Here is a 144,179-nt window from a genome sequence, read left to right as displayed (position 1 = left end):
TATTCTATACTCACAGCAAGAAGTGTACAGAATTTGGTGATTTAGTCTAGTCATTTCTGTAGTTAAGTTAAGGATCACTAGTTAGATGTGTACCTCTCTTCTCTTTAAAGGTGAATTTAGAGGCAGAAGATTATCTCTTGGTTGTAAACCACATCATAGTTTTGAAATCCTCAGTTCATATTAAAGAGAGCCACAAGATGGCACGTCCAGAGAGGTAGAAGCTGTACCTTTCCTAATGCTGTCTATGTTTCAAAGTTTCTACAGTAGGTGCTCAGCACTTCTGCCACTAAATAAAACACTGTGGGCCTTGGGGACTGGGGAGATGGCTCAGTGGTTAAAGTGCCTGCTGCTCTTGTATAAACTGAGTTTCTAACAGCTGGTGTGGGAGGTCCTTCTGTCTCTGTGTTACTTTCATTGGTTAATAAAGAAACTGCTTTGGCCTGTTAATAGGACAGAACTTAGGTAGGCAGGGAAGACAGAACTAAATGCTGGGAGAAGTCAGAGAGGGAGACATCATTGATCCACTGTCAGAGTAAGACATGCTGCCAAAACTTAGCCGGTAAGCCACACACACACACACCCATAATTAAAGGTAAAATTATTTTAGCTGAGAATCACTTTGTGTCCATCACAAAGTCTGCTAATGATGCCGTTCACCTTTATGAAATGTTCCTGGCTTCTAACACAATTAAGTAGCAAGACCAACAGTCTGTGTTGTTAACTGGAACCCCCAAATCCATGGGACATGACTTAGTCAACATATTCATCATTTCTGTTCCTCTTTGGACCTGTAGAGTCTCTCCCAAAGCCGCACACTTCGAGTTGGTAAAGGTAACCAGAAGTCATGGGGTGCAGATGACAGAACCACAACAGCATCTACAAGGAGCCATCTTTGGCCTCTGTGTACGCCTGATTCTCGTAGGCTGCCATCTAAATATGTACACTAAAGCTGCCCTGTTCCATCATGTGTTTGATAACCACAGAGGAGATGTGCTTGTGTGGAGTGGAGATGGGCAGGTTCTTAGAAATTTACTTTATCAGGCAGAGGACTAAGTATCCCCCATGGCTTCCTTCATCTGGGTTGTCAATTTTTAGCAGTGAAAACCTCATCAACAGCTAGCAGCCTCTCCAGAAAACAAAAGAAGCACTGCCACTTTAAATTTTCAGGAGGCAACTGGCATTTTATTATTTACGTATTTCATGTCATTATGCTGGATAATATAACAAATGATGCAATCAGATCCACAGGAAATATAAAGTGGTGTACACCTGTTCTCACCTGGGAGCAGAGCAAAAGCTCATCCACAGCCTCCCCAGCCAAACGCCTTCCCCACACAAAGCCTCTGCACGGAGCCTTGCTTCCAGACTGACAAGCAGGCTGGGGAATGGAAAACAAATTCCATTAGCCTGCTTTGATGACCTTTGGGTTTGCTATTTTGTAAAATGGCAGTATTTTTTTCTTTGAAAATATTTTTTCTTTCGATTTGTTTGGGCGGAGAAGGTGGCTTCCTAAACTATCGCTGAGACAGGAGCATGAGAACTAAACATGAATTACAGCTGTTTTTCTAAGGTTCTGCCTGTGTTGGACCTTGAGGCCTGCAGATGAACCCGTATGTCAATGGGATTGTTACTTCACTATAGAAACTGTGTAGTGGAAGCTTCATTGCATCTTCTGTATTCAGTGATCCTGGATAATGGATTTATGAAAATAAATTAATCACGACCCTTGCCCAAGAACAAGGTTCTATCTCTGCAGTCTTGGATTCATACTCTGACACTGTTGGAAGCCTGACAGGCAGGCTGAATGCCCTTGTTTTCAGTTTTTCACTGATTACCAGGCCAGGTTCTCAAAACATTGGATCTATTGAAGCAAGATGTATATATAGACTTAACATTAAATTTTAGTAGTACAAACTAAATTATATTAAATATCTACATATGAAAAATGTATCTTATATTAAATAAATGATACTACTTGGTAAATCCAAAATATTAAACAAGGCTTGTTATGCTAAAAGATTGTATTATGGACTGGAGAGATTGCTCAGCCATTAAAGAATAGTCCCACAACCAAAATATAAGATTGTGTTATTTATTTGCAATTCAATTTTAATTTTTAAAATTATTTTATGTGTATGGGTATTTTGCCTGAATGTGTCTGTGCGCCATGTCCACAGAGGCCAGAAGAGAGCATCAGATTGACTCAGACTAGAGTTACAGATAGATGCCAGGAACAGAACTTAGGTCCTAAGCAAGACTGCCCAGTGCTCCTACTGAGCCATCTCTCCAGCCCCTGTAATTCAAATTAATCTGGGTACTGAGTTTTATATATATATACTTTTTTTCAATCTAGCCAATCTACTAAGAAGAAAAGATTTTCTGCCCCTGAACTACCTAGAAGCATAAGGAAAGTACTCCCTAGGCCCCTTTTCTAGGTCCACGTACGCATTCAACTCATACACATCAGCACAGGACCATAGAGAACACAATAAGTAAGGCAGTGAGAGAGAGATCTATCTGCTCCTGCAAATCTACAGCAGATGTGTGTAGGCTTCCCACCAAAGATGTCTCCTTCAAAATGGGCAAAGCCAAGGGCTCTCCACCACATCCACCAAAAACAAGGCGAAAAGGCCAGATGGCTTCAGAGTCTCTGAGCTTTGTACTTCCCATCTTTGCAAACAAATCTCTACCACTGAGAGCTGCTGTCTTTCAAATGGTCTTGGGCTGACTTCTCAACCTCAGCTTTCTGCTCCCAAGGGGGATATCACTTCCACTAACAGACAGACTGGAAGGACTTCTGACCAGTGGTAATTATTGCTTGATGATGATGGGTTCTCTTTAATTTCATCATACACAGTGATACCTGCTGTATTTTTTTTACTCTCCACAACAAAGATGTGCAACCTATCAGAACTTCAAAGGAAATAAGAATGTAGCTTAACCTTCCTGTTGTTCATGCGGCACCTGCAGATCATATCTTCTGAATACAGCTGAGCAGCAGAGAGACAGCAGCCATCTTCTCCCAGGGCCCTTGTCCCTTCGTAATTACACAGTAAGAGAGCTCTGCTCCTCTGGCGGCGTCCACAGCAACATGGCCAAACTCTTACACAAGGTGATAGATAGATAGGTAGATAGATAGATAGATAGATAGATAGATAGATAGATAGATAGATAGATAGATAGATAGATGATAGTAATAAAATGTTTAACTAAACTGAGATTTTCCATAATTGAGTTAAACTTGTGGTGCACATGAACAATCAGTTCAAGGTCATCCTCCTCAGCTACCTAGCAAGTTGGAGGCCCACATAGACTACACTGACTCCTGCATCAAAAAAAATGAAGCATCAAGGTCAAGAAGAAATATGTAGGATACTTACAACTATCAGAGTTTGTGATAATAAAATTATCATTAAAAATAATAATGATGACCACAGTCAGCAGTAGCACAAACCGTCCTGGGAGCATGCTAATATGCTCGTCACTTCACGTATTCACATCCTCTAACCAACATACCAACTGGTGGTGCAAACAGGACTATAATTTCAGATGAAAAGACAGCAAGACAGTGGGTAAAGCTGGGGAAAAGGCTGGAGAGACAGCTCTGCAGTTGAGAGTCTTTGCTGCCTTGCAGAAGTTGAGAGTTCGGTTCCCAGCATCCACATTCACAACTGCCTGTAATTCCAGTTCCAGAGAATCCAACCCCTATTCTGGCCTCCATGGGTATTCACACAGACACACACACACACACACACACACACACACACACACACACACACGACACAAATAAAATAAACCTTAAAAAAAGAAAAAAATTCTCCAAATGTCTACACCCCATGGCTTTACTCTGTGTGTGTGTGTGTGTGTGTTACTGTGTATGTGCAATTTCTAGCCACTAACTGAAGTTGTATGTGCATCTCTAGAAGATAAGTGTTGAGCATTGTAATTCATCTTTATATAAAGTGAGTGTTCCATAAGAATTACAAGCTTTTGTGAATTAGGGTAAATATCATTTACAGCACTGTCCATGATCTGTTAAACACGAAACTCAAATATTCTTGCCTGAATTCTTCATTCACCACCTCATGGAAGAGCCATATCCTAAGTGAAGTTCTCATTGTCACATGTGCAATAATCCATTCAAATGTTTGCATACCATCCTTGATCCTCAATCCCTACCCCACTTACACACACTCTACCTTCCCGAAATAAATCTGAATAGAAGAGAAGCTTATTTTTCCGTTTTACTTTTCTGGTAAGTTGTTTTGATCACATTGACCAAATAGATTTTCTTCCAACTTCCTCATCCACTAAACTGCCACATTACCTGTTTGAGTTTCCATCAACTTGGCTTTGCTAACAGGATACAGCATATAACATTGAGCCCAAAGTTCCAATATGAGTCGTTTCTACTCACTATTCCATGTGAAAAGAATCTAAATGTCTTGTATTTTAATTGTACTTGATAGGAGAAAGGGAAACATGATTAGGATAGATGTGTTGGATACAACTGGTTCAGCCTTTGTAACACAAACTTCTAATGTTACAGTGGCTTAAAGGTATAGGATTGGAGTGGTTTATCATTGAGTATATAAGACTCCAAGCCATTAGGGCAGCTCTGCTTCTTGAGGTTGGTAGGCTGTGCATTGATCTGCCTTTACTCTTAGATACGCTGACTTCAGTGATGTGGTCTAGAGCTCACTTTCTTCAATTACGTGCTCCATAGCTCACTTTCTTTAATTATGTGGTCCATAACTCACTTTCAAGAGCACAACCAACCTGGAGGTGGGAGAAGATGTTGTGTCTCCTCTTCTGTCCCACGTGGACTTAGCTACAAGGAAAGCCAGAGAGCAGTATTATTCGGTGTGGCCTTTGCTGCAACAGGAATTATAAAAAGTCAAAGGATCTTTTTATCATAAAAGAAAGAGGGAGTGTGAACATGGGTGAGGTCATGAAAGTCATCTCAGCCCTAGTGACTGTATGCACAGCAGAGTCAATGAAATCAACACTGAAAACCATCTCTGTACCACAGAAGCTAAAAGGCTACTCCCATCTGTTCTAAAACTGTGACCTTCAGTGGTGTGCTGCCAAACTGTTATTGTCTGCTGGGATTGGATTAAGGTATACCTGGAAGATTAGTACAGTTCCCCTCTGAGTGTGTCAGTGAGGACATTTCCAAAGATAAGGGGACCATGAACGCTGTGACCTCATTGATGGATTAATCCCTTTGTGAACTCCTAAGATGATAGCATTATTGGGAGGTGGTAAAAGGTAGGAGTTGTGGCCTCGTTGGATGAACTGAGGTACTGGGAAAATATGCTTAGGTCTGCATCTCCTTTATCTCCTCATTCTTTTGATCTCCTGTTTCCCAATAAGTTAAGACCAGCCCCCAGCACATGTTCCTACTGCCATGATGTTCTGTCCAAGCCCATGGGGCCACTCATTCATACTGTAAATGGTCTATGTCATATATTTTATCATAACTGTGGAATGTATTGAGTCCAGGTGGAACTAATTCTACTGAAGTCACATGTTTTCATCTAGCTATCTGCTTAAACTATGATAATGGTCTTTTTAGGTGTTACTCCTACACCAAACTACCGTAATTATCTTTCTAGGGATAATTTCTTTAGTGGTATCATGGTGAATTTGCTGGGGAAATCATTAGGAATCAGAAGACCAGGGAGAGCAAGGCAGCTTAGGCAAACTGTGGCACCAGATACAGCCTTATCTACATTACCACTTGGGGGGTTTCACTGTGACCTCATTGTCATTCTTTCAATCCTGAAAACCATGACTGAGATCATTCCTGCATCCTTCTGCACTACCTGGAGGCAGGAGACGTCCCTCAGTGGGACAAGCACACCTGCTTCTGTCTTCTCACCAGCTTCTGGCTTCTCTGCTGTTTCTAGAAAATTCTTTATTCTCTCATGCTTTCCTTTCATGTTCTGAAGTATATGGATTCTCTGAAGCTATTTTTCTAGGAGTTGTTGTAATGATCTGTTCTGTCTCCTTAAGAGACAAGCCATGCCCACTCCCTCTCCCATCTGCTGAGACAGGCTGATCTTCAGCTTCCAGCCTGAGTTCTCTCTCTCTCTCTCTTTTCTATCTCCCTCTTAAAGAGGCAGCTTCCATCTCTGCCTTCTCCCCTCTCTCTCTCTCCCCCCCTGCTATTCTCCCCTTCTCCCTTCCCCCTCCATAACTCACTGAATAAATATCTAACCTCACTCTGCATGGCATGCCTATTCATGTCTCTGTCTCTTGCCTGCCACTGTGCATCTCCCTGCCGTGGACCAGCCACTGCTGGGGAACCTGCAGCCATTCCTGCTTGGGACTGGCTGCTCTCAGGGCCTGCTGCCTGCCGACACATGGCCCACTACCACTACTTGGGGACCTGCAGCATTTCTGCTGTCTGCCGCTGTCGGGGATCCTGCAGCATTTTTAATAATCCATTTCATTTGTCTCTCAGTCCGAATAGTTTAACTAACTCTATGGCTGGTTTCTAAATCTCTCTCCAGCATGACTCCTCTTGTAATATACACATATGTATCTTTTACTGCCTACTAAATCTATGAAGATATCTTAACTGTGTATAGGGAAGGGAGAGTGGAGGAAGAGGGTAGGTTATTGAGCAAAGAGTAACCCTCAGGAGCCATCTATCTTGTTTGATTGTTTTAAACTTTATTTTACACACACACACTGAAATTGTTTAAAATTCACATACCAAAATTAATCAGGCCCAAAGACCATACAACTCAATGAACTTCTGTACAGTTAGACACTCAAAATGGAAGCTGTGGAGCGTCACATAGGATTTTATACTTTGACTATCAAATATATTTAATATATTTATCTACTACTAAAATCTAAAAGTCCATGACAGAGTTAGAACTAGAAAAACAATTAGCTTTTCTCCTTTTTTTCATAACTCATCTCTCATCTTCATTGCATACAGTATCCCCTAATAGTTAGCTTTTCCTATTCTCTTTCCTGTGTTGTCCTATACCCATACACACATTGGTTTACATATGCACATGTATTATTGCCTAGATTCCACATGTGAAGGAGAACATGTGGTGTTCTCACTTAAAGTTGTTTGTTTTTGGAGACACTCTCTTCCATGCTTAACACTTACCAAGTAAGCTATGGGTGGCCAAGGACCCAGCCTGTATCCACCTTCTCAGAAACAGGATTATATATACAATCCTCCACACCCAGCTTTTTTTCTTTACGTCTGTTCTAGTCCTCACGCTTAGAAAGTGAGTACTTCCCTAACTTCAGCAGAAAAACAAAATAGGGATTATCTTTAGCATTTTCTCTTGGTCACCAACTTGGACTGATCTATCAGATAGCTGTCTTGAGGACTGAATCTCAAGTATTTACTGATCCCTCAGTGGCTCTTCCTTCTCACTGGCCAACCCTTCATAAAGATAGGTAAAGACAGACCCTCTCCTCAGCTCTCCAGGCCCTCTCGAGGACTGGAACATCTTTCTAAATGAAGAGAATAAGAGGCAAAAACTGACTCTGCAGTTTGGGGTAAAAATGCCCCCAAAGAAAAGTAAACTGTTTCTTTCTTGTCTAAAAGGTAGAAACGTCCTTGGGACTGCCTGAAGTTTTGTTCTTGCTGGAGGCCAGAAATGCCAGAAGCGTTTAGGAAAACACTTCTGCTTCCTCCATAGCCAGATGCATGTTTGCTAGGAAGGGGTCTGGTTTTTCCTTATCTTTTTCATGAAGGAGCACACCTGTCCTGGAAACTACACTGAGGCCAAGGTACCTTGAGGCCTGGGATGGAAACAGCATTGACCAGCTCATCACCGGGTCCTCCCATTCACAGAAGACTTACTCCAAAGCAGTGAGGCTCAAGGGCACTTTACTCCGGGGGCTTTTCCTAGTGTGCTCCACCTTCTCCTTCCTTCCTTTCCTTCTCTGAAGAGTTCTATACTTCTTCTTCACACTCATTCTGTTCCCATTAATTCTTTCTTTGAATTTAAGAGGCAAAGCCCCTAAAATCACTGGCTTAGGGCAGCCTTCACGTCATTCAGTTTCCTGGAGCCTAACCTCTAAAGCTGACTCACCTAAGGATGAAGAAAGTCCCCATCGCCACTAAAGACATCCCAATATTCCTGTATCAAATTCTCCAGGACCTCCCAGTTTCCCAGGTGTTCATGGCAGTGTGACAAACAAACACTTTCTCATGACCCAGACATCACCCTCTTGGCAGTCCTCTCCTCTCCTCTCTCTCTGTCTCCTCTCTCTCTCTCTCTCTCTCTCTCTCTCTCTCTCTCTCTCTCTCTCTCTCTCTCTCTCTCTCTCCACACACACACACACACACACACACACACACACACACACACACACGCGCGCGCGTGCGCGCGTGCACACATGTGGTCACCATGATTTACTCTACTCCATACTAGTGAATCATCCTCTCACCCCTTCACCCCCACCCTGCCTTGTGGTCCCCTTTCCCCTTTTGCTTTTAGGTAGAATTGACTCCTCACAAATCTACTCTGCTGTCAAACCAGACATTAACTTTTCTGCAAGGTTTTGTTAGTGCTTGGTCCATCCAAATTGGAAACCCTAATTTTTGTTTCTACAACTAGCATATCAACTATGTTGTCAGTTGTGTTACAAGTTCCTTTCTAGGTGTTCAATGTCTAGTAGACTATGAGATCTTCTCAATATCTACATTTCGTCTATAAAAGAAAGGGGAGAATATGAAAAAGAAATGGCCAGTTCTTAAAAGCCCTGGCCAAGCACAGCTCAGGTTGCTTCACAGTCCCCTCACCACCGGTTAGAACTTAGTCACATTCCAAACAGGCAAGTGTGGAGGCCCAAAAATGTGATCCTATTTCCATGTTGACCCAAGATGAGAGAGTCTGAACTCACCTCTAGTCCTTCAAGGTTATTGTGTTTCTACCTCAAACAAAGATCCCACCTAAATTTAGGTCAGAAAGTTCTGCTCTCTCAAGGTTTTTGCCAACAGGTGTGGCTCATAGCTAGACCTTGTATTTCAGGTATAGAGAAGTAGATATGTTTCCACCTCAAACAAAAGTCTAAGGAGCCATCTAAGGGTCCAGTTCCTTTATGGAGATAACTTTGGATTCCACCCAGGGAGTGGTTTGCCTACAGAATATTTTGGTCTAGGGTGTGAGTGTGACTTGTTTTGTTCTAGCAACAGAATGTTTAACTATAAAGTGGCCCACCACCTTCAACTGGTCTGTTCATTTCCTAGTATCATGTTAATGTAGTTTTGGTCTTATTCCTACCTTTTGGGATCAGGGCGATTTTATGAAGTTGGAAATTAAATGCGGGCAAATTCCAGTACTCACTGGAATTCCCTCCCAATACTATTCTATGTTTCTTTACTGTATTTCTAAATCCCTATGCCTCTACCCTGGCAAGAGGTATTTTTATCAAGGCTGGTCCCCACCAGGCAAGTGTGGGTCATACAGCACAACTGTATTGGTAGTAGTAAAAAATAAAATGACACAGGTCCCTGAGTGGTGACAGTGGGCAGCAGACAAGAAGGGATCATGGTGGGCCATGAAGGCAGCCGGTCTCAGGCAGGGAGCCGCAGAGCAGGTGAGAGACAGAGACATGGGTAGGCACACCATACAGAGAAAATGGGTATTTATTTAGTGGGTTATGGAAGGGAAAGGGGGAAGGGGAGAAGGGAGAAGAGCAGAGAGAGAGGCAAAGAGAGAGAGAGAGACAGAGAAAGAGACAGAGAGAGGAGGGGGGAAGGGGGAAGTAAGGACAAGGGAAGGAGACAGAGAGGAAAGGAACTCAGGCTAGAAGTAGAAGGAAGATCTGCTTGCCTCAGCAGATGGGCGAGGGGTGGGCAGGGTTTGTCTCTTAAAGGGACAGGACAGACCTTTACATTGCTCCCTGTTTGGGACTGGCTTCCTTTGTGGCCCACTGTGGTCTTGTGCCTGCTCCCACTGCTGCCACATGGGGACCTGCAGTGTTTTATTTTTACCATAACATTTCTTTCATGTGACTCGGCTAGGCTCTCTCTGTGTTGCCCTCTGCCCACAGGTGGACCAGCTGAGGACACATGGAACCTTGGGCTGGGGAATCAGGTTTCTTACAACAGCTCTGCATTGTATCTGCCTGAATACTGACGTCTACACACAACAACAGCTTCAGGGGTGAGTTTTCCCCTTTCGGTCAGCCAACCACAGCTTTCACAGCTACAGTTGAACCCTTCACTGACTTTCATTTCTGGTTGCTTCCCATAGCTAAAAATGTGATCAGACTACCCAGGGTTGGTCCTCCCTCACTAGCACACACTGTGCAGTGCATTTGATTTGGGGCCCAGGGTCCCTCAGATTTTTCTTTCTCCTTTTTTTCTTTTCTCTTCTTTTCTTTTGGGCCACTCATAAGTGGTCCCCTCCATGAGAGACCACTCAGAGCAGCCTCTAGCCTCTGGCTTCTGAATCACCCAGACTAGAGCCAGTCAGGCTTCATCCACACCCCATCTGTAAAGAAAAGACGTTTTCCTATAAATTTTGTGGTGTTGCTGTTTCATTAGCACCCCACCTGCAGAGAGGAGACATCCTCCTATAGACCCTGTGGTGTTTTCGTGGGTTTTCACATTTTCAGGTGAAAGACCTAGATAAATCCGGACCCTTCTAGCAGATAAAATAGAGCCAAAAATCTAAGCAGGAAGAGAAGAGCCAAAAATCTAGGTTAGCCAGTTCAGTGACTCTGTTTTAGGAACTAGCTGAAGATAAAGTTAGATTATAATCTTGAGAATAATCTTGAGAAACAGGTAGTTACCCCCTTGTGATTATCACTGGTATTTTTGGAATTTTTCAGTGATCACTGGTATTTTCAGAATTTTCCAATGATGCCCTCTCTACCCCCTTTGGATTATTGAGTTGTGTTTTTTCTCTTAAATACCCCTCTCCCAGCTACTCGGGGTCGAACTCTCTACCCCTGAATGGGAAATGAGTTTCAGCCCCAGTGCACTGGTTTCTTTCCTGTCAATAAACCTTGTGTGATTGCAGCAAGGACAGTCTCTCATAAGTTCCTGGGGGGTCGTGTTATCCCAAGACTTGAGTGAGAGTCTCCCCACTCCATACGTCTTTCACAGCTTTGGTATAAACCCTCAAACTATCAGCCACCCACCTGTAAATGATCTACTGGTGTCCCACTGGCTCTGCTTTTCCTCAACACCTGCTACCACTACCACTGGTCCCATGGAAATGACAAGATTAGTTGGATCTGAGAGGCAGCTGTTTTCAGTTCTAGCCTTTGTTCCCTGCCATGGCTTGTGGCATAGTCTTATGATGCAGGAGCTCAATGACAGGGTGGATCACGCCTCTAGGTCTCTCTTGTTATTATGTTAAAACTCCCGCAGCTCAAATAACATGACTTTTCCATACAACACGTGACCACTGCCATTTTGACTAAGGTCAGGTAACCAAGTCCCACCGTCTTTACTGAGGTATTCCCTGTCTGGTCTCCCAGTGCTGACTCTGTTGCATGTGTGTTTTTCACAGTGGCATGACCTTGGTAGGGCCCACCAAGAGCATCCACTTCACTCAATTCCTGTTCACTCAGTGTTTGTGTGTACATACATGTAAATTAAATGTACCTATGCTTACTGCTAAATGTTCTAATTGTCAGTTCATTGCATCTCATTTCAGACTAAAAAACAATAAGTCTCATGTTTTAAACTGGTATGTACTTTTAAGTCTCTTACAAAAATACTTTATATTTAATCCAACCCTCATTTAAAATATATTAAGCTGTTCTCTATTATTGTCAGCTCTGCCATTAACCTTCTATTGCAAGCAGTTTTTTCTTCTTTCTGTCTTTTTATGAGTGTAAATCTTAACTGTCAAGAGCCAGTACAGTCAAGCTCAGACCCAGCTCTCCAGGCAGATTCTATACTTTAGTTATATCTGATAAACTGCCCTCAACTGCTCAGAGATTTGGGGAATATGGCATTTAAATATTTAATTATTAAAAGACTTTTCATAACAAAAAGAGACAAGTTGGCTCATAGCAGAAGCACTCTATTTCCTCCAAAGAAGACAGAAAACAAATGGGCACAGAACAACGTCCATCTGTAATTTGTTTCAACTGCCAAGTGCTGACCACTAGGCAAAACTGCCTTTCATATAAACTGAAGATCTCCAGACATGGACAGAATCGCTGGAATCAACAGCCTAGTTGCTCAGGTAAAGGTAGGCTTGTCTTCCTACAGATTTCTTAGCCTACAGGATCTTCTGCAGCCTGGCAAGCCCTGTGCTAAACAGCAAAAGGCAAATAAGGCCCTCAGTGACCATGGAGGACTCTGAGGAGTAACTCTAGGTGCCAACCAAGTAAGTTCTCTGTCGTTTTTAAATCAATAACTTGAATAAAATTCTATCCTTCTCAAAGATCTCTGATGCAGTTTGACAGCTGAGAGGTTTCATCAGTTTAAAAGGACAACCTCACCAAACAAATTTCAGTAAAATACAAATACAAGTTATTAAGGTGTATACCTGCAAGTTATAAAGTGTGAGAACAAATACAAGTTATCAAATTTCTGATGCTGCCCTTCATAGTTTTAAAAATACTTTCATTCTGATATAAATATGCTACTGTTTAAAACTTATATTTTTACAAACCCCCAAAATTCTTGTGAGTTTCAGGGAGCCAAATTGAAGGATCCACTGTAAACAAGTCAGATACACCCCCTCTCAATTCCCTGGTCCTAATTTTTTTCCTAAACTTAACTTGTCCTCTGTTCTGCCAATACCTTAAACAGGTATAAGAGACACCAGACATTTCCATACCACAAACACATGACAGGAACAAAGAGACCAGCTATCTCAGGATGCAACTAGCATCTAGTTTTCTCACCCCCTCAAAGAAGACACCCACAAATAAGCAGAAAGCAGTCTTGAGAATCTGCCATCCCAATTCCTTTAGCCTGTTGTGCCTAACCTTCCCACCTGAGTTCCTTTCCTTTCCATCTCTCTCCTGAAGAGGCAGATTCTGCCTCTCTCCTTTTTACCCACTTCTCCCCTTCCCCCTCCCCCTCTCTCTGCTCTTCTCCTTTCTCCCTTTCCTGTTCCCCTCCATAACCCACTAAATAAATATCCACTTTCTCTGCATGGTGTGCCTATCCATGTCTCTGTCTGTCACCTACTATGCAGTTCCCGGCCTGGAACCAGCTACCTTCATGGCCCACTATGGTCTCTTGCCCGCTGCCCACTGCCACCACTCGGGGACATGCAGTGTTTTATTTTTACCATAACAATACTCCCACAAACTAAAGCATCAATATTTAGTACCTGAGTCACAAAGGTTCAGGCAAATAATCCAAGCTACTCAGAAGGCAGAGGCAGGAGGATTTCTTGTTCACGCCTCCCTGAGCTACAAAGCAAGCATAAGGCCAGTCTAGGCAACTTAGTGAGACCCTGTCTCAAAAGACAAAATCTTCTTAACAGGATCCATGAATACCTCAGTGACAGAGCATCTGCCCAGTGTGTGAGGCACAATTCCTTCCTCTGCAAAATAAATAAATAAGAGCTTTAGCAAAAGCCAGGGAGCTACCACTGATTGAGCAGAAAGTGTGAGAGCTGGTGTTATAAATTTAAATGACTGTGCTTAAGAGAGCTACAAAAAAATGCCTCTAACCTATAAGCCCCACTTGCCCAAGGACAGACGGCTTCCTGGAATACTGGAAGCTGTTGTTCACGTAAGATAACAAATCATGTGTTTCACTTCTGTAAATGAGCTTTATTGTCTCAACTGTGCAACTGCCTGGATGTGCTTGTTCACATGTAGGTGGTAGGTACATAGACAAGAAGTATGTTAGGATATATGCTTGCCCCTGACTGGACGAAGCCCAGATGTACTTAGCCTTGTGGGTTTTGCCTTTATCAGCCCCTTGCTAATGTAATTTGGGTCTATACTCTGGGAACAGGTGTAGACCTGGCCAGTTGTCCATCAACCTGGCCAGTATTTAATAAAGTTTGTTTCAAATTGAGATCAAAATTGTGGTAGTGACCTTATTTTTGCCTGGTGAATTAACAAAAGCTATTTGTATCCCACCCAAACTCTGTATTTAAAGGTTAAAACCATACCAGGGTTCCCTCAGGGCTTTTTCTTTAAGCTCTTGATGACATTCAGCACTGTGCCATGTACCCAGGTCATCCTGCTTTCCTCAAGAATGGACAGTGAGAAAGCATGAACCAGAAATAGGTGTTCTAAGCTTAATTTCATGTCTAGTTTTTCAAATTTATGTGTGTAGGTGTCAGTGGAGCTCAGAAGAGTGTTCAAACCTCCCTGGAGCTAGAGCTGTAGGTAGTTATGCGCCACCCTATATTCCTCCGTAGTTCTGTGTCTTTAAATCCTTCAGTATTTCCCAACTTTTTCTGTTCTAACATCATTTATGTTGCTGTGATAAAGTATGCTGACTCCCCCCCAAAAATTAGGCAAGAAAGAATTTGTTCATCTTACAATTCCAGGGTTACAGTTCCTCACTAAGGGGAAGTCATGAACTTAAGCAGCTAATCACATCACAGTCATGGTCAAGACCAGAAGAGTGAATGCATCCAGGACTACCTGCTCACTTGCTCTCTGCTGGCTTTCTTCTCTTACACTGTTTGGGAAGAAGCCCTGCCTAGGGAGGTGCTGTCCACAGGGTCTGGGTCTTACACCAATGACATGTCTGTAGTCAACTTGATCTAGATAGTTTCTCAGTCAGATTCTTTCCAGGTGGTTCTAGATTGTGTCAAATTGGCAGTTAAAACTAAGCAGCACACTTTTTAAAACAATATTTCCATGTTTATTTATTTACCTATTTCTTTTTTGTTGGAGAGTGTTTGGGAAGGCGCACACACATCCAGGAGCCATGCAAAGTCAAAGGACAGCTTGTGGGAGCTGGGTTTCTCCTCCCACCATTAGGGTTCTGGGGCTAGAACGCAGGCTGCTGGGCTTGGCAGCAGGAACCTTGCCCACTTCTTCCTAGTCCCTCTTTCCTTTTGAGTCTGTAGAGTAACTGCAGCCACCCTGCCTCACTTTAGAGTCTCAGTGGACAGTTGATAAGGAGACCCATGGGAGCTGTGCAAGTGCCCATCTTAACCCAAGAGGAGTTAGACATTCTGAGGATATATGCCTTTAGTGCAGCTCAGTTTGAAAGCAGCTAGTGGAATTAGTGTGTTTAAATCACAAGAGACACTGACCATTATTGCTTCTTATTAAAAAAACATATTTGGGAGCTACAATCACAATATAAGTTTATATTAAAGAAAATTTCCAATAAAGGATAAAATTTCTATATTGGATGCCCTTATTTTTAACTTTTTGGGTATTTGAGCATGACAACTTGAAAAAATGGAGGAAAAGTCCTATTAGACGTGGTAGTTACATTGATACATTGATTCAATATGTGATTAGCTTCGGACTATAACCATTGTTAATCTTGGAAATGTCCCAGCTCTGCTAATCCTGAATTCTAACTCGTTTGAAGTCTGTGCCACATCTGATAGTTTCTAAGGACTACTGGGGATGGAATTCCACAGTCACTGAAGTTTTCTGTGGGCCACACCCACTGAGGCTTCAGATTTCTCTTTCTTCACAGAACCTGTTCTGTGAAGAACAGGGGCAAATGTCAGTGGTTGGGTGACAACAAACAGTATCAATACATTTTATTCCAATGTGGAGCTAAGAAGGGAACCTTCACTCACTGGGGATGTGCTCCAGGCTGCTAGCAGGAAGTATTTTCAATAACCACCCAGATAAATGCTCCAGATAGCTCCGCCCCAACTTCCCACGTCCCCATGTCTTATGTGAGGCTTCACAATTGACTTATATTGTGCCCCTAAGGACTGTGCTTTTTTCAAAAATATAAAGGGACATTTTCTGCCTTGAGATCTAGTGGCAGCTAGTGGAGACAGTGCTCATTCAAACACCCCAACCAGTGCAGGTGGAATGTCCTCGTACTAGTGTTAACCGTTGTGTTTGCAACTAGCTGAGGAGGGAGGGAAGAGTTTGCAGAGAGTGGAATCACAAAATGCAGAGAGCTACAAAGCCCCTGGAAGAGCAAGTGTACACCTTGAATTTGCCCAGCTCTGAGTGACTGTCTGGTGACTAAGGGCTATGAAGGTCCTGTGGAGCTCTGGGAAGACATCTTCCCCAGGGGCTAGGTGACAAAAGTCCTTCTCCTTCTCTTCAGACACTCTAATACAAAGCCTGGGGCTTCCCAAACTTCCACAGTGAGCAATAATGGCTGGAACAAAATTTTAGACTCACTTTTTAAGACAGGATCTTACTCTGTAAACTGGTTAGCCTTGGGTGGCAATTCTGCTACCTCAACCTTCCAAAAACTGGGACTAAGTAAGGTCTGACATCACCATGCCTAGCAAGTCTGACTTTATGACAGACAGACAGCTCTGAGCAAGGTGTGTGTGTGTAGAAGGAACCAAGAGTGATGGCTGTTTATCAAGTCCCACCCAGCCTGTCAGCATGCCCACACAAGATGAATTTTTACATTTTTAAATTTTATTATAACTTTACTGTGCATGAGTGTCTTGCTTACATGTATGTGTGTGGACTATGTGCATTCCTGGTACCCACAGACAACAGAAGAGGGCAGGAGACCCCCTGCAACTGGGGTTAAGAACTCTTGTGTGCTACAATGTAGGTGCTGGGAACTGAGCCTGGGTCCTCTATTAGAGCAGTCAGTGCTTTTGAACACTAACCCTCTCTCCAGATGCTCTCATCTTCTGAATACACATACACATATATATGATTTTATGGTTCTGTAAAAATACTAGAATTCTGCCGGGCAATAGTGGCACATGCCTTTAATCCCAACACTCAGGTGGTAGAGACAAGCGAATCTTTGTGTGTTTGAGGCCAGCCTGGTCTACAGAGTGAGTTTCAGGACAGCCAGGACTGCACAGAGAAACTCTGTCTCAAAAACAAAACAAGCAAGCAAACGAACAAAAAACCCTAGAAATACAAACTTACTTGTATTTCTGTCTTTTTGATTCTGGCTTTTTTTGTGTAGTATAAGGTCTCCAGTTCCATCCATTCTTAGCAAATGACGTCATAGCATTCTTCTTTATGTCTAGATAAAAATCCATTGCATACAAATGCAACACTTTCCCCCTTGCCCCTCTTGACAGACTCCTAGGCCTCAGACTCACAGCCTCACTAGTGGGAACATTGCTTCAATAGACATGGATGCATGATGTCTCTAGGCCAACAGGAAGGGAATACATGCAATAAAAAGTAATTCTGTTACTATGGTGATGAGAGGCTTCACTTTTCAAAACAAGTCTGTGAGTGTACTCTGAATATGGCTGATTAAGTTCCATTCTCATTCTGTCAGATGCCATGTTAACTTGGGGCTTATTCTTTGGCTGTTGTGAGAGGTATAGCTAACACAAATGAAGCCATTTCAAGCCGTCACTGATTGATGCTTTCTTCTTCTTCTTCTTCTTCTTCTTCTTCTTCTTCTTCTTCTTCTTCTTCTTCTTCTTCTTCTTCTTCTTCTTCTTCTTCTTCTTCTTCTTCTTCTTCTTCTTCTTCTTCTTCTCCTCCTCCTCCTCCTCCTCCTCCTCCTCCTTCTTCTCCTTCTTCTTCTTCTTCCTCTTCTTCTTCAGATTTATTTACTTATTTTGTTTACAGTGTTCTGTCTGCATGTATGCCTGCAGGCCAGAAGAGGGCACCAGATTTCATTACAGATGGTTGTGAGCCACCATGTGGTTACTGGGAATTGAACTCAGGACCTCAACAATCAGTGCTCTTAACCTCTGAGCCATCTCTCCAGCCCCAGCGAGTGCTGCTTTCAAGATGTAATTGTCACTCATTGTGCTTTCCTAAAAATTAAATTTTTAATTTAATTTTAAGTAAAAATTTTTTAAAAAAATTCACATAAAAAGAGATTAAAAGAGAAATATAAGTACTGTCTTCCTTTGTCTTTTCTATCGGGATGATTCAAGTGACACAGCGTTAGCATCGGGGGGCATCTTCTGGCCAGAGCACTGGCTTTTGCCAGGGGCACTAGTGCAGAGTCTGTGTGACAGTTTTCTGCCGAGCTAGATGGAGATTCTTTTGTAAGTACACCCAGAAACCTAATACATGCCTTCAGTAGGTTTCTTGAAGGTGCGTCTGTCACAACTCCCCTGAAGAGCGCTAGTATTCTGTCAGCCCCTGGTCTGTGTGCAAGGATGTTGACTAGAAGACACTGCTTTCCTCATTATCCCAAGATCAGTGGGACCATTTGCAGTTTGAAGGATATTTGATTGTGGTTTTACTTTTATTTTTCATTTTGATTGTTGCATGTATATGCCATGTATGCACAAGCACCTCTGGAGAGCAGAGGAAGCTACAGCACCACATGAACTGGGAGTTACAGAAAGTCGTAGGCCACTAGGTCTTGAATCACTTGAAAGAGCAGGAAGTCCTTTTAACTGTGAGTCTTCTCCAGGGTTCTATGTTCCTTTGTTTTGAGGTAGGGCTCCCTGTAGCCCAGGCTGTCCTTGAATTTCTAATCTACCTTCTAAATGTCTGAATTATAAGCATGTCCCACCATATCTAGATTTATTTAACTTGAAATAACAGGGAAGAGGAGGAAGGAAAGAAGAAAGGGAGAAGGAAGAGAAAAGATAGTTTTGGGCTAGTAGACAACAGTAGAGAAACATGGTTGCCATTTTTCCTTTAAATCTGCAGTGATGAGATGTAGTTTACATAAGTTAAATGTACCTATTTTAAATGTAACAATTTTTATGAGCACTGACAAGTTTCTCCATCAGTGTGTCAATGGCAATGATTAGTAGAACACTTTTGTCACCGGAAAGACTCTTGCATGCCCCATTGTAGCTAACAGCCCATGCCTGGTCCTAGACAATCATGTCTCTTCTACCATAGACTGATTTTTCCAGTTGTAGAAGTGCATATAACTGGAATAATACAGCATGTATTGTTATGTTTTGGGCTTTTATTTAGAGATATATTGTGCAACTCATTTACATTTGTAAAACACATCAATAGTTCATTCTTTTCTGTGCAGAGTAGTGTTTCATACGATGGATACCACAAGGCCACTGAGTTTCCCAGTGATAGCCACTTAGGTCAGCAAGGCTACAAATGAAGCCGTTTGAATGCCTGTGTTCACGGCTACTTGAGGATGGCACATCCATTTCTTGTAGTTGTGTTTCTAGGACTGAAATGGCTGCATCACATGGTCTTGGCTTTCAAGAAGTTAGTAATAATATCTTTCTGTTTTGCATTATCCCTAAACTTCATGTTCCCCCCAAAAACCATCTTTCTTCAAATAAAATGAACAGAACTGTCTAAAAAAGGAAAAAGGAAGCAGAAAAGAAATTTATCTCCTGTGTCTGTCTTTTGATCAAACTGCCCCTGCCCAGCCACGCCAGAGAAAAGCCTAGAACCTCCCAGAATGCTGCTGGTCTCCGTGACTCATCACTGCAGTCACCTCTTCCTTGCCCTGTTTTCAATGACCTTGCTTCTCAAACTTTACCTTGGATATTGGAAGATTTTTTTCTTGCCATATAGTCAAACAGTCCTAAAAGTAATTTGTTATTGTTTTGAGATAGGGTGAGCCCAGGCTAGCTCAGAGTCGCTCTGTAATTGAGGATGAACTTCAGCTTTTAACCCTCTTATCTCCACCCCCTAGAGGTCTAAGATGACAGACCCTGGGTTTAAAAGTTTTAGCTATTGTTCTAATGGGCCTGACTTTATAGGGGACATGCCCTATAACAGCTTAAATACCCTTCCTTTATTCTGTATTTTTAATGTAGTTCAAGTCCTGAGAGACAAGAAGGGTCAATCCAGACTATTGGAGCCATCAAAGCTATCTCTTAAAATTGAAGGAGAAATAAAATGTTTTCATGATAAAAAAAAACACAAAATGATGTTATGACTACTGAGCCAGCTGAACAGAAGATACTAGAAGGAATATTTCAGTCTGAAGGGAAAAGAAAGCACCCCAAGAGGTCATAGGGAATAAGTAATGTCAGGTTGGGTAATCAAAATGCATTTGAGAAAACATCACAAAAGGTAGAAAATAACAGGAAATACTATGTTTCTTTCGATAATAATCCTGAATATTAATGGTCTCAATTCCCCAGTAAAAAGACACAAATGATTGGATTCGAAAACAGAATCTATGTTTTTACTGTCTCCAAGAAATACACCTCTTCACCACCAACAAGAGACATCACCTTAGTGTAAAAGTGTCTAAAGGGAGCTGCTCCAAGCAAATGGAACCAAGAAACAAGCAGGTGTTTCTATTCTAATATCTGGCAAAATTAACTTCAAAATAATTAGTCAGAAAATATTCTAAAGGACTCTTCATTTTCCTCAAAGCAAAAACATTTACCAATAGGATATTGCAGTTCTAAACATACATGACCAAACATATGGGTACCCAATTTTATCAAAGAAACTCTATTAGATCTAAACTTGATAATGAGTAATTTCAATACTCCATTCTCACCAATAGATGGATTGTCAGGGAAAAAACTAAACAAAGAAGCTCTACAGTTAAATGACATCATAAATCATATTAACTTAACAGACAGCTATAGAATGTCCCTTCTAAACACTAAGGAATACATGTTCTTTTTAGCAGTCCATTGAAATTTCTCCAAAATGAACCACTTTCAGGATACAAAGAATACCTCAATACAAACAGAAAATTGAATAACATCTTACAATGCTATCTGACCAAATGGAATATCAATGGTAATAGAAACCACAAAAGCACACAAATTCGGAGGAACTAAATAACACAATTCTGAAAGAAATTGAGTTAAGGAAGTGAAAGGGAAATAAGTTTTTTTTGAGACAGGAGTTCTCTGTGTAGCAGCCCTGGATGTCCTGGAACTAACTCTGTAGACTAGGCTGGCCTCCATCTGCCTGCCTCTGCTCCCAGGTGTTAGGATTAAAGGTGAGCACCACCACCACCCATCTAAAAAGGAAAATTTTAAATTCCTAGTATTGAATGAAAAACCCAGCAGTACAAATCTACAGACTAAGTGAAGTCAGGCCTAAGAGAAATGTTTACAGCATTAGTTGTCTACAGAAAACCATTTGAGTCATCAAATTAATAACTTAATGATGCACCTGAAGCCCTTAGAAAAACAATAACAACTAACAAAACTCAGGTCCTTGAGAAAGAGCAGCAAGCATTTTGAACTGCAGGAACCTCCCATTCACCCAACTGATAGTTGAAAAATGGGTGGCAACGCACATTGAAGAAGAAAAAAGAATCTTCATCAAATCATGTGGGTCAAACTGGATAGCTACACATAGAAGAATCAAACTAGATCCTTGGCTCTAATCTTGCATAAGACTCAATTCCAATTGGAAAAGACCCTCAGTTAACAGTGAAGATGACAGAGGGCCTACATAAGATCACAGGGGGCAGCTGGGTCCTTTGGCTGCTCCACACCTGCCTGCCTCCTTCAATCCTCAGGCCACACAGCCTCCAGCAAGCCTGAGGCCAAGCCTCTAGGGACACCAGGTGCAGCACAAGTCTGAGAGAGCCCCTGGAGGGATCTGCATCCCAGAAGTGACAGGCACAGAGCCCAAATTAGTACCCCCAGGCCAGGACATGCTGGGGGCATGGCACTATGGAAAAGTCAGCGAGCTATCCTAACAGCCAGGCTCTGAGCTAAGCAGTTTGTTAAAACATCCTCCATTCAATCTCTGCAACCCCAGAAACACCCATTTCCCACAGGAGGAAACTGAGGCAAAGCCACTCAAGATCACACCAGCATCAAGTAGAGCTAGTCTGGTCCTAGTTGGGCTTTCTAACTTGTTAATTTTAGGGTAATTGCTACTGTGGTAATGAGGACCTAGCATAGAATCTATGTTTGATTATTTTCATTCAAACTTTTCTGCTGTGCTGATTAAACTCAGTGAATTGAGTTTTATGCGAGTCTAGTTTGACCCACATGATTTGATGAAGATATGACCTCCTGAAACTGAAAAGCTTCTGTAAAGCAAAGGACACAGTCAATAAGACAAAACAGAAGCCTACAGAATGGGTAAAGATCTTCACCAACCTCACATCAGACAGGGTTGATTTCCAAAATATACAAAGAACTCAAGAAATTTGTCATCAAAAGAACAAATAATCCAATAAGAAATGGACTACAGACCTAAACAGAGAACTCTCAACAGAGAAATCTAAAATGGCTGAAAGACACTTAAGGAAATGCTCAACATCCTTAGACATCAGAGAAATGCAAATCAAAACAAGTCTGAGATTCCATCTTACACCTGTATAAATGGCCAAGATCAAAAACACTGATGACCACTTATGCTGGAGAGGTGGTGGGGAAAAGGGAACACTCCTGCAATGCTGGTGGGAATGCAAGCTGCTGGTACAACCCCTTTGGATGTCAGTGCGGCGATTTCTCAGAAAATTAGGAAACAACCTCCCTCAAGACCCAGTCATACCACTTTTGGATATATACCCAAAGAATGCTCAATCATACCATAAGGACATGTGCTCAGCTATGTTCATAGCAGCACTGTTTGTCATAGCCAGAACCTGGAAACAACCTAAATGCCCCTTGACCGAAGAATGGATTAGGAAAATGTGGTACATTTACACAATGGAGTACTACACAGCAGAAAATAATAATAACATCTTGAAATTTGCAGGCAAATATCATTTTGAGTGAGGTAACCCAAATCCAGAAAGACAATTATCATATGTACTCACTCATAGGTTGTTTCTAAACATAAAGCAAAGAAAACCAGCCTACAATTCACAATCCCAGAGAATCTAGACAACAATGAGGACCCTAAGAGAGACATATATAGATCTACATGGAAAGTAGAAAAGGACAAGATCTCCTGAGTAAATTTGAAGCATGGGGACCATGGGAGAGGGCTGAAAGGGAGGGGAGAGGAAGAAAGGGGAGCAGAGAAAAATGTATAGCTGATGTAGGTGTGTCTTCTATCTATCTGTTGCTTTCATTGGTTAATTAATAAAGAAAACTGCTTGGCCTGATTGGTCAGAAAATAGGTAGGTGGGGAAGACAGAACAGAATGTTGGGAAGAAGGCAATGAGGCAATCGCCATGACTCTCCTCTCCGAGATGGACGCAGGTTAGAATCTTCTTGGTAAGCCACCACTTCATGGTGCTACACAGATGTTAACCAAGATGTAAGAGTTAGCCAATAAGAGGCTAGAAATAATGAACCAGGCAGTGTTTAAATGAATACAATTTGTATGTTGTTATTTCCAGGGCTAAGCTAGCCATGCAGACCAGGGCAGGATGAAAAGCAGGCCTGCATGCCTCCTCATTACATATAGCTCAATAAAATCAATTTTAAATAAAAAGAGTTAGCCGGAAATATGCTTAAGCTATTGGCCAAAAAGTATTTTAAATAATAATAAAGAACCTTGAGGTAAGACCTGATTTTTTTAATCTCACAAGGAGGTAGGGAACACATTTGAACTCATTGGTAGAGAAAAGAGCTTTATAAACAAAAGTCAGTTAGCATAGACATTACAACCAACAATTAACAAATGGGCTTCATGAAGGCAAAGCTACTGTAAAACAAAGGACATCATCACTAAAGTGAAGATGCAGCCACCTGAATGGAAAAAAAGTATCAGCTATGCATCTGACAGAGGTTAGTGTCTGGAATACACAAAGAACTTAAAACAAATAAACAAACAAAACCTAAACATCAAGAAAACAAACAACCCTATTGAAAAATGGGGCATGGAACTAAAAACAGAGTTCTCAAGAAACAAAATACAAATGGCTGAGAAACATGGTCTTAATATTCAGCATCCTTAATTATCAGGGTAACGAAAATTAAAACTGCTTTGAAATTTTATCTTACTCTAGATTAAAACAAACAAACAAACAAAAAGGCAAATGCTGGCCTGGATGAAAGGAAAGGGAATGCTTATATTCACTGCTGGTGGGAGTACGAATTGACACGGTCACAAAGAAAATGTATGGAGTCTCCTTAAAAGGTCAGAAGTCTATCTACCATATGATCCAGATGAACCATTCTTGGGCATAAACTCAACAGACTCTATATTGTATTATAGAGATACCTGTTCATCCGTGTTCATTGCTGTTCTACTCACAATAGCCGGGAGATGAAAAGAGCATCAATATCTATCAGCAGAGGCATTGGGTGATGTAGTACATTTACACAATGGAGTATCAACTCAACTGTTAAGAAAAGCAAATTTATAAAATTTCCAGATAAACTGATGGAATTGGAAACAACCACTCCAAGGGAGGTAACCCAGACCCTGCTCACTTGGGATGCTAGATTTGAATCTTCAGATGTGTGTTTTATTTATGGTGCCCACCAAGGTCATACTTACTAAGGGCTATGGAGGGGAGGTCCAAGGGAGGGAAAGTAGAATGCAGTAGTATTATGAGTCATGGGGAATAATGGAAAGGAAAGGTTAAGTTGGATTAGGAGATGGAGGGCAGGAGAGAGAAAGGAATATGGTGAGGGATAAATGATACCAAAAAGTCATAAGAAAACCTACTACTGCAAAAGTTTCCTAAAATAATATATACATGTATATTAAAATGTACATTAAAAGAACATAAATGGAGTCAATACACACTAGAGAACATGGGGAAACCAGCCTGGGTCCCTGCTGGAACTTCATCCATACTATCCAGCTGTTACAGTGTCAGGAGTGTGCACTGCTGGAAGGGAAAGGTAGTCTTCTAGCTTACCCATTTGCAAGCCCTGAGAGCTCCAATGACGGAAAACATGGCAAGTTATCCCTACTGGTGCAGTAATAGCACAAATGTCAAGGAGTAGCTGCCACTTTCTGATTGGCTATAAAGCCTGCTTCACAAGTTGAAACCCATACCTGGCACCATTACTAGGGCAAGAAACCCATGTTAGAGATTTTATAGGCCCCAGTGGCAAACATGCTATTATTACCCTGCTAAATTGGCATAGTATTAAACTGAACAAAACTATGGGTATAGCAATAAGTCATTGGGAGTCTGTTTAATACTGTGACATCAATGTTAGACCCCAAATCAGTGCATCTCTTAACCTGCAGCAGAGAAACTTCTCTTTGCAGTAGTTGGTGACTAACACAGAAACCCACACCTGGTAAAGGCACTGACAGCTCAGCCCTAGGTGGGTCATATATATCATATCATATCCCCTCCTTCCAAGGCTTAGAATCATCGCAGAAAAGACAGAAGTTGTACAAGCCAGAGACTCATCTAGACACGGTAGAGGACTTGAACATATGAACACCCGGCAGTTGTGACAGCAAGCATAAGACGCAGGCAAGCTCAAACCAGCAAGAAGAGGGGAGGTGGGCACAAAGTCCCACCCTTAGCTGAGTTACTGACAATTGATAGCTGTTGAGAGAAGGAAAGTACGTTTTTCTTAAGGCTGTGTTCCCTGGTATTGATCCCATTCCAGTGGAAGGCCATATATCCAAAATATAAGGGCAGCACAAACTGTATTTGATGCTCATTTGAAAAAGGAAGAGAGGACATTAGGTGGGCAAGGAAGGGCATTTTTCTGGGGGAGTTGGAGATGGGGTAAACACAATTAAAATACATTGTATGGCATTCTCAAAGAACACACACACACACATAGACAGACAGATATCAGTAGGGAAGGTTGAGTTTGGTGACACTTACTTGTAATTCTAATATTCAGGAAGCACAGGCAGGTGGTTCTCTGTGAGTTCAAAGTCAGATGGGTCTACATAGTGTATGTCACGCCAGCCAGGGTCACATAGTGACACCGTACTTTAAAAAGAAAAAAAATGAATTGAAGGCGTAAATCACAAACAATCCCACACCAGTTTGGAATTATGATTAATAGAATGGTTATTTATTTACAGGGGAAAAATTTACAGATCACCGTTCCAGACAACAGCCCTCTGCTCAATCAGGAAGGGAGCCTAGTCGTCAGAAGCGGAGCCGGAAGCCAGAGAGCAAGCGGAGGGAAGTGGCCAAGGTTTTAAAGAGAGAGACCACGCCCCAATGGGCTGGTATCTCAGCGGCTATTGGCTGAAGGAGCAGAAGGAGCTCCCGCAACAATGAATACTTACATATCTCTTTCTGGCCTCTTTATTGTGTTTTGTTGAACTAAATGTTTTTTCTTTTGTCAGTATGGTACAGGTTTGATTGTCATAACTATTATGAATAAAAATTGGATAGTATGGTTTGAAATCATAATATAAATATATATAAATTTCTCTGGAGATTTTGATTGCTATTAGGTCCAATGTAGAGATCAAGTGATAATTTTCCAATACATTATAAATTTATTTATGAATTTTGAAACTAAAAAAGTACATTACTGTCTCAGATGATTCAAGTTCAGATCCTAATAACTATTTCAGGGGGCTCATACTAATCTTAACTCTAACTTCAGGAGGGTCTGACATCTGGGACTTCTGTGGGCACCTGCACACACACACACACACACACACACACACACACAATTTAAAATGATAAAAATAAAACTTCAAAAGTATTTGACATTTTCTTCATCAGCACTTTATAGTTTTCGATATATAGGTGCTGCACGCATTTTAATACATACCCCTAAATGTTTACCTTTTTTTGAAGCTCCTGTCAGCATCATGAGGGTTTTTTTTAAGGTTTTTAAAAATTATGTTAACTTTCTTTAATAATTACAGGTATCCATTTTATCTTAGTTGAGCTTCAGTGGCATACAGATTTTGAAGGATTTGCTCATTTCATATTGCTTATTGATTTTATAGTGTGCAAATGATCATAATAATCCTTTACCATCTGCAAAGTCTGTAGTGATGTCTCCTTTTCTGTTTCTCATATGTGCAATGGTTTTTTCTTTCCTTTCCTATTTCCCGTTTTTGTCATTGTTAGAGGCTTTCTATTTTTACTGTTGTTTTCAAAGAATGAACTTTCAGTTTCATTCTCTTCATTGCTTTTTAATTGATTTTCATGCATTGTTTTTTCCTTCAACTCAATAATGTTTAGTTTGTTCTTTTTTCATAGTTTTTAAGGATGCTAAGTTACCTTGAGAACTCCCTTCTTTTCTAACACAAGGACTTGTTTAATTGTATTTTTGCTTTTGTACACTTCAAAAATATTTTCTGTAGTCCTTTGAGATTTCCTTATTTATTCATGAATTATTGCAAGTCCTAGTTTACCTTGTACTTGGAGAGTTTTCTATTATCCTTTTTATAGTTAATCCTGTTTTGCCTCAAGATGCACTTTGTCAAATTTTATTTATCTTACTTAATTGACATTCAGTCCTCTGCACTGAAACAAGTGTTTTATATGTGAAAATATGAATTGAAGTAAATGAAAATCAGGACAGTATGATGCCTATGTCCTAGAGATGAGAATACATTTCCAGCACGTTGGTAAAGAGAGTTATTTTGTTATGTTTATCTTGAATAGAAATGTTTCATAGTTAAGTTCCAAATATAAGAGGCTTGATGTTTAGAGTCATACATATGATAGACTGTTTTGTGAATAGGATTCTCAGGCAACCCTGCCTTTATCATTCTCACTTTTGACGCTACTAGAAGGAACTTGATGATTAAAACAGAATAAAACAACAACAACATCAAAATCCTTAACCTTGAAATGTTCTCGGGAAAAAAGATTTGGAGTGAGAGCCCTAAAAAAGAATTTAACTGGATGTCCTCCTTGTAGGCATTTAAGTGAATAATTTGTCCTCAGTTTCAAACTCTGGTATGTTTTTCTTACTGTTTCCAAATCCTTGTCATTGTGGGGAAAATAAATTATGTTCTACTGATATATGTGTGTACAATGACATCCACAAATTAGTAAACCCTGTTTGACATTCTTCTAGACCTGTGGCTCTCAACCTGTGTGTCATGACCCTGCAGGGGTTGCACATATCAGGTATTTATATTATGATTCATAACAGTAGTAAAATTAGAGATATGAAGTAGCCACAAAATAGTTTTGTGATTGGGAGTCACCACACATAAAGAACTATATTAAAGGGTCACAGCAATAGGAAAGTTGAGAACAACTTTACTAATCTCTACAAACTGTTTCTCTGTACTTTTCCTATCAACAGAATCTCAGTAGGGAGGCTGGAAGCATCCTTCCAATTCATAACCCTTGAATTTTAGTATGAAAAAAGGTCCTAGTATTTTGTTGATGTGAGTCACCCCCAGAAGTTTGGGAGTCTTTTGTTTTAAAAGCACCAATACCATTCCTCTCTGGATCTTACTATAAAAGATGTATCTTAATCATTGCGTACATTATTAAGTATGGTTATCCAAACGTTTGTGGCCTATTCCAGACCAGTCACATTTCTAGTATTTCTTGCTAAAGTAGACAACTCTTTGTCAACAGAGTTACCTTAAGAATGACTATAATAAGATAAGTACTTAACAATATAAGATAGAAACCAATGGGTACATGAAAAATCCTGTGCCCCCTCCCCTGCCCCACCACACATACATTTGAAGTGTAGTCTGACTCCCATCCTTCAAGGCTGTTTAGTGAGATCCAGCCATGGTTGTTTCCCATGCAAGGAAAGGCAGCTTCTAATATCCTGAGAAATCTCTAATTATTCTATGCTGTGGTTGTGTTTTGGGTTATTTTTTCCTTTATTTTGACTCCATTCAAGATATATTCATGGTTTCAATACTTTTAAGAAGACTATCTTATTGCCCTTTAGTTTTCTGTCCCTCTGGTCTGATTAACCCTGCTTCTTTGTGATTCCCTCATCCAACAGATAAAGTGACTCTATTCAGTCAGTCATCCTCACAGTAAAACAAAGCAACCCAGAATGCAATGTCATCCCAGAACGAATCTTTCTATCCCTGTCCTCATGAGTGTGTGGACAGTGATTCTCAGATCGTCTCTGTGCCAGTCTGGGTTCCAGTTCATGCAGACTTCTTAGTGAGGTTTCCTTGAGGTTGTTCCCTGTTGGTTTATTATGGAGATTCAGTTGAAAGAATGCAGATGTGTAAGCTTCTGTCGACTTGTAGTTGCTTTATATGTTGCTGAGACAAAAACATCCTAGAAAAGCAACTTACAGGAGGAAGGGTTCATTTGGCTCACAATTTAAGGGGATCATGGCAGGGAAGTCATGGTGGCACTTGGAGCAGCACAGTTTGGAGGTATCATGACAGGGACAAGATAGTGGCAGGAGCTTGAGGCAGGTCATCGCTTTGCATCTATAGTCAAGAGGTGAGCGATAAATACTGGTACTCAGTTCATTTTCCACTTTATGCAGTCTCAGACCCCTACCTGTGAAATGGTGCTCCCCAGATTTAGGTGGGTCCTTCTACCTCATTTAACCAAATTGAGGTAATCTCTCACAGAAACTCCTAGAGGTTTGTCTCCAAGATGGTTCTAGACTATCAAATTGACAATCAATGTTAACTATCATATGCCTAAAGTCTGCTAATGCTCCATTAGTCCAAGCAAATCCATGACAAATTCCAGGTGGGGAAGAGGGGAATGGCCATGACCCTGGCAACAGAAAGCACAGATGTAAAAATGACCACCCAACAGTCAACCCAAGAGTTTTGACCAATAATCTACTGCAAACCTCTGTGAATTGTTTTGTTTTGTTTTTAGGAGGACTAGTCATTGAACCCAGAACCTAGGACATATGACATACATTCTACACTACTCTGAATCTCCACCTCCATGTTGGGGTAATAAGTGGTTTTACTTAATAGTTTTCTGAGTGTAATATTTGATGGATCCACAAAGTCAAAATTATGTTCATAGAATTTAGATTTATTTGGGCCATTCTGTCTGACTATCTATCTCCATCCATTCAGCATCGACACAGCTTTGATCTCTAATCATTAAGAGACCTTTCTTTACCTGTCTAATGCTGTGACCCTTTAATATAGTTCCTCATGTTGTGGTGACCCCTAACCATAAAAATATTTCATTGCTACTTCATAACAGTAATTTTGCTACTGTTAGAAACCTTAATGTAAATATTTGATATGCAGGGTATCTGATAGGTGACCCCCAAAGGGGTTGTGACCCATAGGTTAAGGACCTCTGACCTAGAGTAATCTGAGATGCTATCTGAAAAAAACTGCTTAGATTGGATTGTCTTTATTGTTAATATACACGGGGAAGGACAAACTACTGTAAGTAACACCCTTCCTAAACAGGAGAACCTGGGCTGTTTAAGAAAGCCAGCTAAGCACAAGCCTTCAATGGAGTGAACCAGCAACATTCCTCGATGGTTTCTGCTTTAAGATTCATCTTGAGTTCCTGCTCTGACTTCCCTTAGTGATGGATTATAACCTGGAAGTGTAAGCCAAATAAACATTCCTCTCCAGGTTGCTCTTGACCAGAATTTTTTTTATAACAACAACCTAAAGGGCACTAGAACCCTATCTATCTATCTATCTATCTATCTATCTATCTATCTATCTATCTATCTATCTATCTACCTACCTACCTATCATCTATTTATCTACCTACCTACCTACTTATCTATCTATCTATCTATCTATCTATCTATCTATCTACTTACCTACCTATCATCTATTTATCTATCATCTATCTATCTGTTATTCTTTTGGTTCCCGCCCCTTTCCACGCCCACTCCCAGTGACCTCTGATCTCTTGTCACTATCTTGAATCTCTTCTCTTCCTGCCTCCCTTCCTGGAGCACGCGTGTTCCCTGCTTCTCCCTTCTTTCTTTCTCTTCTCCTTCTTTTCCTTCTTTTTCTCTCTCTCTCTCTCTCTCTCTCTCTCTCTCTCTCTCTCTCTCTCTCTCTCTCTGACTCCTTTCTCCCTTTCCCCTCCATAACCCCCTAAATAAACATTCAACATGTTTTGTCTGTCCTTGTCTCTGTCTCCCACCGGACCACCAGTCACTCACCACATGAAGCCACCAGCTTGCCCCGCCGCGTGGCCGCTGCTCCACGAGCCCACCAGGACCTGCTAGCATTTTAGGAATTAAACTATCTATCATCTATTACCTATCTATCACCTATTTATCTATCTTTCTACCTATCTACTTACCTATCTATCATCTATCTATCTATCTATCTATCTATCTATCTATCTATCTATCTATCTATCGTCTATCATCTTTCTATCTACCTACCTATTTATCATCTATTTATCTATCTACCTACCTACTTACCTATCTGTCATCTATCTATCTATCTATCTATCATCTATCATCTTTCTATCTATATACCTACCTATTTATCATCTGTTTATCTATTTATCTACCTACCTGCCTATCATCTTTGAGACAGTTTTCCTATTGAGCCCAAGTGGACCTTGGATCCTCTTGCTGTTTTCCTGTTTCCTTCTTATTTCCATGGCTTTTGATGGGAAATCCTCTGGTTGTCACATAGCTTCCTGTATGTAAAGTACCTTTTATTCCTTGTTGTATTTATGATAATTTCATTTACAGTTTTTAAAAATTTGACCTTAAGATGTGGCTGTTATTGTTGTGTCTGAGGTCTGATCAGCTCACTGAATCTGTAGTTTGATGATTTTTGCTGAGTCTTTCTCCCGTCTCTTTCTAGGATCCAGTAACAGGAATGGCAGACCTGTTGCTCTCGTCTCTCAGATTCCTGAAGTTTCATTTGTGTCCTAGTTAGGGTCACTGTTAGTGTGATGAAACCCTATGACCAGAAGCAAGTTGTGGAGGAAAGGGTCTATTATGCTTCCACTTCCCACATCACTGCTCATTATAAAAGGAAGTCAGGACAGGAACACAAACAGGACAGAAACTTGGAGGCAGGACCTGCTGCAGGGGCCATGGAGGGGTGCTACTTATTGGCTTGCTCCTCATGCCTTGCTCAGTCTGCTTTCTTATAGAAACAAGGACTACCAGCCCATATGAGGCACCACCCGCTATGGACTGGGCACTCCTACATCAATCACTAATTAAGAAAATGTACTACAGGCTTGCCTACACCCCCATCTTATGTAGGCATTTTCTTAATTGAGGCTCCCTCCTTTTCAGATGACTTTAGCTTGTGTGAAGTTGACATTTAAAAATCCAGCACAATTTGTTCTACTCTTTTTTTGTTATTGTTCAGACTCAGTAATGAGTCCTGCTCTGTCTTCCCTTTACTTCCTGTGATGAGTAGTATTAATCATCAACAGGAAAGAGTTTAGCATCACTTGGGGGATGGGTCCCTGGGCATGCTTGTGAGGAATTACTGCCAACTGAATTAGGAAGACTAGCCATGGTGGGCAGCACCATTCTCTAGCTGGGATGCTGAACTATATAAGTGGAGGGAGGGAGCAGTGCAGCGGGCATTCCTTCCTCTCTATTTCCTGACAGGATGCATTGTGACCAGCTCTTCTGTACCGCACCTGCTGTGTTAATCTCCCCATTAGTGATGAACTACACTCTCGAATTGTGACCCAGGAAGAGGCTTTTGTCAGAGCATTTTATCACAGCAACTGGAAGCAAAGCTAAGACAAGCTCCCTTCAGTCTCTTCTGGTGTGGTTTTGAAAGTCATCCTTTCAAATTTTGTTTCAGTTTTCCATTTTGAATTCTTAAGTTTCTCTTTGCTTCTCATTTCATGTCCATTCTTTGTTATGTTCAAATATTTCTTCCAAACAAAATTGTAATTTTTCTTTCTTTCTTTCTTTCTTTCTTTCTTTCTTTCTTTCTTTCTTTCTCTCTCTCCTCTCTTTCTTCTTTTTCTTCTTCTTCTTTTTCTTCTTCTTCTTCTTCTTCTTCCTCCTCCTCCTCTCTCTGTCTCTGTCTCTCTCTCTCTCTCTCTCTCTCTCTGTCTCTCTCTCTCTCTGTCTCTCTCTCTCTCTCTCTCTCTCTCTCTCTCTCTCTCTCTCTCTCTCTCTCTCTCTCTGGTGACTCTCTCTCTCTCTGTTGTGACAGGATGTCTCCATTCTGTAGCTCTGGCTATCCTGGAACTCACTATGTAGACTAAGCTGTCCTCGAATGCATAGAGATCTCTTTGTTTCTGTCTCCTGAGTGCTGGGATTAGAGGCATGGGCCACCATGCCTAGCCAAGATTGCAATTTCTTAATGAAGCATTATCCCACAGCTTTAAATCATTGTTGGGGCAACAGATGCAGCTTAGTGGACTGTTTCCCAGCATGCCTTGGGTTGGATAATTAGCACCACAAAAACAAAACATTTTATTAGGCAATTCTAATATCTCTGTAATCACATTGTTTGTATATATCTATTGTCTTTTTAGTGCTTAATTAATATATTTATTTTATTAAAATATTATTTCAATAGTTACATTTAAATTCTTTCAATTTTAGTCTTTTTATAAAAACAGATAACATTAATATATCCTATACTTTATATTTTTTATTTGAAGATACAGTGATCAAAACAGATTTATTATTTTAAGTGAGAAATTGTTCATTGTTCCTGAAAGTCATAAAAAATGTTAAAATCTTGTCAAGTGACCACTATTATTTAATTCTAATTTATTTGAATCCAAAAAGTTTAATAGAATTTCATTTTAGAACAGTTTTTAGGTTTGTAGCAAAAGTGAGTGAGAGGCACAGATATGTCCTCTGCATTTCTCCACCCTTTCCACATCCTCCCACTGTTAAAATCAGTTACTTCCCTTTCCACCTTGACCCAAAGCATGATAAAAACAACTGAAGACTCAAAGGCTTATTTTGGCTAACAGTGTAAGAGGGGAAGTAGTCTGACATGACAGGAACTTGGCAGCAGTGTGAGGCAGCTAGCTATGTTGCTACAGAGAGCAAGCAGAAAGAGATAAATAGTGGTGTCTTCTTGCCTTCTCCTTTTCTTGCTCTTATGCAGTCCATGAGATGGCACCACCTACTTCCAGGGTTTATCCAGACCATAAGATGGCAACACCCACTGCTAGGTTTTATCTAGACCATGAGATGGCACATGTTTTCTCTCCTCACTTGAACTTCTATGGAAACACACAGACACACCCATGATGTAGGATTCCCCTCTGTATGCTGTGAATACCATTGGTGAGCAAAAAAAAAAAAAAAAAAAAAAAAAAATGCCTTGGCCTATTGATAGGGCAGTGTAGAACTAGGTGAGGAAAACTAATTTGAATGCTGGGAGAAAGGAGGTGGAGTCAGGGAGAAGCCATGGAGCCACCAGAGACAGTTGCACTGAAGCTTTGCTGGTAGGCCATGACCTCGTAGTGATGCACAGATTGATGTAGGTGTGTCTTCTATCTATCTGATGATTTCATTGGTTAATGAATAAAGAAACTGCTTGGCCTGATAGGTTAGAGCATAGGTGGGTGGAGGAGACAGAACAGGAAGAAGGAAGTAAGGCAGATGGCTCAGGCAATCGCCATGACTCTCCTTTCTGGGTCAGTCGCCATGAAGCCAGTCACCCGGTCAGACATGTTGAATATTTCCCGGTGAGACACCACATCGTGGTGCTACACACATTACTAAATATGGGTTAAAGCAAGATATGTGAGAATTAACTAATAAGAGGCTGAAACTAATGGGCCAGGCAGTGTTTAAATGAATACAGTTTGTGTGTTGTTATTTCAGGGCATAAGCTAGTCAGGTGCCCAGGAGCTGGGGCGGCGGGAAACAGCCCGCAGCTCCTCACCACAGAGAATGGAGATAGGTTAAATTTAGATTTAAGAGGTACCCAATAAGAAGCTAGAGCTAATGGGCCAAGCAGTGATTAAAATAATATAGTTTCTATGTGATTATTTCGGGGCTGGGCGGTCAGGATGAACAAGCAGCCACTTACAACAAACTGGCATGCCACCGAGGGGTTACTACATCCATGTAAAACCTGAGAAAGCTTGGAAAGGAATTCTAGATACTAAAAAACAAAATTTACCTGCTTTTTTTTTTTTTTTTTTTGAATGGGCTCTGCTTGCTGGCAGCAAGCTGCAGCTCTTTAAGAGAAGTTTTTTTGATTCAGCAGTAGCAAAAAAAAAGCCATGCAGCTTGGAAATGGCGGCTTTCTGGGCCATGCTGCCAGCACTAACTCTGGCTCTTTCAGGAGACAGAGCATTTAAATGTGGTTTGTGGGCAACATGCTCCAAGTTACTTGGTGGCAGCATGGGCCAACTGGTCACCAGAGTAGAGGTGGTGAGGACAACTCCCACCCAACAGTCTCAGAGGCAATGAATGGACTTCAGCCATGTCAGCCTGGACAGAGCAAGCAGGCAGGCCATATTTCCCCTGACAATGCCAAAGCTTAGGTTCTTAAGAAGAGCTTAGCAATTTAAGAAGCCATCCTGGTCAGAAAAGGATTACAGATATGCAATAAAAACAGATTCAGACCTCTAAATGAGACACAGTATGTTTAAAGAATGTATGTAGGCTTAGGACAGAAAAGAAAAAGAGTATAGAGAGTTATAAAAGGAAGTAAATAGTTTAAAAAAATAAAAGAAAGTCTTTAAAGAGACAGAGTACAGATAGTCATAGATTAAAGGAATAAAGATAATAAAATGAATATTAAAAAGTAATAGAGTAAAAAACAAATAAGTTGGGCAGCTTCCTCTGACACTCCTGGGACAGAAAGAAAAGCCTGGAAGACTTGACTGTACACCAGACCTCCTTCAGTACCATCACTTGGATCCTGAAGCACCTTTTACAACCTCTGGAGTAGAAATCCAGGTCTCCACTGTGCTGTCCTGGGCTGAGTAGAGGTGTGACTATACTCTTCCCCATGTTCTGTAGGTGGACTAGTGTGCATACTGTGTGGTTTCCTATCTTGTTAAGCTGTCTCTCTTCTTAGGGTAGAGATGGCTTGGGTGACTTCTTTGCTGTGTCTTTCTTGGTATTTCTGCGCTGGAAGGAGAGGTCCCCTTGTTTGTCCGAGCTACCCAGCTAGCTTACACCTGAAATAACCACACAGAAACACTATTAATTAAAACACTGCTTGGCCATTAGTTCTCACTTCTTATTGGCTAAATCTTACGCATTAGTTTAACCCATCTCCATTAATCTGTGTATCGCCACGTGGCAGTGGCTTACTGGAGATTCTAACTAGCGTCCATCTCTGGCGGAGGATCCATGGCTTCTCTCACTCTGCTTTTCTTCCTCCCAGCATTCAGTTATGTTTTCTCTGCCTACCAAAGTTTCACCCTATCAACTAGGCCAAGGCAGTTTTTTTTATCCATTAACCAATGAAAGCAACACACAAACAGATGGAACTCCTACTCCATTTCTGAATTGTTGAGTTCTTTGTTATAAGTCTGGAATAAAAAAAGTCCAGGGAGGCCTGGAGAGATGACTCAGTGGTTAGAAGCACGTGCTGTTTTTGCAGAACTAGGTTTGGTTCCCAGTATCCATGTGGTGACTCAAAAATGTCTATAATTTCAGTTCCTAGAGACCCACAACCCTCTCTTCTAGTGGTACACAGACATTCATGCAGGAAAAATATACATAAAAAAATAAAACTAAGTATTTGTTCAAGAAGAAGAAAAAGAAGAAGAAGAGGAGGAGGAGGAGGAGGAGGAGGAGGAGGACGAGGAGGAGGAGGAGGAGGAGGAGGAGAAAGAAGAAGAAGAAGAAAATAACCCAAGGAATACCAGACTACACTATATTTTGGCTGTGAGGTTCCTAGCTTTCTGCCCTTCCTTGGTAAGCTCACTTTCCAAAGAGGCTCTAATTCTTCATCTGCACTTGGCAAACAACAGCAACAATAATGGAAAGTGTGTCTCATCATCTCGTTTTAAAAACATATTACATTTGTGTATCATTTCTATTATGTGTATGACATTACAATGTACACATGGAGCTTAGAGGACAACTTGCTGGAGTCAATTCTCTCCTTTTATCATGTGGGTGTTGGGTGTTCAACTCAGGTTGTCAAACTTGGTGACAGATACACTTATTGTCTGAGCCATCTTTCTGGACCTTGAACATTTTAAAGTATATAAAGAGAAGGCTGGAGAGATGGCTCAGAGGTTAAGAGCACTGGCTGCTTTTCCAGAGGTCCTGGGTTCAGTTCCCAGCAACCGTATGGTGGCTCATAACCACCTGTAATAAGATCTGGTACCCTCTTCTGGCCTACAGGCATTCATGCAGACAGAACACAGTATACATAATAAATAAATCTTTAAAAACATAAAGAAATCCTAAAAGGAATAGATTTGAGAATTCAATAATTCTTATGTTTGTGATTTTATGAATGGGTAGAACAAAATAACAACACAAAAAGATGTTTAGATGTGATCTCAATAAAGTTGCTTTCATCAGTGGAGCCGCCTAGACACAATAGAAAACAAATGGCCATCTCTTAATCTATTGGCATCTTTTCACCAAAGAGCATGTTGCCACACACACGTTCAAAGGTCAAAAATCTGAAAGGAAAGTGCTGTTCTTTCAAATGTACAAATGTGGTATGATCAAAGAATGCTCCTTTTCTCACCTTTGTGGTACTCAGTGGCCAGCCAGGCAATAATGAAGACAACAACAAGAGATCCAGTTCTTATAACCTGCCTACAGTGGCTTCAGAACTGTTCATAGAAAGGGGAGTCTAAAATTTTGAATGAGATATTCCCTCATTCATCCTGTGGGACTTGCCTCAGAGATCTTTCTAACTCCTGGTCTCCAAAACACAAGTTATTTATCTGTGCAGGACTCTAACCTACACACACCCAGGTTCAAGAGTAATTGTCCAACAGGCTGGACTGTGTAACACCCATGAGGAAGGCTTTAATGACAGAAATTTGTTTTTAATTCTTATTTTTTATGTCTAAAAGTATGAGATTCCCTGGAACAGTTTATGGTCTTAACTGCCAAGCCCTCTCTCTAGCCCATTTGTTGCTATTTTTGTGTAAAATTCTATTTTATCTTTCTTTCTTGTTCTTACACCCCCCCCCCCACTTACTTACTTTTAAACCTAGGGTTTATTTGCTAGGTGTATTTTTAAGCAAATAATATGTAAGCAATTAAAATTAGATAAATATTGAGTGCAATCCCAATAAAAGTAGGCTCTGCAACTGCTTTCTGTCAGACATACTTGTAACATGAGAGGGCCAGACTTACTTGTTTGGGTTTTTGTCCCATCCGGTACCCCCCAGCCGGCAAGCCCCAAAGAAATAACACAGAGATCTCTATAAGTTATAAAGCTGATTGGCCCATTAGCTCTAACCTCTCACTGGCTAACTCTCACATCTTAATTAATCTATATTTTTGATCTATGTTAGCCATGTGGCTCAGTACCTTTTTTCAGTGGGGCAGATCACATCCTGTTGTTTCGGTGGTCTGGGCAGGAGTGGGAGGAATCAACTTCCTCCTTCCCAGAATCCTCTTGTTCTCATTACATCATTTTTACTTCCTGTCTGGTTTTCCCACCTTTACCTCCTGCCTGGCCAATCAGGTTTATAACTTAAAAGATCTCTGTGTTATTTCTTTGGGGCTTGCTGGCCGTGGGGTACCGGGCGGGACAGAAACCCCAACAAGCAGGTCTGGCTCCCCTTCATGTTACAGAATGGCACCCAATGTGGGTTAAGAGAATACAGACAATTCTCCCGCACCACATACTGACAATGTGAGTCACCCCGTCTCTTCAGGTTTCTGAAGCCAGAGCTGAGATAGACAAAGACAGAGCCCTTAGCCTTGCCTCCTGACTCTAGCAGTCCGGAGAACATTCTCCAGTATGTAGCACCCCACCAATGAACATGGACTTTGTGAAAGAGAAGAGTGTTCTGTACATGGAAGAATCTCAAATCCACACAGTCTCTACTTCAACAGAACTTTCTAGACTGGTTTGTTTCCCAGAGGGCCACCGTGCCAAGTGTTAATCTCTTCTGAGATCCTCTAAGGAAAAGCTTGCAGTTGTCCATGGTGCTGGCATCTGGGGATGGAAAGGAACTGGCTCCCATTTCCGTGGGGCCAAGAAGTATGATTGCAGGAGTGAGCGAATGCTCTCACAGTCTAATCAATCTCACAGAGCAGATGGATACAGCAATTAGTGCAAAAATAATTTTGCCAAGAATATTAACACTTCTAGACTTTTATCAAGAAGGGGTGAAATTTCAACTCAATAACTTTCTAAATTTGTAGAATATTTACTGGTGAGCTACAGGGTATAGGGGCTCTGATCTTATCCTCATGTGGACACCAAAGTAATTAATACAAATGGGTAAGCTATTTTTATGCACATCAAGTGAAATGTAGAATTGAGAGCAGGATTTTCTGGTTAATATGGGCTCCTACTCTTCAGAAAAAAATACTGAAGTGATTTTTTTTCTTTTTCCTTTTTTTTCTCATGTTATCCAGAATAGCTTAGCTTATGACTCACATAAAGGTTAGCAGACATTTCTGTAGAAGAAAAGAGAGAAAATGTCACTCTTTTACAAGAGACTACCCCTCCGTAGCACAAAAGTGGGTACAGAGAAGGTGGTGGTGAAGAGGCATGGTAATAAGACTTTGCAACATGGACAGCAGGGAGAGGCAAAGCCCGAGTTAGAGTCTTGATCTAAGCATTTCAGCTCCTCAGCTAACAGAAATCATCTCTCTCCCCCAGTTAGAGCATTTCCTGGGTGTACCACACCTCTGAAGGCTTTCAGAGAAATTGTCTTGGCATGTTGTTTCCAGAAGTTTTTTGCACAATAATGATCTTCACAGAAGGTGTGCCTCTCCTCTGGGTGCTATTACCTATGCCCAAGCATCCTCACGTTTCTCTGCTTGTCTTTCTAACTCTTTTTCTCCTCCCTTTTACATTAAGTGACCAATCAATTCATCACAAAGCTCTTCCTTTTCTTTTGATTGGTCAGGTAGGATTTGTAGGTGAGCCTGTCATCCTTGTCAGGAGCAGAGGGTAAAGGGATATCCCTTATTATAAGGAAGAGAAGAACAGACAGAATCCTCAGTTTTACCATCAAGAACACAGTACTTGCCAGGCATGGAGGCACTTGGGAGGCAGAGGCAGACAGATCTCTGAGTTGGAGGCCATCGTGGTCAATAGAGCAAATACCAGGGCAAACAGGACTACACTGAGAAATCATGTCTCAAAGAAAATGAAGAGAGAGAGAGAGAGAGAGAGAGAGAGAGAGAGAGAGAGAGAGAGAGAGAGAGAGAGAGAGAGAGAGAGAGAGAGAGAGGAGAAAAAAGAAACAAAAGAAAAGAGCATAATAATGCCAGATATGGTGGCACATGCATTTGGGAATGGGAGGCAGGAGGATATCTGTAAGTTTCAGCCTAGCCTGGTCTACATAGCGTAACCCATGCCAAGATTGCATAGTGAGATGCTATCTCAAAAAAGCAAAGGAAAGAAACAAAAGAACATAGTGCTGATCATATATCTACATACAGATTGAGCAAATCACACGGCAAATATGATAAATGGGCCATATTATAACTTTATTAACAGAGCAAAGCAATGCTTTTAAGGTTTCTACTTTACATTGTATTAGATATTCTAGAAAATAAAGGAAATAAAGAAAGTGTTTAGATTGCAAATTTTTAAGAAAGAAAATTGTCAATCAGGTGGTAGTGGCACATGCCTTTTTAGACCCAGCTCTCAGGAGGAAGAAGCAGTCAGATTTCTGAGTTCGAGACTAGCCTGGTCTACAGATAAGAGTTCCAGGACAGCCAGGGCTACACAGAGAAATCCTGTCTTCAAAAACTAAAAATTCATTCAATTGTTTTTATTTGTAAGCTGATATGAATGTGCAGAAAATTTAATGGAATATACAAAAGTAAAACTATGAAATGATCTTAGAGTACATACTAGAATAAATAAAAGTTCAACACATACACACATGAACATTGTGTTTCTCTATATTTAGATCAAACTGCTTAAAATAATTTTTAAGTACCACTTGAATTGGAATAAAAATATGAAATAAATTAAGGATGAACCTGAACAAGAGATGTAGGAATGCCTACTGAAAATATAAAACATTCTGGAAGAAATCAAAGATCTGAATAAATAAGAGATGAACTGATTTTATAGTTTCAGAGAATCGTATTGTTAACAGTCCTGCCTCTTAAATGATCTCTGGAGTTCATTAAAATCTGGCAGGTCTCACTCCACCTTGGATAGAAACTGACAAGCTAAACCTAAAGTGACAGAAACAAAAAATCCTGGATTCCAGAAATGACGCTGAAGAAATTTTGAAGGATCAGACATACCAGCTTCGATACTGGGTCAGAAGTGTGGCAGTCAAGGCAGGTTCAGAGAGCAAAGCAGAGGTCAAGAAAACAAGTTGGAGACTTCAGAAGACACACATATACACAATTGATTGAATTTTGACAAAGATGAAAAAAACTATTTAATTCTATAAAGAATGATCTTTTAAACAAAATGTACAGGAACCATTGGAATGTGTGTGTGCACATATGTTTATGGTGTGTGTGAGTGTGCGTGTGTGTATGTGTTTGTTTGTGGTGAATGTGTGTGTGGTGTGCACGTGAGTGTGTTTGTTTGTGGTGCATGTGTGTGTGCTTGCGTGTTCATGTATGTGTATGTGGTGTACATGGATGCGTGTGTGAATGGTGTGTGTGCCTGCGTGTGCATATGTATGTGTGTGAGTGTGTGTCTGGTACATGTATGTGTGTGAATGTATGTGTGAGTATGTGCATGTGTGAGTATGTGTGTGTAGTTTGTGTGCTTGCATGTGCATTCATATGTGTGCGAGTGTGTGTGTAGAAAGAAAATTGGAGAGACTGCAGAGAGCTGTGACATGGATGTTATAGCATATACAGCAACTAGCTCAAAATAGACCAGAGGCCTAGATGTAAACCTTAAAGCTATAAAACATTTAAAAGAGAAGGTAGAAAAGAAATCCCTGTGACCTTAAACTAATCAACTCATGTGACAGCAAAAGCAACATCTTTTAAAAATATTAAATTAGACAATGGTAATGCACTCCTTTAATTCTAGCACTTGGGAGGCAGAGGCAGGCAGATCTCTATGAGTTTGAGGCCAACCTGGTCTACAAAGTGAGTTCCAGGACAGCTAGAGCTGTTACATAGAGAAACCCTGTCTCGAAAAACCAATATCAATATATACATATAGTATATATTATATATATAAATATTATATATGTATATATATGTGTGTGTGTATATATATATATTGGATTTCCCCACAATGAAGGACATACATCCTTCAAAGAATAGCTAGGAGAATGAAATGATATGCCATAGTCTGATGGGAAATACTAGCAAACCACATAATACATAAAAAATCTGTAGCATGAAGGCTGGCTTGTTGGGGTTTCTGTCCCACCTGGTACCCCACAGACAGTTGGTCCCAAGGAAAATCACACAGCGATCTCCATGAGATTATAAACTGATTGGCCCATTAACTTAGGCTTTGTATTAGCTCTTATAATATATATTACCCCATTATCCTTAACTATGTTAGCCAAATGGCTCGGCACCTTTCTCAGCCGAGTAGGTCACATCTTGCTTCTCAGTGGTCTGGGCAGGAATGGGAGGAATGGGCTTCCTCCTTCCTAGCATTCTCCTGTTCTCATCACCCCACCTCTACTTCCTGTCTGGTTGACCCGCCTATACTTCCTGCCTGGCCAATCAGTGTTTATTTAAAATACGATTGACAAAATACAGACAATTCTCCCACACCAAGGATCGTCAAACACCAATAATAAAATACAACCTAATAGTGGGAGGGGGACACAGGCCAATTTGATGAGGAGGGTGGCAGTTGTGAAAGAAGAGGTAGGCAGGCGGGTTATTGTGAAGGAGAGCAGGGGTTGCCTGATAGTGACAGGCCCCTCACACCACCAGTTGTATTTTGTACATACACAAATTGTACATCAAACAGGTACATCTATTTTCTGTCAGTCATACCTTGATAGTTCCCATTAACAAGTTGTAAAGGAGCTCATGCGTTTCTCTGTATCGAGTTACCTTTCTGGTTTTTCCTTTTTATGTGTGTTTTGTCTTTTACCTTTTTGTGTTTTTTCTCCAAATTCTGTACTAATTTTAAAACACCCTATTCTGTGCTGATTTATATGACAGTCTTAGCAAATTCCTTTTATAAGATGCAGAGGCAGAACAATGCTATATTTTGAGGTGTCCAGAGATGTGGTGTTTAAAGACTGGGGGAGCCTCTTCCTCTTTGTCTAGTTAACACACCTGTGAAAAGCTGGTGAGCTGGCTCGGCCAGCAAAGGTACTTGCTTCCACCCTACGACCTGAGGACCCAAAGGGCATTGAGAGAGAATGGACTGCTAGTTGTTCCTTGACCTCCATACGTGCTGTTGTACATGTGTGTGGATGTATGTACATGTGCGCACACACACACACACACACACACAATACATAAATAGTAAGCAATTTCAAAAGAAAAATAAAGTGCACCATGAAGAGGCAGTCCATAGAATGTGATTTCTACTTCATTGTGGTCAGAATTTCTGCTACATTGTCTAATATCATCCATTCACTCATTCATTCATTTATTCCTCCACCAAATGTATATCTGTGACAGGATTTTAAAATACAAGGCTTAAATAGTAAATTCATTTGAGCAACTGTGTGTAGCTGTGGTTTACGTATTACATGAAACCCTACTAATGTTAAATGTAGAATTCTGACATCTGGGTGGTTTGATTTTATTTGACATATTATCCTTTAAAAAATTGCCAAATGCCTCCATGAACTTCTGAATCTGGAGCACAGAAATATTAATGAAATTGAGTTATTGTTTTTAGAACTAAATTTTCTGAGTTGTATCATTTGGTGTGTGAATTCCCGAGCGCAGCAGGAATGGAGGCCACTGCCCAGCCCAGCCATCTCTTATTTCGGGATTTCTATTTCTTCATACACAAAGCCCTAGTTGAAGATTTATTTACTTTTTTCTCCTTGGGCAAGGAAGATTCCTGTCCTTTTTAATTTCCTTTTCTTGGGCATGTTACAAATATCCTTCCTGGTTTCTTCGGATCTATTGTAGGGGAGCCAATTCTTCATTCTCTCTTCCTCTCACCTGCTTCTGCCTACTTATTTGTGTATAGGATGTCAAAGGAAAGCCAAAGGCAACACCTCACAATGCCATCTGAAAAAATGAAAATGCCAACACATTCTTTTCTGCACCTGAAGCTTTTAATTCTTTAATCCATTGTGGAATGTTGCTTAATTACATATTTTATTATGCAGAACTGAGACTGATGTACTTTAGTTTCTGAAATGATCTGAAAGCACGGGCTGTTTTAAAGAGAAACTGGTTTGCTCTTACGCAGATTTGTGGGGTTCTCCTGGGTTTTCCTCTTACTACTTGACTTTTTGAAAATTCTCAGAAAGCTCTGGAGGAAAAAAAAATTTAAATTTCCTCTAGAAATAAGATCCATTACTTGGCAAAAATGTAACATGCTGTTGCAGTATTTGGGCAAATACATGGGTCAGCTAAGCTCCTTTTGTTGATACTTTTTGTTTTAATTTCAGTGAATTTCATAAAATATTAATAGAAAAATGTTAAATTTGTTGAGAAGGATGTCTCTAGAGTTCATTTGCTTTTCTTTCCCATGCTTTCTTTGTGGGTTTTGTTTGTTTTTTCAAGACAGGGTTTCTCTGTAGCTTTGGAACCTGTCCTGGAACTAGCTCTTGTAGATCAGGCTGGCCTTGAACTCAGAGATCCACCTGCCTCTGCCTCTCGAGTTCTGGGATTAAAGGCGTGTGCCACCACCACCACCCAGCTACTTTGTGTTTTTTTTTTTCTGCAATTTTCCTAATGGTTAATGAAAAAAATTGATGTGTTTAGCTCTCATTCATATGAAGGCAGCAGAATCTGAGGTTATTATTCCAGGGTGAAACATACTTGATTTAAATCAGTGTTCAACTTTCTCTTTTAGCAAAACACATGTTGCTTTGTATCCATGTAAGAATTAAATTGCAGTGTGTTTGAAAAATTTATTGAGAAAATGGAAGAACTGGATTGAGGTTAATGTGACCACTTTGTAACTGGGCAAGTCAGAAAACCTATTAGAGCTTTCCTTGTTTGCTTGTCTTTGAAGTGGGGATGTTAGTGTCTGCTCTAAGTGCCTCCTAGTGGGATGGAGAGCTTTAAATGAGACACTGTGATGTCTTACAACATGAAGAACTCTTCAAATGCTGCTGTCCGTCAGAGACCTCAGCAAGTAGTTAAAAGTGCAAACAAGTGGGGGGTACACTTGCCCCGCATGGAGATGCTGATCAGCAGTCTGCCCTGAACAGAGTGCTCCAGAGGAATGCATTGACACACACTTTTTAAGTACGCGCACTTGAACACAACCTAGCAGGCACTGTCAGATCTTCCAGAGAGGAAAACCAGATTGCCACAGACATCACTTCTTTCTTCGAAGATGGTAGGGCACGATTAAAGACTGTCACTAGAATGAAGACTTACTTGAATATATTTCTTACTGAGCTCTCAGTAAAGAAATAATGTTCAGCATTTAACGTGGTGCAAAAGAGATCACTTTGAAGTTTCTCTGCTCTTTCCTTGCACACAGCCCCACCGCATCTTTCACTAACCACTATTAAAGACAAGTCCAAGCCAAGCGCTTCGGCCACAGTTAGGTGTATTAGCAGCCGGAAGGCCCACAGGAAAAGATGACTTCATCCTCATCTTTGACACAAGGAATAGGTGTGAATGCTAGGAGTGTTCTTTTCATAAAATTAAATGTGCTGTGTGCATGTGTGTAAATACACACCCATATAGAGGAACAGAAGATAGGCTTAAAAATGTTGCTCATATTTTAAACATTAATTCAAAACTGTTTTTATTAATATGGTATTAATATGGTATTGTTAAACAGGTATCGTATTCTTGACAAACACCTTTCATTACATTTTGTTTGAGGGCACTTTATATCAAAAATTGTGCGTATTAATAGACTGCAGCTCAACTTTCGTCTAAAGACATGCACATATATCCACTATTTACATTTAAAGGATTGCTTCAGAAGGAACACTGAGAATTCCTTCTACTAACGTTTTGGATGACTCCTGCTTTGGAGCTGCTGGGTTCCCACCCTGCCATCCACATTTCTGGCTGGCGTTAGCACAACAGACTCATCCCCATTGCTATAATCCAGGCCATACACATTTTAATTGCTCCTGTTGAAAATATCACCAGGCAGTTCATAATATCTCCTTTATTGAAAATATTGTGACAATCAAGGATCTTGTTATCAGCCACATGTGAACAATTGAGACTAAGGAAGAATTAGATATAGTATGTGTGGGACACCTGTGTCAGGACACTCCTGAACCACTGGAATTTTTTCTACTCAAGCTATGTAGTTCAGATAAGCATAGTCAACTATAGATACTACTAGGGGTGGACACCAGCTCAAAATGTCTTCGTACTAAACGCCAGTCAATACACATTTTGTACATATGTACAGACTTTGTTACGAAGTGCAACACAGTAGGGCACACACATTTTCAAAGGTTACGTGTCAGCCCTGCATGTTGTGTGGCAGAAAGATACGATCAACATCATTTTTTGCATAATATGCAAGTATTATATGGCCACAGAGTGTCATACAAATTAGTGGCAAAGTGCTGAGTGAAGGGATCCATGACAGACTCGGATGCACACAGCTGAATATTACTCATAAACTACCTGACTCTGCTAAGACTTAACAGCACGAAGTACTATGTCATGCCCAGTGTGTAAACATCTCCGGAATACCGGGACACAATGAAGCTTGTTAAACAAATTATCAATAGCCATAGGCAGCAGGAAGAAGAGAGACATGGGTTACAATGACATTGGGGGAGCAACATGGGTCACTAGGAGACATATTCCAAAATGTGCTGTCTTCAACAATTCTGCACACTCCATCACGGCCCCATTTGCTAACATGTGCTTTATTGTAAAATAACAAAACCATGCAGACCATAAATGTAAAAGATCTGATAATTTTGCTGGCACAATGGTGTTGCTTTCCAACACAGTCATTTCCTAGATCTTCCAAAATACTGCCAAATTGTATACCTATTTGATGTCCAAAGTGTTGGGCTGTTTAAAATGAAAAAAAAAAAAAAAAGGACATCAATTTCTCTGATCCTGTTGACTCTTTTAACTTGGGGAAGAGGAGGACGTGGGTGACAATCTTTAGTTAGTGAAATGTTAATTTCTTTAAAAAAAAAAAACATTTGAAATTTAGCTTATAGTATCCTGATTCAAATACCTTTGGCTCACGTGATTCCTTTTCTGAACTCCAGCAAACAAGGTAGTTTGCATTGTTTTCTCACCTAACAGAAAGAATTGGAATTGGTTTGTACTAGGCAGCAGCTTTCTGCATGGCTCAGGTGTGTTTCCCACTGGAGCGTTAGAGGAGTTTCCACGCAGTGCCCCCCATGAGGAAATGCTCTTCAGGAAAAGGGTAGCTCAGAGCCCTGGCTCCATGAACCCAAATACCCCAATTAACACTTAGGGGACCTAACAAAGGGCTACAAGAGACAAACAGATAAGCAAAATTAACAAATTTTTTTTTCAGAGCACAATACTCCTTGCTTGCACCCTGCCTGCCACTGGGGTGTGGTGCAGCGGTTTAGAAGACGGTGTTTGGCTTCTAGCAGGGTTACTCTTACTTTCTTCATGTAGATACATTTGACAAACGAGGCCAAATGAACTCAAGGTATTGTACCTTCCCTACTTATCATGTGTCAAATAAATCTAAACAAAACACCCCCTCCCCCAAAATGCTTAATATGAAGGGTTCTCACATGGGTCTGGTTGTTCCCTTATTTATATTACTAATGGTGTTGAAAAATACACCCCACTTTAAAGAAAACTATTGCCATAATTGGAGGATTGGGAGAAAAAGCAGATATAGCCATTCCAAGTACTTAATTACTAGAGTAATTCATGTTCTGTTGGAGTCTTTTTGTCCTGTGTAGTAAGCAAAACTAATTATCATCTGCATTGTGAAATTTCATACCTGCTTAAAACTGAGCATGTGTGTGACTTGAACTTAGTGATTCAGGGGAGGGCTCAGTAGTTTTTACAGGCTGTCAAGAGCATGCGTGCACCTACATGACACACCGTCCTTACAGACTGTCAGGAGCATGTGTGCACCTACATGACACACCGTCCTTACAGGCTGTCAGGAGCATGCGTGCACCTACATGACACACCGTCCTTACAGGCTGTCAGGAGCATGTGTGCACCTACATGACACACCGTCCTTACAGGCTGTCAGGAGCATGTGTGCACCTACATGACACACCGTCCTTGAGCCTGGTCACATAAGCAGACGAACCCTGCCATTGCATACCATACAAACAATTTTAATCGTGTAGTTACAGTCAACAGCCACTCCTAATAAGCACATTTCTGCATAAAGAAAACTGTGATACACTTATAAAACAGCAGCTGTAACAAAATAGCTGGTGTTTTCATAGTCATAAACTCATAAAAAAGAAATACACCTTTATACAGAAATTTTATACAGATGTCGCTTTAAAATTGATTGTAAACCAAAGGAAGACACATTGCAAACATCAATTATTTTCACATTAATTGCATAATTTTCTAAGGTGATCTATTAGTTTTATTTACCTAAGCTTATTTGCATGATAGTAAAAATTGCATATGACACAGAGTGAAGCTTCTAGAGTGAATTGCTCGGATAACAGACTTTTATAGGCAACTGTGTAAAGCACATTTTCTCTATTTAAACTTTTAAGACACTTTGTTTTACTGCCCATCAAAATACAGTTATAAATAGAAAGGAAAACAGTATGGTAACAAGAGAAGCAACATTACATTTAACAGAAACTTCCAGAAACTTAATTGCAACATGATGCTGCAGGATCTACAAATAAATAACGAGGACTAAATTGTGTTTCACATTTTCTTTTCCTTAAAAAAAAAATCATGTAACAATGAATCATGTAACAATGAGAATGAAAAAAATTACAGTGAACCTTTATTTCCAAAATAAAAAAAACAAATTTTAATTACGGCAGTGCCATATAATACAAGGCATTTGTTGGCATATGTCATCTTTAAACTGCAGTCCACAGTCTATAGTTCTTTTTCTTAAACATACAATCGAGTAACAAACTTTTTTTCCTTTTCTCTTTAAAATAAGGGGCCAGTTTCCAAAGACTAGTGTGGAGTGTTACAGAAATAATTAAAGGAAAGGCAATCATAATCACAGAAGTTATAATGCTTATTTGAGGCTCCAGAATAATATTAATTAAAAGGAAAACCAATCTCTGGTATCATGCTGACAGGGCGCACACACACCACAGTGCAACCCTTGAACACAAATTCTGCCATCAGACAACCCTGACGCTTCACTGGGGCTGCCACGCAGTCCGGGAAAACAGTAGAACCTTTCGTGCTGTCATGTCCTTCCAACTTCCTGTTTGTGCAAGTTTCTGAAGATTCATCGGCAAACAATAAACAATGAACGCTTTCTGAGTGAACACAAGATGGACTTTTCATTTTGTTAGTAAATACCAGTGGTACAGCTGAAACCAAAATTCTCAGTCTTTCAAGTCGGCATCAATGTCTGTGCTCCCTTCCACGGACAGCTCTGCCTCCAGCTTCACGGAGAAGAGGGTGTTGGCGTTTTTATCCTGGATGCTCTCTTCCAAATCCTTCAGCAGCTCCTCCTCTTTGTATTCTGCCACATCCACCTCCAGGCCGGAGTTGTCCTTCAGCTTGCCATGGTGCTTGAGATAGTACCGCTGGTTCTGAAAGAACTTGATGATGGTGTACTTGGGCAGGTCGAGCTGCGCAGACAGAGTCTGGATGGCCTCTTCATCCGGGTACAGGCCCACGTCCTGGATGAAGCTCTGAAGGATCCCCAGGGCTTCCACGGAAATTTTGGTTCGTGGCCTGGTCTTCTGCCGGTTTTCCTCATCGGACTCTGCAGACGAAGCCACCGTGGGCTGCCGTGGAGGCAGCCTCGGGCCTGCCTGGGGCTGGGGCTGCGGTTGAGGAGGAGGAGGTGGCGGCTGCTGCTGTTGCTGCTGCTGTTGCTGCTGCTGCTGCAAAAAACAAACAGGCAAACAGTCAGAGCTGCTCGGAGCCCGTTGCAGTGGCAGGGGGTGCTTGCCAAGCCCGCAGTGTCTGAGAAAGAGTAAGCCAGCTAAACAGCCCACAGCCTTTATTAAATAAACAAATACACATCTGAGCTCAGCACTGGGCTTGGAGGGTTACTGTGCTCACCTATCAGCTATCTGTGTGGAGACAAACCGCTGGGAAAAATGTGAACCCCACTCTCTCTCAGAACGACTCTCACCAAAGCACATCATGGAATTAATTAACAAAGACTTCATAAAAAGATCCTTCTTGGATTCCAGAGAGGACATCAGAAGGCCGAGCTATCCAGCCACCATGCTGCATCCTATGGCTGTACCCTGGAGGCCGAAACAGCTGTGGCTTCCCCCTCATTCTGCACGAGATGCAAGGATCTGCCAGACAGTTTCAACTCTCTCTCTCTCTCTCTCTCTCTCTCTCTCTCTCACACACACACACACACACACACACACACACACACTTTACCAAACTGCACTAAGCTAACCCTACGTTTTTTCCCTTACCCCCACAAATGAAGGTTCACTGCATTCCACGCCAGCTGGCAAACTGTTTTGTCTACAGTAAACTACGATGTGGTTAGGCTTTACATCTAATGTATACAGACACTTTTTCATAATTACTATCTGCGTATGTGCTGTAATTCCTGTACACAATTACATGTAACCAACGTGTGGCATGTGTCTACTGCGCACTCAACATCCATAATTCTTATCAGCCAAGCCAATCAGGCCCGGTGCTCGAGCTGCAATGTATTAGAACATTTGTCCTGTGCTTAAGCATTTCCTCTTATCCCCCTAAGAAGCAATTTTATTAAAAACAATTTACATTTTCAAACAAGTACTATTTTTATTACTTAACATATATCTTTCTTGTCTTTGTTTTAGCTGAAACAGTTGCTTTTTCAGGCTTTCACAATTATTTTAGTGCTTAATATCCTAAGGGATTCTCTTTCTCAATTTGTTTTATCTTTAATAAATACTCAAGGATTTTTTCCTGGTGGATTGATAACTCTATTATTTTAGCTACACATATCTGTATTTTTCACGGACAGCAATACCAGGAAGGAATGGGGGTGATTCAACAAAGATGCCAAGCAGGTTTCTGAGGCCCTAGAGGTAATGGCATTTCCCTTAAAGAAAGCTTAAAACAACCTTCAAATTTATCAGAAATAAGTTATACAGCTTAAATTCAACTAGAGCATGCTGTTTAATTCCTGACGCCACTAGAGCCCCGATATGTGGTCTGGTCCACGACACTTTAATCGAGTTCTTCAGAAGCAGGAGGCTCTTACAGAGGCCATGGCCATTCTAGCACCGTCCTCTGCACAGCTGGAAACTCTGCTGAGGGAGCTGGTCTTCACAACCTCTCCTTTCCCCCTTTCTCCTGGCATAGGAAACTGGTGCCCGCTCACCTGAGGAGCAGCACTGGGCCATGGTGCGGGGGTCAGCAGGCCTGGTAGGGAAGCGCATCTACTCTCTCCTTTGCCAAGGGTGCTGGGAGAGGGGCTCTAAGGAAAGACAAACAGACATGACTTACCCTGTCCTGCCCTGGAGTGGATGGGACGGTGTATGAGGTGAAGGCAGGATGAGGAGTATAAAGCAAGATGGGATCCCCTCCCCTTCGCTCTGGACAGAATCCACAGAATAAAATGTGTGCCTGTCCTCTAAGCACAGTGGCGGTTCCTTCCCTCCAGGGCAGGATGGTTTTAATTAGGCGGTAATGTCTTAAATTTGAATTTTTAGAAAACACACCAAAAGATAGATTCTAGGTTTTCATAATCAAAACCCAGGGCTAACCAAGACCCCCTTATTAGACTAGCAGTCAGAAGGGGGTCAGGACAGTGTTTATTCTCCTTCTATCCCGAGCGAGATGGCAGTGTGCTGCTGGCCCCGGCAGAAAGCCTACAGGTAGATTGTGGGAAGAGGAGAATCACTAATTTCCCTGCGAAGTTGAAGGCTTTGTTTATTTAGTGGTGCATGGAACTGGCCAAGGTAAACGAACCTGAATCTGTTCTGCTGGAACATGGATGATGTGGGGCGGCCTGTCGCCATGGTGATGCACAGCATTGCTCTCCTGCTCATAGATGGCATCTCGCTCAGATTGAGGGAGACTAAGGAACCTTCGGATCATAGACAGGTTCTCCCACAGGGTCCTGTTTTCTGGAGAAGGATCTTCTTTCCAGCGTAAGAGCTCACACAACCATCCCTTAGGAGGAAAGGTGACAGGTCGGTTAGTGCTGGGCTGAACTCTTTCAGAGATGCGAAAATGGAAGCTCCAATAGCTAATAACTTTTCACCCACTCATCACACTCCAATCTGCCTTAACATTTTCTCTTTTAATCCATTAAGGGAGGATAGATGTAGCTATGGGGAAGCAGGCTCCGTTTCTGAGGATGTTCAGATTTGTATCTTCATGGGGAGATGGCTTAGTGGGTATGAGTGTATTCTATAGCTACGAAGATCTGCGCTTGGGTCATCAAAACCCATTAAAAAAGCCTGTTACCTGCCACCCCAGTGATGGGGTACAGAAACAGACACGGGGGCCTTGGTTATCAGCCAGTTTAGTGAAAATGAGGGAGATCCAGGTTTAACAAGAGACCCTGACTCAAAGAATAAGGTAGAGAACCATTAAGAAGACAACCAGACATCGACAGACAGACAGACAGACATGGGAGAGGAGGGGCGGAGGGAGAGGGAAGGGGGACAGTCAGAGACACACACACACCAGTGCCGCAAGCAAGCTTGGGCATGAATATAGTTGGTTTTATTATCATTGACATTAGGAGAGTTCTTCAACAAGGAACTCATTTTTTTAAAATATGATACTGCTGATTATTTTAATTTTTATTCACTGATGTACTTTTTAAATGTATGAATGCTCTGTCTGCATGTATGCCTGCACAACAGAGGGCATCAGATCCCATTGTAGATGGTGTGAGCCACCATGTGGTTGCTGGGAACTGAACTCAGGACCTCTAGAACTGTAGTCAGAGCTCTTAACCTCTGAGCCATCTCTCCAAGGCACCGCATTTTTCTGCTCTTCTGTCAGCTGCAGCACAGGTATAGGACTCGTCAGGCAAGAAGTTCAGTAAGTTTTCGTGGTAAAGAGCGAAGGACAAACTCAGTCAAGGCCCCAATCTGATCCTGTGTGGTCATGACATTTTCACTGGCTGAATGGCTCAATAGTGGACACTTACCATCCCCTCAAACTTTCATCCCTTCTGCCCTACTGGACTGGAAGCAATCAGGTAGGAAAGAGGGAGGGACGGTTTCTAGCTGGAGCCCACCAGTCTAGACTGCCACTCTCTCAAACTACTCCACAGCTTGCTGACAGCTCACTGGACTGTCCAGAGACATCTGACCTGCACACACTGGAAGTCAGCTCCACTGCTTCCCTGGCCCCATCCCCCAGTCTCCCCTGTGACTGCCATGCAGACCGGTACAAAGTCTGTCCTGTACCACAGACAGCACTCCCCATCTGTGCACACTCCAGGGACGATCTTCCTCGTCCTCCTTCTACCCGAGGCCATCCTATGTCCTTTCTCCTCCCTTACTCCTTTTGGAAAGGAAACCCCAAGGCACATGCACTGTTCCCCATGTGGAACTCTGCTTTGGGGAAACTGCTCTAAAATAAAGGGCTTTCTTGGAAATTTCTAGTAAGGTAGCTGGATAGGACAATACCTCGATTATGAGAATTTTAGATCTATCCAGAGAGGGTTCTGCTTTTTATGTTACTGACAATTGCATGTCTTTCTCTTTCCAAACTGAACGAGCCAATCAAAAGAGACTTCTATACGTGATAATGGTGAAGGAGAACAAGGCCTTCTTCTCCGGAACTGGTCTGAGAGACTGTCTGTGAGTTTGTGGAAGGAGTGGGCCAGATCACTCACGACCCTGGGTGTGATTCAGGTTTTACTGCTGCTTTGTTTTCTTTTACACCAGGGCTGTACACACACAACCAAGTACCTCTAAGAAAGTTTGATCCTTTAATAGTTGTGTTTAATTAAGCAAATACGTACACATGTTCATGTGTGTATACATGTGAATGCTCACATATCTGTGTGTGTGTATATATATATATATATATATATATGAATGCTCACATATCTGTGTGTATATATATATTATATATACACACATAATTAAATGTTCATGTGTATATGTATATATGTATATGAATGCTCACATATCTGTGTGTATATATATACACACATACAAATAAATTGTTCATGTGTGTATGTATACATATGTGAATGCTCACATATCTGTGTGTATATATGTATTATACACACACAAATAAATGTTCGTGTGTGTATGTATACATATGTGAATGCTCACATATCTGTGTGTATATATACATACATACAAATAAATGTTCATGTGTGTGTATATATATGTGAATGCTCACATATCTGTGTATATATACATACATATAAATAAATGTTCAGTGTGTATAAATATATGTGAATGTTCACATATCTGTGTATATACACACACATATACAAATGGCCATGTGATAACGCTCTCATTCAATGCCACACACAATTCAAGATGAGAAGGAGCAGTACACTAAAAAGTTAATCTGAAAGAATAGCAACTAAAAAGGAAAAAAACCCAATCTCTGTTTTGATGACCGAGCCCTGGCGCTGTTTCTCCCCTGAGCAGACCCTTGCACGTATGTTCAGACTGCTATGAGATGCCAGAGCTGGGCTCTACTTGAGAGGACAGAACATAATGACAAAGCTGACCTTGTGTGTTTACAGTGTTGGAGACATGCCTGCTCTGGAAATACTATTTAGTTCGGATGCATAAACTCTTGCTATCTGGGGCAAGTCATAAAAATGTCATCGAATTTCCTAGGTCCAAGGTATTTCCTTCCCATGTCTCTGAATGTTGTTACAGGATAGACATTAGCTATGCACTCACCCCCGGACACTTGATATGAACTGAGAGCTACTTTTCCTGACTACTTGTCCGCATCCTTCGTCTGTGACCTCTGCCACAACCTGGATGCCTGGAAACATGGTCTTATTTCCTTCCCCGCGAGGTGAGGAGGCTCAAGAAGACAGAGGAGAGACCTCTAACTTAGCTGGTGCCCGTGAGCTGCTATAATGTTAATTATTTTAGAAATAAATTTCTTATATATAAATGCACGTAGCTGAAAATTGCCAAGAGTAAATTAAGAATGATTCATGCCAGAAGAGCTTGGAGAGCTGAAAACCTCACCGAATCCTTTGGGAACTTCTGTAAGCAAGGCAGAGATCACTTGGCGATCGGACGCAAGTGAAAAACATGTGGATCACAGATGTTCTTTGGAAGAGAAAATCATTAGTTCTTTTAAAACAGCTAATAATGACAGCTAATTCCTAAATAATCACACTCACGTGGGGCTAACAAACATTTCAGAAAGAAAACTGACTCATTCAACAAACACCTTGTCTCTGCTGTCACTTCTGTGTGTCTGTGCTTCCCAGACAGATCCTTATTTGTATTAATTGCCCATGACTAACATAACACTTCCAGTACTTTGCTATTAACCCCTGCCCTTAAATAATACTTCTAATTCCTTATCTAAAACAATGCGGGGAATCTGTAGTTGAAGCGTTTCCGCCTCTGGGAGACAGGACAGGCTGCAGCGACTAGAATCAGATGCTTCACACACGAATATCTGGCAGTGCGTCTGGGACTGCCAGAGCTCTACATGGGTGTTCAGAAAACGAGGAAGAAAGAAAGTGGGTTGTGCCTGTCTGATCTCTTAAATAATGGGAAACACATTTCTGATACTTTTTTTTTCTTTTATCACAACAGAAATAGACTGATAAACTCCCAATTAGGACTGGCAAAAATATGACTAACCTGTTTTTACACTAAATACCTTGGAGTACTGTGGCTAGCTCAAGTTCTGTTGCTTTTCATTCCGTCAGTCATGACAGGAATCTATGATTTGAAGAAAGGAACTAAAGAGGACACGAATGCCTCTCCTCTAATTCTCCCATCCCATTTCTTAAGTCAGTTCCCTAACCGTCAGAATGGATGTGTCTGATGAGGCCTGGAGGCTGCTGACTTCACACAGATAAAACCAAGAACCCCCAAGACTTCCACACTGCTTAGGGGGAGGGAGGTAAGAATGAGATGCAAGGCTTTATTGTAAAATGTGAACTTTACCCTTTCAGGATGAGTCTCTGGGACTTGATGTACAACCAGAGGCAGGGGGATCAGGGAACCACTCTCACAATTAAATGAGATCACAACTCTCTGAACAGTGGAAAAGACGGGGGCCTAAGAAGCCTTTATCAAACGATGGGACCAAGAGGTTCTCAGAGAACTAAAATGACACAAGGAACAACCTAAAGTTAAATGTAGTAAATTTGCCAAGCACCATCACACTGCATCTAATGGGGGCAAATATAAACAGTAGCCACATGTAAATAAATTAGTGCGAGTTTCAGGATGTTACTACTTTTCAAACTGACAAAGTTTAATTTGACACCTTCTGTTCCAAATCCTTTGTTTCTATTCAAAATCACGCCTTGAGCTGTTGCTATCAATCACAGCACTCTCTATTACTTAAAAAAAAAAGGAAGAAAGAAAGAAAGAAAAAAAACTGGCATGGACCCCGAATAAGCTGAAAATGCCATGCAGATAAATTCTGAGATAATATGTTCAAACCTGTTATATACAACACAAATCCTGTAAAGTTATGTATTGTAAACCTACATTTATTGAGAACTAAAAGTCTTAAATCCATCTGCCACAAAGGAAATACTGTTATGTACTTTATAGTAACCAACAGCCATCTGCAAATGTCTTGCTACCGTAAGCAAGAAAGCAGGGATGGGAGGGGGGATAGCGTGCCGGCGGCAGGAATGAGGAACATCCTTCTGACTGGTTTTGGTTCGGGATCTAGTAAGGAAGTGTAAGAATGGGGGAGAAACGGGAAAGAGAAAAAGCGGAGTGACTGCCAAACCCGTGTTACAAAAATCAAAACAAACTCCGTGACAACACAATGGCAGTTTATTATGGTCCACGGAACACACGACTGTATGCTCATTTTAAAGGAAAAATTAGCAGTTCCAAACTCAATATTCTAATGATGTGCTTGCTGACAGAATCTTGTTGTGCCACATTTAAATAAAAATCCTGGCACCTCCATCTCTCAGCTGCTAACTTCCAACCAAACTCAATCTCTGATTTCCATGCCACTCTTTAGAGCTGCGAGTTCAAATCAATTCAATGCTAACATTTAACATAGAAGGGTACCCAGTGATTCTACGGCAGAAAACCAATGTCCCATGAGAAATACACGCTGTACCTGCGAATCTTCACATGCACAAAGATGCATACAATGCCTGCTTTGGGACAAAGCTGGGAGTTCCTAAGACAACTAGTTTCCAAAGGGATATAATATGGGGGGGGCACTTAATGCAATATGCATATGTATATAATACCATTATGTACATATACATTTTAAAACTAAGAGCTATAAAGAGAGAAAGAAAAATGACACGATTTCCCGCTGCATCTAAGAAAAAAAATACATTAAAAAAATCGAATGGTAATTTGAGTTCTAAATGGCAAAACATTTTAAAGTCTGTATCCACGCACCTCACTCTCATCTTTATGTGTTATTTGCGGGAGTATTTTCTTCCAATCTCTGGGGCATATCGTGTAATATATGATATTAAAAGAAATCAATCTAAATAGGAAAGTATTTGATACAAACATTTTAGTGCAAAGCATGAATTACAGTTTTGCAGTAGTGGGAACAAGAACAGAGTACATAATCCATTAAACAGCACTTGTAACAAAAGATTCACCACTGTAGACTAAACTACACTAGGCATTTTGAATGAGTACATTTTCAACAACAACTAACTACAAAGCTTGCAATTTATCATTCAGGAAATAATGTCCTACTTTTAAAAGAATCTGTAAGTGTTACTTATGCAAATGAAGACAGTTTTTAATCTGCCCGCAAACATGCTAATAGAGGGCAATTTTTTTTATTTACAAAGCTGCCGGCACTCAAGGGTAATTTCACATCAGTGTTCTTCTATAAACTGGGGAAGAAATGGGTTCTAATTGTCAGAACTACTGAATCTGTCACCTTTAGCATAAAGGCTTAAGATGTAACAAAAGATGTCATGTGACTGCTGTGTTTTAAGGCCACCCCTTCCACATACAGAAAGGCCTCTTTAACAGCTTTTATTTCTTATGTGCACTGTGCCCACGATACACTATTCTGGGGTCTCACCTGAGACAGTCAAGATCTAAGAGTGAGACCCGGATGCCTCTCAAGCCAGCCTGCCGTCTGCCAATCCAAACCCTCTGGACACGGAATGCTGTGAAGTAAAATCATGGCAGAGCAACACTGAAAGCATTTTAAATTATTTACTAGGTTAAAAGGGTGAAATGATACTTTAAATACATCAGATTTCATCATCTAGGACATTTTTTGGTGGCAAAGTGGTATTGATCTTCCAATGCTTAGAATTAGCGAGTTTGCAGAAGGTCATTATTTGATTAAAGGCATTAAAGTTGAGGGCACCAGGCGAGGTGCTTTTTCTTTTTTTCCAATCCAAATCATGATATAATTTAATAAAAAGAATTCCATCATGTCCTGAAATAAAAACACTTGTCCTAGGATAATGTTCTTTACCTAACATATCAGCCTTAAATGTCACAAAAATTCCTTAGAAGGGAAACCTCTGCTGAAGCCAATTATTCTATGGCCTAACAAGCGACTCTGCCCTCAGCATTAACAAAGGCCAGGTTCTCCTCCACAGACCAGCAGGAAGCACACCCTCTTCCTCTTCCACCTCACAGCGTCTGCAGTAGCACAAGGAGTCTAAGAAGAGACTGGAGTTTCTTCCCTGCTAAGTTAACATTCGTCTTGTTTTTTTGAAGCACGGCGAGTAAATCTGAACAGGAATGAACCAGGAAAGATTTCTCTACTGAAAGGGGTGTGATATGTGCACATTTGTTCAAGCTGGGTTTTTAAAGGAAATACAGCTTAAATATCCATGTTTGCCCTCTGATACATTCATATTCAAGGTGTGGTTTCTGATGCATTCACTAAAAAGAAGAAAAAGTAATAATGAAAACATTTTCAACTACTGCTATGTTAAGCTCTCGGGATTACTGTTTTCCGACTCCTGAGCTCCTGCAGACTCTCCAGTTTATTTAAGGGACATAATATCTTAGCCAAAAATCTGCGGGTTTCTATATTGGGGTAATAATAGGCCATAAAATGACTGTCTAGAAGTTTCTCATTTTGCCCCTTTGTTATTAAGAGGTTAAGCAACTCTAGCATAGCTTCAGGAAATTTATTATTAGCATAAAAAATAACATTTACACAGGCCTAGGAAGAAATCTCTTGAAATTTAGTGATGTTAGAAGGGCACTCAGAGTCACTAGCAAACCATCTTTAGTTTTCAATTTTGCTTACAATGTAATCAGATAAAAAAAAACCACCAGCATTGTTTGGTTTCTACTGTTTTTATTTCCTCCTCTTCCTTGCCCTCGCTAGGTCACTGACATGGGGACAAAAACATAATGGTTCTTCTCTGGCTCCACAAAGATTCTTGGGTTCATAGCAAGAGATTCAAATAATGACTTGGCCAGAGGAGATACAAATGGCTGACTTTAAAAGGTTGCCAGGTGTGGAATCTTTAAAATTAAAGGTCTTTTCAGAAGACAAGTTGAGAAGGTAAAAAAGGAGGAATGAAGATGTGTGAGATTCTAAATAATCTATAAAATATATAGAACAGTGGTTCTCAACCTGTGACCTAAGACCACTGTAAAACACAGGTATTTATATTACAATTCATAACAGTAGCAAAATTACAATCAAGAAGTAACAATGAAATAATTTTATGGTTGCAGTCACAACATGAGGATGAGAACTGGTCCCAGCATTAGGAAGTTTGAGAAACACTTATCTGAAAAAGACAATCTCACTAGACTTCCTCCACTAGTAGAGGATTTCAAAAACAGACCTGGACTTTATTTTGAGAGCATTAGATTTGGAAAGAGCCTTTCATGTGAGTTTGATTTTTATATATACTCCAAATCTAAGACAAGAACCTGGCTCATATGCCTTATATGTGAACATGAACTCTGTAAAACAATACTACTTGCTCCAACATGACCAGCCAATGCCATTTTTGACAATACTTAATTTTTAATAGAATGGTTTGGCCTCTCTCTACTATTTTGACTCCTGACCTCCAACACTTTACTCTCATTCTTCATAAAGGGGGTATCAAAAATGGAGAGCACCCTGAGAGTCATGCCGTAACTTCTCAAGTTTAGCCTGTTTGCAGCATTAAGAACTGCCTGCCACTGGCTTCCTCAAACTGAAGCACCTCCTCCTTAACTCTCCTTAACTGATTATTAGAGACACCAAATTCTTTCATTTGCTTGCAGTGGAAATTTTTTCTTCTTGACTTTCAGGAGAAGCAGACCAGTGATGACTCCAGCTTTTATGAGCAAGGAATCACCACCTCCAGCTAATGAAGTACTATAAAGAGCAAATTAATGTGATTCATAATTCAGTCTGGAGACTTTCAGGTGTGTCCTCCTAATAGACACTGCGACACAATGATGCCATCTACAAAGATCATACCTGGAAACCCCCAGTTGAGCTACAAAAGAAAGAAAGGAAGGGAGGGAGGGAGGGAGGGAAGGAGGGAGGGAGGGAGGGAGGGAGGGAGGGAGGGAGGAAGGAAGGATCCCTAAGTAAGCGTGTGATTTCTGTGTTGGGCTCCACCCACAGCTATCCTCGGCTACATGGGGCCTGTGGGCTACATACTGAGCATGCCTTGGAGCTCTGAAAGCTTTCAAACAGGCAAACAGATGGGCAGTTTAGCTTTCTTGAATCCCTTGACCATCTTTGAGTGGCTGTGGGAAAGGGACTGCAGGGTGAATACACCTTCCAACTGTCCGTACTTTTCTGTTGTTCAATGTGACCTCGAGAGGTTACCAACACAAGAGCAAAGCTCATGGCTTCATAGGTTACCTTTAGTCCTCTGCCTGCCACCCCCTCATACTCAGCTGGACTAAAGTCAGCCTCATGTTCTGCTTTCTATTTCTTTAGTCTAGGAGGAAGGCGTTTTTTCCTTCTCTCCAAATGTTATTTCTCCCTCAAGCCAGTCAGGCCCCTCAGTAGACCGACAAAGAGGCACAGACTTCCCCTCTAAAAAATATGGACAATAAAGCCATTAATCTCACAGTGATCACTACAAATGAGACATAGCACATTCAATCTGATGCTTAGTCTGAGATAACCACAGAATGTTGCAAAGTTAAACAAAAATACTTAAACAACTCATAGTCCATTTGGAAAGATGTGACATCCAAACCACTAGTTTAAAGCAGGCATAATAAAGGTCCCTGAAGGGCAGATACCAGAGTGGCAAAAGCAGAGCAGGAGAAGCAGTGGGTGAGGGAGGAAGGAAGGAGGATGCCCCTGATAAGGTACTGCTGGTTTGTCTTTAGACAACGAGCCACACTGAAGGGTGAGTGCCTGGGAGAAAACAGTCTAGCTGCTTCTGAATAGATGATGCTTCACACAGCTCTTACCACACTGGCTTGAGAAAACGACTTAGTTTCCATAACCTCTTGCCTTCTTCTACACACTATGCTTCTAAGGTCTATCTAAGAGGCTTGATAGAAACCAGGAGCAGATTTGTCAACTTCTTCAGATCTCAAATGTTTCCTTTGTTAAAGGACATCTAATTTTATCACCTAATTCACAGTATATTGTTGGTACTCAATAACAATTTCAACTGCATTATTGCTGGCACTATCAAACTTTCAGCAGCCCATAGAGACTGGAACATATTTAAGAAGGCTAAAGAGAATAGCTGTCACCCTATTCCTCCCACACGGGCTGCAGCCTAAACAAGAAAGCTCAGTTAGAGCTTTACCACCAACTCCACACTGAGGCTGGGATACTGGATCTATGTGATATTTGGGTATAAACAGACACTCTTTCTGAAACGTGAAATGCAGGTGGTAAACATGCCTGCTGGTGACCCTTAAAAGACAAATTCCTTTCCTAAGCCAGTAACTCACTTTTCAATGCTTATTCCAAGGGAACTGCACATCAATACTTCACAAAAATGTTCACATTCACACTATCTGTGACAGCAAATGCTGAGTGTAACCTAAATTCACTGATAGGAAATTGATGGCTACTACAACATGCAAATGGACACGACACACATATAGACAGCGACACACACATATGTACGCGAGGACATGTCTGTATATATAAAGAGCCTACATCAGGATATTAAATCAGAGTATCTCTAGGTGATTGAGATTATGGATATTTTTATGTTCTTCCTTATGCTTGTGTTTCTGATTTTTCTGCAGTGGCTTTGTAATAAAAATATGCATAGCAAATGGCTTTAATTAAAAATCTGATTTTTCTTGTCTGTCTCCTCTATAACCAATGTAGTTCCTGTCAACTCTAGCCCTTGGTAAAGCCTCCTAAATTTCTTTACACCTGTGGCTCTGGTCCCTTATTCTTCTACTCTGGGGCTCCTTTCTAGACCACCCCAATCCTACCAAAAGGTGTGAATACAGATGACCTTGCACTAGCAAACTTCCCTGCACTCTTCCCGAAGGAACTGAAAATATCCCAAGGCTCACACTCAGTGTCTCTAAAAACTTGGCAGAAGACTCACCACCACAAACTGGACGGTCAGTTAAGTTGTGAGGCAAAGTTATGAAAATGGCCCAATTTGGGCCATGCTAAGACTGCAATTCCTCCGCAATTCCCAGAGTCTCACACGCGGCTGCAAAGTCCAGCAATAGAAGTCTACAAGGATGGTGTGTTACCTAAAGAAATAAGGCTTGAACTGACAAAGCTTCCTAGGTTCCAGGAAGCAGAGGGCCACCAAGAGACTCTCCCAGAAAAGGAAACTTAGGAAACAGACTTTCCCGAAACCATCTCTAAAACATGTACACACTCAGAAAGTAAAATCTGTATTGTGCTGCTTACTACCCATTGTTAAATTTCAGTGTTTCTTTCCTATTGAAAATTCTAAAGAACATTAAGCATGAAGCTGAATGGGTGAGCCATGTGTGACAAGAAAAAACTATAAAAATGAAAATTCATAAAATAAGTCATCTTTTAGGTAATTTACTTGATAGGGTAGCGTGCTGGTTTACACAAATAATAGTGGCAAATGTTGTGGAAGCACTACGTTGTTTTAACAAATATTTCTGGACTACATTTTTAACAGATTTACATATAAATCTTCAATATCACAGACACCTCAGGAATGAGCAATACTCTCCATTACGCTTAGTAAGAATCAGGGAATTAAAAATTTAAATCTTCCCTCTATGATGTTCTAGGAGAAAGAATGAAGAAGTTTTAAGCCGAGAAAGCAATCTGGGAAGTATGAGCCATGGGTGTCAGACCACAAGAGGGACAAGTGACTTGCTAATGATTTCGCTGGAATGCCCATCTTGTGTGGCTAAAGCCTCGTGATTTTCTCCATTATGCTAACCTGTCCATCAGAAGTTTGTCTAATTTAAGAGAAGCAGATTTTGTGAGATAGAAAGTGTAGCTATTTCTGGAAGCATTGTACGGGTCAGGGTGATAATGGCCACACTAGGGAGGCTAAGCCTAGGAACAGGCTGCCTCCCTTGTTCCTCACAACCCCTAAGCACAGCACAGCTGGGGACAGCCACTGCAGAAATGGCTGAAGAAGAGGCGGGCAGGCAGCAATGGAATGTGACCCTGCTGTGCTCAGAGCATCCTCCCACTGTTCCATGCTCTTTAGAGAAACAAGGCTTGATAATATCTACTCTGCCCTTCTGCAGGTCATTACAAGGACCCTCTCCCTAGATAGCCAGGTGCAGAGGAAGAGGAGACATGAGCACACATACTGTGGCGATTCATTTTCCCTAATACGTCTCACCCAGTAAGGTAAGAGCCATCCACAATTCAGGGTTGTTAAAGACCTGAAGAAGATGCAGGCAAATAACGCAAAGGCCGCGAGTACACGTGCGGAGGCCATCAAGGCCCTGGTGAAGCCCCAGGTGGTGAAGCCCAAGGTGCCAAAGGGCCCCAGCCGCAAACTCACCCGTCTCGCTTTCATCGCTCACCCCAAGCTTGGGAAGCGGATTAGAAGCTATATGGCTAGGGGTCGTAGGCTCCAAAAAACAAAGCCCAAGGTTCAAGCCAAGGCAGAGGCCTCAGCTGCAGCTCAGGCTCCCAAAGGTGCCCAGGCCCCTGTGAAGGCCCCATAAGAAAGGTCTCAGTCTGCCAGTGTGAAGAGATGGACTGGTGTGGATTCTACACAGTGTCTGCAGATGGTCAGGACCTTGTGCTGTTTTTACAAATAAACTTGAGGCAAGTTCTGTTTAAAAAAAAAAAAGTGTAGCTTGTAGGCAGTGGTGGCACAAGACTTTAATCCCAGGAGAGGCAGGCAGATCTCGGAGTTCAAGGACAGCATAGATTACAGAGTAAGTTCCAAGTCAGCCAGAGCTTCATGGAGAAATCCTGTCTCAACCCCCTTAAGCACCCCCAAAAGAAAGAAAGAAAAGAAGAAAGGGAGGGAGGGAAGGAGGGAGGGAGGGAGGGAGAGAGGGAGGGAGGGAGGGAAGGGGAAGTATAAAGGGAAAGAAAGAAAAATACAGCACCCAACTGGTAAATGCTTTTCCATCTGCAGGGCGGGCATTCTGTCATCATGGACAGCTCTTGCTGCTAGGTATCTACGCTGGAAACAAGGTTGCTGGTACCGTTTCGGGTTTTGTTTTAGATGCTATTGCAATTATTGCAATCCCCTCTTATTATGCTTTAGAGTGATGGGCACTTGAAAAATAAGCACACCAGAAAGCAATAAACAAATTGGAAGAAAATGTTTCCCAGGTAAATTCAAAAATTCCTAGGCTAATATGTTAAACATGTAATTGTTCCCTCTGCTCCATTTATCATTGATCTCATCTCTTTGGTGCCATAGACCCTTCTGGCAGTCTGGGTAAAGCTCATGGAAGCCTTTTCAGAGGAAGGTTTTTACATGTTTGAAATAAAATACACAAAATTACAAAGAAAACCAATTATACTGATATACATAATTGGTTTATAGATAACTTAGACAGGGGGTGGGAATGGACTGGACTAAGCCAATCTATCAAAAATTTCTGATTTAGTAAAAGGTAGGTGTGTGTGTGTTTGTGTATGTGTGTGTGTTTAAACTAGCACACTAAACTCCGATCTAGAGCAACAGATTCCTAGCAATGAGCCAGAAAAACAACATTTCCAGAGTTCTGTCAGGACAGGATGTGCTATGAAGATGGGTTTTTGCTGGTGGTAAATTTGTATTATAAATATTGCCAGGTTTTTGTTGCTGGTGCTGATAACTGAATGAAACATCAGCCTCCAGTTAGAGGTCACACAAAATAAATCACTTCTTCTCATCCAAGTTAGCTGTCCTCTAGGGAAAAGCTGAACATAAGCTAAGACCCCCTGAATGGTACGGGTCCCTGACCTTAAATGTGCATTGGTACACATACATATACCAAATACATACTCACATACTTCAGAATATTTTTATATCTAATCTAAATAGGATTCAGCCAATTAGATGAGATTGGATGCGTTCAGGGTGGTGTGGCTGTAGACAGATTTGGCAAATTAGAAAAAATTGTTTTCTGTGAATTTGTAAAATAAATTCCCTTCCTCCCACTCCCAAGGAACATGTTTCTGAAGAGGTGGACAGAGTTAAACAGTTACTCCCAGTAACTACACCCCGAGAAGCTCGGCTTCCCAAGAGAGGCTTCAGTGCTGTACCTTTGAGTATGTATAAGTCTGTGTGTGGGGTGGAGAAGGGAGGGATAATATGGTTCTCCCTAAACAATTCTCAGGTCAGTCCAACGGGAGAGAATTTTTACCAGGTTTACATATTCAGTTCTATTGAAGGTCACAACTAAAACACGTCTATGCCTTAAGAACCATCAATGGACAACTGCACTAATGTACACATAGCACACTATTTTCCTGGTCATGTCACCAACCTGGAGAATGAGTTTACAAACTCTGGATGTAGAATCACATCCTAATCTGGTTAGCTTCATACCTTAATCTGAGCAACTAACTCTCTAAGGGTAAACAAGGCGGGGGAGTATCCCTTGTGAACTGCCTACCTGACCTGCTGGGGGAAGCGCGCTGGAAGCATGGCTTTACACAGAGAACAGGACAGACACAGGCTAGGCAGCATAGGGCTGGATCAAAGGCATGGACTCCAGGGTGAACAGGGTGGTTAGGGAGGAGAAGCACTATATAAATGCCAGGAAGCTGCCTATCAAAGGGGACACTTGATTTGCTCAGTCAGCATTAAGGGAGAAAATGCCTTTCAGATTACTGCACAAGGCAGAAGACTAGTCCAATAGAAAAGGGAAAGAAAGTGAAGACTAAAGATGAAAACTGGGGCAGAGGGTAGGAAATAACAGAGCACACAGTCATCTCTTGGTCCACACTAGTCATTGACAATGACCGGTGTAAAATCTACCCAGCAACAGAAACGTAAACTCTGGCTGGAAAGTCAGCTTGATGGATAAGGCTTTGGTCTTTATGATTAACCAGGGTCCAAGTTACTTAGTTTCTTTAATCAAAATTACTAAAATAAAATTATTCCGCATTAGGCTATTACCCTTCCCCCAATCTCCAAACACAGAAACAAAAAATTAATTGCCAGCCAGGAAAAAAAGAAGGCAATTTAGGCAGTAACAGCTTGGCATGGACTACACTGGATTTCCTAAGAGCATTTGTTTGTGGGTCTAGAGTTTACATACAGCCTTTAGTTCTCTGACTTTCCTGAAAGTAATTGATTTTTTTTTTCACCTAATCTGCATTTCATTTAGAGCACCAAACACCAGTGAAGCCAAGTTGCACCCAAGACAAGGAGCACTCATGCTGGTGCTGGGATACTTAATAGCATGCACCCATGCTCTGTGTTCGAAATCACGCACCTCCAAATGTGGGTGCAGTCTCCTCTTAAGGGAGCCGTCTCCCATGTTCCTTTTTAATTTGTGTTTTCTCTTTTCCTAGCCTCTCCCAAACCTGTGGCTTTTCAAGTATCTGAGGCTTTCCGCGCTGCTCTGATTCTGGCAATCACTGTTCCTGCACCCATGAAGCCAAGCCCATTCTTCAGCTGACTCCAACTGCTCTTCTCTGCCTGGACAGACCCTGAGAAGCTGCTGCATAATAAGGGGGGGGGGGGGCTTCACCTCCTCCCTAACAAGTCTCAGATGAAGATGCCACCAAAACAGCACTTGCCTGCAAAACAAAGCCTTCCCATTACTTGACCCCTTAGCGCTTCTGTGATTTATTCTCGTTAAACCCTCTATGGGCAGTACCATCCATTAAAACAGCATCTCGCCTTGGTCTTAACATAGAGTAGGGAACCCTGATGGCTCCTTGGCCTGGAGAGGGAGGGAGGGGGGGTATGGATGGAGGGGAGGGGAGGGAAGGGGGAGGAGAAGGGGAGGAGATGGAAATTTTTAAATAAAAAAAATCATGAAAAAAATGACAACAAAAAAAGGAAAAAAAAAACAGCGTCTCGTTCACACTCAACGCCTGTCTCAATCTCAGATACACAGAACTGGTTCTACACTGGACATTAAACGTAATGCTCCTCAAGCTGTTTAACTTCCTGAAGAAGTTCAGAGCCTCAGAAGCGAAGCGACTTGCTTGGAAACACACAGCACATTTATTTATAGGGTAACTGGGCCACAGCTCAAGACTCACTGTTTCCTCTGAAAGAGGAAGTTCATGTTTCAGGTGTTTCATCAATCAGCTGTGCATCTGCCAGTAGCTACTGATACCCTTTCCCCATCAGAACAGTTAATCAGGAGACAGGTCCTCTAATTCCTTCAGCTCAGAAGCCAAGTGTAAGCTACACTGTTATGATAGCAATGGCTTCAACAAAGAGGAAACAAACAACAACAAAATGCAAAATGAGGGAGTTAAGTCCAAAAGAAGGTAAAGAGAGCACTGGGGAAACCTATTTTCTTGGTGGGTGCTCATGTGGGTCTGAAGCCCTAGAGCAGGGCACCCCAGCAGGGCTTAGGATGATAGACTGAGTCAGAGCAGCATGAAGACTGTCACGGCCACCAAATCTTTATCTGTAGCTTGGTTTTTGTTCATGTTTGCTTTGAGGCAGGGTTTCTCTGTGTAGTTCTGGAACTCGCTCTGTACAGCAGCAGAGGCTGGCCTTGAACTCACAGATCTGTCTGCCTCTGCTCCCGTGCGTGCGCTACCACTGCCTAGCTAGTTGTGCCCTGTTACATACACATGGAAACTACTCTTATATCAAACAGCACCCAGCAAGATCACGAAGAAAACTAATATATTTCCCTTAAAGAGTGGGATCTGGTAGCCTAATATGATGGGGAAAGCTCTTCTTCCCTTATAATCAGAACTCTGAATATCCCAAACTTGGACATTACTGGTTCCTAACTGCATCTGTCAACTCTGAGTCTGTCCTTCCTGTTCCGTTTTGTATCAACAAGTGTCTTAAGCACAGAGTCCAACACACTGGTTAAGTCTGTAAACGTGAGAAACCAGCGGAGATTTCACAGTGGCGTAAGATCTTTTATTTGCAAAGAGCTACTGTAGGATTCCGCTGAATGGAGACCCTGAAGGGGACTGTGAAATGTGTAGCAGTTGTGTGAAGACTTCTGGGTTATTACGGATTGTGTCGATGAGGTTCCGAGTTTCATTCTCCCCATCTTTGATGCAGTACCAAGGCCTTCTCGGGACCTGAAATTATAGGTAGACTGCAGCAGGGCTGAATTCATTCACCAACTGAAAGAGGAACTCTTGTGCCAAGAAGGATTCTGAGTGACATCTAGACCTAGGAGGACAGTGTTGTGATAGTAGGTGCATGGAAAATGGAAGCTGAATGCAACCTTCCATAATAGCACCTTTGAAACGACAGGGCAGACTGCAGAACCAAAGAAAAACAAACAAACAAAAAAACTAATGAATCTACAAAGCTAGATGAAAGGTATGCCAATGAGGGAAAAGGCCTAAACTAACTCTGCGAATGAACATCCCAACAGCTAAACTAGAGCCTCACAGGCAAATCCTACATGAGTGACTAACCTCCCCTTTAGCATGACACTCGGGCCAAAAGAACATGGGGATCAGCAAGAAATGTTAGGTTTCAGAGCTGGAGACATATCAGAGCAAACAGAAAACACCCAACAGCTGGGTTAGGATGGAAGGTGTTCTAGTGATGTAAGACAACTTCACAGAGGGAAGGAGCGATGCAGAGATGGGGAAACACAGTGTTCGCAGACGGGGCCAGCGCCAGAGGAAACCCTGCTAAACACAGCAAAGCAGGAGAATAGAGAGCATCTGATCTGGCGTTTGATGTCTGTTGTGTCTGTGCTGCTTGGGTTTCTTTCTACTCTCTGAGCATTCCTCTCCCCCAGCTCTGCCTTCTATGGAGCTTCTACACTTATGGGGATTCTCCTGACCCGGGTGGTAATTCTGGCTTGCCTGCACCTTCCTGTGGGGCTCTCTGGTGTTCTAATGCAGACACTAGCATTTTCTAACTCTATCTTTCAAAATGACTGCATGTTAACAAATATCGAGGAAAAACATTTCCCGGCTGAGCCCATAATGTTTGGGAATTGTCTGATATCTGACCACAAAGGCTAGAGTGACAACTTCTTAACTGCAAAAATAACAATGAAAGCTATTTTTGGAAAACTACATTTGCTCAATCTTGGAAACTCATTTAAATTTTTCATTTAAAAAGGGTTAACTCTTTAAAAAGGCACAATATCAAAGGACTATTCCATGCCCACAGAGAAAAAGAAGAAATATTTGAAAACACAGTGCCCAGATCCACTAGAGACCACCTCTTTTTCCTATTTAAGTTTTGGTCAAAGTGTAAAACTGGAATCTGATAAGGCTTTGATAAATAATGTTAAAAAAAAACAAACTAGGTAACTTCTCCATCTTCCTAAACACGTAACTTCTTTGTATTGCATTTTATTTTTATTTAAGGACATCTTACACACATATACATACCCCAACCCTTAGAAAAAAAAGAAGGCTGAAATTTTAGTTACACCACATGTGGTTTTCATCTGTGAAAAATGAACAAGCTGTTTGTGGTTAAACTGTCTAATCGCCTGTTATCAATCTAGCGCTGCATTCAAGATTTACAGGGTACATCAGCTTCCGTGCCACATTAGCTGGGAGGGGAGAAGAGGAGGAGGAGAGAGTTTATCCTGCGGAATAATATTTCCAATGCAGCCACACTCACACTACATCTGGTTGTGCTGGTAGCGGCAGTTAAATTGAAATATTTCACAGCGTGTGTCAGAAACATGCAGAATGGTAATTATGACAGATCTGATTAAGCCCGAGTACCACAAGCTCCCTGGCCAGCGCTGGTTCTGCAGGTGTGACCTTGTGCGTGCCTGCGTGTGTAAATAAAATTAATTACAAGCGAGAGGGTGAAGGCTTCGGTGACATCACAAAGCGGAGAAACTCCCGAGGGGGAGACCTAATGGAATATTTTCCCTCAGTCTAATAATACAGTTCATATTGACTTGAGGTAATTAGTGGGATCATTAAAGCAGTTTTCCCGGCGTATTTGGCTGCCTGATCAGATTAGTGAAAATGTTCTTCAGAACAAGCCCTGTGTGGTCTGCCAGGGAGGAGGAAATAAAGAACAACAAAGCATATTTGGGGATGATAAGCAGTGCTGGACTTTCATGCCAGGAAAACGTCCCTCCTTCTCTCTGGAGTCTGCAGACCCAATGTCTTGTCCACTCTGTTTCCTCTCGTGTGTTCTTGCCCACATTCTGTTTCTCTCCATTTCCTCTCTCCCTTTGCTACCTCAGACCACTCCATCACTAAAACCCATCCTCAGTTCCCCAACAAATCTCTCCTAAACAAGGCAATTTTAAAACCAGGGGAAAGTGTCTGAGGTGAGCGTTTTACTATTAACTGACAATATGGGGCAACTGGGAAAGGCCACAGACACATACATACACAGGCACACATGCAACAGGGAAAACTCTGCCACTTAAAGTCACCTGCTAAACAAAAGATTCCTCCCTTACATAACACTGAACGGAGCCAATATTCCTATGTGAATGTCAAAATGGGCTTCAAGTAGGACAAGGTTGGGCCGTCCGTTCTCTTCCATTTGAACAGATCGCGAAGCCTCGTCAAGGAAAGGGCCATTTGTTTGAAAATACTCTACTGAGCACGCTCTACCTTGCCACTGGAACACGCCAAGCGCTGTCACAGATGGCGGGCTCTGACAGTTCCCATCCGTAGTGTCGATACGCGACAGTTCAGCACAAGATCAGTGACATTCTGTCTCATTAGAACCACGCTAATTATCACAGCCAGTTCCAGGGAAACCATGTGTTGCGATGGTCAATTTGAAGGAGTCTGTGCATCAACAAACTGGTAATAAGGATCAGACACCTTATTATAGGACAGCATGCTGCCTATGATCTGATTTACGGAATCAGAGGCACTGGGGCGGCCGAGGAGGCTGGCAGTTTATGAAACAGTGTGTTTAAACCCAATTTCTGAAGTATACTGCTTGAAAAGGGAACTGTTTGAAAACAACACAAAAGCAGCTGGAATTCTTAAATCAAAAAAAAATCAAGAGAATAGATTATTTTTTTATTAATCTATAATAGAAGCAGAATACGACTTAGGGAGAAAAACAACTTCATCAATTTGACAATTAGAAATCAACTCCATGGATGGTTTGGAGCTCATATTTTATAAGTTATTCAGCAGCCAATTATAGAAAGGCTCCATTAATACCAATCTTTAAAACACAGGCGGTACTTTTTAGTAGGTGATCTCTGATTTTGTGTCATTTTACCAAGCAAAAGAATTGAATCCTATAAGCTATTTGGAACAAGTTCTTTACAAACTGTTAAGCCCTGGAGGCAGGAGAGTGGGTGGGGCTGTCTTCTCTGGCCAGGCCTCTGCCCACCCACCTTTGCTGGTGGGAAAATCAGAAGCGTAGTTTCCTATTGTCATTCTGCAAAAACTCACTTTTATTGCACATTCATTTTATGAGGCCTTGATTTTCAGTCCTCATTGAGGGGAAAAAGCTAATGCTAAAATAAAACCTACATTCATTATGCAAAACATAAAAGATGACTGAGACCCCAGAGAAAAAGCTCACCTTTCCTTCGGGTCGCTTACTGAAAACATCACACCTGTATTACACTCTGTGCGCAGTTTAACTGGATAGCATCAGGTTTGCAGACGAACGCTCGCCCTGAGCTAACTTTCCCTCGTTTTTGTTGATGGTGTCCATCTTGAAGAGCTGACCTGACTGATGCCCGGATACCAAAGAGCTTCTGAGTCAGAACCCCCCCATTCCCGAGGTTCTCCGACCACACTTTGTGGCGTATGCTACCATTTTAGGATAAAAGGTGGTCTGTGGTTAGAGAAGATTCTAAAAATATTCAAGCTTTGTAATGGGATAAACCACTGCTGCACGGCCACACACAGTGGCCATTCTCACTTCCTCTCAAAGACCCTCTTTACAGAGCTGGCCTAGTACTCACAAAAATCCTTTTCTCTAAATTATACCCAAAGTTTCTAAAAATGGGGAAACTGTGCTTAATGAATTGTGACTGTACTTGTAACCATTAAACCTAATATGCTGGTTGCAAAAGAAAATAATATATTTATGACTTTCAGTTAATCAACTTCAGAAGATAAAAAGTGAGATTTTTAAATCATTTGAAAATACTATCAAGAAAGCCAAAGGCCTTTTGCTTGACTTCCGCAGGAAGCGGTCAGATATCCCTTCATATAATGTTTTAGCCAAAAAAAGTGGGCAAGCATACACTTTTTTATATAATGCTGGACCTGGGAGAACAAGCCTTACACTTAGCAAGCATGTCTTTGTTTCAGAGCACAGAAAGCTAACTTTATTCAGATCCACAAGTTTAACTGTCCTGAAAAACACTGCCTGGCATACAATGATGGACTGCCATGGTGACCAGGGTCGTAGGTACACTGATTCCAATAGGCTGGTTTAATATCAACTAGAACCGGACAGATAGATCAGTGTTCTGGAAAAGTCTAACAAATGTATTCTCAGTACTAACACCCATGACATTTCCAGCAGTTGTTGCCAACAACACTCTCAAGAGGAGACCAATGAACCAAGCCCTCCTTTCCAGTCAAGAATCCTGGACAGGGGCTTTGTCAAGCACATGCTAGGCTTGACCTAGCAGGAGAGAGATGGTAGCTGCAGGGTTAGGTATGCCCTGTGCCTCTTCCTCTTCGGTTCTCATCAATCTTTCTCTTGCCCTTCCTCCTTCACAAGCAGACCCCAAGAAACCTGAGCTACCCATGACCAGGGTGAGGCTCTACCCTGCTGGAAAGGAACAGCTCCCACAAGGACCCTCTGCACATCTGAGAGATGGGCTCGGATGACACACACAGGGATCTCACCGACTGCTCCTGAGAGATGTGGCCCCAGAAATAAGAGAAACTGTGGCTCGCATGCTTGTGGGGCCCGAGTGCCTTAAATAAGAATCTGCACAGGTAAAATCGTGCCACGGCAAAGTCTGTGACGGGAACATTCTGAAAGAATGAATTAGCACCCAGCCTCCACCCAGTGCAACTCTGCCTGAAAAAACTGAAGGTGCCTTCCCTAACATGCTAGGATACAGTGTAACAGCTTCCCTAGTTTATTTCTAGCTCTGCTACTATAAATTCTTTTACACACTACATTTTTAGTCCTAGTTGTAGCCCTCCGGATTTGTGACAGTTTGATAGTATTAGACATCTCAACTACAAGTCAGAGTGATTTTTTTTTTTTAAACCCAAGGAATACGGAAGACCCAAGTCCCTCTCATTCATACTACAGGCCTACATTTCACAGACAAAAGTGTCTGAAATTGTTAGAAGAAGAAACAAAAATGTCTTTAAATTATCTGGTCCATTCTACAAGTCATACTATTTTTAGGTTAAAATCCCCTTTTTGTGTATTTAAAAAATAAAAATAAATTCTACTTATTAATCCAGCTCAAACCACGGTGGCCCTGCAGAGTTTGAGAAAGATCACGCTGCAAGTGTGTCCGGCCTGATGTAACTGCATAGCTCCCTGCCGCACCTAGGAATACCCTGAGCTGTGAAGCAAGCAGGAGGAGCCATTTCCTGGCGAGGATGGAGACAGCAGAAGCCCCTGACTCTGCCCATGCAGCTGGGTCTGCAGGCTCCACTCCACAAACACAAAATCGATGTAAAAATTACATGGACAAGCTAAGGCCTTTGGCGCCGTTACGTCCCCTTGCTGGACACACACCTGAAGTCTCAGAGCTCTCTGGGGTTTCTGTGGAATAAAATTAGAGTCTAACATCTGCCACTATTAAGAAAAAACTCCACTTCCATCTCCCACATGAAAACACCGAAGCCAACGAGCAGCAGCCGAGCCTTGCCACGGTAATGGTTATTATCCAAATAAGCTATTTTTTTAAACAGTAAAATTAGAAAATCCTGCTTCCATAATAATTTGAGGGTTATCAGAGTAAATGTTTGATAAAATTCCAATTCGACTCACCTGGAAAAACTGCTGCTTATCTGAACATCCCGAAAAGAAAAAGTGCGTTCCTGTAGCCATTTGCATCAGGTTCAGGGAACATCATCTTTTGAGTATGCAGTAGCAGCTTTCTAACCGAGCACAAAAGTAGCCTACCTTCAGTGCTAACCTGCATATTTCATTTAGACATTTCTTTTCGAGTTAAAACAATCTCATTTCTATTACTCATCAAAGAAATGAGATGATATAGTCCTGGCTAAAAGGCAGAATCAACACAGGTAGGCTCCTTATAGACAAAGCACTCCGTGCACTCGTCACTGGAGAGCACGCTCGCCTTTCAAAATGGAAGGCATTCCAAGTACATAAATACAAGATAAATAAGTCATTCTTCTGCATGGGAAGGACTGAATCTTTTACCTAGCACATTAGAAATGCTATCCATTGTGTATCTGTAACGTAAAGGCTTATGTGAACACATTGCATTTTATACACACCCCAACTGAAGGAACGTATTTCCTTCTGAAGAGCCCTGATCACTAGTCTGAGAAGTAAACAATTATCTTAGAAGTTACAAAATTCACCATGTTGAAGACTTTGCATTAGCTTTTCTGTTTCCGTTGAGAGCAGAAGAACAAAGCCTAAACTCAGCAGCTGCCCTTGTTGGCCAGATTCCTGTTATGACACAGGCAGTCTCCGGACTTTCATTCCTAAGGAGCCCTGCATTCTGCATGTGTCTTCACAAAGAGGGCAGTGTAACATCTAAACTGAGTAACCAAGAAAAATTACAAAATGTTGTCGGAAGTAGAAGACATCAGCGATCGGAATAGCCGTTCAAGGGAAGAGAGTCACATGGTCACTTGGCTGCAGCCTCTACCTGGCTTCCTGAAGTTTCTTCAGCCACTAATAGGAAGAGTGGAAGTCTGGGGTATTCCTGAGACACTGTAAGACGGGAGACACTTAGAAACTGTTCACTGCCATTGCAGAAAGGTACACTTGAGGCAACAATGATTAAGATGCTTAAAAACGCCACAGCACACCAAAAAGACTCAAGTAGCCCAAGTGGTTCCTAAATCAGTAACTCAGCCCAAACGTGGGGAATCTCTACTGTCACCTAAGCAAGAGTCAAGGCACAGGTGGCAGGCACTTAGTAGAAGGCAAATGGGAGGGGTGGAGGTAGCACATGCAGGTAAATGACAGGTGGCAAGCAACAAGAGACACACGGAAAAGCTTTAATATTAATTTTTGTTTGTTTTGTTTTATGGCTGACCTGACTATAATAATGTGCATCTAGGTCCTCCATTTTGGAGACTTGGAGAAAGTGCTTGGCCTTTGTAGGAAGACAGTTTATTATGTAATTGGACAGGCCAGGGTGGGGTGGGGGAATGCAGGATCAGAAAGAAAGGCAAAATAATATGTATTTAAATAAGAGATCCTCATCATAATTAGACTAAGTAGTCAAGACAAGAATGTGCAGGGTGGATGGGGCGGAGTGAGACAGGACATTTCCCCGTAAAGCGTAGTCTTGGCATGTAAATGAAGACATCTGAAGAAACACACAGGTTTGAAGCAGTTCTAACATTCTATCATAATTAGAAACATTTCAAGAGCCCTGTAATTTCCAATCAAAATTACAGTAATTTCCGATAAGCAAGCCATGATTCATGACAGAATTTTACATTCCACGAGAGATGACGGTGGCCTGACGCGTGACATGCTGGGTACAGCGCTAACATAAACAACTCCATTTAATGTTTAAACAGTACTTGATGTTTAGAATCTCACAATAAAAGAAACATATTATTGTAGAAATTATCACTTTGACAGTGATTGAAGGGTAAGGCAGGCATGCGGCCTATAAAGCTATAATTTTTTACAGTCCACAGCTTGAGTTTAATCATTTTTATATAACATTTCCAAGACATCCCTTAAGTATTCATCCGGCCTACAACTTAAACAGGAACAACATGCTTCTAAAGTAAAACCCCAATTAAGAACCATTATTAATGCAGACCGAGTAAAAGTTTAGGAAAAGCCAAAAAGTATTATGCTATAAATTTCATGTTGTGAGTACTCCCAGAATTGTGTATTCTATCACAAATCAACATCATCAGGATGTTAAATAAAAGGTCATCTAACGATTATGAAAACAGAACTGTGTAATATTTCAAGTTACTAAAATCTTGCCCAAGCCCTTGTGTGCCTCTAAGTCCTACCACAGTGTTACCAAGTCCTTTTGTGAAAGGGAAGAGAATCTTGTACTCTAAGCTTCTAAAACCTGTTCACGGCTCTGGTAAATGGCTAACAGACAATCGTGAGTCTACTCTAAAGGATGACTCTAGTAAACAGTTACCAACATAGCAGAGGCTTATTTAAACAAGAGATCTGGTAATGGGCTCTACGATCTAGCTATTGCTTTTAAATTTGCTTTGAAGAGGTCTGGGACTTCCAGTTTAACTCTATGAAGTCATCAGAGTTGGCCAAGTTTTCTGAGTATAGTGTAGTTCAATCTGTCTTCTATACAACTACAGAAAAACGGAAATCACCAACATGCACGAATGTATGTGGTTGTTTTAAAAGCTCCTGCACCACGGTAGGTAAACTAGCAGCAAAAGAAGCTGTATAGTTCTTTTAGACTAAAACTGAAGGACATCTGAGGGCTAAGGAGACAACAATAATGTACATGTTCTCTGATGAAGCAGCCTAGTAAGCTGTACCCATGACAGTCCACTTGTGCACAATGATTAACCACCTCAGGGCCTCCCTAAGAAACCCTTGGTCTAGAAGCAGCTGCTGGGACCCCACCACGGACATCCCAACACTGCTGTTCAACAGAGTCTTACACAGTACTGGAGGTCGCAACCTCCTGGTCATGCCAACCCACACTGAATACAGACATGTCTTTCGTAGACTGTGCCACAGGCATGGCTGATCAACACTCTAATGCCTGACAGTGGTACTGACCTGGCTTTTTGTGGCAGCAACCTTTGCAAAGAGTGCTTGGGACACTTTAGCACGCTTCATTTCCTGCTGAATCTCGTCATAAATGGAGGCATTGATGTTCATAGTATTGTTCTCTGGTTTCCCATTCCTCTCAGTGGCAAGAGTTGCTGTTTTCACCTACAAAACATTTTGAACATGGCTGTCATTTTTCATTAGCCAAATTGATTCAAAGCTTCTCAGGCTGGGCATCCAAGCTGGGCACCGTGACTCCTTTTATGATCAAGGTGATCAACAGTGCAGTCATTCAACATTAGTTATTGCCCTGAGATCAGATTGCTTAGGTTAAGGATGTCACACTGTCACAGGTGATTGCATCTGTAATGTGATGGCAACTGCCAGATGACAGGAAAAATAATGCCATAAAGTAAGTTTTCTGGAAAAGAGAGGAGCTTCAAGGACTTGAAAACGCTGAACTGTCTCCCAATTGCCTCCCATTTCAGCCCTAACAACGGAAATCCACAATTAGAACTATAATGCACAGTGTTGTCTTCGCTGGGTGCCCAGGGCTAATAGACAGTTACCTCCCCAATAGCTGTTAGATACTATGGCCTTTCTCATTTCAGACTTTTAAAAAATGCCCATCTCTGTTATTTCATTTTAAAATCTTCCATAATAAAGCCATTTACAGAACTGCATATTTAAATCTTCTCCCCATCCATGAGCAGGTAGAAAGCCTTTTGCTCAATTATTGTAAAGGCTGCTTGACTTTCGCACGTGACGTCCAAGCTGCTTTGTCTGGTTATTTCACCTTTTCCTGGCATTGTGCTATGGAACGACTTCCTTTGGACTTACAGAACTAGACAAGAAGAAAATGTTTCTTAAAATGTAGTTACATTTCTGTAAATTATACAAAATATACCATTACAAGTCTATTCAAACTATATAATTACTCAAAAATTTGTACCAAGCCTTTGATAATGGAGGTAAGCAGGAACGGCTAGAAAAATGTTCTTAACCAGCAAAGACTGGGGTTTGGAAACCAAACCTCAGCCTTAAAATCTGATACTATCATTTTTAATTCCAATTTTAATTTTTATCATGCAGTTATATGAAACAGACTTGGACATCTTCTTATAAACAATAATAAGGTGAATTATTTTTTCTAGGAAACTGGCAAAAATGTAATTGAAAACTTAGTTTGGATGCAGCGTTATGCTTCTCAGCCAAGGAAAATCAGGAGTTCACTACTAGGGTCCTCCATGGAGACCACGGTTTCTCTAGAGAGATCATCTTGCAAATAAACTTTGAATAACAGAAAAATAAAGCATGTTAGGATAAATGCACAGATAATACACGTCAAACTGTGGTGTTCCATATTAACTAAACTCTCTTCCCAAAAACACATTGCATGAAAGTGAGCAGAGGCCACTCCAGGAGATTAAGTTCCTGAAAGTAAATACAGGTCCCGCGAAAATGTACTTGAGTCCTTGAAACTTCTGGTTGGAAGCAAAGTCGTTTTCACCTGAATTACTTCCTGGAGACAGGTACATAGTAAGACCCCCTCCTCCATCCCAGCCCCAGCAGCAGAAGGAAAGCATCCTATGGGGCTGTACAATGCTCAGAAGTAGCTAAAACCACCACCTGTTCTCCGCAGGAGTGAAGTGGGGCTCCTTTTCCAGCTTTGGGTCTATACCAGCAAGGGATACATTAAGATTGGAGGTCACTAGGAACCCACAGGGCTGTGAAGCCCTAATCGGCTAAACATCACTTTAGGGGCAGAAGAGTCAACACATTGTGATAAATGGCCTACAAAGTTGCTTTGGTGAGATTTAAAACTTTGTTCTGGGGTGGTCTAGCTCTGTGGCAGAGGGATACATTTGATCACCCCCATGGGGTCCCTTCTATACACCTATTTTTGTCACTGCTTAAATGAAAGAAAAAGCCATTTCAAATGCTTTGAAAATCGAATGTTATGGAAATGGAGGTCCCAAAGTCCATCACACTAGAAGAAAAAACAGTTCTATGGTAGCAAAGTGAGTAGCAACTGGAACAGCACTGGTTAAAAACTTGGGATTTCATCTGGTCTTAACAATTTTCACTCTTCTGTAAAAGTTAAATTGCAGAGTTTAAGTTTCTGTGATTCTGTTTCTAAAATTTTCGTTAGGTTTTCTATAAAGCAATTACAACATGAACCAAGAAGCAAGAATCCTAAATAACAAAAACCAACCAAATACTCATTTCCTCGTTGGGGTGGGGGGAGGAGAAAAGCAGCACTAAAAGAAGAGAATAGAGAAAATGTCTAAAAACATAGTCAGTGCCTGCTGCATTACTCAGTCAAAAGGTATTTAACAGAGCTCTTCATGCTGGCCCAGATAGGCATCTTATCAGAAATAAGCCATTTGAATTCTAGAACCACATTTTTTCCTAAACGCAAGCTATTGCTTAAGAGGAACTGACTTGGGCAGCTTTTCAAAATATGAAGGCTGAATTTTTCCCCAGGTAAAAAATGAAAACAAAAATCTTTTCTACTCCACTCTACTAAGTACTATTTTTGCTCAGTACAAAAAATCTTCTTTAATCCTGGTTTAGCTTTTAATATTATATCATCCATTAAAATTCATAAAGTAGTTCATCCCAGGCAAAACAAACTACTCTTCACTCTTCCCCACAAATAGCACAGGAGGTGAAATAAATGCAGTTGCAATCGGAATGGCTTTTATCAAGGTAGGGCGCACTACTCCGTTATTACTGTGGCGCCAGGGAGCAGTCAGGGATGGGAGCTTCATCCACCCTCCCACGTAGGGGACAGGCGGCAGCACCAGGGCTGCTTTTCCTTTCACTAAAGTTGTGCAGCAGAGCACACATGTGACATGAAAATTCTGGTTTGCTTCTTCACTGATTGCTGAATGCATCATTCTCTCGGGGTTATGAGACTAACACCCTTTGGTCTGGGTGGGTGAGTGAGCAGTACCTGATGCAGGAGACGCTTCTGTAAGATAGGACTCTTATTACACAAAGTTAAAGTGTTATTCTTTTTTAGGAATTATGAAAACAGAGACTGATATTTACTGGCTGGTTTATATGCGAATGTATATTAACCCTCTGAACCACAGCAGGTGTGATCTACCTTAAAACTGGAAACATTGTTATACAGAGGTTAAGTAACTTGCCTCCTGCTCCAGGCTAAGCTCTGAAGTTCGGTTTGCTGAAATCTGGACTTAGTCTCAAAGACTAGGGAGTTATGCGGCACATGTTCTTCTGTGGGGTCTTGTTACTTAGAAAACTTCCTAGAAATCAAGGCATGCAGGGCCTGCGTTCAGAAGCCCTTTGCTGAGTCTAGTTCACTTAGTTGTAAGGTTTAGAAGCTAATGGTTTTATAAAAAATACAAATCATCTAATCCAAATTTATTTTCCAAGGTATGCCTATTTCTCTTCTTAATAATTTTGTGGGCATATTTATGGGTGATGGACAACAGTCCTATATAACACTGCCTTCAGTGTCATGGTTGAACACTTCAGACTTGTCTTTTTTTCATACGAACAATATTACTTTCCAGATCTAGACCTGAAAACGCCTTATCCTTACAAGACGACCATTAAATGGGGCAGTGTCCCCAAGAACATTAATGTTTTCTCAGGAATCCACAAGTAACCGTTCTTCTCATGTACTGAGTCCATGCATATAACTGGACCCAAAGCCAAGATTTGTTGTGAAAAGACAGAACAATACAGGAATACTTATGTATTCCTTATATGGACTTGGTACATTTTCTAATACATTTCTGAGAAACATCACACCTCACTAGGAAAGAAGCTAAAGAATCTCAGGAAGAGATACAAAAGAAGTTTAAGGAATTGTATAATTCACTCAAAAATCACAACTTGTCAAACAGTTCTTATAGAAGTTAAAACTGGAAAAGTAACTCTAAAAGTCAATATGCATTAAAAACACAAATAGCACAAGGCAACAACGAAGGTAGAGGGCTTAGTTTAGGCTTAGTTTAGTTTAATTTTAATAATCATTAAAATCTATTCATAAAAATTCCTCTATTAAAATCACTAGGCAACTTTGTACAACATAGCCAGAAAACAAATCTATAAGGTAGACTAATATGTATTTTCTTATTATGAAAGTTTTAAAAGTGAATTTTCTTTAAGAAACCATAAGTATAATTGTGCCAAGTCATTCCAAATAGATCATTTGTCAAACATTTAACCAGACAATAATCTCGAACATTCCTTCTAATCTAACAACACAAATTCCCATTTTCTCTGACTTCCATCCTTTTCCTATAAACTGTATTTTCATAAAGGAAAATGCAGCAAATTTAATTAGGATTTGGAAACATTAATTAAGATCTTTCACTCAGTATTTTAGTTCTTCTCCTGGTAAAAGGTTAATATTAGTATTCAATAAACTAATGCACGTGAAGGTGCTCAGAACACTGTGAACCATTATCAACTATAAAGGTGTTTTTCCTTTTTCAGTTACAACACGGAACATATGAAAATCTGCTTCTGACAGGTTTGGCCCGGACCCAGTAGAGGACAATGGCCATTCATGGTTGCCTCTACTGGATTACCCAAAAGAGGTCTGCACTAGGAGCACAGCACCATGGCTAGGTCAGTCTTGAGCTTTGTTGCTTCCTGTGGCTGGGTTGTCTCCCGGTAAGAAATGTGTAGGACATCCTTCTGGAGACTATCCAAGGAAGTTCCATTTTAAAGATGACTTCAAATCTAAGTTCCTATTCAATAGTTTAGCTCCTTGGTCTAGGATGCCCCCGGAACACTATAAAATCTTCCCAAAATGTGAGCTACATACTATAGGAGCTGAACAGATTCCAGTCTCCCAGGTTTAGAATTTTTTGGATATCCCATGAGTCACCAAAGAGCTCTCTTCTTTTTACTTTTGATGGGAGTTTTTCCTTTTTTGTTTGTTTTTGTTTTGTTTTCAGAAAAAATCAGAGTTCAAGCCCAAACCCAAGATTTGTCTAAAAAGAGGTTTCAAATCTCTATTTTACAGGATATAAAATGAATGGTGATTTCACAAAGTTTTCTCTGGTAATATACAAGACTGAAGACAGTTTTGCAAGCTTCTCTGTGGTGTTTCCCACCTTTTCCTGCCAGTCTAGTTACCTGGGGTAAGCATATGAACATCTCTTGGGGGTTCCATGTTAACGTCAACTCGATTCAAAACAGTTCTAACTCTCCAAGCCTGACAGCATGCTTTCCCCAACCTACTCACTCTGCAGTCAGATAAACAGGTCATTCTTCTAAATTTAATGTGTTGCTTAAAGGGTAAAATGTAACCAACTGACAGCGAGCACTGTTCTAACACTAAGGAAAAAGTAGGACACACAGACACTCATCTCTGGATTTGGTCAGACAGTCAATAAAACCACACTAGGAGAATACTGAAAGCATCTCACCAAGGAGATATAGTGCCTACCCACTTCATGTTCACCACTGGTTCAACACTCTGACTACCAGCTTGGTTAGTTTTAACCCCTTTTGAAAACAAACAATACAGTGAAGGGTGTCTCACCCAGGAAACCTGAGACTCAGGATAAAGTAAGTGACGTATGTTTTCTATCCCCACATAGCACCGCATATGGTGCCTCTATAAATACACGCACAGGTAAGTATTGAATAGTATTTTAAGAGTGTACAAAAAGAAATATCGCTAAAGAACTAATACAACCTTGGCTCAGAAAACACTCAATGAATAAGGATTAGTGTGATCATATTTAGAAAATAAAATTTCCCAAATTCTACAAAATGAAAGTTGTTTAAGCACGAAATTAAATAAGTGGGCATATTGAAAAGAGAAGACGGCCAGTGCTAAAAGTCATACTGTTATTTTGGAAAGCATTCTAAACACCTCAGAAAAAGAAAGAGTAAAGCCAGGCTAGTGCCCACAGGTGGACAATCACCACCTGGATGGTTCCTATAAAAAAGTAAGGGTATGAACACTGAGAGTTTTAACCTTCTTTATATAATAACCTAAACAAGTCATATACATATTTACAGAGTTCCTAAATCTGTATTTTAGGAAATATTACCAGTCAAACTCAGTAGCTATGAGTAGGCAGGCAGCTTACACATGAACATGGTGACCCTTCTCTCACAAAACAGCGCATCTTACCACAGTCTGCTCCTACAGATGTCAAGACAAACTGAGTTCCATTAAAAATGGGATTTCAGAAATAATTTCTTTAGAATATTCTGTCACCAGTTCAGAAACCTCAATAAGTAGCTGGAGTGAGCATCTAGTCCTCATCTGCAGAATTCCGGAACAGCGCCACGGCTTTCTTACCCCTGGGTGAGCTTCTCCTACACCTCTACACTCAACTTCTCCACTCTGAAACACATGGACTTGTTGTTGATTATTGAGGAAAAGAAATCATCAAAATCTGATTTTGACATTATATTCCATGAAAACTCTGATGTGTTCCATATTCAACTTTTTAAACAATTTTGGAAGTTGATCTTAGTGTAACAGGTTTGTACCTGCCACAAACTAAACATGGAAAGAAATACATCCGCTTGTGGATCTGAACTGTCATCTACTGGTTTACACTGAAAGTTCCTTTCTTGACTTCTCGCAGTAGTTACAGGGAGTTGAGTTAGGACTGACTTTCAAACAGGAATGCACAATAAAGTTAGCTAGAAGGTAGACTCATTTTTCCTTCCTAAAATACGGAACATTTTGAAGAAAATGAAAATGTGCCCATTTCTGGGAATTCAGAGAGAAATCTTTATCAGTCCCATTTAAAGCTGCCTTCAAGAATTGTATTAAACTTAATTATGAAAGATTACAAACGAGATGATATGTAATTGGTACCAGCTGCAGTCCATATTGGAAAGCATAAATATAAATGAAATTATTTATTTTTTATTTAATATTCAAATGGCAGTCCTCAAACTAGTGATAGTAACCAGGCCTTATTATTTCTGTTCTGAGGTGAACAAAATACATCTGTAATAACAGAAGAGGTGGCTACATCACTTCTTCAACCCTCAAGAACCCAAAGACTTGGAACAACACAAGGCAGTTTTTCCCCCTAATTAGGAGTGAACTGTTTTCCATCAAAATTAGTGATTTGGGATGAAATTCTCAAGAAAGTCTATGGAACTTTTAAAAATCTGTATCTATTTATCTAATTTCTTGCCAAGAGTAATCATTAACATTTTTCAGGACAGGAGAAAGAACCACAAGGAAGAGAAGGGGCACCTGGGGGGGACGGCTGGGCGGAGTGCTCAGCAGTGGGGCAGGACCCATGGCCGAGGCAGCGTTCAAGCTCCGTTCCCTCTCATCCTGGTATATCCGGTCTCTTTCGGCTTCTGGCAACTGTAAGAAATTCTGCATAGCCCGAAGGTTTACCAGCAGAGACTGGGATGCAGTCTTGGGGTCCTCTTCCTTTCGGAGGATTTCAGAAAGCAATCCCTGCAGGGGAGGAAAGACACAGGGTGAGCTTGCTCCTTGTTCCAGCCAGGGTATGGGGAGTGTCCTACGCCCTGCCTTCTTCATGCCCTTTAGAAAGTGAGCAGTCAGAGGCCCAGTCTCTACAGGAATATATTAGCTACAGCTGAAGTGGTAGAGAAGAGAGCCTCAATTGTATCCTTGATTTTATTAAGCATCTGCTTTACATATAGCAGAAACTGAAATGGCCTAATTGGTCTCCTTCCTTTGAGTAGCTTAACTTGCCGTGAAATCTTTCCCAGAGAGACGGTGGGGGAAGTTAAGAATACATGAACTCTCCACAGCACAAGAGCACTGATCTGGGCAGTTCTCAAGCTGAGACAAAGGCACAGGGCGACCGAGAGCAGACACAACACCTTTTCTAGAGGAGCGGGCCGAACGTGTGAAGAAGGTACCAGGAAAGGAGCTGCAACACATCACTCAAGGCCACTAAGGCTTTTGTTTATACAGACAATATTCTGTTATTCCTTAGTGTTGAACTAACGAAGTGCCACGGTTGGCCATGTGAATGTGCTGTTTAGAGGAAACGGACAAGCACAAGTGATTTTAGAAGGTTCTGTCCCATACCAATAGGTAACAGGTTGAAAATTTTGAACATCAGAAACCACAAAACAATCCTGAAATACATAACCATTCTTCCACACTGTTAAATTCTGTCCCAGAATTTGACATACTGAAAAGAATATCATCAAATCACTTGAAACCAAAGATCACTATTAGTAACAGCAGAAACTTAGCAACTCCTAGAAACTTCTCTTCAGATGTTTCTCTTCCCTCAGCAATGAAGTAGTAAAATACCTTTCTTTTTCCTCTGGGAGAATTTGTTTATTAAATGGTTGATTTCCTCCTAATGCATTTGAACAGTGTGAAGAAGACATACAAGCAAAGGCTGCTCTGAGCACGTAAGACTCAATAGCTGTGTCTTCCATTTCAAGCCCGTAGTTAACGTGTGGGACACCAAGATGCCCTGCTTCCTTTACCTAGACATATCAGGAGCTCGCAGTAGTCTCAGTCAAGACCTCTGCATTGCCTGACAACCCGCCTCAACCCAACCCGTGGAAATGGTCAAACATGTGCCTTTGAGAGAAGGCAAAACAGACTCGTCAAAGTTTTAATATTTGGGGATTGTTATGGTTTCTTGGAAGTATAAACCTGGTTTTCTTCCAAATTTCTCAAATCAGTGTGCACCATGTTGCCTGATATAGCTTGTGGGTACAGATAGGATAAAAAACACTGTCTCTGTCAAATAAATCACTTGATTTATAAGTTAATGTTTAAGGGGGAAAGAAACCTCCAACAAGCTCTGGGAAATTGAGTCAATCTAAATAAATAATCTCTCAACAGGTCTATTGCAACCAAACCTGGACGTTCTATCTGAGCTTTCACAAGAAATGGTATCTAAGAATTGAGGCCCTTGTCCTTGTGGCCATGATACTAACTAGTACCTGCAGCTGTGTCTACTGAGAACCAAGTCTCTGTCAGCTGAACTCAGATCCAAACCGGCCATTTACACCATGCAGCTTAGTTAACTTGTACTGGGCCAACTAATTAGACTATTTCTGATGTGTCTTATAGAAATGAAGACACTAATCACACACAAAGTCTGTGCCATTGCTCCTGCAAAATATTATATACTTAGAAAACAAACAAACCAACAGCAGCAGCAGAACCTTGGAAGCCAGGCATGGGGACATGCCTGCAATCCCATGCCCGGAAGGCTGAAACAGCCACGACTACATGGTGATACTGTCTCAGAACACGAATAAATAAATAAAGGAAACAAATAAAAGATGTGGCTGGTAAAGCAATATATAGCAATGGTACAGGAACACATAAACAGATGGGAGCACTGAGTGCAAGCAAAACATCACAAAGCCCTCCAGTGCAACAGGACATTTCTGTCACCGTAGCCCAATGCCTTATGCTGAACTTGTTGATAAACACGAAGACAATTACATGGCTATACACTACAGAAATAATAAAGAAAAGGACATGAGAGTATATGCTAGAGGTCACAATGAACTATGACTAACTTTACTACATAATCAAGGCCATGGGCCCTTCCAGGCAAGGCACTTGGGCCTTAGATGTTATTGCCAGTGCTCTGTAAAACACCAGTCTGCAGGAGCCTACTAACTATTCAGTATATTAAAAAACAAATCACGGCAAAAGATACCCTGTATATATTTAGGTTTGTCCTATACCAGAGTACTTGAAATAAAATATTTAAATATCTCAAAAAAAACCCACAAAGGAACATAGTCTATCTCTCTATTATAGATGCTCCACAGCGGAGAACTACAGTGAGAGAAACAAACAAACAAACAAACAAACCCAGAACCAGAAGCCAGAAGCCCCTTCTTTCAAGTCCTGCAAGCACAGCACTAAGGAGAAAACCTGGTGTGAAGTCAGCGCACCTTCCCATCCAAGCAAACACGAGTGCTCCCTCTGCGGAACCCTTTCCAAATCCAGTCATCCCTTGGAGGGGATGCTAGTCTCTCCTGGACTGTGCCGATTCCCTACAGTGTTCAAAGAGCTGCACAGCAGTCAGTGTGGACAGTCCACTGGTTCAGAACTTGGTTCATTTTTTTTTTTTTTTTTTTTTGGCCCAGAGCTTTTAATGAGGGGAGTGCCCCCTGGTGGAATTGCCTGAAAATATTGTCAGAAACTGTATGAATAGTGTTAATTTTAAAAATTACTTAAGAGTAATGTAGAATAATCTGGATGCAGATAAGGACCACTAGAGCCGGACACTAGACTGCATTTCTTGCCCTCTTCAGACTGTTGAGCGGCTGATGAATTCAATATAGATATAGTTCCTTTCCCTGTTTTATAAAGGTCAAATATATGCAGCCACGCCAGGGAAGGTCAAGGCCACTTGTATTATTTCCTCATGACTGACTAATACAATATCACTACCAACAACCCACCATAGTAAAGGAACAGTACACAAAGGCCTGCAACATCACAGAACTGGCTGAGGTTCTGAATTCAGGTTCAGCCATTTCGTGTGCCATGGGTGCTCAATAAACTCACTGATCTTAACTGGGCAAAATCATCAGTAACCTTGTTTCTAAAAAGAATTCAAAAACTTGTGTGCTATGAAGGGAGTTCCCAACACGTCATGAATATCAATTTTCCTGGAAGTTAGAAGCTGTCCTTCCTTGGTAGTTCACATCTCGCAAATGATTAGATAGATGTGTGTTGTACACAGAAAAACACACCATTATTCTGCATTGTCATTACTTAGTGGTGAAGTGAGAGCTCTGATTTTTTTCAATTAAAGAATTCATTTACTGGTAAATTCCTAAACCTCTCCTTTTCACATTCCAACAAGAGTTATACAAGTTATTACAAGTAAAATTCATTAGTAATTGTAAAAGAAAGAAAAAACCTTCAACAAATATTATCAGTACTTCCAAAAACTCATTATGAATTCTCTAAAACAGCAGATAAGTAAAAGAGACGGCCAATCTGAACAAAAAGCCTGCCTGGCCTCCAGCTTGTCTCCTCTTTGAACATAATCACCGATTAAAATAGATTGTATCAGCACCATGGAACTTCAAAGCCCTCAGAAAGAAAAAAGAAATTATTTGAGGAAACCTCTCTCCTAAAGAGAAACACAGAATATTCTCCAGGCTACCTGCCTGTTTGGGGAGTTCCTGATCACATGTCCAGGTGAAAGACTATTTCCAAACTCCACCTGCTCGTGGACTCATGCCAAGCAAGTTATAAGTAGATACATTCATCTCTGTCCCTTGGTAGGCTCATCAAGAGCTGTCACGTCAGGTAATGGTACCTTTTTACCTTTTAGTCAATAATGCTATGGACAGTGGACTTTCTTAAATTACACTGAAGAATTATAGGAACACAGTAGCGATTTTTGTTATACTTAAGCAGGCGAATTTCTCTCCACCACATAATTCACAGAACTCAAATTCAATAAAACATTATATGACGGTCCATTACTGCTTTCAGTTTTGAATAATCCATCTTCATTCTTTATTTTACTGGAAAATAAAATGTGCCAAAGACAGGAGGGAGGAGGAAGAAGGAGAAGCCACTGAGCAGGAAATACATTTTCTTGTATCACAACCTTTAGATGACAGTATCCCAGAAAGGTGAGCTAGAAAGTAGAAGTATAAACGCACTGGCATTCACTTCGGCCACAGGTCTCCATTAAAAAGACATCAGCAGATCTAAGTGAACGAATGGCATGTGCTAAAAGCTACTCTCTTCAGTACCAAGTAAAAACATGACCATCATTCAGAAAGGGAAGATTCCCTAAAACAAGTAATTTTATAAATTTTACCATAAATTTTCAGAAATGGTAGACTTTTTTAACGTCAATGTTGACAGTCTTGAGAGGATTATCGTTTAATTTGGGAAGCCCTTTTAAGATGATGAGGAGATTCTCATGAGTTAAAACAGGAAATCCAGGGCTTAAAGCTACTCAGAGCTGTCAATGATTGAAATAATTCTCCGTTCCTAACCATGCCACCTATCACACCAATGTATTACCATAGTGTGCACAGGGCGCAGCGTCTGTCTCCTCTACCCAACAGAACTGTGACTTTTCATGCACATATTTGACGGTAATGTCTGAACCCCAGGCTGGAAGCGCTCACTGAAATACGCGCACCCCGAGCTGTGCTCCGTGGCTGCAGAGCTCTCGGCTACATATGCATCAGCATGTGTATTTTCGTACTCCACACTCACACCCTACTCTCACTCTGCACCTGCTTTTATTGAAATGCATACACTCTGAAATAAACACACTACATGCATTCATATGAATGTATAATCACTGAACTAAATGCAGCTGCGTGTGGGTGCTTGTATGTGATTTTTAAGTATGACCACTAAAAAATACATACATGCTTTAGTGGGCAAAAGCTGGCTCTCAATGAACATCTAAATATCCACACAAAACAACCTATATTTAAATAAATAAATGAATAAATAGGCAGTTCTAAACGAGGCCCAGTATCTCCCACTGAGAAATACCAATTACTACTACATAAAGGGTTAAAGTTAAACCTGTTTATCAAGAAATATTTCTGGATAGTGATTTTTTTTCTCTAAATTTCCCATTTAAAAAGTGGTACCTGGGTGAAAGTATGCCATGCTTCGATGCTCAGAAAATGAACTCACTGATGCCATGTGAACCACAGAGAACCGCCTTTTTGAAGACACTAATTCATAGGACAAGGGAAATTCACCACTTACTGTAATAAAACCTACAGATAACCACAAAGGCTCTGTGTGAGAAGCAAGGACAGACTGGGCATCGCCCAGCCGCAGTGAGGATGTGTGTGGAGCCCTCCCTTATTCTTCACACTCACCGAACACACAGCCTAGTGCTTTAGCACACAACCATTTGCTCACTTTTTCAAGGGCTTATCAGTAAATCTACAGTCTGTGTCTGTGTCAGTGTGGTCTTTGTCTGAAGGCTTTAATTGAATTCAACAAACATTATCCGACTCTTACGTAGAGCCCCAGTTTTTGGCCCAGGACTAAGCATTACCAGTAATTACTGTATTTACAAGTCAGAATTTCTAGAGGGTGGCCTCTGATTCACTGATTTTTTTTTTATTATTATTGGCCCCAACTGAACTAAATGGTCATATTAAATTTGCTAGCTAATAATGAACAGTTTTAAAGCTGTAAAGACACAGACTTCATGAAAATACAAAGTTGTAACCTAAGACAATCCAGTGTAAAAATCACTCTTTTAAAACCAGAACAAGAGCGAAGAGAAAGGCAGGTGGAGAGCCTGAGAACAAGCTCTGTAAGACCCACCAGGTATGACCCTCAGTCTAGCCAGGGCAGCCAAACCCAGGGCAGCTGGCACCCTCCCAGGCTCAGCGACTCTGCCAACAAGGAATAACACTAAATTATTTTTGTACCAGAATTTTATTCCTAGGATCATGTAATAAACATATTTGAGTCAGGCAAAGACAGGGGGGAGGGAGGAATAAACAAACATGTAAAAACAAGAAAACTGAAAAGACATTATTGTCTCAAATTTTAGTGTGCCTTAGCTAAAAATAAGCACCATACACATTATATTAGTCTCTAAACAAAACAAAGAAAAACTTATAAATACTAAAGATACTATCCTTGAGAGAAGATTGTGTCTCACAGGAATTCGCCCAGGAGGTAAACGGTGTAACCTGGGGCATTTGTAGACCTCAAAAGGAAGTCTAAATTGAATATTCAACTAATGCTTACAGACCAACCCAGCACAAGGTTATACAGATAGTAGTGAAAGGCCACCAAGCCACACCCATTCCCCCCACTGTAGACACCTAGTTATCTATAGTGTGATAAGAGATTTTATGGTGCTCAAATGTTTACTTTCTGGACTCACAACAAACACAAAACCCCTGCTATCTCTGGTGTGAGGTGAAGTCTGTGTAAATTAATGCAGGACTCTGGACAAAGGGCAAAGGGCACCAGAAGGAGAGGATCTTAGAAGTGTGGTCAAGCCACACAATGTGTACACAAAGGGCCATAAAAAAATCACACTTTGGCTGGGCAGCAGAGGTGGTGGCCCATGCCTTTAATCCCAGCACTAGGGAGGCAGAGGCAGGAGAATCTCTGTGAATTCAAGGCCAGTCTGGTCTACAGAGCAAGTTCTAGGACATACACAGAGAAACCCTGTCTCAAACAACAAAACAAAAAGAAAAGAAAAGAAAGAAAGGAAGGACAGACAGAAAGAAAAGAAGACAGACTACACTTTGTAAAAAACATAAAACTCTACTACAAAAATGGGGGAAACCAAAGGAGGTGTGGAGAACAGGAGCAAATCACGGAAGAAGGCAAGCTAAGAAATGTCTGCAGAATTAAATTAAACCACTATTAAGCTGCACAGTATCAAAAAAGGTTGAAGAACTTCAACAAAACACATTAATATATTTAAGTTTCGCATGAACAAAAACACGGAAAAAGACCTATGGTAGACACTTCACCTTCTGTCACTAGCAGCTACCATCCCATGACGAGAACACAGACAATGCCAGTGTGCACTGGAAGGGACACAGCAACAGGCACCACCACAATGGTAACAGAGGTGAACGCAGAGGAGAACATGAGCACGGAAGCGAAGGAAGGAGGAGGAGGCAGAACAACACTGACCTGAGTTCTGTTAAAAGCCACGCGTGCAAACACTGCCTGGGAGATTCCCGCTCGTTTCAGCTCGTCCCGCACCCACTGGTAGATTTCTGAAGAGACCTCCGTGTTCGTTGAAACCTGCTGCTCCAAAGGCTTATTCATGGACCTACTGACAGGGGGAGGGTGGTTCAAGTACTGCTGGTTTAAGGACTGCTGGGCTAGGAGTCTGTTCACGGCATACTGCTGGTTAAGCAGCTGGGCCATCACCAGCTGTTGGTTGACCAGCTGAGGACTGATAGGTGTTGACACAAGCCCAGGGTGCAGGTTCGGAAGAGGGGTCCGGACAGAGGGCTGGCTGCCATGGGAGAGCTGTGCAGGAGATGGCGGCTGCTCAGCTGTGTTCCCTGGGACTGGCTGCTGGCCAAAGTTGACATGGTTGGTGCCTTGCTGGGACAGTTCAGACAGACTATCCATTTCAACTAAAGTGGACAAAAAGGAAAATCAGGTTCAGACAGCAACGAAGAAAATTTCTGATCACTTCCTAATAAAAGAAATATAAAGAAATCAGCAAGCAAACAGCACACTGAGGAGTAATGATGCCAAGATAATTTCAGGACACGACTTTCTGGGCCATCACTGTGTTCTCCTCTGCAGACGATTCGATACTCTTCGTGTAGAACAACACTCCTTCCGCTGTTCTGACCTTAGAGTTAATGCAGTGCTTCTCAGCCTCTGGGTCAAGACCTCCTTGGCAAACTGTTGTTGCCAAAATTATTTATGATTCATAACAGTAGCAAAATTACAGTTATGAAGTAGCAACAAAAATAATTTATGGTTGGGGATCACTGTAATATGAGGAACTGTATTAAGGGGTTGAAGCATTAGGAAGGTTGAGAACCACTGATTTAAGACATAAAATCTACTATAAACACATTTTTAATGTTTGCTTTGAAATCAAACTATTACTGGTTCTTAGTGGTGCTCATAACTAACGGCTGTTTCTTTTAAGATGGCCTCAAAAACATTGCTCGCTTAATGGCAACAAGAAACTGTGAGCTAAATTAAAAGCAAATAACTAAGCCATGACTAAAAAACAACTAGAGAAAAAATTGCAAACACTTCCGTATTACATTAACTCTAGCAATCCAGGCAAAAGGAGGAAGTAGTCTACAGAACAAAGGCCTAAGAAGGTGGGCATGACAGCTGGCTGTCACTCTCCGCATCACTGGCCTTGTTTCATTTAGGTCCAATCATGGACGCATAAGGATTTCAGCAAATCCATCTCAGGATAAAGCAAAGACGTAGAGCAGAGCAAGCCAGCATACTCAGTGTGGCTAAGGCTCCACTGCTTTTAATAGAAGTGTGGTTCTCACCAGCTGCTAAGGACGGGGCAGAGAGCTGTCCTAGGACAATGGTGAGGCCGTCACAATTCCGCAATTTATTTCCACCGGCCCAGAATGAATGTTTCTCCTTGGCTAGAGCACTTGTGTGGATTGGCTGAGAGTCAGCTCTAAGTGTGTCAAATGCTGCATTGCTGCACAGGAGGGACTAGAGGGAACTGTGTGACAGAAACAGGTGAGCCTTGTCAACCGTGTATACCTCCCATGGACAGGCTCGACGTGGATTCTAGTCACCATTTCTCTTCTCACTAAATATGCAGATTTTATAATCAGAGGGACTGGTCATAGTCCTATACCCCATGATATGTGCAGACTCTAAGAATGGGAAGAAACCTTCAGTTTCTACCAGTGATATCAGCCCAAGTGGGCCATTCACATGGAACAGTAATTCAAACAGTTGTTCCCAACTAGATGCATTGTCTTCATTACAGCCCTAAGCTATAAAAGCAAAGAATCTGTTTTGGTAGATGGATGGCCTTTCTTCAAATATTAAAAGCTAAAACATGCTCAAAATTCGGGTTTCTTGTCTCTAAGTCTTTAGGAAAAGTTATTACTGTTGTTACTATTAAATGAATAGAATGGTGATAAACAAAGATTTACAACAGGGCATATGGCTTTGTATACGAAACACTCCATTCCTGTTTAATTTCAAGATGTAGCACGTATTTGGAAGGTACAGTATATGAAATAAGGTACATTCACCTTAACCACAGTGGTTGCTCCCATGACCACTAACGGACTCACGAAAAGAAAGTGCCAGTCTCCCATGGCTCAGCCACAGCATGCAACAGTGACCAGCTGTTTTCCACCCTGGCTCATCTTGATGTATGTCTTGTCACAAATGCTGACCTAATGCAGCATGGTCAAAGAGGGCGCTGCGCTGGAATGGAAAGTGCCTACCTATACGGTCTGGAGCCATAAAAACCACTCCAGCTCAATGGTAAAAACCAAGGAGTGTTTAGTGAGTCAAAGATAGTTGAATCCTGTTTAAAAGCTGGTGTGAAAACAGCCCCTTTCTCTTTTTTGCAAACAAAAGCAAAAATCCTTAAAGCATGATTATCTCTGTGAGAAATCACAGCTGATATTAGTTATTCAAGGCCTGGTTAGGGCTTCACTGAGATGATACAAAATGACAGCTCTCCTCCTCACGCCTCGATTTCCTGCATGTCTGACAACCAAGTCAGTGTGGCTGATTTAAACACAAACATTTATTGAATTTAATTATCTCATTATACTCATACCCACTCCCCCACCCCCAAAGAAACATCCTAAATTGATCTCTAATTGGGCAATCAAAAGATCTGGCTTTCGATGTGACTTTGATAAACCCCCAAATGACATGCAATGGTATGCTGCCACGGCAAGGGGATGGGCTTTCTCCCTTCCTTTTTTTGTTTTTTTTTTTTATTTTGTTTTTTTGTTTTTTTTTTTTTTTTTTTTTTTTGCTTACCCATCATATCCTTTGTCTTCTTGAAATGTTTGTACCACCTTCCAAATTCTTGACATTTTGCTGCCGAGACATTTGCATAGTACGTGCTGTTCACAATGGAGGAGATCATACTCTGTGTGGAGAGGGAAGAACATGTATAAGACAGCATGGCACAAGGTGGGTACCACAACCTCGGCTGTGGGAAGTTGTACCTGCTTTCAGTCTTTCTAAACCAACTGGGACCAAAGCTTCAGGTTCTTCAATTCCATTACGTAGATAATCAAATGCTTACTGAAGTAGCAGCAGCAGCCTACACAGCAGCCCTCTGTACCCATCCTTCACCCAAACCAGCCGTTCCCCAGCCAGATGATGCCAGGACTGAAATTTAGAAGGTAGGGTATTTTGTAGCATGGTGACTGAGCCTGACATGTTTGTGAGCCACGGACACCGCTTGGAAGCTGGAAGCTCATCTGTAACGTAGGCCAGGGCCTGAGCTCTGATGGCCTCAGCAACACCTACCTCTCACCAACATCCCCAGCACAGTCAGGCACGACCAAGCAGGAGAAATCATTTTTTATTTTCGTGTTCACTGTATGGATTTCAGCTGCTGGTGAGCTAACAGCGCTCAGAGGTCACACTTAAGAGGCAAACTGTCTCAAGAGCCTTTCTCAGAAGACAAGCATCTTCAGACTTGATTGCTGGCTTTATCTAGTAAAGCTTGAGTTGTGAATTTTAAATGACCAGAAAATGTTTAAATATATACATTTCGTGCTAATTAACATTTTAAGAGCCCCATTCACAAAAAGAAGAAAGAAAAAGAAAGAAATGTCTCTTTACCATTTTTCTCTAAAAAAAAAAAAAAAACAAAAAAACCTTGAAGAGCTGGGCATGGTGATGAACCTGAAAGTTTCAGTCCAGCTCACACCACATAGTGAGACACTGACTCAAACAAAAAGGCACGGACAATAGTCAGCCTTCTAATAAATAAAAATGGAGACAATGATGTTAATGTATCACTAAGGCTTAAAATAAAAAAATACACAACCACATTTCCGAAAAACAAAAGCCTATTTTCCCAGATAATTTTGGTTACCGTAATTGCTGTCACTTAATTCCTGGTTCACCCACAGTTTCTAGTAGCTAAACTAACTCTCTATTGAGTCTTAGGAGTGAGACTGAAGTACCAAGCCTCCTGGTCCTGGGAGTAGAAACCTAAGAGCTTAAATTTCAGACCTGGTTGGCCTACAGAGAAACAGCTTACAGAAGGCTCCATTGTTGGGAGGCAACGAATAACCAGAAAAGCCAGTTTGGGGACAGTTTTATATCATTATCTTCTTTAAGCTACTTCAAATGTAAAGCTCTTTGGGCTATTATTAACTTTGACATCCATCATCACGTTAACTTAGTAGCACACACATTCCTGTAATGTGTAAGTTTGGGGGTCCTCTAAAGAAGTGGGAGCAATGCACAGGCTGGAGTTGCATTATTTATGCAAAATACAGCTGTCTCTCCAATGAGGCACCATGATAGCTTTTTCTCCCCACACTTTCTACTTTATCGTCACTTTTACATTTTATTTCTCTAAAAAGACATTCTTAATGTGCTTGTGAAGCCCTGCCATTAATCCAATAGCTTGCAGTTTCACTGAGAGCCCCCCTCAGTCCACAGTGCAAATAGACACTTAGCAAGTTGCCAAACCCAGAGCCAGAGGAGGACTACCTGACAGTTAGCAATCCGCCGGCTTCCATCTCACTTACTCTCCTGTAATAATGGATCAATAATGTTAGAGTCTAATAAAATGACTGAGATCACTGATAGATAACAGTGATTCTGCGGACAGGTGACAGCTCGTGGTCTTCTACTCTGGCCCAACTTCTAAACAAATACTACTTTTTACCTAGACATTCTGACACTGTCCAATGTTAACAGAGCATACCATGGAAGGTCGCATATTTAGAAATAAATATACAGGCTTCCTAAATTCTGTAGAGGTAGCCAGTCCACTTTGTCCCCTTAGTTCTATATATTACATTTGTTTGTTGCTGTACTGGCTGTTATGAAGGACACAGGGAGGAGTCAGACATAGCCTCTGTCTAATAAGTTTGCCGTCTATTAGGAAGCAGGCGATGTTCTAGATGGTTTCAATATAATGTGACTCTCTGCAGCAATGGTGTGGGGAGGGAGAATGCATAGTGTGAGGGAAATACATTCTGAAATACTTTGATAAAGTTCAAGCTCATAAGCAAAAGTGCTATGCAGTTCATTACCATCCATATGTGGAAAACAGCATCCATATGGGCCCTGCCATCAAAGCTTCCACTGCCCCCGCGCAGCCCTAATCTCTAGTGTGCGTCCTAGTCCTAAGGCGATTCTACCGTTTGGCAGAAGACCCTCTGTTCCCCCTTCACTTCCTTACTCCATCACTGGGCTTTTATTATTGGTAACGCAGATCTGTCAAAGACCCTTTCAGTGGGACCAGTGCGATGACAGAGCAGCAAAGCTCCTGCTGGGTCTGAGACGGTAGAGAAGGGACTCCCAGACACTGTCCTGAACTCCTCACACACCCTGATACACAAACATGTGTGCGCGCGCACACACACGTACAAACAACAAATTATTAGGATGTTTTAAATAACAGACATGATTTTCAAAATGATGTCTCTGTGTGGATGTGGGTATGTGGAAACCAGCTTTCTTTCCTAATCTCGCCACCATATTTTCAGAGTCTCTCACTAAATCCAGATCTCAAGGATTCCACTGACTAGCTGGCCAATTAGTCACAGGGGTTCTCCTGTTCCTACTCTTAGTACTAGAATCACAAGCTGCTAGGCCAGGCTCTTTATGTATATGCTGGGAATCCATGTCAAGTCTTCATGCATGTGCAACATGCACATCACCAACTGAGACATCTATCCCCACAGAAATGGTCCTAGGAAAATTGAAGGATGTACTAATCAAATGTGGTAGCAAGTCAAGGGACAAGGGCAAACAATTTTTGTTTTTCTTCAACCTCTCAGCTCAGTAAAGCTGGGGTGCATTTCATAGCAAGTATCAGGAAGACAGACTCAACCCTTCACCCCTGGACATAGTCCCATGGCTCCTCCATTCTGCCTAGGAGCTGTTCATCCATCAGGCTCTATGGCCCCGAATCTGCCAGGCCTTCCCACTTTCCCGAATCAAAGCAGGCTGAGCACGGCAACTAGCACTTCCTACACCGAGCATTTCTTCTAGACTTATCTCAAAACAGCCTGGATGCTCATCACAAGGCTGAACACACGTAGGGATGGGAGAAGGCCAAAGAAATAAGCCACTTCTTTGGGTCACTGGAACGTCCTCCTCCTTTTACCCTCCAATGTCAAAGGCAACAGCATTACTGCCAAGTGAACCTCCAAAGCCCAATCTCTCAGCTACAATCACCTTTCTTCAATAATTTGCAAGAGATCCCCTCCAAGTTTTCCAAACCAACCCACAGATGTCTCCAAAGAGGCTGCTGGTGGTTGCTGCTCTGCTCCCTTGGTGTCTACTTCTATGAGCACTTTCAAATACACAATTTCTGCGGCAAGTTTTCTAGTCAGTCAGTGCCCAGTAGTGTAAAAACATCAACATCCGAGGAGTCAATTAATCCAACTGACTAAATTCTGATGCTAGAAATTCTGAGTTCAAATGTTGCTGCAGGGCACACCAACCAAAACACAGGCCGAGGATCCCAGTGTGGGGAGATACAATTTAAAAGTTGGCAGAATTTGGCTGTGGGTCTCCTAACCCCTGTGTGACACGATATTCTCATCCTAGGAGCCAAGTTGTAAGCTTTCCTAAGATCCACAGAGCACATGTCTACTCCCTATGAGGAGCTTGGCTCTTTCCGAGTCTGCTAAAGTTCCGATCTGTAAGGATGCCATCTTCCCAGAAACCCCAGCCCTCTAGAAGGATACCATCTGCCACGGGCTGAGCCTCCTTTTCAGCCAAATACATTATTTATAACCTTTCTAATTGTGAAAAGGTAAGGGTGGAATTTTTCTAAAGCCTGACTTACATATTGTTGGAACATTCTGAACCTTTGCTCGAAAATCTGCAGGTCTCTAAATGTGAAAAACAGAAAAACACAAGGAACTGGTTGAAGTTACATAATTTTCCCAAATGTTATCTTCCAAACCCCTGCTAGGGAGTCACACACACTGTGGTGTGTATCTATAATGCTCTGGAAAATGAAGGAAGGTGGCCTGGTTGTTCTGCTTTGCCATCTTAGTGGTAAGGGGACTTGTGTGGGAGAAGGGCAGCCTTTTTCTCAAGGACAAGATTATCAACCGGGAAGGGGCTGCAATCTGATTACCCTTAAAACTGCTTTGTTGTGCCTTTAACAACCCCCCTCAAAGAAAAAAAAACACCCCAAAACAATGCTAATCAGGTTATTCAATCATTTAAACCAAAACTGTTCATGCTTTTCTGCCAAATCAACCAACCACAGCAAAATCTGTTATCTCTGATTGCTCAGCTTCCAGTCAAAAAAACCAGTTAACCCCCACTATTCCAAAAGTTTTCCAAAATAACCAGAAACAGGGCAAGCTGGGGAAAGGGAGGAGGAGGCCAGGCCTGTTTTGCAGGGGTAGGCGGCTGCTCGGTATTTGCATGTGACAAAGCTCTTAGGAGCCAGGCAGCTAGCAGCTCCCTGGTGCTTCTGAGGTCCCCATGATGGCCTTGTGCTTCTGAATGTCTCCTGGCTTTTTAAACAGGACTGCCTGCTGATGTTGGGATCCTAACTTGCTTGGGACTTGGGTCTAGGATAACTGAGATGGGAAGAGACAGATGCAGCTTCTACAAAATGGTGGCTCACCCATGTTGAAAGCTTGCCGGCTCCTTCAGCAGACAGGGCAAGGGCTACCACATCTTATTTACACAATTATCTAAATACGATTAAACAGCTGATGGACAAATATTAAACTGGAAAATGTATAGTCATTTCAGCTTAATGTAATCCTCTTTCTGTAAACACCCAAGATGATTTTTTTTCCAACCAGAACAGTCCTGACATCTCCTAAGCCTAAGGGTGAATAGCAAGAGATTGTTTTTGATAGTTATAAATATTCAAAAGACATGCAGACCATCTGCTTTCATAATACAGGTAAAGCGAGACTGAAATGGTGGCTGCTGTATAAAAATGATTCTTTTAACAAAGTCTTCCTCTCCTCGAAACTATAAAGACAGATGTCAAAAACTGTTTACACAGAGCAATCAGGAGCGTGTAAAATGTAATATTCCTTTTACACACAGTGCTTGCTAAAGAGGTTTTTTTTTTTCTTTTTCTTCCCATCTGTGTGTTGCAACACATTTCTACAAGTTAAAAACATTTTTTTTTTCAAACAGAGATCTCATGAATACCCAAAAACATGTGATCTGGTTTCTGAATGCTAATTAATTTCAGCTAAGGAACTGGAGTATCTTTCCCTGTAGGAAGGAATCTAGGTTTTGAAGTGGAGATCTCCACAGGTTTGATTCTGTGAGGTTAATCTCATGGTTTTCCATCACCTAGAATGTATTTATTTGTTCTACCCATGCTTGAAATGAAAACACATCATGGCTAATGTCTTTGGCATAAAGTTGAAAATAACTATTATCTGAAAGAAATACCTACACATGGAAAATATACAAAATCAAGAACAAAAAAAAATGAACTTTAACTCCTGTCCAGTCTGAATGCTGTGGGAAACTCACGCGTTATTTCCAGTGCTAGAACACTAATCTTGACAGAACTTATTTATTTATTTATATTAAGGAAAAGGAGGTATTAAATATAACTTTTTTATCTATTACATTAACGGCAAGGAGGAATTAAACACTTTTTGTATTTTTCAATGAAATGAACATTTTCTCAAACAATACACTGAACTAACTGCCAGTTCATTACTATTTCCTGTTTTTATTCCTTTTCTTTTTTTTTGAGAAGCACAATTTCCCAAGACTGTCCCTTCTCCTAAAGCAACACCTGACTAAAATTCATCCATATCTGTGAAAAATCCAAAAGTCAGACTTGAACTTGCTATCCAGCACAGCTGATCAGCTCCACGTACAAACCCTGCTGTAACTGAGCCCCTGTTAATGGAGTCTTGTTTGGATCCCCAGGCTATGAACACCACATACAGGTCTTTCCTTTGTAAGGCACATCCTAGGGGACGGTGGCAGGGCCTGATCGTGCTGGAAGTGAGGAGCGGGGACCCAAATGGGCTTCCATTTATGACAGCGAGTGACAGGATCACGGAGTGCATGCTGTTAGCTGACGCCCCCCAATTCTTCCCTCTGGAAACTCTACCACCCTCTAAGCTATTCTCTTGGGGGAAACTACCAGAACACATCTGAAACCTCGATTTGTCACAATAAGATGGATCACTTATAAATTTCTCTTAAGCTCCAGCTGTCCAAGTTTGGGGGAGCTCTTGCTATTCTTGATCATTTCTGGTGCCTGGAAATGGCGTTTTCTTCCAAAGAAGTCAGGACACATCACCAAAAATGAAAAGCCGTTATAAAGTTCTGAAGGAATACCAAAGAAGTGAAAGGAAACACACCCATCTCTACTCTCATTTCCCCCAAATGTATTTTCTAAAGGTGAAAACGTCATCATTTTGCAAAGCGCAGATATCTTAATTACCTAATAGCACACGTTGTAGCTTTCAAAGAAAACGCTGGTGCAGTTACTCTGTTTCTAAAATAATTTTATACAAACTCTAGATAATACAACATTTGACCAAATTCTCCATCCTGTCCTCATTTCTTCTACAATAAACCTCAAACCACTTGCATAAATATGCAAGTATCTTAAATTGCTAAGTATTTGCCAAAAGGTATATTATTAGTATTAGTAGTAAGGGTATATAGTATTTCAATAGAAGTGTACATAATATAGAAAACTGAAAGGTAACCATCACTGCTCCAACCAGTGCTGAGAATCCGTGAGGGGATTGTCTTTGCAGAGACACCAGGGGAGAATCAATTGTGCAATGCACACATCACTCTCATGCACACCCTGTACACACATCTCTACCTAGAGCTGTGTTTACAGGAAGCTTAAAGCCACTTAACATCTTGCCTGTGATATAATTATTAAAAATATAAATGTTATTGGGTTAAGTATCATATTAACCTAAGTAGACTTTACATGAGCACTTCCTTTAGATATGCCTGCATCTGGGTAAATCTGATTTAGATAAACCTGAAACTCTGCTCATTTAAACACTGGAGGGATGTTTGATTATTCCTTCTCTGATGCCCTGTGTGAATGTATGAGTGGCTCATTTTCATAGAAGAAACAATTTCTACTACCTGAACTTAGAAGAGAAAAATCATCGGACTCATTATTAGCTCCTTGGGACTGACATGGAGCATTTTCAAAACACTGTAAAGCACGAAGTAAAAACAAAAACTCCAGGCTTTTGAATAACTCCCTTTTCCCAGCAGAAGAACTTGTGCTAGGCTCTGAAACTGTCCACAAGAAGCTCAACACTCTCTGCATTCTTTCTTCATAGGAACACTGTTAGATTTGAAATTGCTTAAACACTAAGTGTATGTATATTGGGGTGGGGGGAGGCAGGACTTCAGTAAACCTTTGAGCAAACCCTTCTCATTCCCTGACAGAGATCTAACTTCCAGTCTGCTTGAGCTCCACTATGGGTCTCCATTCCACATTCTTCTATGGCTGTTATCTCACAGGAAACTAAAAGAGGAAGCTTGCCCCTGATGTCCATGTTTTGCTTAACACTCTTAGCTCTCAGATAAGATTTCCCACAACTACTACGTAAATGTAAACCAATGTCACCTCTGGATTAAACATAAAGAAAAATAATAGCACTGATGTGACTTCATCCCTATCAATGTTAGAAAAATCCCTCAGTTTAGGATCAATGTCGTTGGTCATGACCTCAAAGTGAAATGACCCAGCAACATTGGGATGGACTGCATGACAGACATTCGTAGTTCCAAGTGCAGATGCCTCCAGACCTTCACACAGCCAAAGGTAGATTGGACATGTAGAGCTCTAATGATGTCTGCCATGCTGGCCCCTGGCTGTAAAGCAGCCACGGAGGAGGGAGGTGAGGCCTCCAAGTTGGCAGCATCAGCACCTGTCCCTAAATCACTGGGCTGTTATTGAAACCCACCCCACCCCCTGATCTTTTCCTTAAGAAAATGGACAAATGGAAGTAACAGTTAAAAGAAAAGGAAAATGTGGGTCTTGATTGGGCACAGTTGAAACTACCCTGGAAAAGCTAACGTGCATGTGATAATGCTGGAAATCTGTCAGCGAAGCTTGTGCTTCACTGTGATATACGGTTAGCTCATTTTTAGCAGTCTTCATACTGCTGAGCCTTTGGACTCCCAAGACTACCATTCTGCTTAAAATCAGGTATGTGCTGCAACCTCTGCAGAACACAAATACCAGATAACCTGCAATGCAATAAGCTCTCCTAAGTAAAGCTCAGGAGTCATTTGCTCTTGGTTAGGTAAACGTCACAGGCAGAGCTAAGTATAATTGGGAAACAATTTGTGGAGTAGGATACTGCAGACAAGAATGTCTACAAAGCTCTTCCCACACAACTGCTAATACCACCCATAAATAAATGTATAGCCATCATACGATGATGTCTTAGTGCAGGAGAAATGCCTGAATTCTTGCGGTGAGTCAGGATCTGTGCTTGCTGGAATAGGTAAAGACCCTGGGGTGTGCGCGATACTCAGCAGGGAAGGCTCACTGACACCCTGAGCCCAACCCAGAATCCATGCGGTGGGAAATGAGAACTAACTTCAGGGAGTTGTTTTCAGGGAGACAGTTTCTCTGTAGCTTTGGACCCTGTCCTGGAACTCAGTCTGTAGACCAGGCTGGCCTTGAACTCACAGAGATCCTTCTGTCTCTGCCTCCAGAGTGCTGGCATTAAAAGCATGTGCCACTACTGCCTGGCTGGTTTTGTTTTTGACAGAGTTTGTGCAGCCGTGGCCGTCACAGTGATCTGCCCACATCTGCCACCAGAGCGCGGGGATGAAAGGTGTGAGCCACCATTGCCTGGCTACAAGCTATTCTTAAACCATGTGACACACAGATATGTGATTTTAAGCCACTCATGCCATTTGGACAAACAACTCAACTTATTGTCCACTTCTGAACTAAGAATTAACCATTGCCCGGGGTTTTAGGGTGCTAACGATCACAGCAACGGTACCATCCCCTCCCTCCTCTCCAGATGAAATGGGAGCATGGAAGTCAGTTGCTCCCGTTTCTGGAAGTCAAGATGCTTGTGCTCGTTCACTACACTGATGGAGGAAAGGGTTTTCTGGAACTCGCTCTGTAGACCAGGCTGGCCCTGAACTCAGAGACCCGCCTGCCTCTGCTTCCCCAGAGCTGGGACTAGAGGTGTGCCCACCATCCAGCCCACAGTCCTCTTCTATTTCTGTAGCACCCTTCATGTACATCCCAGGGTGTTTTACAATCGTTATGAGTTAAAATTAAAACCAAAGCACATACAATTCCTAATAGAACTGTTTTAAAACTGCTAAAGAGAACAAATAACTTTTAAGTCTAAATTTAAAGTCCCAGCAGCCAGCGTGTTCCTTGTCTCAATTGGCAGCGAGCTGCAGAGCCAGGCTGCTGCTCCTGTTATGTTAAAGGCTTGCTTGTTTCTTTATACTCAGAGTATGTTATAATCAGGCAGTTTCCCAGGAAAGAGGCAGAAACCCGTTTGTGTATCTGTTTGATTATTCTGAACCGGAGGAGTTTGTTAGGGGTCCAAATCTGGCACTGAACTAAAGTTCATTTAACAAGCAAATCCGGATAAAGACCAACTTGAAATTTCAGTACCGAGAAGGAAAATGCTCAAGAACTGTCTCAAACTAGTTCTGTTTAACAAGGAAATTAGCTTGATTGGCACAATTTGGTTGTCAGTCTTTTCTTTTAACAATTAGAAAGTAGTGTTTAATAGCCATTCTCTCAGACTAGGTCTTTTCTTGAGCCTTCCAAAGCTTAGAAGGCAAGGAGCCATGTTCTCATGATGTGGTTTTTCTCCTGTGTTAGTGATTCTGAGGTCAAAGGCAACCTATTCATAGGTTAAAAAAAATCTGTTAGGTGAAAATGAAGTATCTACACATGATTACACACATGAAATTGGCATGGCTTGAATTCTTCATACTTCACTGTTGTGAAGATAGAGCCAATGAGATATTTGAGATCAATTCTTTTATGTTAGACCATTGCTTTGTTAAGGTTAGCTTTTAGGATTAATAGATTTGAAGGTTGGAGAAAACGAACCAAGCTACTATAAAATTCTACCTATCGAAACCATCTATGAATGAGCCTCATTTAAAAAAACAAAAACAAAAAACAAAAAAACTTGCAATTTGGGGTATGTTTTCTTGTAGTTTAGACATACTGCAATATTGCTAAATGGAAAAAGTGATGCCCTGACTGGTTTAAATGGACAAAAAGTTAAATTATGAAAAGTTGTGTCAATTCACATAACTACCTACGGAGAGCTAGCTTGTCAATCACATAATGCAGCCCACCACTGACAATGGTGGTTACCAATTAACAATCAAATAACAGCTTACTAGTTTATCAAGTAGTTCAGCATCTGGCAAAGCAAACACTAATAACAAATATTAATAGGCAGATTCCCCTTTGTGAGTTCGAGGCCAGCATGGTCTCATAGTGAGTGTCAGGATGACATAGGGAAACCCTGTCTCCAAAAAAATAAAAATAAACAAACAAACAAATGGCAGATAGCAAGGTTACTAGGATTGAGAGAACCTTTGGAACTCTAAAAAGAAGAGAAAGTCGTCCAGGGAGCTGCCCTTAAAGGAGCACGGTGCTCAGCACAGATGTAGCTGCAGCCTCTGCAGCAGGAGGGGTAGGGACCTCAGGCAGAAAACTGGTATTCTTCAGGGTAACTGCCCGGACATTCCTGTCCATCATAGAGGACCCACCTGGTGACAAAAGGCCTGCATTCTGACACAAATCTGAGAAGTGTAACTGCCTACTAGACCAAACAAAAACGCTAACCTTTAACCGTGGGCTTCAAATCAAGAGGCCACCATGGGCTCAGCCACACATACTGACCCTGCAGATGTGAAGAGCTGAAGGGCTATGGCCAGAGCTGAAGACTGTATACTCAGAATTCTGATCCTCCCAGATACAGTCTTATCAGCAGACACCCCACCCTCACCCCTTACGACTTAAACCACTCCCCATGCCCTAAAATACAAAAACCCATGTGGGAGAAAATTCTCCCCAGCTGGAATAAAGGCAGCGGATCCCTTCACGCCTGTACCAGAACTCCAAGAAAGAAAGTGTGCTGTGAACACCTGGAACTACCTTTATCTGTGTATATGATCAAAAAGACCCTAGGTTTACCTCCTGGGCTGTGATTTGGAAATTATTGTTGCCATGGGCACCCATCCAAACAGTCTGTGCCCGAGGTTCCTCATCTAAACATGGGGCTAGAATTCTCTGCTACTGAGAGAAAGGGCAACATGAGGTACGTGAAAGCAGCAGAGTCAACTATACATGACTTCTTCAGCTACTCAGAAGGGTGCCTGATACACCGGCAGCCTGTCAATATGTTTTAAAAGTTTAATATATATTTTGGAATGAACAAACGTATCAATATGTGAATACATTTCATAATGTTATGTGAAATGTGATATATGAATACTGATGATATCCTCAGGAAATATGACTATTAATATTTTAAAAGTTAAGAAAGATGTCATTTTAGTTCATATAAATACAAAAAACAAAGTACAGGGCTTTTATTTTGTTTTTAGAAAAACACGTTGTATTCGCACATTAGATCTGAACTCTAGATTCAGCGTTGTCAACTGATGGAACACCAAGTGAGTTGTTTATCAAAGGCCTGTGGAGATTTTCACCAGCCTACTCATAGGCTAACTGGCATGAGGAAAAGACAGCATTTTACTGTCTGTTTTGCAAGCAACTAATAATAATAATAATTTTAAAATCCAAGATTTCTTGACAGATGCAGTCAGGAGGAGGCTGGGAGACTGTTTCTGCCATTGGTTTACTAGACGGGGTATTCAAGCCTGTTTCTGTGTCTCTGGGAACTGAAAATAAAAACGGCAATTCTCATTCACTTTATAAGGACATGGCTAGGAGTCATCTTTTCTCCAGGTGAAAATGAAACAGAAAGCAATCCCAAGGCCTGAGATACTGGGATGTGTGCAGATGTGAGGAAGGAGGAGAGGCTTAAACACTTCACGAAGCAGACCGAGATAAAATCAGGGCCATCTGACTTCAGCATCTCTAGAAAGAAACATTAATTAGGCAGAAATAAGAATTAACTTTTTACTTATGGTACCTTTAGCAAAATAATTTGTCCTTGTAGCAATGTATATATTCATCTAATGTTTGATTGGATTAGTATCTAAAACTCTAGGGAAAACAAGCAACCAATTTAATGTTTTATTGTAAATCAAAATATTTACTTTTATAATTCCCAATTTACATCCTAAATCCATAACCCTCAAAAGTTTCATGACAACAGGCTTTTCTGTTCCAGAATCAGACTGTTTTCTTCTATGTAGTTGCCATTCAGAATGCAACGGCCGACCTATCTAACCACAGCCACTGAAAAACGCAAAGGCAACAACAAAGCATCCAATCTCAGATCTATAATGAGCTAAGCATTTTTAACATCCTAGAACATTTTACAAAAATAAACAAGCACGTGATACAGAGAACTTAATAAACACATGTCACTCTGCTTCGGCAGATTTATGGTAGGAAAGCACTAACAGACAGAAAGGCATGAGCTGTAAATCAAGCCACATACACTTACGGAATCCCTCTGCAGCTGGAGAACCCTCAGGAATGTTAGCAGAGTAAACACTGTTGTATCAAAACCTCAGCACCCATTGTAAAAATCATCACCTATTTTTCAAAGTACCATTGGGCAAGGACACGGATAGAGCAAATCAGGACTAAGATCAGTCATTAACCAGCACCTTGAGTTTACTCTGTAGGAACACCAGCTCCCATACTGTCAAAGGAGAAGCCAAGGGTTCTAAGAACCCAGGACCAACTGGACATTTGCTTAGCTTCTAGTATCAGCCGATCCTCCTGGGTCAGGGCTTGCTCCCCAGGCAAGTTCTAGTAAGACCTAATCCTGATCCCTCCCACCCCTCTCTTCCAGCAAGAGATTTTCAACCTAACATGTTATTTAGGGATCCTATATCCATTCTTGTTACTGGAATATTTTAACATATTAAAACAAAACCCTTCACTATTTAACAAAACTTTTTAACATATTTAACAAAACCCTTAAAGTTGATAGCGACATATTCCTATTAAATAATGCGCTAAATGTTTCTCATGAAAATGAATCAGAAATTGCATGGAGAAGTGAGGTGACAGCACCTCTGGGCATCAGGCTGCTTTTTGTACATGAACAGTATTTATTTGCTAGGCATTTTTCAACACAGTATTTCTATCACCAATCTCAAATATAAAAGGAAGAGAAGTTTTGACAAGCTCAGTGTATATTCTGGGTGTGGGTGTTAGGAAGTCTTTATCACTCACCTTTCCTACCTTCACCATGAAACCAAAAGGGAAGGAGCTACTCATGCAAACATTCTGAGTATTGGAAAAACCGAAGACGATGTTGCAGTGTAAAACTTCATTTGGAGTTCAGTCTTTTCAAACATTAATTTTCAGTATCTGTTACTTCTGCTAACATGTGCACGATTATTTCCAATGATATTTTTAGAAAGGGAAGATTGCCACTATAGCTTAGGTTGCAATTTCAGCCGAGGTCAGTCACTTAGCTATGGTGATGGGGTCCTCTTCTGAAGACCTCGCTATAGAAATTCACCCAGTATGGAGCACACCTTTTATCCCAGAACTCAGGAGGCAGAGACAGGCAGATCTCTATGAGTTCAAGGCTGGTCTACAGGAGTTGCAGGGTGGCCAGGGCTACATACAGACACGCTGTCTCAAAAAAAAAAAAAAAAAAAAATAAGAAAGGAGAGAGAAAGAGAAAGGAAAAAAAAAAAAAGAAATTCACCAGTATACAGCTTCAAGACTAAGCCTCGGATTTCCTTTTATCATTCTGCTTACTGTGATAACTGCCTATGCTCAATTCATTTCTCATAGTGGCGTTAAACAAATCCATAATTCATGTATAAGGTACAAGAGGCGGAGTTCACTGGCTAAATGTGACTGTACAATAAATACTTGCACCACATCCTCATCTCCAGCTCATAGAGGAGACCTTTAGTCTTTTCTTGAGCTGACTTCCAAAATCAGAGGGACACTGGGTTACAGGCAGATACAGGACACTGCTACACGGGGTATTCAGAAATCTGAGCAAAACAACAACAACAAAATGATTCACTCTAGGTCACTCTTACAATTTCAAACACTAAGAACCAAGCAGTACGTCCTCTGGATTGTCTTCACAGCCCAGTCCCAGAAGGCAGTCACTCTGCTTCCTTATGCCACCACGCTGACCTAACCGCTGCAAATTCACTTAGAGCACTTTTAGTTTCTGGTTATAATTCCGCATCCTCTCTATTTCAAGGATGAGAACAACAAAACAGATAGTTGCTGAGGGATGAATGAACTAATTTTTTAAAAAGTTTGCTCTCAAATATAAGAAAACAAACATTTAATAAGAGAGAACAGGTGATCTGTTGCTACAGCTTAATCTAGAATTGATCCTTTCCAAAATTGCTAACATCAAGGCAGAGCTGGAGGCCTCTAATGAAGCAGGGCTGAATGCATGGTACCCAGGAATCCTCAGGCACCCTACATTACAAATACCTACTACTCAGTGTCATAAAAAACAAGCTCTGAGACCAGCTTCACTCCAGAACCATTCATTCCGAGCAACACAAGTTCAGATGATCGGCAGACTAATATTCATAATTACATCTTCAACTAGAATTAAAAGAAACTTTAAGCAAGCACCCCAACTAATACTATAGCATAGGATGACCTTAACAACATGCTGCACCCCACTCTGTGGTGACATAAGCCAAGTCAAGTCTGAGCACAAAGGATGTTGGGTTTCATCTTGGCAAATCTAGAGTCTTAGTTGTCCTCTACCAAAATCCAGGCCAGAAAATGAAATGCAACAATAATAAATCTGTCTCATTTCAAAATTCCCTAATGGTAAAACAAGCATCTCAAGAAAAGGGGATGTCCATTTTTAAAAAGTGAACTAATTCTTCAAAATTGGTTATAAACTCCTAATGGGCAATAACTATGAACCTTTTGTTTCAGGCAAGATATTTCTTATATTTGTAATTAACATACATACATAATTTACAATTATTTCAGCAAATACTTTCTCATTTTATAATAGAGAAAACACCATGATTTTATGTAGCCAGCATGCTGAAGTTATTCACAGTAACACTGACACTATCATCCATGAACCAAAGCTGTGGAGGTCTTACCACTGTGCATCTGCCTTACAGAGGGTTCGGAGTACTCAGCAGTGGAATTAAGAATGAGCTGGCAGTGTGATGTCTTCTGCAGGACTGGTTTGTTGTTGTTGTTGTTGTTTTTTGACACAACCCCCGGCCCCCAGCCCCAAGGGAGAAAGGGTATTAAAAACTCTGTTCAGAATGAATAAGGCAGGTTTGCAAAGGTTACCAGTGGTCAAATCACTAAGCACTGTTAGCAAATTCTTACTTCAGCTACCAGTTGATTGAAACCAGGGATCCCATCAACCCTCGAGTGGTAGCTGCCCATGATGTCTTATTATTATGACACACTATGTGAGTACCTGTGAAAGAGGGCACTCCTTGGCCAACGAACTCTGATTCATATCTTTCAGTAAGTCCTTCAGAGCATTCCTTACTGTGGTGTGCGACCATTGTTCGGGAGGCAAGTCTTCTAGTTTGGGGCAACTATTTGAGACATAGATTAGAAAGGGGATTATTACAGGATTGCATCCTGCTGCAGAACATTCCTTTAAGACAGACAGATTTCATTTTGCGAATCAAACAGATGCATCTGGAGATTGCTCTCGGTCTCCTGATTGTTCCGATTAGTTAATTACTTTATACAACACATCTGCTGTATCGATGCATGAATTATACATCAGCTGCCTGTGGTGGCTATTTTTTCATGTTACTTCTACCTTCCTGCTCTGATGCGCTTGGAAGACAATTTAAGGTGTACTGCTTTCTCGCGAGCCACCAGGAAAAGCATTAATGTATTAACTGATTTCCTCCCACTACTCTGTTCACACGAATTAAAATGGCAAAAATACAGATATAAGTAAATAAGATCATGGCAAAGCGAATAAGGCATTCTTTCACAAAATGTACACAGATGGCACTGTTCATGATATGCAAAAATATTTTTTTCTTAAGTAAACTTTATGTAAAATGCCTTCTTGTAATGCATCATTTAATTGACTAAAAGTAAAAAGTCTTATCTTTTGAACGCATGCAAAAAATGCAGAAATTTCAGGAGAGGGAAATGATTTCAAAGTCATACATTGAAGCTGGAGAAAATAACAGAAGGGGTAAAGTTACCAAATTAATCTGGATTAGCATGTCTCAAACCCCCGAGTAAACAGAAACTGCAAGCTGGCTAGAGAAGCTTTATGTCCACACAGGCAGGGGGAGAATTTCCCTTGGAACTGCTGCTGGACTCACCTGTGTAACTGGATTTTGAGTGTGACCACATGATACACATCTTGAAGCATATCCGCTACCGTAGCGTCAGGGGCATCTGTCACATATGACAGTGGAACTGGGTTCCACTTCCCAACTTGGATGAGCCCTAGTCCAGATAAAGAGAGGACATGCTTAGTGCTGGCTTTCAGACCCAGAGAGGTTGCTGTGCTCTTCTGCACTGCCACCCCCACAAGCAATACTGTTGTTTGTTTGAATGATTCCCTTTCCCTCAAAAAGGCAGGTCAATGGAGATAGCCGCAGCACAGCTTTCCAAACTGGGAAGTTATGTAAACGACTACAAGGGCTGTTTATTATTTTGGAAATAAATACCCATCAATTAAACCTATGCATCCGGCCACATTGTCCTAACTTACAGGAAGTTCTAATAAGACATAGCTGAACCGGTTTTAAATGGCTTTATGATTTAGATAAGATTCCCCATTGCAGTGGGAATCAACATTGAAAAATACTTTACAGCCCATAAAACCATCAGAAACAGAATAAAAGAAACAGAACTAGATATTCAGTCATAAATGCAAATTGACTCTCAACAGTCCATCTGCTCAAATATGCTCCTCACTTCCTTGTGGGTCCTCAGTGGAGCAGATTATTAAGGTCAATAAGCATACTAATGATTCAGCTGAAGTAATTTAAAAAAAAAATTTACCTCGACATTCCACATGAGCAAAATGTGTGTTAACTAAACCAAACTGAATTAAGCTAATTTTTAAAGCCACAGTCTATAAGGAACCAACATAAAGCATAGGTTACAGCTCTCTGAATAAAATGTTCTCTGCTTTGTCTGAGAGGCAAGCAGGAGCGCCAGCAACTTCCCAGCCCCAGGAGTGCACCATTTACCTTTGGCCTGGGCAGCAGAGCTGTGCGAATAGCCTAGAGACAGCAACGCCATCTCTATCAGCTGGTTGAAAAGCATATCCTTTCTCACCAACACAAACTCCGCGTGCTCCTCCTTGCAATCATACTCAATGGCGTTTTCATAATGTTCCACCACACAGAAAACTGGGAGCATGGTTCCTATCAAAAAGACAGCGAAAAAAAAAAAAAACAAAAAAAAACAGAAAACCGACAATCTTCAGAAACAGTCTGGAAGGGGGACACCTAAGCTTTGAAAATAAATTGTTTGCACAGGGAGAGAAACAACAGAGCTCCCCAGGCAGACTTGGGAGAGACACAGGCACACAGACAAACATGCAGTTGCTCACTGTTTAAAAGTTGCAAAGGAAATGCTTCCATTTCCTTCACTTGAACTTGGTCCTACGGTAACGCAGGCTCGCCTCGTTGTAACAGTTTATCTCCAAAGCAGTGAATGCACAATTGCTTCTCTGACCAAACAATAATGCTGCCGAGAGACAACTGAGTGTCTGGTCTAATCTGCTGCAAGGGCCTTACAGCCCTTGTCTTCAGAGGGCCCACCTTCCTACTGTATACACGCTTCTGCTAATAACAGCTTTCACTAGCTTGTGTCCAAATTATCTGACCACACAATCATTTCTCTGCCCTTTTCAGTATTTCCTCTAACTGGTTCCATAAAAGGAACACAAACCCTGACCAAACCAATCCTCATAGACACTGTTTCAAGGCACATAAAGTAGAAACCTCACACTTCTGTAACTACCTATCCCATCCACCTGAGGAAAAAGACACGACAGCAGCCCAAGTCTTAAACACTGACAATGTCTGCCCCAGGAAATACGATAAAGATGGCAGAGAGGGAGCGGAAAGCTGGCCTTCCTGAGAGGCATGAGCAGCAGACACCGATAGTCTAATGCGTCTCTGCTGCCTTCCTTCTGTCCACTGCAGCAACTCAGTGGCCCAGGCCACACCACTGCTGGGAAAGAGGCTTGGTCTACAAGCTGGAAGCCATCTGCGGTGGCACTCAGGGTGTTAGAGCAGCGCACTGTCAGATTTCCAACAGTCACAGAAAAGGGTTAAAAACAGATGCATCTGAACAGTACTGTGGCACAGTGCCAGGAGGGCATCATCTTTAGCATAAATGATGACAAGGGTTACTTTAACAGGGCACCCAGGACCCCAATTAGTTCTACAGTATCCCTGCCTATATCGGCTCCATAGCCTGGACTCATGGACTCACAGATCCCTAACTTCTGAAGGTTTCAGTGCCTATCGACCGCTGCTGAGAACCAGCATTTCCCACTGCCAGAGAGACCCTTTACAAATTCTCTACTTGCTTGTTTCTGCTGAACAAAAGCCGGCCATAAAACAGCTACATCTTCCCACATGTGTGTCTTCACCAAAGCTCTGTGAACTGTTCACAAGAGATTCCAGCTCTGACAATTAAACCCCTTTAGGTTTACTCAGAAAAGCTCGCAAACTCATTCGGAAGTACCAGCAGGCTAGGCATGAAAAACAAGCTGTAGAGCTTGCCAATATTCTTGTCATTCATTCAGCTGTTTTATACCAGAGAGAGAACCCGTCAGGGATCAGAAGAGAACTTGGGGAGACCGCAGCAAAAATAGCAATATGCAAACTGGTGATTTCTTCCTTGGCTTGAAGGTATTTTGGCAAAATCTCTTAAACAAATAAAAACACCCAAGCCCTTTTTTTAGTGCTTTCTCAGCTTAGCCACAATTTTTATCTAGCACCTGTCAAACAGAAACCATGAACATAAAAAATAAGATTTAAAGAAAAAAAAAACTACTGAAAGGCTTAGAATTTTTTGCTTTTTGTATTAAGCACAGAACCTTCCACAATTAAACTATATTTTTAAGATGTGGAATTTTGAATGTAATACATTTTTAAAAGCATTTGAGCAGGAATGAGATGACCATGCTCTGGTTCCTTCTTTCTGTCACTGCTATCTGTTGGGTTAGCAAGCCAAAAACATGCATACTGGTTTCTCTCTCATGGAATCAAACAGAGGTGTCGAACAGGGAGTAGCTTCTCAGAGCTCAGCTCTATGAAATAACTGAAACCTTTTCAAACCACTGAAACAGCCTGGGTTGACTCTGTGTTTTATTGATCAAATTTAAAGGTGCCTTATAGATAATAAAGGTGGCTACAGATATGGTAGCAACAGGATTATCTAATTACAAACCCGGTGCTAGATTGTCTCGAGAACTGTCACGGCTGCCCTCCTGTTAAAGGGAGTAATATTAAACAGGAGCCTTCGCTGGGCTGTCTGATTATTCAAACTGGTGTTTGGCCAGACTTCCAACTACAGCAACTTCCTAGCCCTCCAGCATTAGAAAGGGAGAGTACTGGTCATTGCTGAAAGTTAAAAATACCACATGATTTAAACCTGAAGGCAGTCTTAGAGGCTTTTGCTGGAGGTTTATGAGCCTGTGTAAACAGCACGGCTGCCATAAGGAGCAGTGGAGTCTGTAGAATCCTTGTCTAAAACTGTCCTGGCATTAAAGTTTGCTGTGCAAATATCACATAATACCAGAGACAGCTGAAATCTCCTATTTAGGAATTTATGGAACTTGTGTGTTTGCAGGCGTCAGAAAGTCTTTTTTATAGAGCCTCAGCGCTACACAGTACAATATTAATGCACTCTGTTTGAAAAGCCATAATAAATTATATTTTTAATGCTCTTACCCTGGCTTAAAGATGCATACATTCTTGGCAAACAATCAATAAATAGGGTAATCACGAGTAGAGGCCAAAGAATTTGCTGAGGTGCTGTTTTTCCATTTTTAATAGATAAAGATCTAACAATACGGACTGCTGTGTCTGTTTATTTCAGGATCAATATATTCTTTGTTTTCACCAAACCAAGGAAAAAAATAAATGATTGTATGGTTATGTTATGCATCAAACACAATGAAATTCCTCAGCCCCCTAACTTTCTCTACTTAATATTCAGAGTTGGTAAAGATGGCATTTTTATTCTTTGCTCAGAAAAGCACAAAAAAACAAATCTGACTCCTATGTATTATTCAATGAAAAAATAAAGATAGCCCACAGAGGAACTGCCCTGTTGGGACAACACAGACAAAGTTGTTAAAACTCCATCAATTTCATCTTGGTAGAAAGTCACTTGTTTATTTTTCCCTTTATAAACTTGCCCAAAATTTCCTTGCCTTTACCAAAAATTCTCAAGTATAGCAGAAATTAACTAGAATCAGCAAGTTTTTCCACTGTTAAATAATTACTTTGCTCTTCAGAAAATAAACCACAATAAATTACATCAGAAATCTTTGATCTCATGTCAGATCCGTGTCCTGAAATCCCCTCACAGTGAGTATCTCAGGAAAACCCTGGGTGATTCTCAAGCAAACTCAGCGTTTTACTCTCCACCAGGCTAAGTTCGAGGAGCAGCCCCTGCACATCTGTAACTGCAGCACTATCCACCTCTGCAAGGAAGACTGCAGAGACAGGCTCAGACCTCCAGCCCTGCGTAGGAAGAAGCACCACTCAAAGACAGCACTCACGCTTTCAAAACATGACTGACACTACAGCCCAGGATGTCACTTAATTTCACATCAGAAAGATTTCTAGAAAAAGAATATACACAGCATGTTCCAGCCCTGCACCTCCACACAGGGCGGCCTTGGGCAGACACCAGACAGCTTTCCAGGATTCGGCTGGCAAGTATTTACCTTTTCTAAGGTTGGTTTTCATCAGATGGCCCGAGTGTTTCAAAGGCACTCCCTGCATCTTTGCACCTGTGCTCCCAAGCCTTCCTCTTCCTAGTGGGCTCCCGTTCTGCTCCAGGCGGGCAATCTTGGCTGGTGGACCTTTCGGATCGCTCACATTGTTAGACATTTCTGAATGCTCTTTCCCCTGAGTTGCCTCGTTCAAATGATCCATACTCAGTCACTGTCGTACAGATCACCTGGCAGAACTGGAAAAGGAGACATTATCAGTGGGTGGAGGGCTGTAGCTATGCCTGCCCCATACATGGCTCATCCCTAGACATTTCCCTACATGAGCACATGTGTGCAACTACGTAATGATCTACAAAGTTGTGCTTCTATCTACATTAACAGAATATTGTGGAATCTGTACCAATGTACGTGAATAAAACAGTAATTCCTCAGCTAAAACTATGAGAAAAATGGGCTTACTTTCAGAACAGGAATACCATAAGGTAAAAAGAAAATAACAAATTATACTCATGTACTCTCAATTTTTAAAAAATTAAAAATTCATGGCAGGCTATGACTATAATACTTCTAATGGAGGATGGAAAGATTACAGCGTGAAGCACCAAGCTTCCTAGGGGCTTACACTCTAACATGCATTGCCATCCATGCTACAAACGAGAACCTCAGCAGAACACCGCAAAAACCAATGCCACTTGCTTCATGAGCTAAAGCAACGAGAAGTTTGCTGCTCCCTAAGTTTCAAGAGTTCCGTGCTGTCAAAGCTCTCAAGCCACTGGACAGACACATGACCGGATCATTTCACCCCTGAGCACACTGGGAGGAGCAGGGTGCTCCGTCAAATGTCCCTTGTCTTTTACCAGGACAACTTGTCTTCTGAAGTTAATATTTAGGTGTCCATCACTAACAGGGTGCTGTTAAATTAAATAGCAAAAACCCTGAAAATATTTTGTGATACACACAAAAAGTGGATGTGTGAAGCTCGCTTTAAAAAATAACCCTAACAATATTGACCAAATACAATCTCCAGTATTAAAAAATAATCAGTATGCAAGGAAGTTAGTACCATCATAATTTCAAAAAATGTCAATTTTTAGTTTTAGTGAGTATTGGACTTCAATTTTGAATACTGTTTATAATAATGCAACTGGTACAATATACCAAAGTTACTTCTAAATTATATTTTTAAATAGAGGTGGTTAAACAGAACAGGTAAGCAGAATTATGTTATGAATTTTCATTAGCCTAGAAGTACTAGGGATATTTAGGAAAGCCAGGGAGAATCTGACAGCATTTTTTCCAGCTGTCTAGTATTTTGAAACATCTTATATACTTTAAAAAATAATTATTATACTCAAAAGTATTTAGACCTGGATCAGCTGAGAGATAGTTTGTATTAGCATGACTTTTTGATAAATAGTTTTCTCCTATTAGGTTTACCCTACTTCATCCTATAGAACCAAGAAATGGCGACAGGCATGTGATCGGGGGCTTTAAGCAACCCTAAGAATGACAAACCAAGATCTACAAAGTTTGAGACACAATAACAGTTATTTATCTTTGTCCTCCAGGGTGGCACCCTAAGCGCTAAAGGTTCACCCCCTTGACGGAGGTCCCCTCTGCTTTTGGCTATGAGATTCGTTAACAACAAACGCATCCTTTGGAACCAGTTTTTAGCAAGCTCACGCTTCTGTTCTCTTCAACAGCAGTCTAAAGCCAAAATTAGAATGATGATTATTAAGTTCTTCAAAACGCTCTTTATGTTTATCTGGACCATACTGCAAGGCTGATTTCCCTAAAACTGATTGCCTTACCCTAAAGCAGAAGACGAATTTTAAAACTATGAGTTGAGCAGAAAAAAATTTAACCCTTGTGGAAATTTGTGAGAAAAAAAGTGGGAGGGGAATTCACAACAGCATCAAAGTTAATAGAGAGCGCATTAGGTGATCACGAGGTGAGCAGCACCAGCTGAACGGACAGCAATTTAAAGTCCTGACAGCCAAAACATCACATAGGTCATAAAACTGTTTTTTGAAGAGACACCTAAAGCATCTATTAGACACTAAGTCAATTCTTTAAAAGGTTTGCATTATAAAGCAAAATTACATGCACATAAAACACCCAATTTAATACTCCTTTAAACTCTATGCCAAGGCGAAAGTTCGTCAAACCTGAGGCTGGAGATGAATCCAGCCACTGCCAACAGGCCTGCCTGGACTGACAGCAGCTGGGACTAACTGTGCTCGCAACCAAAGCCCATCTCAAGAGTTTGAGTTACACATTTTAAAAACCATTTTCGAGCAATGTATAGATGGCACACAGAAAGAGGCTACTTTCCGCAAGTCCCATTTCCCTGTCCATAAGCTAAGACCACAGAGGATCCTTCCTGAACAAGCTGATGAACTCCATCTCAGGAATTATTTCCTTTAAAATGCAGGAAATAAAATCACGAAATTCTGATTTCAAAAAAGTACATATATTGTCCTGTTTTTGCATCGTGGGATCTCTTTTCAAAGAGTTCCTCGTAGGGTCGTCTTCATCCCGGCATAACCCCAGAAGCACATTTTAAGAACCCGTGCCCTTATCCATTCCATATGGCCGGCCCGATCCAGGCCAAGCTTTCGCTGTGACCTTTTAAAGAGACAAAGAAACAAACTATCTAGCAACAGCAAAGCTGCAGTTTTACTGAGTGAAATTAGCAAAACCGACCTGAAACTCACCACTTCAAAACTTGACAGCATATAAATAACAAAACAAAGGAGATTTCCTTTGCAGCCCGGGTTCTTGAAGTGAAGTTCAAGACTGGTGTTTCCTAAGTCCCTTTTTATTATTATTTATATTTAAAAAAAAAAAAAAGGCAGTAGACCTGAAGGCGACTTCCCCTGAAATTGTATTATTTTTCTCTCCCCTTACCCCCGCCCCGCTAAGCGGGGGAAGGGCAAAAATAAACAGCTAGGAGAGTAGATATGGGGGGGGGGGGGGTAAAAAAAAGTCACAATTCGAAAAACAGTATAGCTAGCTTGTAAAATGTCTAACCTCAGAGAACGGGGTTCGGAAGGGGAGGAGGGGAGAGTGGGAAGTAGGGAGGAGGGAGAAGGTAAAATTGATCTGACAAGTGATTCGTTGGGGGTGGGGGGGAGTCGTAAAAACAAAGCGGAACCCGTTAGGAGCTGTACACTGGTGGTACTGGGGAGGAAAAAAAATCACTGCGGACAAGGACCCCAGAAAGGGTGTGGGGGGGGGGGGGAGGGACCCTTGCCCCCTCCTCCTTCTGAGCTCCTGGGAGAGCGTGTAAAGTCGGCTTGGTGTCACCCTGCCAGGCTTGTCCGAGACCCCGGAGCGCCAGGGAAAGGCCACCTCGCTTTCTTCCCAGCCGCCCCCTCCCCCTCCTCCACAATCGCGACTACGATTAACAAACCTTAAACTTTTTCCCCACCGCCTCGCACCCCCACCGAGGGTATCTAGCAGGGGCCTGAGAGGGTGAGGGGTAGAGGGTCGCGCCAAGAGCCCTGGGAAGGCACTAGAAGGCCACTTGGGAGACCGGCGTCGCCGACAACAGCCCCGGGGACCCTTTCCCTGCCCATGGACGCGGGGACCCGGAGCGCCCGGGAGCACCAACGGGGAGGGAGGAGCAGGGGGGAGGGGGAGATCCGGGGGCAACCCCCGCCGCCGCCTGGGCGGCCACTCGCTCCCCGCCCCCTCCCCCCAAAAGTCGCCAAGCTCTCACTCAGCCCGAGTCGGAGGTAAACAAGAAGCTCGACAATGGCAGTGGGACTTGGGGACGCAGCCGCCGCCCGGAGGCCCCCCAAAACTGATGCGGAGTTGCGCGGAAGGCGGTGGGTGCCCGGCTGCAGGCGGGGTCCCCACACGGGCAGCGAGGCCGGTGTCGCCGGCGGCCCGGGAGAGGCGCGCGGGGGTCTGCGCGCGCCTGTGAGCGCAGCTCCCCGGACGGCTGCCCGTCGCTCGCTCTCTCGCTCGCTCGTGTCCCCTCGCGGCCGCTCTGCCCCCATTAAACCAGGAGTTGACTCATCCCGGCCGCGGTGGCCGCTGCCGCGTCGCGCCGGGCTCCGCGCGTCCTCCCGGGCTGCAGCCCTCGCCGCCGCCGCTGCTGCCGCCGCCGCCGCTGTGGCTGCCGCTTCTTCCTCCTCCTCATTTTAATGCGAGGCACCGGCTGGCAGCGCAGCCTCCTCCCGGCCGCCCGCAGCCTGCTACCCCGGCGGGGCCGCCGCGTCCCGGGCGCGGGAGGGGGAGGGCGGGCGGCGGGGGCAGGGTGCGGGAGGGCCGGGAGGGACCGGGCTCAAAACCCGGGCTGGAGGGCCGGGATCGGGGGAGGGGCGGGGGCGGCGGCGGCGGCCCGGGAAGAGCTGAGTGGGGCGCGCGCTGGCGGCCGGGCGCGCGAGCATCCGTAATGAGCCGCGAGCGAAGAGAGGCGGGCGGCCGGCCGAGTGCACACAATGCCCGGCGGCCGGGGGCGCGGGGAGGACGCGGGGGCGCCCTGGGCAGGTGCGTGCGGGCAGCGCGGAGGAGAGGCGGCCCGGGGACCCTAAGCGGCCCGGAGGGACGGGGCAGGGGCCCGTGCAGGTGGCACTTGAGGTGGGCACGCAGCCGGATGTGGCTGGAGTGCCTGGGTGATAGGGCAGTGAAAGCGAAGATCCTGGGGACGCTCTCAGAGGAATGTGGTCTCTAAACTGCAAAGAGTGACATTCACTAACAACTGACTAAGGGCACTGTGAACAAGAGTCACAGATAGTCAGATACTTTGGAAACACGCGGCCCGTAGTGCCGGAGTTAAACTAAATTTGGGTCACTGGAAACACACCTGACTTGCTTTTACAAAGGAAAAGATGTCATCATTCTTAAAATACTTCCCATCGGGCGAATACAGAAAAGTTTGGATTGGTGAATGCATCTGTTGTAGCAATAAATACTTTTGTGATTAGGAGAAAGTAAATACACTCCACATAAAAATGAACACCGTAGCATCTCACGCAAAATGCATTAATCCCTAAGGTAGTTCCACCCGAAAGCAGTGCATCAAGCAAGAGCCAATGTTACACTTTTAAGAACCTATTTTGAAGAATGCAGTAGTAGGGGAAAGATGTAGGACTGAAAAACACTGTGCCAGACAGTTTTTAAAAAGCAACAAGTTAGAACAACCGCAGAGATAAGGACGAGATATGCAAATGAAGCTCTTTAAAGCGACCAATACACTCTAAGGCACACTGTTTACACTAGAAATCTAAAAAAAGCACAAGGTAGAGGAGATTGTGGCCTCCTGGGAAAGGATGAGTTTAGGAGAAGCACAAAGAATCTAGATTGCTCCTAGAGCACCGCCTAGGCTTCACCCACAAACCGGAAAGGTTAGTCAAAATCGAGGAAGGCAACTGAATCTTGGCACCAAAGCCTTGAGCCAAAAAAGAACATGTGATAGTGAGACAGAACCACACCGTCCAAAGCAGGGGAGAAGTTTAAACAGCCTTCACCACAGTGGCTCACACTACCTTTTTTTTAAAGTTGAAATGTGTGGGAAATGTGGAGGCTATTTACAGTATAATAATCAATAAGGAAAATACGAATACAGCCAAATATAGCATTTGTGTGGGAGTCTGTATTGTGACTGGAGGCTAAACTTATTTTGAAAGATATTTGATATTTAAAAGAACAAACATGATTATCGTGATAAGAACAATGATGTTTTTCAATAGGATGCATTAAAATTTCAGTCTCCAATGTGGGATATCTGAATAGCCCTTCAACTGGTAATGCCTGAAGTGTTTCCCTGAAACCTGACCTTTCTTAGTAGGTACAGTGTGTTCTAGTGTCATGCTGGATGAATTAACAAACAATAATAGAAAAGAGAGAAATTATACTGGCTTACAAAGGCAACAATATGTCACTTGCTCCTGCAACTCTACTTCAGTGGAATTCTTAGGAAAAGACAGAAGGAGCAGATGAGCTAACTGCTGATCATAACGAACTTTGTGCTGGGAGACAAGAGCACTAAAGACAAAAGGGTTTCCTAAGATGCCGTATTACAACACGGGAATGAAAATACTGTAAAATGTTTCTCTGATAATTTTATACGAATAAATATGACAAAATGCCTGATTGCCTCACTCTCATGATGACCTGATCAATGCTAATGTATCCTGGGAAATTTTAATTTGAACAGCACCTTTTATTCAGGAATTACCATCTATTCATAAACACAAAATATAAGAGTATGTAATAAAGATTGATATGTCCTTAGGAAAATGATAGACTGGATGAGCATAATGGCATCAAATAATGACTTTGTTATAAAGAGTAACAATATAGTAAAATCATCCATCAGTCACACACATTTCCCTATTTATCCCAGTTCTTTATCCCATTCTTTATGTTTTTAAAGGGAGAATGGGTAAAATGGCGCACAGCTGATACCTGGTGATACGCCGCAGTGATGGGCTTTATTACTACATATGTTCATGCATGTGTATATGCGTGTGATCTTCCTCTTTAGTACACTTACTATACCCACTAAGTACTGGCCAGAAAAACTCGATGAAAATAGTAAGAAAAAAGAAAGATAATTATATTACCTTCCAAGATCTACGTGAGCCTAAGCTCTCATGTTGCAGGCAGAGGGAACATTACCTGATTCTACAGGGACATCTTATCTTTAGCCATTAAGATGCAACGAAGTATTGAAAAGAGTTAAAAGAAAATAAAATTTATAGATCTTGCTATCAAACTGGAGAATTTCTGCAGCCTCAGCCCTGTAGCACCAGTGCATGGATGCAGTCAAAACTGAGTGCATCAGTCTTGTCTCATGTGAAAAGAGCGTGGAAACTGGCCACACCACGGAAATGAGCGTGGAGTACTGTAACAAACACACAAGACTGTTAAGAACTTAAAGGATTGCTGCATGTTTCAGATGTTAGCCAAAGGCATTAAAACACATTTAGAGTTCTGAATAGTGTATATACGCAGAGAAAACAGTTAGAACAAGACCGCTTTCAGATACTGCAGCAGCGTCTCTGGTGACTTGGTAACACAGACTCACCAGCAGAACACTTCCTATGGACGTGGTTTGGTTTGGATTTTATTTTTTCAATTCAAATACAGTTGGCTGTCTCCACTCAAAGCAGCTCGATCTATGTAAGACATTGCTTTCTTGTCTTCTCTTTGTTTTTGGCTTTAGCTGCAGGTGCTGTCTTCTATAGGTGAGTTTCTGGGACTATGGTCTGGGTTGGCCATATAAGGGTGCCTACTCAAGCCATATGTTTTGCTAGCATGTGTCTCATTTTGTCTGTCTGGGATGTCAGTACTGATTTCCACATTATTTTTTAAATGGACCAAACACCAACTTGCTAAAGCAGGGAAGAAGCGCTGGGGTTGCAGCCCAAGCAACTTGATCAAAACATATTCTGGAGAGGAAATGCAACATTCTATAAACATTTGCAGCCTCCTGTCTCAAATTATCTATGACCAACATCATGACAATGCCTTACAGTTTGAGAAAGAAGTGTGCATTCTATGTCTGCACATAGCTTTATAAGCCACAGGCCACATTTTGGAGGTCATGGAAGGGCATACTCCGACGTCTGTAGGGTCCTGTAGCCAACTTGACCCAACCTTCAACTTGGGAAGTTCAAGTGCACTGCCTCGTGATTTTCTCTTATGAAAGTCCCTGACTACGAGAAGTTATGGGCCTTGTATATATTCTTGTTGCGATCTGTATTTCTCCTTTGTAACAATCATCACATGCAAAATCAATTAACCATGTGAGTGATTATTAGTGAAGCAAACACCTCCCATATCAGGCTACAAGCCCTATGGGTGCAAAAGTCTCCCCTAATTGCCACAGCTTAAGAACCGAATACAGTATGCTTGCAGTGTTTACATTATGACTGCATATAGCGAAGTAAAGAGCCCTCGGTGTCATCTGCAATCAATCCTCACCATTAACTGCACTGACAGTGCTTAAGTATTGCAGAAGTGAGAAAGCCCAATACTGCAGAGGGTTGTTACACTGCTTAATTTTCAATAAATTAAAATTACATAAAATTTACAAGTTAGTTCTTCCAGGCCACCTCAGGTGTTTCATGGACCCACATAGCAGGGGCTCTCACAACTGCACAGTGTGGACTGAAGAACACTTGCTCCCCCATTACAGAAAGTCCTACTGGACAGTACTTACCTAATGAACTGTGAGCTCAGGGTCTTCTCCGAAGGAGTCTTACAGGTGCTGACTGGCTTTCAGACATTCTATTGATGCCTGAATGGAGATCATTTTCCATTTTAAAATGAGCCCATAGATCTGTAATGTTACATGGAATGAGACTACTGTACCACTGAATATAAATTTAAGATAGCTTTCCAGACATGTCTGCACTTGAGAGGGTCCTGTAATACAGCTGCAACAATATGCAGTTATAAATGCTGCTTGCTCTGAGTACTTCAATATCATATACACAAAGTTATAAACCACAGCCATCCCACCCTTACTCCAGCTTCCTCGTGATGCTAATACAAACCCCCTTAGCTGTGGATCTTTGCACACCTTTAACTGTGGATACGCTACTCAAACTGGGAGAGAGTTCAGCTACCAAACCTGGTGCACTGCAGACAAAGATGTCAAAGGCTGGAAAAGGTTGCAGGAGAGAGCAAAATACAATGGTGATGAACTTCAAATCCAGATTTCAAGGGTTTGGGGTTTTACCTCACCTCAAGTAAGTTGGTTTCGGTTATAGCCAGACTGATAGTGATCAAAATTGTGTCCCCTAAGACCTCTGAGGTTAGATGTAATGCCCAAAGGTAACTTGTGATGTTTCCAGATAGGTGGTTATCACTGAAGTACTAACTGTAATGCTGGCAAGGCAGCTGGGCCTTCACACCAAAAAAAAAAAAAAAAAAAAAAAAAATTGCTAGTAAGGATTTATTGAGCAAATATTTTCAAAACTATCTTTTTTTTTTTCCACAGATGTTAATATGAATCCTCCTTTGACAAGGTGTAGTGGAAATAATTTTATCAAAATTAGTATTTCTATCTACACCCAGATCTAAAATTGAATAAAGGCCAGGAAAGATTCCGGCAGTTGCCGCTGAGTGCACCTAGTATAGGGTCACCATGTACCTATGTTTTCAGATGCCTGGTTTTATATTATGGCTTCTGAGTTGAATGGACTTCAGGCTCCTTTCTCTTGGGACCCTTTAATTTACAGCTTAGTTAAGCCTTGTTGTCTAAAACCTTGTATACTGCTATGGCTTATTTTTCTCCTTTCTCTGATGTTCATCTACCCATCCTACCAGGTCTGTAGCATTCAATATTCTATACTAGTCATCCGAACTGCAAGGCTCCAAGCATCTTAAAATTTATTACATGTGTGAACAACCCAGGATTCTTTCACTGTGCTTTTCCAGGGAAGAAATATTGGAACCGTCTGCAGAAAGGAGTGCTTGAGAATCTTAGGAGGGAAAGGCCGGTGTGGGATCACAGCCCACTTCAATTGAACCAGGGTGGCTGAAAGTGTGGGAGCTGGGCAGTGTTTTAAGATTCCCAGGCTGTCTCTGCTAAATGATCAAGTGTGGCATAACCTAGGCAAAATTTTGGAGACAGGGACTCAAACAGGCCCACTAGGACATCCCTTAACTGAGGTTTTGTAACCTAATTCTGGGACATTTAGAAAGGCAGGTTTGTCGCCAGGTACCAGCAGTGAGTGCTTCAAAACTCAAGTAGATGTGCAAGCATTTGTTTCAAACAGACAGACACAGGGGTGGGCACAGGATATTAGATCACCGAGTTGGTAAAAAGGGGTCTGCTGTCCAAGGAACCATGATAAATTAGCATTTGGGCACTTGCTTGAGATTTACTGGGGTGCCAGAAATCCTATGCAGGTATGTGATTTATCATCACAGACATAAGCGACTAACCACAAAATTACACATGGAAGCTCAGTCGTACAGCCAGTCTGTTATTTACTGGAGCCAGAACTATCCAAGTTTCCTCTAAATCTTTTTTTTTTTTTTTAACAGTTGAATGTGATTTTTTTTTCCTCTCCTAAAAATCACTATTTAACCCTGAGTGGGCTTTTAAAAAAAAACTGAAAACTTGTATTTCTTTCTCTTTTCCTGACTATTCCTGCATTTTAGCAGAACTCAGGATTCCAAGCAGTACACGCCCTAGATGCCCTGAAGCTAACTGAGGAACACTTCAACGTTGATTGAGAAAGGATGATTGCTGGGAATTTGGGAAGACTCGAATTCCAACGAATTCCAATGAATTCCAGCAATAACCCTCCCCTACCTTTAGTTAGGACCTAAGCCAGACTTCCTTAGAGATGTGGATATTATTACGAATGTTTTCTAGTTTAGTTGCAGAAATGAAGAGTTTGACGCCACAACAGGCCCAAATCCTAGTCCAAAGTATGTCTATGGGGGACATCAGCCAAAAGTGGTAACTGTTCTGCCATGAGCCAACAAATGCCACAGGACACTAGCAGGGGACAGTCCTCTGCAAAGGAAAGCCACAACCGGAGACAAACCTTTCTCACTTGGAAAATGATTAGACTCCATTTTAATGCTTAAAATTTGATAAAGTCAAAGGGGAGGTTAATCCAAAAGTAAAATGACATATGGCTGATGGGAAGGATTCAGAAGAGACAGTGGTGACGGCTGTTCATGATGTGTGAATATAATCCACATCACCGAACTGTATCCTTAATGTCATCAAAATGGCACATTTTAGGTTATATATTTACCACAGGAAACAAATGTAGACAAAAAGACAAATCAATCAGCTATTCCTGGGAGTAGCAGAAAACATCATGGCAGCCTCAGAGAAACAACGAATTCCATGACACTGAACAGTCTCCCCTAGCCCCAGTCCCAGGGCTTTGTCCTTACCTGCTAATAGCTATATAGCCGAGTCTGTGCTAGAGTATTCGTTCATAGGATGTGTGTCTAACCCCAGGGATAACTGACCTGGACTAATGATCACCAACCAATATCTCACTCATTTTGAAGGTCCTCCAAATGTAAGAGGATGCTTCTCTCTTAATGTTTTACTCAACACAGTGTCTTAGCAAAGGAGGGAGAGAGTCTGGAACAAGCAAGGACAGGTAGTCCAAATTGTGTGTCTTTTTCAAAAGCATAACAATTACATTCATAAAGCAGTACATCTTCCCTTAGTTGCCCAAGTAGAAAAGCACCATTATGAGGATGTTATAATATAGTCTACATAATAATCTATAAATTGTTTCTATGTGAAGACTTTAGACTATTTTTTAAAAGTTCTTAAATATAAATTTATTTAATTTCAGATTCAGTCAGTTACCTCTGATAGAGATAAGGATCAAAATAGTTAACTTTTTCTCCAACAATTACGAACATCCTTTCCTATGCTATTCTGCATATTCCTGGACAGAGTATTATGTTATCTATTTCTGCTGGTTAAGGAGTTTTACATTAACAGTGGAATTTTTAATGAACTGGAAATTAATTTATAAATTTTATTCATATTTATATGGATGTATTCTGATATGCATGACTAAGGAATATTAATATGAAGTGAATCTAAATTAAAGATATACTTATTATGTATAAAAGCATTAATTATTATAAGTAGCTTTACAATATAGCTATAGAAGGCCTAGTTACCTGTCTTGAAGGTACCTCATTATTAATATGTTTATTGTGAAACTTAATTTATTAGATAACTAGCATGGACTATAAATATACATGTATGTAATTACAGCTGATAAGAAGGTTTATAAATAATACTATACTATAACTTTAAAGAAAGAACTAGAGGGGGCTTGAGAGATGGCTCAGCAGTTAAGAGCACTGGCTACTCTCTCAGAGGACCTGGGTTCAGTTCCCAGCAACCACATGGCAGCTCATACCTGTTTGTAGCTCCAGGTCCAGGGGTCTGACACTCTCACACAGACAAACATGCAGGCAAAACATCATTGTACATAAAATATAAATAAATCATTTATAAAGTTAAAAAGTACAGAGAGCCTTGGGGTTATTTTTTAATCATTTATTTTTATTTACTTTGCAAAAGTTTTTCATTTGCATTATATATATGCACATGTTGGGGACAAGCCAACAGCATATTTATGAACAACTTTGATTGGGACCAGCTTCAAACTGTCTGGAAGCTGCACTGCTTGGATAGATGGTCACTACCTGTTACTTCTACAGCAGAAGCAACAATCCACTTTCATCGTACATTTAATAAAAATGAAACTTCTTCTCTCTCCTTGGATGTAATTAAGGCCCTTGAGACCAAGTCTTGTCACTTCGAACAGAGAGAATTTATCACTAAAAATTGACAAAGCTTCAAAACAAGTGTAAATGTGTCTTTGAGGCTGGCAAGGGCCACAGTTTAGGATTTAAAACTAACTCTTGTGGTATTCTTAATAGATTTGAAAAACCCAATTGTCTGACCAAATAAGTATGTGTAAACATCTATGTGTGTATGTATACATACGCATGTATCTAATGTACATATGGCATAACATGATAAATGGACAGTTAACACTTGCATAACATGCAAGAGTTGATTACGCAATTAAAAAGTGGGAGACCACTGTTTTCATCAGAATCCCTTTAAAACCCACAGCTAATGTAACATCCTATTATTAAGCAACTCTCACAGAAAGGGTATATGATAGTAGAAAACAAGAACTAGGAACAGGGAGGAAACCAGGTGAAGGTCTTCCTTCCCATCCCACTGTCCAGCTGAGTGACCATTAGCTGAACATGACTCAGAGCTATAAAATGAAGGGACAGAAAAAGATGTGTAGAGCCAGATCAAGGTGTCTCTGCCTTCAATGTAAAAACTAAATTCACTTTTAAAAGGAAATAAAGACACAGGAAATTTCTCACATGCTATATTAGATGTTTATCTATATATAAGAGACAGGTGTCAAACAAACAAATTTTAAAAAAAAAATCACCAAGGCAAAGAGAAACTTTAACTCACCAGATTCCATCTGTTACATTTGAATTCATGCATAATTGATTATCCATGACTGGTAAGTTCTTTTCTCAGTAGCCGACCACAGTTTTTTAAACATTATGTATTAAATCACTACTAAAGTAGACGACATTTCAGAAACAGCAAGGCAGAATAAGAATATTTTAGATGAAAAATTACATGCTGGTTAATAATAATACAGCTGACCTATGTTTAAGGGAGAGAAATTTTAATCATATGCATATTAAATATTAATAACCTATTCTGTTATTGTTATAATAAGGTTAAGTAGGCTTCTCCATGCTTAAAGAAAGCGAGAGAAAGAGAAACACATAATAGTACAAAAAAACAGAGAGACGGGAGACAGACATAAGGAAAATGTGTCAATAATAAACAAGAGGAAATGAGAAAGAAGGAGAGGAAGAAGGTGGAAGCTAATCGCTATGTGTCATTATGACTGCCAGAGTACTGGCAAAGAAGCAGCATCCTTTTATTTCAATTTTAATCATTTCTGAATTTTAATACCCAGCTCCTTTTGTAATTCTCCTGGCATTCCCCATATGCCTCCATCCCAGCCAAAACACCAGTGTAAATTAAATGGCAGGCAACCACACTGCTGATGTAGCCTTCTCAAAGAACCTACCAGGTGACCAAACGCAAAAGGTGAGCCTACCTGACATCCCTCAGGACCTCCAGCCAATTATCTGCCTTAATGTCTGCTACGTTCCTTAATTTTGAAAGGACAGTGGTTAGGGAAGCTACAAGAAGAATCGCTAAAAAAAAAAAATTCAGCAAGCCAGTGGTAATAGAATAATCAGTGACCATCGGGCCTGGAAAAATGAGTTTGCTCTCACTGGCACTAAGGAGCATCACATGATTATTTAATTACAGCTCTAATTTTTGTCTCGTGGATGGCAACATATCAACAATTAATAGGGCAGATAGAGGAGAGTGTGTTTTTTTAAAGAGACAGAGTGTGTGTGATAACACTATAGGTCACACAGCAGTGCACCACCTAAAGAATGTGTGTGCGTAACTAAATAGAAATGCCTTGCAAATAGTCCCACACATGCTTCAAAAAGATAATAAAATGTTTAAAAGAAGCGTCCTTTGTAGATAACTTTCAAAGCATGCCCATAACCTTGCTAAGAGTTAACATCAAGCTAACAAGCCCTACTGTTAGATCCGGGTTAAGTTTTAAGGAATAGAAGGAGAGTCTCATGTAAGCACCCGAATCCTACCCTGTTGGTAAATGAGATACATAACCACAGTTCTTTGTCTTCATACATCCAACATGGCTGACATCTGCTTTATGGGGTCCTGAGAAAACAGCACTGTAGTTGGAAAGAGGAGGTTGAGACGAGTAATCCTTGTGCCACTCATCCCCAGTATGCTGGGCTCTGGAATAACAGCTAGACCCAACATGGTGGCTCAACAGCAAATGCAGGGCAAGGCTTTGGGTTGACTCTGGTGAAGTTTGTTAGCACAGCCTAATATCAGAGAAACGTAAACAGAGATTTAACATAATCCTAAAGGAAAGCTGGTGAGAATAAAACAGAAACTCTAACGCTGCTGTCCAAAGCACGATGGCATACATACTTACAGAAGAAAAACATTCAATAATCTACAAAACTGAGAGGAATAGATGCTCATACAACCTCAGCAATAGCAGGAAGCTAGAAAGAAATACCTCTTTCTTCAACAAATCTTTATCAGCATGAGCTACATTCAATATTTACCCAAATATTAATTTTGCTCTCCTTAAATGAGTGCTTACTATATTCAAGACAGAGAACACTAACTGTTCAGTCTCTCCTATTTAATCTGTTACAGAAATGTAGCTTATACTTAATCCCTTTTTGTAGTTTGATACCTTGTATGGTAATAGATAACATACTATCTAAAAATTTGTCATAGTAGGAATGTTCCTGTGTTTTTAAATGCTCTATTAGGAGGTTACAAGGTCTACAAATCCATCAAGGGAACTGTTGACCAATCCATGGGAAGCATTTAGTTATTAAAACCCTGTGGTCTCTGTCAGTTACCGTTTTGCTGATACAGAAGCCTATATTTGAGACAGAAAACCTAGATGTGAGATTTAGACAATAAAATCATCTCTGTGGTCAGCTGCTCAAATATGTTTTCAGTATTGGCTTATATGGAATTGAGAATAATGTAATTTGGCAAAGGGACACTGACTACAATGATTCCACAAAAATATTTATCAGGCTAAATCAGCTCAGTAAGCTTCTGATGGTCCATGTTGGCCAAAGTCATCGAGAAACAAGGAAATGTGGGCATCTCAAAATACAGGATGGAAAACCTAACACCGTATCGCGGTACTGTATCTAATGCCAGGAGCAAGAGTCACGGAGCCAGTGCTAATGAAAAAGGTACAAACAAAAACATTCCATTACTTGCAGAAGTTTTAAAATTAATGTATTTTAGTGAAAACCTGATGGTTCTTGACCAAAAATGTGATTCCATACATTTGAAAAGGTATTTTTCAAGAATCTAGCAAGCAGCAGCTTGTATGCAAAAGTATACATCATTCTTTCTTAACATGGTTGTTAATATACAGTTAACATGTCTCAGAAAAAGGCTGTAATTAACTGTCTACTGCTCTAATAACACTAATAAGTATACAGTATGATTAAGATACAATGACTCCATACACACTAAGGCTGTCATTTTTAAACTTTTAAGATAATGTTCTAAATTGTTTCTTAGTCCTCTTAAACCATCAAAAAAGTAGCTCGCCTCTCAGAGTTTTAGAAGCATAGTTATTAAAATAGGGTTCCTGCCTCCCACAGACTAGGGAACTCTTTTTACCATTAAGCAAGCTATCCATTGTTTCACTTATTTTGTGGATTCTACAGAATCTTTAAAAGATAAAAGGTAAGCATTCGTATTTTGTCCTTCATTCATTGGTAAAATGTTTTCTTAGTGAAGGAACGGCTTGCTAAATATCAAGAATCACATAGAATAAACTGTTGTGATCGCCAATGCTTCCCATTGTCTGGCTCACTGGAACAGAAAAACCCAATTGCATTCAACATTAAACAGCTAATTATTGTAACAATCTACTCAAGGATACCTTCATTCAAACAAATGTCTATATACAGTAAGTGTTATTTTGTTTATAAAATTATTACAATGAAATATTTATAACATAAAACTTGTTTTACCTTAAAGTCTTTCCTATGTTAAACATTAAAAGGCCAAGCTGTCATGTATATACCCTCTTACCAGCAAATCATAAACCCTAACTAAGATCACAGAGGAATCTCTAGCTATCAGCTCTGGCTTCCAGGAAAACTGTATATGAAGAATTCCCCACCACAGAGATGACACACTGTCTTTTCTTTAAATACCTCAAGGAAAGAAAGTCTAAGAATTTCCCTCACGGGGACTACTAGCATATCTTACCCCTCAACAATAAATGTCCTTGGCTCCTGGCCCCAATTATCTGTAGCTGAGAAAAAAGCGATATCCCCAATATCCCACAGAGAAAAATGCCTACCAACATCCCAGAGCCAAAAGCCTGTCAGTTACTGTGGCTGCAACCCCGATTCTCCACATGGGACTGAGTGCCTGTAGTAACTTTTCTGACACTTACCCCTCTCAGATACCAGAGGCTGATCTCCAAATCTATCCCTAGAAGAAAGGTCTTTGATGGAGTGACAGTGCAGAAGTTCTCTCTGGCAGGCTAGTAAGACAGGCACATCCCAAAAGAGGTGGTTACCAGTTGCCTAGGAAGCAGCTGGACCATGTCTGCAGATCTGAGGGTGCGTCACAAATCAGGTCACAGCTCTGAGTAAAGTCCACCCCCTTCATCTGTGTACAACGCCCTCTACTTCCGGCACACCTGGGTGGGGGGAGAGATGGAGCACAGAGGGAGGGAGGCTGGCTTAGATCCACAGCATTCTAGTAGAGTCACAACCAGGTGGAGCCAGACAGCTACCTCTTCTGCAAGCCTTGCACCCTCCTTACTGGGGCCTGCACCTCTAGATACTCAAAAATGTGTTCAACAATGAGTGGCTCTAAAATGAGCTCTAGGTAAAATAAAATAATACACACCAAAATGTTTTGTCCAGCATGGTCTCCCTCCACCCCTCCAGAAACAGCAGACACTGCATGTTTGGTTACAAGCTACTTCAACAAATATCAAATAACTGGACCAAATAAATTCCAGCAGAAAGTAGTGATATAAGTCCTGGGATATCACTTAACTGCTTTTTATCCCTCGTAACTGAACTGGATCCCTGATTAACTGAATCACATCCATGACAGTCCATTGAAGGAGGTGGTTAGAATTACTATTACAAGCCTGCAGACAGCAACAACTGCGCAAGTGATACAGAATGACTTGAAGGAATAAAAACAGGCCAATATGCTAGAGAAACTCTCTACTACTAAAGCTCACCCGGAATACATATACACACAATCTGTATCTATTTACTCTAAAATGAAATATCTGATCTTTAAAAAGACTTTAAAAAAATAAACAGCAAAAGGTACCGTTGGCATAAGATCAAAAGTACAAAATAATGTGTGTTAATGTGTTGATCACACTATGAAGACATCAAGTTTAAATAGACTCACCATTGAGAACAGCAGTTAGCAATGATATATAAATTACCATAGGAGATGCTTTTTCTTTGGGAGAGTGGAGGGAAGGAGCCTTGTGTAACAGATTTGATTTACATGCTTGCTGTATTAAGGCCATATTCCGCACTGATGTCAGTGGAGTATGTGGTTAGAGATTGACAACTGGGTACAGGCAGTAAGCTCGAGAGCTCCTTAGACAATTTAAACAACAATAAGCGATTTCTCAAGTTAATCATGAGTTTGGGCATTCAACTTTTAGCAGGATGTTGAGGTTTCAGGGGGGCCCTGAAAGAGAGGGATCTTGAATTGGAAAATAAACAAGTGTATTCAGTATTTTAAAATAAAAGTGGCTACAACCCTTCTTTTGAGGATGGCAGATTAACCACAAGAAAAACAAGAAGGCAAGAGTGTGTTTAGAGGAGCTGAGAAGCAGTCACTCGGCCAGGAAGCCCCCTTGATAGGCTTGTTTGCAGAGCTCCATTAAAAGCTGCAGCATTCTGTCCAAGAACTGGAAAGGCAGAGCCGTGTCACAGGCGTGATCTAAGGAATCAGATATTTTGACCGATTTGGAGCTTCGTAGAAAGTTAATACTGTGCTTGCACACGTGTGCACAGGATCCTCAGGATGGCTCTGTTCAGTGGCATGCCCTCGCGGGGAGCCAGATGCTGTGGTGAGGTGCAAAGGAAAAGTGCCCAGCGTTTCTCCCAACTAGTGTCACATGACAGAAATGAGAAGATGAAATGATTCTTCTTTAAAGTTTTGCCAGTAGGGAATGGGAAGAAAAACTCCTCTCGAACTCTTCCTCCCAGCCAGGAAGAGTGTGAATCCCTGTGTTACAGCCCAGGTAGATATTAAAATAGAGACAGAGCCGTTATTTAGTGGTGACAGGAATATAAATACGTGCACTAACCTATAAACTGGTATTTACTTCAGGAAGGTAAGTAATATTTTTCCTCTGATTGCTGAGCTGTCAGTTTAATGCAGCGTAAATAAACAGTAGGTGCCTGCTAGCTCAAAGTAGGAAGTGCTCATTGCACACGGGAGCAGATTACTGAAGCCTGGTGCTCATCATGCTGAAACATAACTTTCATTTTACCAGAAAATATACCCTACTGTGGGTTATTTTTCGTGCCTGATCTATTAATTAACTTAACGCTATTCTGCCAAAATGTAAATCAATTTGTAAAAAAAATCACCACAGAGTTTTGGAATATGAAAACCAAATTAATTTCAAAAGCAAATACTAAAAATGAATGCTTCATATAATAAGCACAAGCTATTTAATGGCAAAAAGGATAAAGAATATATTTAAATAAGAGAACTGAATAACCTGAGTTATTTACTTAACACAAAATCTTCCTCTTCTGCTAATTAAAAGCAACTGGCACCTCTAATATTCTGTCACCTTATGCTAGTGTGGTCTTTTCATATACTAGCAGAGTTTGCTCTCTGGAATGTCTAAAGGGAAACTATTTATAGGAATTAAGCTGCAGTGTCTTATTTCAATAGGAAGAACTCTGAATATTCCAGGGAGAGCACCTAGGTCTGAAGATCCTTCTAGCAGCATTTGTGTACAGTGTGCTTGTCTTCCTATGCTACGTATGGCGCAAAACTATGGCAGTATGTAGCAACTGATTTTCGCTCCTATATATGAGTGCAGAAAAAAATATTTTATGGCCTCATTTTAAATGAGAATTTATCTTAAAAAGTATAAAAGGGCACTTGGCGAGGTCTTCCATGTAAAACGTGAACACAATTCTGATATCCAGTCAATAATTTTCAAAAGAAAATGAGGGTTTTTTAAAAGAATATTTTTGCATTCAACTATAATGTCTAGACATAATTAGAAGATTGATTTAGTCATGTGCATTTATGAACTTCATCAATTCCAAGTACTAATATAATATTAATTGCAATCATCCAACATAACATGTATGGAAGAAATGATGTGTTTCTAAGCAGGGCTTCTCTGTGTATGTCCTGTTTGGAAATTCACAGAGCAGGTGGGAGCCGCTAGAGTGCTTTAGAGAGCCCCTGCTATATACCCATGTTGTGTTTAGCTTAGCACTGTTTGTAACCAAAAGATTTCTACAATAATGAGGAACAGGTGCCTGTCACCTGACCTTTTAGGCCTAATTTACAACCTACAACCTGTCACATGAAAAAATAATTGAAATTCCCTCCTAGATTTTCAGACCTTGCTAGTTTAATGTGCTTCTCAGCCGTCACTGTGCAGCAGCTTCTCACTCACTCACAGGTTCATAGAGCTGGCAACAGACTTCTCTGCAGAATAAACTAATATTCATTTTGTTGTTGCTCTTGTTTAAGATGCCGGGAGACAAAGGAACTACTTTTGTAGATTATCAACCAAAGGAGAATATATTAATTTTTTACAAGTGAACAAAAGACATTCCTTTTGAATACTTTTACATACAAAGAACTATTATTTATTACATATTTCAGCTTGTGGGAAAGCAAGGAATGCATTGATTCTGGAACCAACTATGTGGATTTGGGAAGTTCTCTAGGTCTTTATCATTGTTCTCTTTCCCCTGCCTTGCATACATTTAAAGAAGCTATTACTTCAGGGAGGAAATCCCTATTTGTTCTTTTTTCATGCATCATCTGTATTCATTATTCAGAAAGGAAAACAAAATTGAGCAGTGATTTTATTTCTCTTGCATAACCTTGTTACATGTAGCCATATTCAAATTTAACAATGCTTTGTATTTTATTGCTACTGTTTACATATTATGTATTGCATATGACTGAACAACTCTACATTTAAAATATTGCTTCCATTAGAAAAAAATGAACTAATAAGTGTCAAATAGAGATGAAGAATAAACATTCTTGGTATATTTATAAGATGCGGTCATTTAAAATGCAAACAAATAGGATGAATATTTTTGCTACTGTTGCATGTTACATAGTATGCACATTGCTTAAAGTGTATTTATTTAACAATGCCCTTAACCAAGTTAATTAAAGTATTTCTGCCTGGTGACTGTGTTAAAGCTTGGGAGGTATGAATGATGCCGTCAGTTACTTCTGCTAAGTTAAGTTGAAATTAAGCACTTATTATAACCTTTCCTAACAATGTGAGAAAGACTGAGTAAATATATTAAATTTGTTTCACAACAGATGCTTGGGTTGTTAATATTTAAGATGCCTATTCATGCTATTCCTGTCTGCACATTTGTCAAAAATGTAAGCTTGAATGCTAATGTTTGCCAGCAGACTGGAGCAGCCAGTGTATGCATCACTACTATTCTACTAAAATAATATGCCATAGAAATAAAGAGCCGCTGCTAAGTCAAAGCACAAGTCCTACATAGGAGATTCATAAAGGTTTTTAGAACCAACACCTCAACTCTAGCTTTCCTGAGACTTAAAGTATGGCCTGCCTGCCTTTATTTATTTATTTATTTATTTATTTTTATTTATTGCAGGAGAATCAGACTACAGAATAAATCTCACTCTTTCAGAAAATCCACTGTGGATCAGGTGTAAATTTAAGTAAAGTTTGAGAGACTGAGCTACTGTCAGCAGCCCAAACACTGTAAATTCCAGATACTGCTTAAGGACAAAACCTGACTCCTAGCAAACAGAGACCCTTACTCATGCTCAATTCCCTCTTCTGTCTTCTTTAGAAAGTCGGGTGCTCTGGCCTCCTAGGCTACAAACAAACATGGAATCAAACAGGCAATCAATTGTGAGCAGACAGGTTCTCTCCAGGGAGCCAGGTGTCTTCCCTGTCCCTATGGCCAAGTGAAATCCAAGTCTTAACCCTGGGAATCCGGTACGCCTCAGAGAAAGTTCTCCCTGGAAGGACGCAGAGGTCAAAGTTATCAACGGGCATTTTGAGAGAGATGACCCCGTGGTTGACATCTTGTTAGGTAAAATCTGGTCCTAGTGGAGGCCGGGGCCAAAACCTACCCTGAGCTCTATGCTGCTCTCCGCTCTCGGTGTTCTGTGTTCATCCCAGAAGGGATCTCTTTAGCGCCTTTTGCTCGGCACAGGCACACGCACGTGTCGCTCTCCGGAACTACCACCTGCCCCCTCAGTCCCTTGCACCCCGGCTCTCCAGCCCCAGTTCGGCCGCCCGGGGAGTTCAGCAATGGAGGAGCACTGGGAAAGGCCGCTTCTCTTGAGTGTGAACCTTCACCGGGAAAGAAGGAGTTGACCCCAGGGCTGCACCTGTGTGGCCACAATCCCAGCAAAAACAGCGCGCACGTCCCCCGGCCTCCCGCCCGAGCCCAAGCCCGAATCACCCTCCAGGACCGACCCGCGATCGCCGGCGAGGGCTCCATAAGCGCTCTACTTCGGCTCTCAAACTCTGGGCTCCAACTTGAGCGCCCAGCGCCCGAGTGGTTCCCGGGATAGATAAGTTGCCACAAACTTCCCGGGCCCCTTTTCACCGCAACCCACCACCAGCCAAGCAGTGCTGGTCGGGAAAGGATAGGGGAAGATGGGCCGGGATGAGATGCTGAGTGAACTGCAGATCTGGCGCGCGACCTTTTCACTCCACCCGGCACCTCGCCGCCTTCCAGGTACCAGGGCTCACGGAGTGGCTCCCCTTTCCCCGCTTGCCCTCTCAGGGCTTCCCCACTCCGCCTTTCTCCTCTAAAGAGGGCCGTCCCCACGACCTGTACAAAAGTATCCAACCAGAGTCTGCCAAGCAGGTGTGCTAAAGAAGTAAGGACACCAAGAAAGTACGCTTCCCAGCCATGGCCCTCACTTTACCAGCCCAGTCCTCCCGCGTGTCGGCGCGCGCGCGAGAAGGGCCAGCAGACCCCGGCACGCAAGGGGCGCAAAGCCGCCCCAGCCGGGGCCGCCGAGAAGTTTGGATCGGTTCCGCATCCACAGAAAAAGGAGACGAGCCGAGCAAGAGACCCAGAGCGTGAGCAGCACCGGCAGGGAGCAAAGGAGCGGGACTCACTCAGGCGTGGAACCGGGGCAGCGTGGGCCAGCGGTGCGGGCCGAGGCCGGGTCGGCTCCCCGCGCGGGCGCGCCGGGTGGCGGACTTCCCGGGCGGTGGCTGCAGCTGCTGCCACCTCCCCGCCGCCGAGCTGCGGCCGCCGCGGAAGTTAATGGCAACTTGACTTCAAGTTGTCTCCTCTCCCCATCCGAAGTGGGCGTTTAAAGGGGGCAGAGCGTGGCGAGCAGCGAGCGGGGAGCGCGCGGGGCCGAGGGGGAGGGGAAGGGGCGGGGGCGGGGCGGGGCGCGGGAGGGGGCGCGGGAGCCGCTCTGAGCCCGCAGAGTACAACGCGGCACGGGCGATCGGGGCGCCCCCGCGACAGCCCCCCACCGCCGCTCGGGGGCCGCGCGTGCCAGACGCGCCGCACAGTCGTCGCTTTCCCGCTTGGGGGCCTCGGGGACCCCGCAAAGGGAGCGACCGGGCCCGGCCTGCCTCCCCCGCGCCTGCGGCCGCTTCTCCCCCTGGCGGCGGGATCCTGGGCGGCCGGTGGCTCCGAGAGCGCGCCGTGGAGCCCGAGCCGAGCCGAGCCCGAGCCACCGCGGCCGCCACATCCCTGCGTGCTGCCCGGGCGCGGGGTCGCTGCGGGAGAGCGGCCCTGCCCGCCGCCAGGGTAAGTGTGGGCGCGCCCCGGAGCCCCACCGCCCGGGCCCTCACCTGCACTGCCCCCGCCGCACACCCTTGCCGCCCGCTGCTTCCTCTTGCCGTTGTTTGCCTGGGCTTTGGGGGTGCGGAGTGGGGCACTGGTGTGTGTGCCAGCAGAGAAGGAAGTCAGGTGAGAGGCCCTGAGCACCCCCCCCCCCAAGCCAGCCTATGTGGGGTGTGTCGCTCCCCAGTAGGGGCATGCGGGCCAAGTTTTCCCTCCTCTTCAGTGTTCAGGAAAATCTTTCCTAGAGGGGGCCTCTTTCCCTTCAAGCTGATGAGCTTCTTCCCATCTTCTCTCTGGGTATCCCAGTCCCGGAGCTCTACACCCCTAGTGAGGAGCCCACAGCGGACGGGGGAGGAGGGGCCCTCTTGCAGACCCCTTTCTCCGCCCTAGCCGTTTGTGTTAGTATCATTTTCGTGTCGGCAGTTGTAGGTCCATGCAGCCCACCAGAACGAGATGCTTACTGATGTCTAAATCACTTTTGCCCACATCCACCCAAAATATGGGGCAAAGGGGTCAATAATGAGGATTTCCTAGGAGGAGAGGCAGGGTCCAGGGACCTTTCCGTGGGGGAAAATCCACAGAGCTCCGAAAGACCAAACTAGGGGGGAGGCTCAGGACTCCCGAGCTAAGGAGAAATTGGGCTCTATTAACTTTAACCCACTCCCCTGCCACTCCTTCCCACCCACCCCCACCCAGTTCTAAAGAAGCTATCAACTAACAGGTCTTTTGTTTCCTGTTGTGTCGCCTTTGGGAAATTTGCATTGAATATGACGACAGAAAATTACTACTGTTTACTCAAAGTTAGGGGGGTTGCAGAACGAAAACAGTTTTTACTTTTCTTTGTGTGTTTGGCAAGGAGTGGAGCTGTTAGGTTCGTGGCAGGAATTGCAGAAGCTCCGTTATAAAAATAAGGACTGTAGAACTGCCTAGGTCTGTTTTTAGCAGCTGCACTTTCTTGAGTTCTTTCACATAAGGCTTGCTCTCTCATTAAGTCCCCATAAATAATTGTTTGTGGAGCGAAGGCAGTTAGGGCGGCGGACTGAGATTGCTAGGCATTCCATCCCTCCAGCGCAGAGCTGTTTGCAGGGAAGTTCCTGGAAAGTGACTGTGAGCTGAGAATTCAGTTTTTCCTAAAAGCACTGTCAGGTCCTCAGGTCCTCTTCTGTGGGTTGCCTGCGAGTCAAGCACGACGTGTTGGGTGACTAGCGAACTGAACCTTAGTAACAAGCACTTGGACAGTGCCTAGTGGCGGCTGCTTCCTGAGAGCCCCCTCCCCTTGTCTAGCCTTGAAGGCCCTGGAATTCTCCAGTCTTTTTTCAGTTGATCATCAATCTATGCAAGAGACCATTCCAAAGACACGAGGATATAAAAAAAATGAACAGGTGCGTTCATCTGGGAAACTACACCCTGTGCCCCGGAAGAGCCCCTGGAGAGCAAAACAAACAGATCCTAGGGACTGCCTTGAGCAAAACAAAGTGGACATTGAGTTTCCCTTCAAGGCTCACTCTCTTTCCCCTACAAGTCCTGGGTGACATCAAATTCTTTTGCCTTTATTTGCTAAAGTGCTGAATGGCCTAACTTCTACCAGTGTCTCCTCTGAGGACAGCAGGGTAGGAATGGAGCCCAACTCACTCAGTCTCTGCTGGTTATCATTGTGGAAGTCTGAATGAAGGTTAACAGAAATTTGAGATTAAACAGTATATATTTTTTGTCTTTTGTTTACTCATATGTTCACACTTATATGGCAAATCTGCCCTGACTTAAAGCAAGAGGGCACGTTGTTCCCAACATTCTGAATTCCCTTTCCTTCAGTGTATAGCTACAAGCATCTCCATAGCCCCCGTTAAATTTTTCTAACAAATCCAAATGTAACGTGAGTAGCTGAAAGACAAGTAAAACCTGAAACATACGAGAAGATAGATGATAATAGTTAATATCAATAGCCACGTTGATTATTTCAGAAAAGAGATAGTACAGTCTGACCTTCTACATGACATACAAGGAGTGGGCCAAGGCATCAGTGGCCTTATTGGGGGGGAAACTTGAGACTGTGAGAAGATAGCCATTGGGCCAAGGAGAGAGACTTCTCTCTCCTGACCCCATGCAACTCTGAGCATGTCCAGTCTGTGAAGCAGAGGAAACTGGGTCTGTGTGCCAACATGGTGGGTAGAGGTGTTTGCCACCAAACCTGCCCACCTGACTTTGGTCCCCAGGTCCCACAAGGTGGGAAGATAGAACCAATTCTGGAAAGTTGCCCTCTGATCCCTCCACAGGAACCACCCCACCCACCCAATAAACAAATGTGACTTTAAAATTGGTTCTTAAGAAAAAGAAAGGCTGAGGATCTGGACTAGAAGTTATTTTTATTGCTAAGTTGTCTCGTCAAACCTTTAGAGATCGTTTATTCAGATGTCCTAAGTGGATACCCCCATAGTGGTAGGGATTTGGGGTTCAGAGCTTGACTCAAGGTCACTCATTCCATCTTTGTGTGCTTTCCCCATTTCTCTCAAGCTGCACAGAACTGAAGTTCTTGATAGTTGGAGCCATTTCTTATTTCTGGAGCCTTAGTAGAACAGAGCAAAGGTGACAGGAAGGGCTTCAGCCTGAGTCACAGTGTGAATGTCGGCTGCCTATGATCACCCACAACTGCTTCCTCGGTGTGCTTCACTCCAGGACTCAAGCTGATGGAGCAGTCACCAGCTTGGACGCTTTACATCCTCCCCCTTGTGACCCTGGCTCTGATAGACTGCCAGCTGAACTGTCCAGTCCGGCCACTCTGGGGCCCAAGTCTTCCATTTCCTGGGTGAGCATTGCCAGAATGGCACCAACCCACAGGGAGACATAATGTGACTCCTTTCAGTGAGGAACAACTGCCACCCCCACCAGAGTAAGGCAACCCCATCAATTTTACGTCAGTCTTTCACACTGACTAATGTAACACATTTTCTTTTTTCCAGACTTGTTTTCCTAGCAAAGGTATGATAAAATAAAGCTGTAAGGAACATTTATCTAAGGATACCGTTCAATTCAAAATCTGAATATTGACCTTGAGCAATCGCATCTCACATTATTATCAAATGGATTATAAACCCGTATAATACAAAATATTTGTTCATTCACCATTTTTCCCATATTTTCTTCATTCAGTAAACGTTCATTAAACCTGGTAGAAAGCAGGAGCTCTGTTGGTGGCCAGGGATTGGGACACTGGAAGTTCTCTTCAGGGACCATATTTTCTTATTGGGCAGGAAAAAGCCATTACAATGATAATAGAGAAACTAAGGCTGGTGGGAACACCTAGGGTGAGGCGAACGTTCTAGCTGGAGGCATTTTAAAAAGTTCCTTAGAGGAACTGACAGAAGCTAAGTGGGATTCCTTTAGGAACAAAGAACGAGAGCTAAAGGATTTTTGCAGCAGTGAGACCCGTGTGGGCACTAGCCCCTGTCGAGGTGGGCACTAGCCCTGGTTGGGGAACTGTAAAGACGGAATCTAAACTGTCCACCTTTGCATATATTCTTTGGAGTTTGATCATCCCATATTCCTAGGATCACAACTTTTTAATTTTCACCTGGTGAAGCAAACATGTAAGTCAACAAAACTGACAAAATTAAGATCATAAACAATGCTGCATATTAAATATTCTTTCTCCTTGCTGTCGTGAAACATCAAAAGCAATTTAAGGATTTATTCTGGGTCACAAAGGGGAAGGAAAGGTGACAGGGGCTTGAGACATCTGGTCACATGACATCTGCAATCAGGAAGCAGAGAGAGAGAGAGAGAGAGAGAGAGAGAGAGAGAGAGAGAGAGAGAGAGAGAGAGAGAGAGAGAGAGAGAGAGATTTCTCCTTTATAGCCCTGGGTGTCCTGGAACTAGTTCTTTTAGCCCACCTATCTCTGCCTCCCAAATGCTGGGATTAAAGGTGTGGCAAAAATAAATAAATCTTTAAAAGAAAAAAACAGCATGGATACACTAAACTCAGAAGAAACTGCACAACACACTTGAGGAAAGACAGTGTCTCTAATATTTTAGGGTTCATAGAAAAGTGTGGGGCTTTGCTGTTGCACAATGGCACATGAGAAACCTTGGCAGACCCAGGAGGGGTCGGGTGAGGTCCAACAGCAGGGCTTGCAGGCAGAGCTTCTCTGAGAGTTTTATTGAGATAAAGAGAGTGGGGGAGGGAAGAGAGAAATACCCAGAGAAAGAAGAGAAAGAAGAGGCAAGGACCAGCCTGCACCTTCAGAAGAGCAGGAGGGAAAGAGAGATTGGGAGTAGACAGAGCTTTTCTCTTAAAGAGAGCTTTGCAACTGTGTATAGACTCTGGGCTGGCCAGGGTACCGCCTGGGTTCATCCTGCCGGGTGACCAAGTCAGTTGTCATACATTGCTGATGTTTGAGTAGCTGATAAATTTGGCCTCAAAGCAAGAGAGGCAGGAAGAATAAGCAATTAGTAGGATTATTTTTTCCTGATTATTTTTATTATTTGACAATTTCATACATGTATATATTCTGATTACTCTTTCTCCTTATTTCATCTTCCTTCCATGCCTGTCAACCCCCAATCCATACCTATCAGTCCTTTTCCTAGTTTTATGATTTTTGGTTTTACTTTGTGACCCACTTAGTTTAGGTAAGGCATTCTGTGTGAGCATTGGATTGGATCTGGTGAAGCCTGCTGGGGCCATCAGTGAGCCACAACTGAAGGTGATAGCTACCCCTGGATCTCTCAGTAGAGAACAGTTCAGTGGTGAGGTTAGAGATCCCTGAGTTTCCTCCTCCATCCATGCCTAACTGTTGAGGAATCTGCTTTTATTTATTCATTTATTTTTACAATAGAATTTTTAATTACAT

At 41.7% G+C, this 144,179-nt stretch overlaps 1 protein-coding gene across 4 annotated transcripts; it reads right to left on the bottom strand.

The window, feature by feature from the left end:
- Window positions 1-48,127: 48,127 nt before the first annotated feature.
- On the bottom strand, window positions 48,128-138,764 carry Satb1 (SATB homeobox 1). Of its 4 annotated transcripts, none has more exons than XM_038343306.1 (12): window positions 138,648-138,764; window positions 116,122-116,366; window positions 112,397-112,573; window positions 111,518-111,644; window positions 110,638-110,761; window positions 94,880-94,991; window positions 92,054-92,508; window positions 84,665-84,877; window positions 77,452-77,607; window positions 51,915-52,118; window positions 51,325-51,420; window positions 48,128-49,861 (listed from the first exon to the last, which is right to left on the bottom strand). In XM_038343306.1, the coding sequence occupies exons 2-12, from the start codon at window positions 116,330-116,332 to the stop codon at window positions 49,355-49,357; spliced, it is 2,382 nt and encodes a 793-aa protein (XP_038199234.1). In that variant the 5' UTR covers window positions 116,333-116,366; window positions 138,648-138,764; the 3' UTR covers window positions 48,128-49,354. The 4 variants fall into 4 exon arrangements, with proteins under 4 accessions (XP_038199234.1, XP_038199233.1, XP_038199237.1 ...); XM_038343305.1 differs by lacking the exon at window positions 138,648-138,764 and adding an exon at window positions 118,848-118,971; XM_038343309.1 differs by lacking the exons at window positions 51,325-51,420; window positions 138,648-138,764 and having other exon boundaries at window positions 48,128-49,858; window positions 116,122-118,980.
- Between the last annotated feature and the right edge of the window lie 5,415 nt (window positions 138,765-144,179).

This window comes from Arvicola amphibius, chromosome 9 (assembly GCF_903992535.2).
Source record: "Arvicola amphibius chromosome 9, mArvAmp1.2, whole genome shotgun sequence".
In the NCBI taxonomy this organism is placed as follows: domain Eukaryota; kingdom Metazoa; phylum Chordata; class Mammalia; order Rodentia; family Cricetidae; genus Arvicola; species Arvicola amphibius.
The sequence above is the reverse complement of the archived record's forward strand: the minus strand, read 5'-3'. Positions and strand labels throughout refer to the sequence as shown.

What these genes read in the sequence shown, in the direction of transcription:
- Satb1 (XM_038343306.1), bottom strand. Translation starts at nt 116,332, where the DNA reads ATGGATCATTTGAACGAGGCAACTCAGGGGAAAGAGCATTCAGAAATG. An exon ending in CTCTGCTGCCCAGGCCAAAG is followed by an intron (nt 111,645 to 112,396) that starts GTAAATGGTGCA and finishes TATCTGGACTAG; the next exon opens with GGCTCATCCAAGTTGGGAAG. An exon ending in TGGCTTTTAACAGAACTCAG is followed by an intron (nt 84,878 to 92,053) that starts GTCAGTGTTGTT and finishes CCTCCCCTGCAG; the next exon opens with GGATTGCTTTCTGAAATCCT.